Source organism: Macrobrachium rosenbergii, chromosome 36 (genome assembly GCF_040412425.1).
Source record: "Macrobrachium rosenbergii isolate ZJJX-2024 chromosome 36, ASM4041242v1, whole genome shotgun sequence".
In the NCBI taxonomy this organism is placed as follows: domain Eukaryota; kingdom Metazoa; phylum Arthropoda; class Malacostraca; order Decapoda; family Palaemonidae; genus Macrobrachium; species Macrobrachium rosenbergii.
The window spans coordinates 27,001,980-27,146,158 of record NC_089776.1 but is presented as its reverse complement, the minus strand read 5'-3'; the positions used below and the strand labels follow the sequence as shown (position 1 = coordinate 27,146,158).

The 144,179-nt window shown below is 38.5% G+C and overlaps 2 protein-coding genes across 13 annotated transcripts in view; one reads left to right on the top strand and one right to left on the bottom strand.

Moving 5' to 3' along the window:
- The window catches only part of LOC136825033 (calcium-responsive transcription factor-like), a 24,141-nt gene extending 1,922 nt beyond the window's left edge, over nt 1–22,219 (bottom strand). The window contains exons 1-8 of the mRNA XM_067081077.1: nt 21,834–22,219; nt 19,251–19,552; nt 16,173–16,321; nt 14,510–14,602; nt 14,199–14,378; nt 11,191–11,400; nt 5,175–5,362; nt 4,169–4,295 (exon numbers count right to left, since the gene is read on the bottom strand). Of these exons, the coding sequence (XP_066937178.1) occupies nt 4,169–4,295; nt 5,175–5,362; nt 11,191–11,400; nt 14,199–14,378; nt 14,510–14,602; nt 16,173–16,321; nt 19,251–19,552; nt 21,834–21,862 (1,278 nt within the window). The 5' untranslated portion in view covers nt 21,863–22,219. The remainder of the gene's footprint in view (nt 1–4,168; nt 4,296–5,174; nt 5,363–11,190; nt 11,401–14,198; nt 14,379–14,509; nt 14,603–16,172; nt 16,322–19,250; nt 19,553–21,833) is intronic.
- Nucleotides 22,220–33,503: 11,284 nt separating this feature from the next.
- woc (without children) lies at nt 33,504–121,925 on the top strand. 12 transcript variants are annotated; one of them, XM_067081068.1, is made up of 22 exons: nt 33,574–33,689; nt 42,384–42,499; nt 45,438–46,837; nt 49,603–49,710; nt 50,634–50,871; nt 54,406–54,620; nt 65,568–65,766; nt 70,369–70,523; nt 70,880–70,995; nt 72,310–72,578; nt 72,865–72,965; nt 77,367–77,496; nt 79,540–79,742; nt 80,049–80,202; nt 81,485–81,598; nt 83,226–83,440; nt 95,688–95,904; nt 109,918–110,043; nt 116,329–116,468; nt 116,660–116,792; nt 118,997–119,090; nt 119,241–121,925. In XM_067081068.1, exons 2-22 carry the CDS (start codon nt 42,385–42,387, stop codon nt 119,410–119,412), a joined length of 4,614 nt encoding a protein of 1,537 aa, XP_066937169.1. In that variant the 5' UTR covers nt 33,574–33,689; nt 42,384; the 3' UTR covers nt 119,413–121,925. The 12 variants fall into 12 exon arrangements, 11 of the variants coding, with proteins under 11 accessions (XP_066937168.1, XP_066937177.1, XP_066937169.1 ...); XM_067081065.1 differs by having other exon boundaries at nt 42,384–42,562; XM_067081069.1 differs by lacking the exon at nt 33,574–33,689 and adding an exon at nt 33,728–33,747.
- The last annotated feature ends 22,254 nt before the right edge of the window (nt 121,926–144,179 follow it).

Sequence of the window (144,179 nt, the reverse complement as noted above, 5' to 3'; positions counted from 1 at the left end):
GCAGCAACAGATGCAGTTTGGCTGGCAAATTTGTATGCATTCGTAAATATCTATTCTCTCTGCAGGCAGAAGATTTCTGTGCATCTAGCAAGTAGGTTCCAAGATGTTTAATTCTTTCTGTGATTTTGATGCCTTCTACTATTGAGAATACTGTTCTTTGCTTAGTTTATTCAAGTCCACACACTTTTTCTACATAAACACGTGCTTTTCATAACAATCCCATCAATCATTTTGTGTCCATGTAAACATGTGCTTTTCAGAACAATACTATCAATGACTTTGTGTCCATGTCTCAGTCCATAATAGTCTCCACATTTCCACTCTTTTGTCTGCATGCTAGGGGGACAGGTTTCTCCAGCCACTGGTGCCACCAAGTCCAACTGGCACCCATCCACCAACCATCTCATACTTTGTGATTCTGCCAAGCTAACAACAGCTTATTTTCTTCACCATGATATATGGTTTTCTTTCAATACTCTCTTTTGCTAGCAATTGCACAGGATCTGACTAACATGTGATGAAGGAAGTCTAGCCACCATGACAGGTGGGGTTAGGATGTGCTGGGATGGAGTAGAATTGTACAGAAAATTAATTTACAGCAGGTGGAATGAGCCTGAAGCAAAGCAACAGTCACAACCGTGTGGGAGGCATGGAAGGTGGCCCCTTCTCACCTTGCTGAGACTCACGTAAGGAAGTGCTTTACCGTACATGCCTTAGGGTGTGGTAGAGGTATATCCTAGGAAGATAGATTGTTCACTGAAATCTGTTCCTTTTTTTAGGCTGCTGGCAAAGATTGCTCAGAGAAACCAGAGGCCAAAGCATAAACAGGAACCTTCAAGGAACAACAATTATAAGTGACCTTCCAAGCAAAGAGGTAACACTGCTCAAGGGAATATGTCTGATCTCAGCATGAGGGGCACAGAACATGTGGGTCTTGATACAAGGATGATGTGAATGAGCTGCAAAATACATCAAGAGAAACTTGGCAAGTACTGCATACTGACACATAGCTACAGGGTAAACAATTAGCCTAAAAAAATAACAACAGGCCAGCATGACAATGGACAGTCAGAGGCTAACACCTAAATAGTGACTGACAGAAATGCTCATCAGAAAATACCATTGCAAGAAGTAAGAAACAGCCAAAATTTCACTGGGTATCAATTTAAGAAAGTGGAACCACAGCATATTCAGTTACTTGTGCTTTTCACTGGTACAAAAACCAGAGCCATTTATGTAAGAGTACTCCAGAGTGCTAGCTGGAATCAACTGATTAAACTTGGTAACAAGGTAGTTAAACTGAGGTAGACAAGTGAATGGGGGAACCTGCCACTAGCCTCCAGTAATCAAGCATTTTTTCCCTTCAGCATCAAGGAATACATGGGGTGGTACATGTGAATTATGATAAAAGGTTCTGGTTTATGTACTTACTAAAATGCAAATTACTTAACCCTTACAGGCTAGGCTTAAATATATATTAAGAACACCCCTAGGCTGGGCAAACTAAGGTTGGCCAATTTAAAAAAAAAACAACAACACATCAATGGACAGAGGAAGATATGCAAATGCACATGGTATAATAAAAAAATTCAAAAATTTTCTATATCTTCCACGGGAGGTTGAAAGTGTATATTTCCCACCCTGTGCAGGGGCTCCTTTCAAGACACTCATTAAAAAACACTAATTTTAGCAGGTTATATATGGTTTTTCTCATATTTTTTATTTCATCTTGTTGAATTACAATTACAGCTTACATAACATCACAACAGATAAGAACTAAAATCAGTAACAAGCCTTGAGTATATTCATGGTAAAATACGAGTATTTACAAGTGAGTTATACATGTTTTTTTAAATATTTCTTTTGCTTTAGTCTGCAAAATTATAATTATAGCTGACATAACTATTAAAACAGATAAGAACTAAAACCAACAACAATCCCTGGGTATATTCATGGGCAAATATCTACAAGATGTCCTGGGACAGGGAGATGCAGTGCATTCCCCCATGAAATCTCATCACTTTAACCTCCATCATATCCTAGACTGAGGTGTTAGTGTTGCTGTACGAGTTACCATAAGTCATTTATGGCCCATTCAAGTGACAAACATTTTTCCAAAAAAATTCATTCAAACTTCATGGTGCAGAATATAAATTCTCACCTGAGCCGGGACGGATCGAACATCAAGAGCTATTATTATGCCCCACATGATCGTACCCGGATGAAAGAGGTTAAACAAATTTTTTTTTTTCAGGAATACAAGTCATTACCTTTTATATAGGAGATTCACTCCTTAGTTGAGGTTTTATTCTCTCAACTGACTGGCAAGTTCACTCTGTAACTGGAAATGCCATGCTCCTGGTCACAATCATGAGCAAGGGAGCAATCAGTCCTGTAACCTGACACAGGGATACAAAACTGAGCCCAAGAGATGATTCTGAACTCTCATTCTAGATATTTTATGATACCACAGATCAGAAGGCAAGTAGAGTCTGGGTCAATCATAAATTAATAGGTTCAGATGATAGCTTTACTACTGGCCCCCCCTGACACCCCTTGTTAAAAGGGAAAGTGGAAGGAGTCACATTTTATGAGCTGATAGGCTGCCTAATTGTGACATCTGCCTGCAATCATGGCCCATCCACCTTGTAGAAGGAAGAATGGAAGGGAGAAAATGAAACATTCACCTACTCAACCTTTAGGCTTGTGCCATCTGTATATCTTAGGCATGATGCTTTTTTTTGTCTGAGAGGAGCCAGGAGACTACACAATTTGTTAGGAAGCCACCATGGATCTTAAGGAGAGGTGTCCATGGACATGTTGAGCAATCCTTGGAGTAAAATGAGGTAAAGGTAGTCTTGGGGCAACAAGACACCTTCCATCATTACCTGTGAACCAATAAGTTTCTTTGCACAACTATGAATGACCCAACACCCATGGCTTCATGAGATCTCACCCAAACTCAAGTCTTCCCTACTGAATGAACTGTAAGTCTGCTTGATTGTTTCATGAGGCCAGAAAGAGAGGTGTTCTTCAAGAATGGAACTTCTGCGCTATCTCTCTGAACCTGTTGATACAAGAATCTGACGGGAGAACTCTCGGTGCTGCCATATCTATCAGCATGCCCAGATACCAGGGAGTAAGATCTGATTTCTTGAAGTTGATCACTATACCCAGGTCGTGACAAAACTTGAGATGATCATCTCTATCCTGAAGCAACTGTGGCAACGAGCTTGCCAAAGCCAACCAATCATTCAGGTACCTCAGAAGACATATCTTGTCTTGGTAAGCTGATCGAAGCTCTGGATTCCTTCTGGGGTCATCAGAGTGATTCCATGGCAGAATAGTCTGTAGGAAAAGCAAAAGTCTCTTCCTTGAGATCATTAAAATGATGTATTACCCTAATAATCTCCACAAAGTGCCCTTGCAACTTCAGGTGTCTGAGTCCTAAGTCCCAGTCCTCCTGAGCCACTCCCTCCGCAGGAGAGGGACACCCACAGGAGCCCACTGGTACAGTATGATGAATGAATGATGTCTACAATGTATTCATGATTTCCTTGACTGCTTTAACATCTGTCTGTAGTATGTTGCATTTGACAGATGTACTACATTATTTAGTGTATTTCTTTCTTCTTGTTTTGTTTGTCTTCACTTATTTCTTAAAACTGAAGTTATTTATATTTCTGTGCCACACAATATATATAGCACTTATGATAAACACTGATTCAGCTTCAAGTTGGAAAGCTTGGAAAAAATATAAAAAATATATATATTTCACATACACTACATAAAAATTGCAAAACTTCTCTTAGTGATTGCTCTCCCACATTCTAATGTCTAAGTGCTTATAGCTCCATTCTTTCTGAACATCATTGTGACTACAGGAATGAAACTGGTTGCTACTTATGATTAATATGCCTACCTATATTGGTGAGATTTTAGTAATTGTAGGATTTTGTTAGTGCAAAGAAAAACTTAAGACACCACTGCTTTCCTTGAGATTCAACATAAATATATGAACCTTTCTTCTCTCAGTCAGGAAAACAATATGGCTGCATATTATCAGTGGGAATGTTATCACATACTATTAATCTATGGAACAATGAGCTTATATTTGTTTTCTCTGGCATCACTTCCTTAAGACATGTGCATCAAATTAACCTCTTACCTGATTGTCATTATCAGCATCTGATATGGCATATGCCGTATAACTGATGACTTCCTCTTCTTCTGTACCCGTAGTTTTTTCTTTCTTCAAAACTGGACTGCCTTCAGTTTCGGACAATTTTAGATAGCTGCAGAAAGTAACCTTATGTTAATTTTATAATCATTTACTATAAAACATTGATGACATCTATTCAAACAAAACCAAAAGCACAACAAAACCTATTTTGTGGCTTGCAGAGCTGAAAAGTTTTGGATCATTTTAATTGTGCAGGAAATTTACATCTAAAATGTGATATTTTTAAAACTTATTATTTCTCTGTACATCCTTACCTGTACAGTACATAATTTTGAACTGACTGAATTTTACCTTTACCCTCTATGAACATTACATACATTTTCTTTATTTTATTGCACTGTGTACCTTCGTTATGATTGTGATTTATGATGTTTACCTAGTGACACAAAGGAAACGTCTTTTACTCTGAGTGAAAAAGAAAATGGCATCCCATGAATTAGGGGTAACATTAGCATACGTACTTACCTACTGTAAATGCCCTAGTGTGGCAAATACAGTACCCATTACGATACTGTACTATATTTTTACTTCAACAATTTATTTCTTTTTTAAGGGTAATGTATTAATGAATTTTAAATGAAATTACAGTAATTTTAATTTCATTTAAAAGTTAACTTAATACTTTGGGAGCAAGATTAGGCTCATATTTAGTGTTTAAACTAGAAATAACCATTTATTAGCATTTTTAGTGACTGTGCCAAACTTATGCTAATCTTCGCCTCGCGCGAGGGGTTCTGGAACCTAACCTCGCGTAAGTTTGAGGTATTACTGTGTGTATAATATATATATATATATATATATATATATATATATTATTCTAAATATTATATATGTTATATATCTATATCTTATATATGATATATATATATATATATATATATATGTGTAAATTAATAATGGTGGTTCTGCAAAAGTTGGGAGGGCTACTAACCATGCATTTAGTGGTTCTAGAGACACCTTCAATTTCACAGCTGAACGTAGATATTCCAGATGAGTTTTCAGCTGTTCCAAATATCTTTCATCGTTGGTAGCCGTCACAATACTTCCCAAGTCTTTGAGTATTGAAGTACAATGAACTTCAGCTAAACTACTACCAGCTTTCCGTAAGTCAGTCTGGACCTAAAAATACAAACAATAATCATAAATGGATTTTGAAAATCCTAATCATCACTTTTAATGGCAAATGATGCAAAAGGTGCTCTAGAGCTAATGCAGACAACCATTCATCAAGATATTAACTACCATTTTGTTTCTAAAATTTACTGTTCTAAAGCAACTATCCTACAAAACATAACATATATCCTTCAAATATAAGAATCTTACTTATGTTTACCATAATAAAAGATGTTTTGTCAAATGCTTCAATATGTGAAAGAATTCTTACAAAAGAAGCCATATACTGTTTCTGTATTCAATTCCTTGAAAAAATAGGCCATTCTCCACAATGTAAATATTGATTTTGCATGTCTGCACAATGGATAAATCTATGTTTACTCATGATAACAATTCCTCATTTTTCTTTATGTACAGATTTAGAAATTCAACACAAGTATCAGGAGAATTGGATGATACACTGAATGTCACTGTGAGCAATCAGAAAGGAGGCAACAATACTATATAAAACAATTTCTTTAGTCTATTACCAATAAAAAACAACACAACCAAATATCTGGTATAGTCCTTTTGCTGCCACTAATCATTTCAACTGACAATAGAAAATGACATTTTTATAATAAAATAAGGTTTTATATATACTTACCAAATAATTACATAGCTATTGTTTCTACTTTACGCGGCAGCTCATATGTTTAAGGTGTAGTTATACTGCCCTGCCCACTTTTGGGGAAAAATAGTTACCACACAGCTAAAGAGCTCAGTTCATTTATGCTCTATGTCCATGACAGGGGAGGAGGGAGGGCTCTGATCATGTAATTATTTGGTAAGTACTGGACTGTATATATAAAACTTTATTTTATTATAAAAATGTCATTCTTATATACGTAACTTACCAAATAATTACATAGCTGAATCCCACAATGACAGGAGGTGGGGTACAAGGACAAAACTACTCAAAAAACCTCAGGGATGGAGATGAATTTGAAATAGAAAATTTAGCTAGCATCGTGAAACGCTTGTTGTAACCTTACCTGGTGAAGGAACTACGGCAGGTGGGTACTGCCTCTGGTCGGAGCTCCTCTTGACCTGTAGTGGCGTGGCGGTAGAGCCAAGAGTCGCCTCTACTTCAGTGGGTGCTTTGCAACGTAGGAGTTAATTGCAGGTTGCCAAAGCTAACAATCCAAAAAAAGACACATCGAAATGTGTATGCCCTTGCCATGGGCGCAGTAAAAAATATGACCAGAAAGTTAAAACCTACACCACAAACTTGTTAAAAGTCAAACCAACTGACGGCACTCATGACACAATACCAATCAGGCTTCCCAAGAAAATATCAATCCTCATTCAAGGAGAGTGGATAGAGGAAAAATCAAGAAATTCCTCCTATCCCTCTTCACCCAACACCATGCCAGCTGCGAAAAACGGGCCTAGAGTACTGCAACTTTCGCAAATTGTTTCCACATCACGCAGGTAGAACATTTGCACCTCCAATATGTGGACTGCAGAAGAGAATACAGTGATAGATTGCGCTTGAAGGCCAAGGAAGTTACCACAGCTCTAATTTCATTTGCTTTGACATTGCATAAAGGAAAGACATCCTCCTGGATCTTGGAGTGTGATTCAGAAATCACATTCCTAAAACATATGTTAAGGCATTCTTGGATAACAGCCAACTGGGGTTTTTAACTGAACACCACAGATTCGGAGAAGGGTCCCTAATTTCTTTGATTCTTCATAAATGCTCACAAAGAGAATGAACTGGGCAGAGGAGTCTTTCTTGATCTGCTTGACCTAGAATGTTAGCTAGGCTCTTGACTGGAAAGGAGTGTGGCCAGGGACTAGAGGGGTCTTTGTTCTTCACCATAAAACCTAAGGTCAAGGAACAGATAGTGTCACCTTGCGAGAAGCCTACTCTCTTATCAAAGGCAAGTAGCTCGCTAACCCTCTTTGCCATTGCTAAAGTCATTAGAAAAAGCGTCTTTCTTATCAAATCTTCAAGAGGAGGAGTCTAGAGGCTCAAAGGGTGGGCCCAAGAGCCATTTGACAACAATATCCAAATTCCATGCAAGATCCGGGCTTTTATCTTGCTTACTAGTATTCAGGGACCTTACTAAATCACTTAAGTCCTGGTTTGATGAAAGGTCTATTCCTCTCTGCTTGAAGATAGAATTCAACATAGCTCTGTACCCCTTGATGGTTGATGCGGCAAAACCTTTCGAAGATCTGAGAAACAGCAAAAAATCTGCAATCTGAGCTACAGTCATCTGAGAAGAGGAGATATTTCTGTCTTGACACCAGCTCCAAAACTGTCCACTTTGATTGGTAGACTGTAGCAGAAGATCGTCGTCTACATCTTGCAATAGCTTCTACAGCCTTCCTTGAAAACCCTTTCGATCTGACAAGCTCCCTGACAGTCTGAAGCCTCTCAGAGTGAGAGTGGACAAGCCTCGGTGAAAATGAAGAAAATGGGGCTGTCAGAGAAGATTTCTCTTCTGAGGTAGAAACCTTGGATAGTCTACTAGAAGGCTCAGGAGGTCCGGGAACCACTCCATTGTGTGGCCAAAAGGGAGCCACTAGGGTCATTGATACATTGCTGTGGGTGCTGAACTTCCTCCACACTTCTATTGTCATGTTGAAGGGAGGAAAGGCGATGACGTCGAGACCCGACCAATCTTGCAACATGGCATCCATTGCCGACGCCTGCAGATCTGGAATTGGGGAACAGTACAGAGGGAGACGATGGTTTCTTGATGTTGCAAACAGGTCTACCGATGGCTTTCCCCACCGTTTCCATAGGTAGGTGCACACCTGTGGATTGAGTGTCCACTCTGTCAGTAGAACCTGTTTGCTGCTACTCAGTTTGTCAGCGAGAACATTCATTTTGCCCTGGACGAAACGGGTCAGAACAGTAATCCTGTTCTTCTGTGCCCATAGAAGAAAGTCTTTGGCTGCTTCGCACAGCGAAAAAGAGGGGGTTCTTCCTTGTTTCTTTATGTAGGCCAGTGCAATTGTGCTGTCTGAATATACTGCAACTGTCTTTCCGAAGGTCTCTGTCGCAAAAAATTGAAGAGCTGGGGTGCATCGCCCTCAATTCTTTCTTATTTGTGTGCAAATCTCTTTTAGTCGGGGACCATAAAAATGGTACTTCCAAGCTGTTGAGAAGGGCTCCCCATCCCAGATCTGATGCGTCGGAGTACAACATTAGGCTGGGGTTCACAGGAGACAGTGACACCCCTGTTGTGAATCTTTCCTCCGCCAGCCACCATCGAAGGTCCTCCTTGATTTCAGGGGTGATTTCGAAGACGAACGAATCTGGAAATATCTTTCTCCATCAGCTCGCATTGAGACAGAACCAAAGTGGTCTGACGGGTAACCTGCCCAGAGGTACAAACTTCTCGAATGATGATAGAGTTCCCACAAGGATCATCCAAGCATTGGCTGAGCAGGACGGAAGAGAAATGAACTTTCGGACTTTCGAAATGCAGTTGCAAATCCTTTGTTGGGACGGAAAAGCCTAAAAATTCAGAGAATCTATCCTTATCCCCAAATAAAGAATCAACTGTGTGGGGACTAATTGTGATTTCTCTAAGTTTATCAGCAATCCTAGGTCTTGTGCAAGTTGAAGGGTCTTCTGAAGGTCCTCCGTGCATTGGGCTTCTGATAGGGAGCAAAGAAGCCAATCGTCCAGGTATAAGGACACGTTGATTCCTATTAAGTGTAGTCACTTCGCTAAAGGAGCAAGAACTCGGGTGAAAACTTGAGGGGCCGTGGAGAGGCCGATGCATAGGGCCCGAAACTGGAAGACCCTGTTCTGGAACACAAATCTCAGATACTTCCTGGAATCCTGGTGAACTGGAATGTGGAAATAAACGTCCTCCAGATCTATCGTCACAATCCAATCCCCCTGATGGATGGCTGACAGGACCGATTGTTTCGTTTCCATCTTGAACTTCATAGTTTGGACAAAGAAGTTCAGAGCACTGACATCCAGGACAGGTCTCCATCCCCTGATGACTTGAGGACCAGATTGTAAAATCCCCGAACGTGTCTTGCTGGACTTCTCAAGACAGGGCTGAAAACCTCTCTGAGCCTCAGACTAGGGAAGGACAAAGGATCAACACAGAAACAGCAAGCATCCGCTAACACTGGATGCTTGGTCCCTGGACGTCTGCTCACTGATCTGGTGGACAGATCTGCAGTTTGCCATTCGGACTCATGTGCCCAAAGGGAGGATGCTCGGGGGCTGGGAATCCATAAGACGGACACTCGAACACTTGACGCCCAAACGCAGAATGTTCTGACAAAACATGATCACTCTCAGAACGCACAGACACTGAATGTCCACTTGTTGGAAGTGCGGACAACGAATGTTGCTCGGACACTGATTTCTCACAATTGGGCACTAAACCCTCGGACTGCCGGCGTTCGTACGCTATATGTCCATATGTTCGACTAACAGGCACTTTCTTACACACTTTGTGGCAAAAGGGAGCGAGAAGCTTGAGGAGCCTCCCAAAAACTACGGGAGGGCAGAAGGCTATGAACGCTGTCCAACGCTTGCTTATGAGATGGGGGAATGTCCTCATCCATCGAGGCACCAGACCTTTTCAACAGTCTTGAAACATTGGCAAATCGCCGACTGCGCTGATGAGCGCCAGAGTCTGAGCCATTAGAAGATAAAGCATGTACGTCCATTCAGATGCCTTTCCCATGGCGATCCTCCAAGTCTTGGGATGGGCAGAAAACAGGCTCGGATGAGGCAACAACTACTCATGGGCAAACCCCACTGACCTCCCCAGGACTGCCAGTTTGCTTCCTCCTAGGTGAGCAAGGGGAGTTTAGCTGGGACTTTGGTCTAGGAGCATCGGAGGGACAAGTAGCCGCCCCCTCCACTGACACTGCACTCACACTAATGAATTTACCCTAGAGGACACCGACAGAATTCCCAGTTTGGGAAACGGTGTTCACTAATAAATCAAATTTCTTGTCAACACGTGCTTCTAAGCTGGCAATGGTGTTGGGATCTGAGGAAAGAGAGCCAGGGATCGGAGTTGCAGGGAAAGTTGGAGGACCTGAGATAGGGGAAAAAGCAGTCCCAGGTGTTGCAGGAATAGGTAAATGAGTCACATCAACCTCCAAAGACAATCTTGACTAGCAGAAGCCTTCACTTCAGCCCTAGCAGTAGCTTTCCTAAGTCTGTCACACTGTAATTTGTCTAAGTATCCATTAAGAGTCTTCCACTTCCCCTCATCCCAATCTTTACACTCGTCACAGCAAAGTTCGGGAGAGCAAACTTGTTCTCTGCACGAACTACAAACAGCATGATTGTCATATTTGGCTGAAGCCAACCTATTCTTACAACCCTTACTACAATACCTTATACCAGAAAGGCTAGAATTGGACGTGATTAATAAGTCAAAATCGGGAAATCACAAAACGAGAAGTCTGAATTAGCTAAGCTAATTATCAGGACTGTGCTACCAAAAAGAACAAAGCACTTCACCAAATGAAGGATAACAGCAACCATCTGGTGAAAATTAACAAAATCAGAGCTGCCAATGACCAAGAGTTCAGTCATTGACTGGCAGAAATGAACTGAGCTCTTTAGCTGTGTTGTACCGAAAGTGGGCAGGACAGTATAACTACACCTTAAACAAATGAGTGCTACTGTGAATTTTAAATTTTGAGCTACTGTGTAAATTAGAAACAATAACTATGTAATTATTTGCTAAGTTATGTATATAAAAATATTCCACTGACAATACAAATCTAAAACAGTTTTCAAGTTCCAGTTCAACTGACATCTGCTAAGTAACACATAAACATATTACCTTTCTGACAACATTTCTTATATCTTGATCCCGAGGATTAAATCGGCGACTTTCTAAGGAAAATCCTTCCTCCTGTGATAACTCATCTACAGCATATTCCATTATCTGCTCTTTTATGTTCTTGGTACCAAATACACCATCAATTGTCAAATCCCGAATCTTCTGAATAATTTTTGGATGGACCGGTTCATGTGCTCGTCCTGTTCTCTTCTGTAAGAAGCGTTAATATGTTTCCATTAACATATTTTAAGAATAACAAGTAATAAAGTAAAAGAAGGCTTTCTATTAAGTTTAGAAAACACAGTTCAATCAATTGAAATAAAAATACAAATATTCTAAATTTAATCTTACACACATTTAATGACAAAACAAAGGACAAGGCAGAAAATACTGGATAATTAAAACTAATAATAAAAAAGGAATCTAATGCAATGTACTGTACAATAATGACTAAAGATCTAGGGAATTCTATTTGGGGTTATTTTTTCCCATGTGTTAAAAGTTCTAACTACAGAGTACAATATAGTTACATAAAGTATATACCTGCTGTACATTCTAAAATTTATGCTTAGAAACTAATTTTTCAAAAGTGAAATTGTCACTCTGCTAATCTTGCAATTATATGCTCAGGAATTCTGAGATGTTTGGTTAAATGAAGTGTAACGGAATACATATATGTTCTGTTCCTGTATTTCAGAATAGGCAATCACACCATGGCAAATCATTGTTAATCAAATGTATAAAATCAGTCAATCACACTTTGCCAAATCATTATAAATCAAATGTACAAAAACAGTGCCAAACATAAATCTTTTAATGGGATTCTGTTCATTGTGTGAGCACTCACTCTGAAATTCTAAGATGTGATTAAAAGAAGTAAAGTATAACTGAATTGTTCGTGTCGCATAGAATAGAAAATCACTGATAAGCATAAAAATAGTTCCTAACATGAATTTTTTTACGGTAACTGAGCCATGCTTCTCTCTTTTGTTGTGCACTCATGCACTCTAAAATTCCAAGATTTGTGGTTAGAAGAAGTGCAACTGCCTCAGCCTGCCACCTCCACACCCCATGAGTTCAGAACATCACTGTTTGCTCCATTATATAACAATGGCATTTGACAATTCTGACATAGACATAAATGTTTGGTCACCACCACCTCACTGGGGCCTCACTATACTTCTTATACAAAATTTACAGTAAATATCTAAAATGGTTTGGTTTTTGACTGATGTACTGAATTTAACGCATTGTTGTTTATATTTTGTTGTCTTCAAACTAAGCTTTTGTGTTGTATATTATTTTTCTAATCTGTAGGTGCGTGTCTATGCACAAGCAAGCATCAAGTTAGGACACACTTTACATGTATACTGTGGCAGACCTCTCTGTCTCTCACATGCCATATTTTTATTGAAATTTATTTATTTCAGTACAGTACTGAACTTAATACAGTAATGTATTGTTATATAAATATATTCTTCAGTCTGCATGTGTGGGTCTATACATACACAAGAATTACATTATGCATACTCAAGTATTCACTGATCCACGGATATGCTTTTTTGTAAATAAAGAAATCAGGTAAGGCTCCAGGATTAATGCAACACCCAAACAACAGTTCAAGCATTTGCAGAAATTATAACTATCCTTGTAAATGTTTTTAAATCAGCTTTTCCTTTTGTGTGGTTAAATATGAAAACAATTATACTCTTATGCCATGAGCACTTTCTGCCTGAATTTCCTTCAGATTTCGGTCTTCAGTTATCCCGATTTTACATGATTTCCTAGACCTTCCTACAACTCCTCCCTTATCTGTTTTTCTGATACAAAAATTCTACATCCCTTCTCATCAAATATCCAAACCATTTTAGTCTTAGATATCACAGACTGAACACCATATCTCTCTGCCACTTCCTGATTAGTAATAACGTTCTCCTACTGCACCAGCCTATACTTGTAATATTCAATAATCACACCTTTTTGAAGTCTTTCTTTGTCAGTGCCTAAATTTCTTCAACATGCAGTAATAGAAGCCTTATGTGCCCATTATACATCTCAGCTTTTTATACTGTGGGATATTAGAGACAGAGGCATGGGAAGGCATTATATCATCACGTGAGTGGAAATGTACTCGTATATAAGGGAATACCGCATAAGCTTAAAACAAATATGAGAAATATATAATTAATTTTGACATGTATATTTTTTATCATACCTTGTTTATATTAATATCACTTTTGCTATAAATGGTATCGCTATTCTAATCTTTCAAGCTAACTGATAATGCAATACTTGGTAACCCTATCTTCCTGGGTTCCTCAGAAGTGTACTAGTTGTGTGATTGTCTCGAGACAGAGAACAAAGGGGACACTCTGCCCGATCAGATCCCGGTGTTGTTAATGGATATTTTGATCAAATAAACTAGGAAAACTAAGACAATGAGTTTTCTATTCAAAACCACCTTAACATAAGTATTTCACACAATCATGACAGTAATGAGACGAGATAAGAACTGGTCTACCAATTTAAACATTCACAAGCTTGCTGACGGAGCTTTATAAAGCTCTTGCAAGGGTTCTCAGCCTCTCCTCACTAACCGAATCCTAAATTCTTTATGGAAGGACAATTAGTACCCAACTTCCATTCTAAAGGTGTTTTGATAGGGTGCTGAAAAATTCATCTTTAAGCCCATATATAACTAACCTACCTTCAAGAGTCTAGACAGCTTCTTACAGAAAAGAAACTTGCTTACAGGAAACAAACGATTAACTACTTGTCATTATCGATGTAACTACAGTACTTAATTCCAAGGCAACTTTGATAATAAATATGGTTTGTCTTCATTAATAATAATAATAATAATAATAATAATAATAATAATAATAATAATAACAGTAATAATAATAACTAATTTGTTTTATTATCAAAATGACTGAAATGCATGTACAGTTACAAAATATAGACTACTCATACTCTTTCTAAAATAATCAGTAAAGAAAATATATTACCCTCTTGATTCCTGGGGTGAATGGCTTGTCTGCTGGCTCAATGAAGTGATTTTCATGCTGTTCTATCTTTGGTAGACTCACCACGAAACAACGGTGAGAAGTTATCATATCTCTTGACTGGAATGCTTTCTTTAAAGCTTTTGACTGTACCTTATGTCGCCATGGAGTATTTTCACAAACCTGATGAAAATACATAAAATGGGTGAAAAAAATCTATATACAAGGAATTGCAAAAAGTCTCAAATAACGACAAAATATACAAAATACAGACAGGCTGCTAGCTGCTACCTAAATATTAAAAACAGACATACCTTGAAGTCAGGAAACCGAAGTATCTCACGTAATCTTATCTGTGCAGGACAATTCAACTTTTTGGTACCTTTATATTTTAAGACACCATCAGGCTGAAATAAAAAGTACAGACAAATAATAATAAATGATCAAACAGCCTGAATACATTAGACTAATCTCTCTATTCTTATAACTAAGTAGCACTGTGTGCTAACTGACACCCTTTCGCTGGTATTCACTAACTAATAGTATCTGCTAACTGGCAAATTATTCACTGTACTGCATAGTTTGACTCCTCTCTACTTTGAATCTGTGCTCCTTATCTAGTAATGAATGAAGCAAGCTATAAGCATAAACTAATTAGAAGTGTTTATGAGTAAGTGAGATACTAAAGCCTACTTGACTCTGGATATTTTTTAATATACAAGAGTTCATGACAGCTTTTTTCAAGCATCCTCCATCATCACCATTCACATTTCACATTTTTCATGAATGTGTTACGATGATTTCTGTACACAACCTTATCTTGCGTTTATTTTCTGACAGCCACATACATTGTATCTTTGTGATCACCTTGTGCATTCTTAATCACCTCTGCACAACAATCCCCTTGTATTTTTCCCAACAGATTGTGATGCTTAAAGTTTTCCTAGCTTCCTGCCTATTACTTTTAACCATTTCCTTTGACCTATTCCCACCTAATTGTCCCACTACTTCAACTTTCCCATTACAATTTAAAACAAATCATTTGGGTAAGCCGTATGGCGGTCTCAAAATGTTACTTGATGGTCTCGCTAAACACCTTTATGGTAAAATTAAAAAAATTAATATACAAGGTTATTAATAACTGTACTGTATATCCCATACAGAGTAAAGGCAAGAGTCTTGCTTGAGGAATTTAGGCAATACTTGGGTTCTTTGGGGTATCCCTTTACCGTTCATCTCTTTTGCTTGGTCTTACTCTGTTATTCAGTCCCTTTCCTTCCTCACTTTGTCACTTGCCCATCCAATTTTTTCAAATTCTGTCCCAATTTTTCACCCTTATTTCTGTCTCCATACACAAATACAGCACCTGAACTCTTACAGTTATATTATTGTTGAATAGTTTATGGAGGCTGGTACTAGCAAAAGATCACCCAATTATAGGTCTGAACATTGTAAATAAACCTTCTCTGTTCTTTTAACATACCGATTCCCACAGATTTACTGTGTAATGCAATGCTTCCTTAGTAAAAAAAATTTCATGCAATCTTCTGAAGCAATTTTTCACTGACTTCAAATTTATGAACAAAATCTAACTTCTAAAATTCACAGAACTGTGTAATTTGTTCAAGAATCATGGAAGCTGGCCAGGAACAGTTCCAGTTATAATGTCTAGTAGTTCATATCTACCTGATCTCCCAATTACAATAACGAAATAAAATACTGTGCAGTAAAGCAATCAGACTGTCACACTGACAAGAAATAATACTACAGAGGAATTGAAACAACATTTATGGGGTCCAAATATATACCTGAGTTCTTAATACCCATATATATAAAACAATGACTTACTGGCTATGGCAACATTTTTTAAAAATGAGAGGCAAATGAAAGTATCCACATAACCAAATGACTACTAATGTCATTAATTTTAAGCAACGTTAAAACAATAAAAAAAAAAAAAATGAAATGGCTTCTTACCATAAGAGTCGGTCTGCCAACTTTCTTTTCACCTTTGGGAAGGGGACGGCGATATTTACCATGTTGACAGTCCATCAGCTTTTTGTTGAGAATAGTGTAAGGAATGCCATCTTCACTCCAATACACTTTAATTCCATATGGATTGAACTCTGAAAAAAAAAAAAATACAACAAAACATTACATGAAATTTGTCATAGGATAAAACATTCACCACTGCAAAAAAAATCAATACAGCACATTTATTTGAATATAACTACCTCAACAATAACAGTACACTAATGATGGATCAACAAATATCATTAGAACAAGTCATTAGGTTAAAAACAAGTAAAAAATGCACCGAAGTTTCTTCAGCGTAATAGCTTTCTGTACATCATATAATGCTCTATGAAACTCTCAGCCACAGCCCATGAAACTTTCAGCCACAGCCCGGTGGTGGCCTGTGTTGTGGGCACCTATAGCAGTGCCCAACGCACGATCATGGCTAACCTTAACCTTAAATAAAATATAAACTACTGAGGCTAGAGGGCTGTAATTTGGTACATTTGATGATTGAAGGGTGAAAGATCAACTTACCAATTTGCAGACCTCTAGCCTCAGTAGTTTTTAAGATATGAGGGCAGACAGAGACATATAACCATCTCGATAGTTTTCTTTTACAGGAAACTAAAAATGAAAATGAAAGGAAGATAAGTACAGATTCCTGCAGAAAAGAGCAATTACTTCCTCTTGCAAAACAGAAGATAAGTATAGCCTCCTGCAGAAAAGAGCAATTACTTCCTCTTGCAAAACAATTATGAAATTACAAGAGAATTCCAAAGCTCGACAGTGGAAATAAGCAAACAATCATCAAACAAACTACAAACAAGGCATGCTGATGCCCACAAGGCAAATGTTATAGGCAGGGGTCTGACCCAAAGAGGGACTCTCCATCAGCTTCTTCAAGTCTTTTAAAATAAAGTCCATGCTAAAAATTCATTGCAAGTGAATTTAATCTGTTTCCAGACCTCATATAGTTGTCTTTGGACAACTGTGCTGGAAGGTCTTTACTTTAGTATCAGCTACAGTGATATGATACAGTAATACCCCAGTCTCAACCAGTCGGTCAATTTTGTCATGATGGCCAACAGATGATTTTATGCCTTCACCTTGCAAATGTTACTGATTACTTTTTAATCAAGGCCTCCATTTCCCTTCCTCTTATATCTGAACATTTTTTCTCAGGTGCTAAAAGTAACTTCTATATTCTCAATACCACAAACTAATCTCCAGAATAACAAACATAGGAAACTTTAAAGGTAATTTATATTTTTCCTAACATACAAACCTGAAGTTCTTTACATAAGGATTTAGCTTGCGAATGTGAAGTGGAATAGTCGTTTAACTTTCAAAAGAGATCGTTAACTACCCACAGGTAGGGGGAAGCCTCGTCCACCTGCCATACTGCACTCCACTTTGCCTTCTGGCCCAGGTACCAGAATGAGGGGTGACTGAAGTGGGACATAAATGTAAAGAACTTCAGGTTTATATGTTAGGAAAAATACAAATTACTTCTCCTCTTTTTGGACTACTACTTCTTGCCGAGTGCAGCCTTCGACAGCAGTGTGTTGAGGAGGACATCATCCAAAGACGATGATGACAGCAGCATCAGGGGACACATCACTGATGCTACGTGTGGGGTTACCAAAGAAGTAGGGGCAGTCCTAGAGCCAGTGCATACTGTGACTATTGGAGTCATCACGGTCACAGCCCAAGCGGTTACTGAAAGGCCCTTGATAGTCTTCTAGTGATCAATTAGCACAGAAACACACAGATCCCCCGAGAGGCCTAAGGAGTGCCAAAACTCACTAAGCCCTTCAGTCTCAACAACACCTGAAACAAGTTGGGTTAGGTGAGAGATCTTCCCTATGCCCATAGAACAAGTCTCCACCAGAGGACAACTCTTCCTCCGAGCAGAGAGAGACCCCCAGAGAGGAAATGGGTCTATCATCTTCCCTCCAGCCCCACAGCTTTCTACCAAAGCAACAGTATCAGTCAGCAAAGGGGAGACTGCACCCTTGGGATTGGTAACAGCAGGCGAAAGTTTGGCAGGAGGTAGAAAGGCACTGAAGAAAACCTTTGGTTTCACCAGCAGAGCACGTGCGAGTGGGTTGTCTCAATGCCAGATCATACCAAGAAGGGACCTGTCACGAGCAAACAAACTGGCTGAGCCATCCTGATCCATGGATCAACACCAAGCTGAGCAAGAAGGCAGTGCTCACTCAACAAGGTGTGTTTCTGGTGACATATGGTTGGAAGAGGTGGGAGCAGTCCTCAAGTCCAAGATGAAACATGCTGAGATATGTTACCGAGCATGCTTAGTGAGGCCTGTTACAGCTCAGCCAACAGCTGATCAATCACCCACAGGAGGCCAAATGCTGCTGCCTCCTAGAGATTGGGAAGAAAACTCAGTTTAAGTCCTACTGAACTTTACGAGGGCCCTTAATGAACTCCTCGACAGCATTGTGCTCCTAGCAGCTGCAGCAACAACAAATGGTACCAGTCGAAATAGAAGGGAAATATATTAATCCCCCACCACCTGTGTAATCCCACTTCTCTCTGATAAAGGATGTGCTTGGGGGAGAAGTAGAGAAGTTTCTGGCTGGGCAAAGGAAGAGCTTTGTTAACTTTTCAAGGATACCTCCCAACAGCAGTAAATTTTCCTGTGCACCAGAGCATCAAACAGTGGGGATCAACCTAAACAGTGATGGGGGATTCACTGCACTCACTAACACCCTTCACACCTCCAAAAATTACAGTTTTCATATAAACAAAACAACTTGAAACAAAAACACAAGTTCAACTTAGCAGACAGAAGGAGAGCAGCAAGTTGTCTGCACTTGACAGTGACTGACGAAAAAGTGCTCAGTGACCGCAAGTGGGTGAGCACCAGTTAACCACCTTGTTACCAAGTTCAATAACTGTTTCCAGCTTGCAATCATGGATACTAATAGAAAGCTCTGGTTTGTACGTCTGTAGGCACAAATCTACTTAAATGTTATAATGTAACAAAAGGTGGAGAGGCCAATTTCAACTCACCTGTACACCCAAAACTTTTTCTCCTTGTCTTTATGACAGAAAAACGAGTCCTCGTCGTCTCTTCAAGGCAGCTCACCACTTCTTGTACATCACTCAAACTTTCAACGATTCCATTGTAATTATCAAATTTGATGAGGAAGAATTTCACCCAGGGAGGATCTGGTATTTCAGCATTACGTACAACCAAGTTCATGGGAATAATAGGGTTTGTAAGTGGATCCACTACTTCAATGATGATTTTTGAAGCCATGCCAAAGTCAACATCATTGACATCATCAATCTCCTCCTTTACTCTCGGATTCCTGTAAAGTAATAGATGTAAGTAAAAAAATGAATAAATAATTTTCCAAAAGTAAAGAAAGTACTATACACAAAGCTTAAAAGTGCTGAAATTTCTAAAATAAAAAGGAATACTCTACACATTAATTACAAGAAATTGCTACAGCCAATACCAAAATTGCTACTCATATATCTTAATGAAATGTGTCTTTAGAAGAGAGATTGGCCCAGGATCATCTAAAACTGGGCTAAATATCCTAACTCTCAAGGTTGCCCTAAGATAAGGAGTAAGTAGTATTAGACAGGTTGGGAGATGCAAGGGGGAGGAAGACACAGCCCCTGCATCAAGACAAACATAGCTCCTAGGAGAGACTAGGTCAGGTTAGTACATATTAACCTGGTCATGTGTCAGCATCCTAGGTGAGGTTACACAGGTTGACATGAACCAGGAGGTAGTGCAAACTTCCCAAAAAAGTAAGGCAGGAGGACATATATGATGTTTAAAGATGTCCTATCCCTTTTCAGTCCTGTTTTATCCATTCTTAGGTAAATTCCTTAGCTATAAGCAAAGATGACATCTGCATATGCTTAAGTGACAGTATTTCCCTACTGACCAATCAGCATTGAATTTTTGGTTTTCAGGAGTCACTGCTGATTTTGGCCATCTTGGTTTCTGTGTGGTAGCTGTTATATGGTACATTATCAGTAACTTTATTTCAGAACAACTTCTACATAGACTTAACTTTCTATGAGATTAATTTCTGAATAGACTTTGCAGTGTTGTAATAATACTCTGTCAGAACTGCTAAATGTCTTGATTCTCCAATAAAGTGTATCAGACAAAAATCTTTGTACAGTATTGTCATGCTCAAGGCTCTGAAAACACATACTGGAATTCTTCGGAGGGATGTTGTTTTAAATATGGAATAAGCTGTTGTTTTTCTGATAGTCTGGATGTAAATTTTTTACTACAACTAGATATAATGTTGAACATGGATGTGTGTAGCTTCAGTTAAGAAAATGAAGCTCACTTACGAGGTGATCTTATATGTAAAATTGGATATTTCTGATAGTCTTTCCACAAAGGTCTAACAAATATGAACCTTATTTCTGTTAGAAATGACTAGTTAACCTAGTATACACACAAACACATACACTCATAGCCTCAGCCAAGCATAACAATCATAGGGGACCAGAGTGGAAACCAACAATATTAGAGTTCAGGGTGAGTTTTACTAGAGTGAAACAAAGAGAAAAACTAATAACCAAAGTATGTTAGGAAGGAAATTTTCTTATAACTGTGGGGGGGGGGGGGGACCAGGATAGCTAGGAACTAGCATCCTAAGTTAGGTTAGGTTTGAATGCATCCCTGTATTTCACTACACTTACTTTTTGCTATCACTGCCCTCTTAAAACACCAGTTTCGCACTGTAGTCACCTACTATTTTCAGACTTAAGGAGTTATGATGGGTTAACTACCTATTTCCACCTGAAATGGATGTCAAATTCTGTAAAACTGAAGACTACTAATGTGTCCGTGTACACGCAAAATGGGTGCCATGTTTAGCACCAGCCCTTAACGAATGGACATAAAAACATAAACAAAAGACTTTGAATATCATTGACTCAAACCAAAGGCATAAACATAAACAAAAACATAGGTTACCAAAACAAATGCAAACGGAGGTAAATATTACATTTGCCAACTGGAGGGAACCAGGCTGTGGTAGTAGTCTTCAGTTTCACCAAAAATTCATCTAATTCACATAAATAAAAATCAGAAAAATTATATTTTACTCAAGTTACTCCATAAGTTTAAGATATTTTAATAAAAAAATAACCACCAAATAACTTTGCATAGGCTAAGCCTTGTAATGATATATTATGAAATCTGGGCCATATGGCCCAGTGCTGGGGCCTGGGGAGGCCATTCATCACTGTATTAAGGTGGACCTGTAAGGTAAAATGTTTATGCCTAAGAAGCCCAATACAATCTTTGCTAATATGCCAGCCTTACCGAAGCCTAATCCCAAAACATTGCTAAAATCATCCAAACTAGCCCTAAACTTATCATGGCCTCAATAAACATTTGATAACTGTGTGTTAGCCTCGATAAATATTTGATAATGTGTGCTTATTTTGACTTTACGTAATGCAGTGAATTTGGACCCCCTAAACCGTAGGATTAGGAACCCAAAGCCCACTGCCTAAGCAGGATCATATAGCCTACAGCATCCCTTCGCTAACCCAACATAATACTGAGCCTTTCTTTGGCCTGCACCTCGAGAAAGAAACGGAACTTACGCAACTGCTTCCAGTTTCATTTTCTTCATCTTCGGAATCAATCTTCGTCAGTAGTACGGTGTCCCTGGATAGTCTCGGGCTCCTGTCAATCAGCCGAGTCACCGTAGGTTATAGGCTTGACTGAGGTGAGTTACAAAGTCTTGGTGTCTTGGAGAAATAAACTTTGAGACTTTCCTGAATTCTTCTATTCTTTTTATTGGGAGTTTTTCACTAGAAGTGACTGAAGATAGGAAGATTATGGTTTCGAAAACGGAAGTAAATTGCCCTTTGGAAACTGTAGTCACAACAATCTAGCTGCGGTTCAGGGTCAGGGTTGAGGATTTACCTTTGCAACGGCGCCTCAATTGCTCGCGTGGTGTTATCTGATTTTGTATATTTATTTCTTCGATTTTCTTTTTTCTTTTTCTCCGCATATGATATGAACTTTCTTCTAGTTTTCTGTAAAAGAAAACTAATGAGGTGGCTATTTGTCTGTTCGTCGGCACTTTTTCTAACTGTCCTCAGATCTTAAAAACTAGTGAGGCTAGAAGGCCACAAATTGGTATGTTGATCATCCATCCTCCAATCATCAAATATAACAAATTGCAGCCCTCAAGCCTCAGTAGTTTTGCTTTTATTTAAGGTTAAAATTATCCATATCGTGCGTCTGGCACTGCTATAGGTGCCAACAACGCAGGCCACCACTGGGCCGTGGCTGAAAGTTTCATAGGCTGCGGCTTAAAGTTTCATGGGCCGTGGCTGAGAGTTTCATACAGCATTATACGCTTGTACAGAAAACTCTATTGCGCCGAAGAAACTTAGGCGCATCGTTTACTTGTCTTTTCAATATTACTTTCACCGGTTAAGGACCTTCCAATTATTTTATTTATTTCATATGATTGTTACAGTTCAACTATTTTATCTTTTCCGTATTCCAGGCAAAATAAAGATAAAATTGGATTGTCTTCTAAATTGTCACAGAAATTCCAGTTGAAATTCCCCGCATATCTGTTTATGGTATTCAATTGTAATATCTTACTTCTCCCCATAAAAATTTTTATATAAAACTGTTATACCGTATATTTCTTTTTCTTTAATTTCTCAACTCACTTGATGTTCTTATTCTTCTTTTAGCTTGCTGTTATCTCAGTCCCTAATATTGGATTTAATTGCTATCTTTGTCATTTCCTTCATTTGTCTTGCATTTAGGTTTATCCCTTGTACTGTATATACAGATACTTTAATACAGGTTTCCTTCATTCCCCCACTTGTTTTGTATATCCATGCCTCTTCTTCTTCTTCTTCTTCTTCTTCTTCTTCTTCTTCTTCTTCTTCTTCTTCTTCTTCTTCTTCTTCTTCTTCTTCTTTTAACGTGCTTTTTCCCATTTTTTTGTATGGGGTAAGCACGATGCCTTCTTTCTGAAGGACTTTGATTTGGCTTTGGGGTAGACCGTAGTCCCGATCGGCTGCCCTGCCTGACATCGCTTAGACCCCGGTAGTGCATGTACATGTATCGTACCAAATCACCAGCTCCCTTTCTCCCAGCAGCGAGGAGAGTATCTTATATGCTGCAGCTTCCCATTTACTACCCTTGCCTTCATAGAAGATGCTCCTATCGCTCCTGTTTGCTACTTTTCGATTTCAGATTCTTTCAGATTTATTACATTATTACCGTACTGAATGGAAGGAACTTCATTAGCCTTTCAAAGAGCTTTTCTTACTTTTTTTTTTAGTTGCAGCTCTTCTCTATAAGAATAAGTTTGTTAGTCTTACTAGCTTTGAAAATTTTCTTGTTTTTCATACACTCTCTCTCTCTCTCTCTCTCTCTCTCTCTCTCTCTCTCTCTCTCTCTCTCTCTCTCTCTCTCTTTGCGTTTTTTAATATATTCCTTTGAGTATCCAGTTTAATTCCTAAATAACTTACATTTTCCAATACCCTGATTCATTTTACTTAAAAGTTCTGGTTTGTCTTTCGAATCATGTATTAAAATGTTACACTTTCCCTTGCTTCTAGTGAGAGGTGTGTATTTATGTTCAGCAATCTCTGCACTTTCTGCACTCATCAACGCATTATCAGTAGATAATATTTTGATTATATTTTACTAATTCATTTTTAATTTTTTTCTTTCCTCTTCTATTCTTTTTATTAGTAAAGAGTCATCAGCTTAAACAGTGATGTAATCCTGTGTATCCTGGTTTAATTCCTCTGATAACTTGCATTTCTCGTTCTATAACTTCCCCTGAGTCAATTTTTGTTTTGTAGTCCTTATATATGTTTGCAGTTACAATTATGACCTTTTTATGCAATAGCTCCGTGACAAGTTTGAATATGAAAAATTAATAGAGGCAGTGTTATGGCTGTATGGTGTAAAAGATGACTTGATGAGAGATATGAAAAGTTTTGGTGGTACAAGCAAAAATGTTCGACTTTATAAAAAGGAGAGTGGCTGGTTTGGTGCAAAAGTGAGTCTGTGACAAGGGTGTGTTATACCTCCAGGGCTGTTCATTATTTCAGTGAATGTCCTAGTGCCTGTTTCTATTTGTATTATAAGTGGGCTCTGCAGATCAGGAATGCTGTGTAAGGCTCTTCATGAGAAGTACCATTTACTATCCTGTAGGAAAATGAATGACATCTGTCTGACTGTCTCGCAAGGGAACTATCAGTAGCGGTCACCAAAGCTTCAACTACAATAGGAAACTCGGACACCTCTTCATCCCTGGGTTTTATATGTTAAAGAAGAGAACTATCAGCCAACCTGTAGTATGAGGCGTTATTAAAATAACCATCAAAATACTATAGTTTCCAACCCTGGCTGCTGACTGGACGGGGCTAAAGTGAACCTTGGTGTTTCTAATCTAAACATCAGCATACCTTGTCTGACGCACCATTTCAACTAACCCCAGTTGTTTCGTGCAGTTTGGCTATTTTTTTCATTTTATACACAAACACTCAGTAAAAATACCCCATCTCTACTTTCCAGATATCTGACTCAATAAACTGCACTGCGAATAAATATTATTGTTCATTTATGATTGGACCAAGAAGACAATAATTAACAGCCAAGCAGCAAAGAAACATACAGTAAATATATAAATTATATATAATATATATATATATATATATATATATATATATATATATATATATATATATATATATATATATATATATATATATATATATATATTATTACCTAAGGACATAAAAATATGTTTAAAAGGAAGGACCTTCTCCAGGGCTGCCTTTTAATGAAGAGGCCAGGTGCCTCATCCACCCTGTAACCGGCCCCCCCTCCACCTGTGTGTCTTCCTTGTTGGACCCCAGGGCCCCATGCCCAGCTGGAAGATTTGCTGCTGGGCTGCCTTTCCAAGGATCTTTCCAGGGGTATATCCGCAGATGGAGTACCTCCCCAGGGGCTAACTTCATGCGAGAATCCAAGGATCCTCTCCTGGCTGGGAGACCCTCCTCCAGGGCTGCATTTTTTGGGAAATACTAGAGGCTACCACACAAGTGGGAAGCCTTTTTTCCAGGGTTTCCTTCTGGGGGAGGCTGAGGGCTCCCTGCTTAACTGAGAGGTCCTTATTACGGATTCCATTCCAAGAGGGAAGCACTTTTCTAGGGCCGCCTTTTTTAGGGTGGAACATAGGCAACTGCCTGGCCCAGAGATCATCATCTAGTGCTGCCTTCCCCTGGAGAAGTAAAGGCCTCTTTCGCTAGGCCATGAATTCTTCCAAAAGAGTCGTTATCCTTAGGAATGCCTTTTCCAGTGGGTTCCAAGGACCCCAAGCCCAGTTAGGAGGATTTCCCACTAGGCCACCTTTCCCAGGGTATCCTAGTGGCACTTCCCCAGATGGAGACCATCCTCAGAGGCAGCTCTCCTTTGGAGATCGTAGGAGTCTTTGCCCGTCTGGGGCTTTCTCTAAAACTGTCTCTAATAAAAGGAGGACAGGTACATTTATCTAATCAGGTGGCCCTCCTCCAGGACTACCTTCTCCTTGGGATCCTCGGTGGATGCCTTTGCAATGGGAGCCAGGGGGTCCCTGCCTGGCGGACAGGCCCTGTTCCTTGGCTGCTTGGGCCCTCCCTCTGAGCATAAGTAAACTTTAACTGCATTAGTTATATGGCTGGCCCGAAAAATCGTGAGAGAGGCTACTGATAACACTCAAAAAGTTCAGCAGTTCATGTTCATCAGCAGAAATATTGGTAGGTGTGTTGTATACACTAAATAAAAGTAATACTTGGTTTATATATTGTATATACAGAAGAACTTACAGACATTTTGACCTATGTGCAGTTTTGATCTGGCCACAGCAAGAGTATTCAGAATTTATATCCATCGTTTTCATAGCATTGCACGTGATCTGCGTAGCCCTGAACATAGTGATGAAACAGATGTAATCAGGAATACCGTCAAGAGACGCTATATCCTAATATTGTATTAGACGTCGCAATGAGAGCAGCAAACAAGACAACTTGTGGATATAACAGCAGAAAAATTTATAAAAAAAAAAAACCTACTTGAAAGGATATATATTAATAAATTTAACAATTTCCCATTTATTTAAAAAAACTTTATATTTAATTAACAAAGTCCTTCAAAAGAAGGCATCGTGCTTACCCCATATAAAAAATGGGAAAAAGCACGTTAAACGAAGAAGAAGAATGTGGCCTGAAGAGCAATAATACTGTGCAATGAAACAAATCCCTTACAGAGGACCCTCATGGCAATTCCAAGTGATGTGAAGACCAAATTACAAGTAAGTCAGCTAAAAATTTTTATATGAGCCAAATAGGAAACACTGGAAAAGAAAACAGAATAGCGTTAAAAAAGTATTAGATATGCAGAGGATAAAAGGGCAATTTTCATTCGTGTAACTGTAAACAATCACGCTATCAACTGGGCAGGTACTAAAAATCTGGTATGCTTTATTAAGTTGGAAAGAAATATAAAAGAATCCATTTATACGAAAGAAAATTTGTTAAGGATATGAATAGCAGCACAGGAATGTAAAAACTTGATCCATATACATCAAAAGAAAGATATATAACAATTATAGGTGTTATGAAGAGTCGTTTTCTTGGCCCTCGTGACACTGAGAAATAATACAGAGGTGAATCCGGAGGTTAAGTGATTAATGGCGCACTTACCCTCGGTCATAAAGGTGGTTAGGGTTCCTCGTCTTCTTCTTGACTGGTATTATTATTTTCAGACATTTATATGTTTGTTTTTACCTTCCCAATGTTAGTATGTGATGTAAATATCCGTTTCTATGTATTGGTCCTCTTGATGATTTCTGAATAAATATGACAATACCTGTCAGGATTCATGCTACTTGTTTCACTTATCCTTGATATATATATATATATATATATATATATATATATATATATATATATATATATATATATATATATATATATATATATATATATATATATATATATATTACATGTTAAGAAGGGATAGACCAGTGAAAATTATAAGAGGTTAAGCAAGTAATTTAAGTAAGGTTGAGTAAGTATATACTATAGAAGAAAAACAGCGAATAATTTGCATACATACATACATATATATATACAGTATATATATGTATATATATACACATATACATATAATCATATATGCATACATACATACATACATATGTATATATATATATGCATGTATGTATATAAAAGTGATTGTTTGTATGTTTGGATGCTATAAAAATCCAAACCGCTTGACAGATGCAGACAAAATCTGGCATGCGGCCCCTGTGTGACCCCAGAAAGGTTATATCTCAAAATCAAACCCCTACCCCCGTGGTAGACATCAAACACAGACAAACTGAATGAAATTTTCGTTTTTATCAATTCCGTTAATGGGTTAATGAGTTAATAGTAATTTTTTGCTCGAGCAATCCAAGTTTTCTTCTAGACATTGTCAGACATATGATTAACCTGCAACAATAAATCCCCTATAACATAAATTTTTTTATCAGAATTTATGTGAATTTTAATCATAATTTATGATAATTTTATTAATATAATTGTTAATAACCTCAATAAAATCAACATTGAAAATCTATGTTGATAATTTCTATAAATAGAGATTTGCTTTCCTCAGCCAAGAATGACTTCCCCACCCTCGCATGAGCAGTAGCTGCTGGCTAAGCCTGACATGCAACATAGTGAATGTTTGTATATCTGGACGCCATAGAAATCTCAACCACTTGACAGAAGCAAACAAAATTTGGCACGTGGCCCCTGTGTGACCCCAGGAAGGTTATATCTCAAAATCAAACCCCTACCCCCCTGACAGACATAAAACACAGACAAACTTTGCATGCTTTGTGGGTTAATGATAATTTTTCACCTGAGCAATCCAGGTTTTCTTCCAGGCATTGTCAGACATATGATTAACCTGCAACAATAAATCCCCTATAACATACATTTTTTATCAGAATTTACATGAATTTTAATCATAATTTATGATAATCATTAAGATAATTGTTATTTACCTCAATAACATCAACACTGAAAAACTATATCAATAATTTTCATATGTAAAGATTCGCTTTCCGCAGCCAAGAAAGACTTCCCCATCCATGCATGCATAGCAGCTGCTGGGTAAGCCCGACATGCAACATATATAGTATTTCCTTTTTTTTATTCAGTCAAATGTGAATTTCCTCATTAATTCGTTCGTTTCTTTTTCGTTTCTACCTTTGGAATTCGCTATAGCGACTGCTTCGTGACTGTACGGTGACGTATTTCATTATAAAGTCAGTTTAAATGAAGTCTGAAATTAATTATTGGGTAGTTTAGCAACACCACAACCATGCACACCAACTTCACCATCGCACAATCACCTCCACCAAACTCTCTCTCTCTCTCTCTGAAGGCATCACTCAAACAATCTGGAGCGGAATTTATCTATAAGGTTTTTAACTGTTGCAAGCAAATTCATGCTTGCAATCTCTCTCTCTCTCTCTCTCTCTCTCTCTCTCTCTCTCTCTCTCTCTCTCTCTCTCTCTCTCATTTATAAATTCCCTTTATGGATGGGGTTAAAACATGAGGTCATACTAGAAAAAACCCGAGAATATTTGCCACTGCAAGTCAAACATTCTCTCTCTCTCTCTCTCTCTCTCTCTCTCTCTCTCTCTCTCTCTCTCTCTCTCTCTCTCTCTCTCTCTCACCATTTTAATCAGATAAGTTCCCAGATTTACATATATATGTATATATCATGTTTATTTAAAGTAATGAATTCAAGACAGAATTATTAATCACGGGAAACAAAATTATTTTCAATGACAGTACACATACTTTACATGACAAAACAATTCAAAGTGGGTGCAGGAACATTTTTCTGAGTTCTTCAAGGTTCTTCCAGTCAGCGCCAGGTTGTTCAACTAATATATATATATATATATATATATATATATATATATATATATATATATATATATATATATATATATATATATATATAATTTATATATATATATATATATATATACTGTATATATATAAAATTTATATATATATATATATATATATATATATATATACATATATACATGCATGCATGTAGGTGTATGTGTGATACTGTTTCATTGCTTGTGCCATGACATTTTGAACCTTCAAATATAAAGCAACACAAACCCAATTACCATCAAATCAATAATGCCTCAGGAATGGCTTACAATCGAAGAGAGTCACATAATATGGCGATAAGTGTACCTACCCTGACCAGGATTCTTGCCTCTGCCTCTTAGTCATACAGTGGGAGCTTGTTCAGTAGTTCAGTGTAGAACGCGTGGCTATTATTCCAGAGGGATGGTACTTTTGCTTATTATCTACCCCTCACCTACTCCGGGCGCTGGTAGTGGCGTAGCCGATAAGCCGGGGGTTGGGGGCCACGGTCACCCCAGTTGACATTAAATAGTTGTAATGATTACAATAAAATTATAAGCAGTTTTTGAAGATTGTCGATATTTTTTTCAGGAAAAAATATGGCAACAATTTTTGCGTTTGCATGCATTCATTCAGCTCCTCTTCTAACACACACACACACACACACACACACACACACACACACTCACACAGACGTTTCCAATAAAGATTAAAGACCAGGACAGTAGAAGTTCCCCAAATGAGTGGGAAAAGGATGAGCTATATATATATATATAGGATATATATATATATATATATATATATATATATATATATATATATATATATATATATATGTCATCAAAAATTTCTTCAGTATTCAATATGTCTTGGCTGTTTGGTCCCCTCCAATCAAAAATCCTGGCAATGCCACTGGCTAGTACTAAACATGGCGGAATCTCCTTGGGACGCCGTGTTTAGTACTAGTCCCTCGGGGATCAAAGTATTATATACATCCATTTCTGTATTATGCAGTCGACAAATTATATTAATAAACGATATCTTCGCGCGGCCGTCTTCTTTACATTTACCATACGGTGTTTAGTACTAGCACCTCGGAGTAGATGACGCGTCGATAACAATCCAGAGTAGCACCTCCAAAGGTCTGGTGGTTCCATTCTTGCTTGTGACTCACCCAATCCATGTTTCTCTGACTTTGACAGTGACTTTATGCATTCAACCATCTTCATACCAAAGTGTGTGAAGTCAGTCTCCCATGTACCAAACCTACAAGATTTCAGCTCAAGACCTGAAAAGGGAAATGTGCTTTCTGAAGAATTAAACATTCATATGTTATTTGTTGCTCAATATTTTAATAAAAAATAATAGTCATAAATTGATGGACATTACTAAAATCTAAAACATTGTGACGATTTTTCCTAACTGTGCTATATTCGATAATGTTAAGCTTAATTAGCGCTACGAAACATTAACTTCTGTTCCAACTTTTCATCCTGTAGCGAGCTCGAAATGAGTCTTACGAACAAATACAGTATTAGACATATTTCCTGTTCGTACACGGCAGTCATGTTGTTTTAAGCTGACATGATCTTCCGCTCTGTCCCACAGAGGATTTTAGCAACCAACACACGAAATCTCGCATACACAGCCGGTCTTAGAGCAACGCGAATTCCTTCAGATCTTACGGAATCATCACTTAAACACAAGTGACATGCCGTATGTCCTAAGAAGCTTAATTAAAGGTGTAATGTTACTACGAAAAGTAGAACTAAAACATTATTTACGTGAAAGCAGAGCTCAGATGAATCAGCACATTTCAGTAGAGTTTTTCGAGCCTACTTTAAAGCTGCATCGGTTAAAAATTCTAGATATTTAAAGGTTTGGTCTATTTCCTTTGTTTTTATTCATTCATTATCTAAATATCCCTAGCTGCAAACTCTAAAAGCATGCAAAAGCATAACTTTACATTGCTAGCATGGTGGAATAAAATGTACAGACCGCAAGGGAATACAGTAATCTCATTCCTGAAAGAGACATCTTAAAATATTTTGAGTCCTGAAGAAAAATTCATGTGAAAATGGCAAAGAGGTGTCCTGCTCCTCTTCTATTGTAAAATCGATGGATGGCACCAAAGGTTTTAATGTCTTTTATTAGTTCCTCGCTGGGAGAGTCGGTAGAGTTCTCGGCTAGCACTCTGCTAGGCCAGAGTTCGAGTCTCCGACCGGCCAATGCAGAATTAGAGGAATTTAATTCTGGTGATAGAAATTAATTTCTCGGTATAATATGGTTCGGATTCCACAATAAGCTGTAGGTCCCATTGCTAGGTAACCAATAGGTTCTTAGCCACGTAAAATAAGTCTAATTCTTCGGGCCAGCCCTAGGAGAGCTGTTGATCAGCTCAGTGGTCTGGTTAAACTAAGGTATACTTAATGTCTTTTATTCGCTGATACCTGCCAAACACACAAGGTATCAAAATACCTGTCCTAAAAACATGGTCAGGTATATTTGCAGAAAAAAACCTATACAGAGAGTGGTTAATAAAAGTGACAAGACCCCACATGGCATTTCCAAATTTTCGTCTTCAAAAAATTAATTAAAATTTAATTTTGCCCATTATTACACGCATAATACGAAAATTGTTGAGTTAGATAACGTGTATTCAATTCTTCCCAGATTTCCACCAAATATTGTAACGTTATCAACAGATACTTTAGTAAATAGAGAGGTTACATCAAAATTACTTTCTTCACAATTTGGAAGATACATATATATGTAAATCTAGTAATTTCCCCATAAAATCTACGTTTTTATAAAGAGAGATATAAATTATTCCCGAGAGAGGTGAGGTTCTTTCAAAAGACTGGGAAAAGCTCTGTAGTACGAAAACCCAAGATGGGAAAGTATGAAGGGATTTCTTTTAATATAATCGCCATTATGGATGGGTGGAGTGGATGTTATATGCGAATGAAAGAACGAGAGCTGAAGTTGCCGAGACGAATTGTTTCCGTAAAATAAGAGATGTATGAGAATTTCTGAAAGAGTGAGAAATGTGAGAAACGTAGAAGAGGTGGTGCAAAATCTACTGCAGGTGGGAGTTGAAAGGTAGATTAGAGTAGCCTAACATGGACTTGTCATGTGGAAAGAATGGCAGATGATAGGTTAGTAAGAAAGAATGTGCATTAGATGTGTTAGGAGGGAGGAGGGGAGGACCTAGAAAATGCTGGATAGATGGGAGAATGAGGTATTTTAGAAGAAGGGCCTTAACATCCAAAAACTGCAAGAGTATGTACGTGACAGAAATCAGTGTTTGAAGAGGTATTTGGTGTGGTGCTGCTGAGCTTTCTGTGTAGGTTTTAAAGTGACTGATATTGTGGAAGTGGAAGTTTTCTGCACAGGGGCTCATTGACAATTCAGCAGATGAAGCCTGAATATGGCAGTGCCTATTGTGTTGTGTTTCCTCTGAAGTCAGACACTCCCGTCAGAGGAAACAGCTTAATTTTACAATAATAATAATGAAAATACCTTGGAGATGACACTAAATTACACTTTAATCTGTACTGGCTGCCGCTTTCCTTTCAAAAGGGTTCTAAGGATCATGAACAAGAATTGAAGATGCATATATAAAGATCAAAATAAAAAGACAAAAAACACAGAAGAAACTATACTTGAATGTATTCATGCAAAAGAATCCTAACTCAGAGATTGAAGACGACTGTGACATTCAGATGCTGCAGTAGGGTACAAGGTCTGAGACGAATGGTCAAGGTCTATACGCTCAGTCTAGACCTTGCGAATGGTTATCCCAACCAAGAAAAAATAATAAATTGTATGACACCAAAATATTCAATGACCTTCCACATCAAGATCAGTTACACTTATGAGCATAAAGTTATAGAATAAGATATAGCCAGATTATTTTATAAGATTTCACAAGAAAGAAAAGCGCAGAAAATCTTGTGTCTGCGAAGAAACTAACACAGAAAAACAATGACATAGCAGAACAAATTGTTAAGAATATGTAATAAGCTAACCGAGAGAACTGGCATTTTCAAATGTAATAAATTCAGGTCAATGTCTTTTAAAAATAACTAAGGAAATAGACTGGAAAAAGAGTGCTTGACAAAAGAGTTTTGCTCATTATGAACAAAATTTCCTTGGTCATGCATGTGCATTAAATTGTTTTGATTTAACTGCTGTATTATATTTACGTTTTAACCACATTAAAAAAAGCTTATGAGGACAACCGGACGTCAAAGTCAAGATAACACTGGAAATTTGACAGGTTTCAGACACACGAACATCGCTGTTGCTCTTAGTTGCCCACGAGAGACCCATGTGATGTTTATATATGGCGGCCAATGACGTCAGGATTATTGACCAATCAGAACGTGGAAATCATCTTGTGTATTGAAGGCTTGTGTTATGGCCGCCAAAAAGTTCTCTTACTGAAAGTGACTCTTCTTGATGTGTTACAATTTCTAGGTTAGTTGGACGCAGGTATCATTGTCGAGCAAAGGACGGAGATGTGGGCGAAATGACGGTAACGTATATTCCACCCGTATTTGAGCAGCGGAGAGCGAGACTTTTGTCGTCGAGTGGCGTGTCTCTCTCGAGACTGCAGGCGCACTCCTGCTGTTGTTCTGGCCGCGTCCTTCCTTCGTCAGGAGATTTCTCAGGCGGGTTTTTCGCCGTTGGGCGCTTGGTTGGACATGAATCTGCAGTGGCAAGAAACCCTCTCGTCGGAAATGGCCTCACGCTGCTGCAACCGAAGCGTGTTATGACGAGACTGTATAATAAAGGTGTTTATCCCAGACAAGCTCACTCTAGTCGATGCTTGAAGGCCAGAGCACTCTTAGTAGGAGTGTTAGGTCGACGTGTTAGCATCCGTGACTGCAGGGGCACAACCTAGGGCAAAGAATGGGGTTTATTGGAATAACTGGCTTGACGGGGCCTTGTTCTTTCGTCTAACCTGACTTAGTCCCTTTGATAGGCGTATCGTATTAGGCCTATGGAAGCTTCACCTTTGTATTCCTTACTCATGGCCGTAGGGTGATATTTCGAAAGACGTTGATTTATTACTAAGTCTGACGTTAAACATATTTCCTACGACAGTCGTTGTTAATGCGTCCCTTGGGTAGACAAACTACCCGGGTATTTTTTGAGGGGCACAAACAGACGTCGTCTAAATTGCATAAATCTCAATATAAACAGTCGGAGAAATAGCCAACATGGTTCATTTATGTTAATTGTTATTAAGTACTAAGCAAATTATAAGTTATTTTTAAGATTATTTTTAAGATGGCTCAAGGACAGGTAGTAGGATTTATCCAACGTTACCCTGTCTGACTTGGGCTTTGCTCCTTAAGTAACATAGGTTGCTTTAACCTAACTGACTGTAAGGCCCTTTATCCTGAAAATTAGTGGTAAAGATTATTTTGAAGTCTCCGTACAGGGGGTAGTGCATGGGGTGCACTGTAGGCAGTAATTAAGGTTCTTTGTAGCATCCATTCAGCCCATAGTTCCAGCCCCATTCATGCTCTCTCTCTCATCTTACTTCCCAGCCTCTCCTAACACTTGTTTCATAGTGCAGTTGCAAGGTTTTTTCTCCTGTTACAACTTTAAAACTTTCTATATTCTCAATTCCCCTTCAAGTAATGATTGACCTCATAGGCCCCAGCACTTGGCCCTAGGCCTAAATTTTTTTTATTCCATTCCAATAATTGAAGGGACATTCAGAAACTCATCTGAAGCTAACCTTGCAGACAAGGTCTTGACTGGTAAGGGCCCCCCATTCCCCCTAATCAAATTCATTTCTTGCTATAATGTGGTTCGGATTCCACAATAAGCTGCAGGTCCCGTTGCTAAGTAACCAGTTGGTTCTTAGCCACGTAAAATAAGTCTAATCCTTCGGGCCAGCCCTAGCAGAGCTGTTAATCAGCTCAGTGGTCTGGTAAAACTAAGGTATACTTAACATAGTGCATAGCATTAGGCTCTGTACTTTAAGGTAGGGAGTTATGTAACTGGAAAGCCCATATTCCTTTTCCAGTATGCACATAATTAGCAAATTCAGGCAGAATACGTTAAGAGGATGAGAGGGTTTCAGCCTACTTCAGATGAAGAAAGATATTTAGCATCCATAATATATAAAATATATATTGGTCTTTATCAGTAATTCCTACAGACAAGACAGCCAAAGTAAACTGACTCATTAAAAATTGCTGAAGCCAGAAAATATCTGAGCACTTTAGCATATTATTATTATTATTATTATTATTTATTATTATTATTGTTATTGTTATTGCAAAGATGAACCCTTTTCATATGGAACAAGCCCTCAGGGCCATTGACTTGGAATCCAAGCTTCCAAAGAATACGGTATACAGAAAGATCTTATTAAAAAAGAAAAAATTGACTTGCAAATTAATAAATTGATAAACATGTAAGTAAATTATTAAAATGCAAGGAGAATTGTATTAGGGTAGTAATGCATTACGTCTTTGCTTGAACTTCTGAGTTTCCAATTGCACGACATCCTCAGGGAAACTGTCTGCAGTCCAACAGTGTGAGGAATAAAGGACCTCTGGAATAGAGAAGCTGGACAGCGAGGCATATTTACTGCATATTGGTGCTGTTGTTCAGGAAATCTAGTTACTCTTGGCAGGGAAAGGAGATCGGGGATCAATTGTGAATGTGAAAAATCACTTGAAATACAACTTTTGAAAAATTGACAAGACCATCCGTCAATTCCTAGTCATAACTGCTACTATTAGGAAACAGAAATCTATCACCACATTATAAGAGTTTATATGGTTATAGTTGGTAAAAAAAATAGTTGTTAATTACATATTAAAATTAAAACACTCTAACACAAGAGCACATGAACTGTGCTTGTGCCAAACGGCTGTCATCTTTTGAACTTGCTGAACTTCCAGAAAGTTGCAAAAGTAGACTCTGAAGATGATGCAAGGATCATACCTTTATTGGTAAATGTTTGACATTTCACATGCCCCAAAACAACCATCATTCTGATATTGATTTCTGTGTTAGCAAGGAATTGAAGTATCAGTATTGCTAATATTTTACAGTTCGATCCTATGTAGAAGATGGTGTTTTGAGTAGGCTTTTTCAAAGGAAACATACACGTTGCTTATTGTTTGGTTGTTCCTACACGAATACAAACCTTCGGTCTTTACACATGGATGTTACTTGCAGTGTGAGCTGGGAACGGCTGTTTAACTTTTAAACAAGGTAGTTAACTACCGACGTTAGGGGTGGGACCCCCACCCACCCAGTCAGTAAGCATCCACTTTGCTTTCAGCTGTCATCAGATGTAGACATCTCCTCTGCCCAACAGGACTGTTTGACTTAACTTTGTTTTTGTTTGTAAAATATTTGTGTATACTTATGTTTATATGAGAGTAGTTATGTGTTGCTATTGTGATTATGCAAACCCACGACCTATCTCTGAGCCAAAGAAGAGGAAGCTGTGTGTCAAGAGGCGCTGCCCGGGCACAGACAGACCCTGTAATCTCTTCCTCTCCTCTCTGGAGATTGACCTGTGTGTGCAAGCAGGAGTTGGTCTTCAGTAACAATGTTTTTCCCCAGGACAAAACGAGGTAAAGGAATGATGTTGCTGGGCTCTGTCCAAAGAAGGAAGTTTTTTGCTAGCCTGAACAAATCTCTTGTTGTCTTACGTTAGAATTTAGAGGTTAAATTGTCAGAAAAGACTGCGATCATATTGTCTTTGACTAGATGTTCTGCTTGTGTAAACCATTCCAAACTGCCAAAAGTTGTAGGTTGTTTACCTTCCAACTCCCTGACATCACATGGTTCTTGGATTGGGGGTCATTCTGAGAAACATTTGATGCTCGGGGAGTTGGAAGGTAAACAACCTACAACTTTTGGCAGTTTGGAATTGTCTTATGCAAACAGGACATCTAGTCAGAGACATTACAATTGCAGTCTTTTCCGACAGTTCAACTTCTCGATTCTTACCTAAGATGACAAGAGATTTGTTCAGGCTAGCAAAGAAACTAACTTTTTTGGGCAGAGCCCACCAACCTCATTCCTTTACCTTGTTTTGTTTTAGGGAAAAACATTGTTATTGAAGACCAACTCATCTGAAAGGGCAAGGTCTTCAGTCAGATAGTCTCCTCTTTCCTCAGGTTTGCCAGAAGTTGTGGAACCTCTGGGGAGACCCAGACACCAATCTGTTCACAACTGCCCAAAACACCACTCTCCCAGTTTACTGCCCTGCATATCAGAATCCTCCGGCATGCTCTAGACCTTTATGCTTTTCCTCTGTTTGCTGTATTTTAAGGAAAGACTCAAAAAGTTATGAGCTTTGCAGAACACATGGATGATTTTGATAGCTCGTTGGTAGCCCCAAAGGGAATGGTTCCCCTAACTTCCTTTCCTGGTGGTAGATGTTTCTCATCATCTTCCATTCAGGAAAGACCTTTTCATATAGTTTAATTTGAGAAGATTCCATCAAACTTCCACATGCTTCATCTGACCGCGTGGTGATTGTCATTGTCTGTTACGAGCTAAAGGCATTTCTAGCAATCCTTAAGTCTAGAAGGCCCTCTACTGTTCGACTTATGTATCAATAACAGTGGTCAGTTTATTGATCTTGGTTCTTGTCCAGAGTGATATCCACACCAGTTCACTAGATAGCCTAATTTAAGTCCTGCCATTATCTCTGGTACACAAAGCAGTTTTCTGTCACTACGATCAAAGTTACCGCTTTACATTGCATTCAGTTCTGCATCATGCTGACTGGAATTTTGCTCACGATTTAAAGTTTGAAGAGGTTTTCTATCTTTTTTGCTGGAAATATCAGTCTTCCTATTATGGTTTACGATGAAATTTAGACGTAGTCCTCCAGATTTTAACATAACCTCAGTTTGAGCCTTTTGGTAAGGCATCACTTAAGAACTTTGAAGGCACCATTCTTTTAACTCTTGCTGTGGCAAAGTGTGTTAGTGAGCTTCAACTCCTTTCTTGTATGTGGGCTTTGTTCTAATGGCAACCTCTCTCTTTTCTTTCATTGTTTAGAAGAAAAAAAATATACTAGAAGTGAAAGCCTTTCTCAGATTTGTGACGGTGCCTAATTTAACTGCTTTGGTAGGCAGTGACCAGTTAGAACTCTTAGGGTTTATATTAGTGAGCTTCAAGCCCTTTCTTGTATGTGGGCACTGTTCTAGTGGCAACCTCTCTCTTTTCTTTCATTGTTTAGAGAAAAGTCCTTCCCAGATTTGTGACAGTGCTTAATCTAATTGTTTTGGTAGGCAAGGAGGAAGTAGTTGTCATATATCCAGTTGGAACTACTAAGTGTTTATCTGGACTGGACAGATGAAAACCTTTAAGAGGAGGAGTTAAGTATTTATCTGTGGTATTAGGAGACCAAATGCTCCAATGTCCAAGAATACTTAAGTCAATGCACACACAGTTGATTCCTGAGCTTTTGATATTTTTGAAATTATCTTCATGGCTTCCGTACCATAAGCACATCTTTATTTCCTTTAAAACCTTTCTCTAGAGAAGGTTGTCATGCATTTCAGGGGAGATATAACTGTTATTGACTCATATTATTTGCGAAATGTTCAAATTTAGCATGAGGTGTTAAGCCTTTACCCCTATCGTTGTGGCGGGGATGCTTTCACCGGAACAAAATAGTGATCCCAACCTTGCTTTCTATCTGAAATCCTGCTATTGAATTTTAGGAGCATGAGGGTACACATTGGTGTATAGGAGTGCACCTTCATATAGAAGGTGGTAGTTGTCTTTAGTTTTGAACTGTCGGTTATGGGCTTTCGACTCGGGTACAGGAGTCACTAGTTCTCTATGAGATAGGGTCCTTTTTTCTCTGTGAGGATCCTCAGACAAGTCTCGCTACGAGGGCCTTACACCCTGTTGTGGTTCCAATGTCTGGCAACAGTACTTGCCAGTAAGGACCACACAGGCAGGAATGTTGAGAAGCTTTTTTCCCCTCATTAAAAAGCTTGTAGTTCACTTGACTGAACATTGTTTCTCTGGCCACACTAACCCACCAGCCTCATTCTATGTGGTAGTCAGCTAACTTTAATAGTAGGTAAGATTCATCCCAAATAATAATTTTCATGTTAAAATTAATTACTGTACAGTAGTTGGATATTTACCTACTGTTAAAGTGGAAACCCACCCAGCCTCCCCACATCTTAGTGGGTGGTCATGAAGAATTCTGATGAACGTAAACATTCCAGTGCCACCTTGGAAACAGGTGATTACAGAGACAGTCCTAGCGGGTTACCCAAACGATATTTTTTTTTATTTTGTATGCTGATGGCACCTGTGGCGCGAAGATATGAGCTAACTAATTTTATCATGAAAATTATCATTATAAGTTCAGAAAAGCCAAAAATATTTTTAAAAATTGATATGCATTAAAGACAGCTGTAATGAATTAAACTTGGTACTGATTGCTTTTAAAAAATTCATGATAAATGAGAGAAAAGAGATATCCAATTTCTGTATACACACTGTAAAAGTTAGTAAATTGCCTTTCCATTCATATGAAATTCATTACTATTTGAGCCACATACACCACGAAGCTCATTAAAAAAAATGTAAACTCTTAAGTGTCATAAGTTCACCAAATGGACTAATGGTTTATGTCACTTTTTAAAACTAAGTTTGCCATAAATCAGAATGTAAATCCAGTCTCCGTGACTACAAAAAACATCCTTATGTACCATATTCAATTTCTTTGTTTTGTGGATATTTACGATTAATGGTTAATGACTATTTTTGTCACCATAATCTCAAAAGGTTGAGCAATTGCAGTTATATATCAAGTACACTTGTCTACAGTTGACAGTATAAAAAAGCACAGGTCCCTTTGAACTTCAGTTGTTTCTGGATACTAATGGGTTAGGTTCCTCTTATTTCCTTAGAAGGCTCGTATTAATCATGACAGCAGAGATACGGGTACTCTAAGGAAAATGGAGGGGATTTTGAACAGCCTTAATTACAAGATAGTAAGATTCTGGCCAATGGAATCAAGATAGTAAGATTCTGGCCACTGGAATGTGTAGGATAGATTATAATACAAAAGAAGTTGCAGAGAAGGATAGTAACCAGAGGCTGGAAAAATGACAGATGGTATGGAAGTTTGTTGAAAAATGTGGGGAAGCAATTAAAAAAAATAGTTGATAAGAAGCAGCAGAATGAAGACAAGCAGATGGGCCTAAAATTAAGGAGAAATTTTATACATAAAGATCCAGATAAGAGGGATATTTAGCCAGAAAGTGCCTGAGCCAGACAGTACTGGTGAGAAGTTACTTTGTGCCTGACCCCGTAAAGTAATAAATCTCATTCGAAAACCTTGTTATTGATGATGGTTTTCCAAAGTACTGCAGCTCTTCGTGGGGCTAGTTGGTAGAGCTGTGGACTAGCACTCGCTAGGCCCGAGTTCAAGTCTCCGGCCGGCTGATGAAGAGTTAGAGGGATTTATTTCTGGTGATAGAAATTCATTTCTCGCTATAATGTGGTTCGGATTCCACTATAAGCAGTAGGTCCTGTTGCTAAGTAACCAGTTGGTTCTTAGCCACATGAAATAAGTCTAATCCTTCGGGCCGGCCCTAGGAGAGCTGTTAATCAGCTCAGTGCTCTGGTAAAACTAAGGTATACTTAACTTTTTTCCAAAGTACTGTATTACCTTTGCCGACAAAGTAGGAAGGAGTATCATACTCGACTGCATGTCCTTGAGATGTCTCAGAAAGTTACTGTTTGAATTCATTGAGTCAAGTTTTTGTGTGTGTGTGTGTGTGTATTTTACCAGTGAAGTTAGATGGAGGGTGTGTAATTTTTCAGCGTGTAAGGTTTCTTGTGGTCCAGACAACCATTTGAGCTTTGTTGAAGAGTACTGTATATTTAATTAGGGGTTGATGTTGGTGGCAGTATATGTTTTATGTGCTTTCTAGTTCGGGCAATAATAGTACAGTAATAATAATAATATTATTATTTTTATTTTTATTTTACAAGGGGATAGATTATTCTGCTTGTCTGTATGTGTGACCATATGCTTGGCGAATAGTGTAATGTTGTTCTCCTACAATTTAATGTACCTCCCATTTTGTCTATCAAAATGAGAAACCAACTCTTTAAGGAAACTTCCATTGCCTTTCAGCCTTGTAAAACAATAACTCAAATCCGAACATCAGATAATTATAGTGAATTATATTTTGATTATTACAGTATTACAGTAGTACCATTTTTAATTATTGATGATAAAATGAGCCAGAGAAAACTATTGAGTAAATTTGTGAAAAAAGAATTGAACAACAGATGTTAAGGGACCCGTCCGGCGACCCATGGGGTCCGGAAACCCATTTTGGGTTTATGACAGTTTTGGGTAGGAAAACCACTCTACTTTAAGTTTCAAACAGTTTTTTTTATGAAAAATGTATAAATCATGGCTAAAAAGGCTTTATTCTACACTTATCTATGCCCCCTCTAGTGTGCCGGGTTGCGCAAGCAACGCTAATCCCGTAGGGAAACTTTTTCTGTCCTAAGTACCTGAAAATTTTTTCTATAGTGTTCCCTAATTTAGAAATACGTTTTCTATCAATAAACTCAAAGTTTTCTTTGAATGATACTAGTTGGGTAAACAACAGTAAAGATAGGCTAGTAAGGCAGGTTCTGTTCATTTCTTCGTCTTTTCGTAAATATTTATAATGGTTTTGTGTCATTATCATATTGATAGTAGCATAATGGAGATGATATTCAAATAAGCTAAAAGTGTGAAATGTGGTCAGTGATGAAGAAAGAAAAGTGTAAAATGGTTATGCCCACTTGCATTGTCTGTCTGGGATTGTCATCTGCTCACAGTGTCGTCTGTTCGTTGTTTTTTTTTTTTTTCGTCTGCTCATAAATAGATCAATATTTTGTTTTGAAATGTATGTTGAAAAAGTATCAGGTATCTGAGACAGTTGTCAAGTAATCGAAATGTGTCAAATTTGCCCCAAAATGAAGACAAATGCAAGTGTATTTTGCTTCCCTAATGTCGTAGCCTAAGATGGCTACGTCGTCTGTTTGTTTGTCGTCAATAGCCCCGTATGGAATCGTGATTATGTGTTTCCCTTTCCTTTTTCTTTTCATTTTTATTCCTAGTTATTTGTTTTCATTATGTTCCAGAATGCCGAGGTTGTCAAAGAAACGGTATTTATATCAGCAAAGGGCTAGAGTCATGCGTGCTCATTCTAGGAAAGATGCATCATTGCTGTCTGCCCTTCCCCCTCCTGCTACCCCAGGTACATCAGCTGATATCGTTACCCCTAGTGCATCAGCTGATATTGTTATCCCTATTACATCAGGTGATTATTTTGAAGAAGTTTCAAATGACTTTAGGTGTTGCACTTGATTTGGAAAAGAAAACTGTGAGCAGTTTAGAAAAAAAGAACAAAAATTATAGAAGTTATGCAAAAAGAAGGAATTGAAAAGGAAGTTACTGGCAACACTTCTTCCTCTCGTATGAGGACATTAGAAAGTGATGTGCTGAAATCAGTGTTTAGTGAGAATGTGAGGTTGTGTAATAAAAAAAAAGGTAATAGACAATGTCAAGGAAAGTTAGAAATGAGTTTTGAAGATAATTGTGGAAATACATCTGTCATTGTTAGTTGTAAAGTGTGCGATTGTAGAAAAATCTATCGCCCCAAGTGATAGATTTTTTTCTTTTTCTCGTTTTTTCAAAACTTAAGATTTTCGGAAAAAAATTATATCTTTTTTGTTTATTGACCGATTTTTGTCATTCAAAAACCAAATAATAGAACATTAAAATGTCTAAATATTCATTACACAAAATTTTGAATTTTGATTTTGACCTATTGAAATTATCGATAAAAAAACCACAACTATGTAAAAAATATATAATAAAAAAAAAAATTTCAAAAACAGGTTTTGACGTAGAAAAAACCTATTTTTGGTAGTCGCTGTTGAGTCCTCAAGGAGTTACCTTCCATAGTCTGCCAGAGCTCCATGGTGACCAAAATAATATCAAAGAATTCTCTTCTAGTTGGTCTTTTGGCCAGGTATTGTGTTGTATTGATTAACATTATAACACATGATGGAGTATATAATGGACTCAAAGATGAGAGGGCACTTTCCCTTATCTTCAGCGAAGCTGAACCCAGTTTTTCCAACGTCAAATAACCTGCAAGAAAGAGAAGTGACTATTGCGCATGCGCACTATGATTTTTAAATAGAGGAAATTATCTTTCAAATGGTTTTTAAATGAGAAAAATCGGTTGAAAAACAAAAAAGTACATCGAAATTAAAAAAACCCCGTTTTCCCATAAGGTTAATGTAAGTGGTCGCCCCCCTTAATCAAGTTAGGTGTTTACTGTTATGACTGCAGTAACTACAGGCCAATCTCTAATCTCTGTTCTCCCTGTGCTTTCTAGAGTTGCTGAAAAACTATTTTTAAGCCACTGTATTACAGTATGTGGAATCTAAAGGATTGTTAGCTGACAGTCCAGTATGTGTATAGGAAGCAGCTAGGTACCTGCGATGCTCTTTTAGACTTTACTTGCCATTCACAAGGGAACCTTGATACGGGTTTTGAGTGCAGAGTAAGTCAAATAGATTTTAGTACTGCTTTTGATTTAGTAAATCACAAGGCACTTATATATAAACTTCAGAATCTTGGAGTGGGTGGGTATGTTTTAGGATTATCTCAAGATATCCTGAAAGGTAGGCAGCAGCGAGTTGCTGTGGGCGGGATCTTTAGTGAACCAAGACCTATTTTGTCTGGTGTTCCACAGGGTAGTGTTCGTGGTCCACTGTTAATTTTATTGTATACAAGTGATATGGTTGTTGGCCTGGAAAACAAGATACTTAGTTCAATATGCTGATGATGCAACACTTGTGGGTGTAGTAAAGTTTCCACTTATGAGAAATGAAGCACCCCTCACCCTCAATTGGGACGTGGACCAGATTAGTGGATGGTGTGGTCGGTGGGGTATGAGGCTGAACTCCAGTAAAACAAACACACTATTCATTAGCAAATCTCATACAGATTTCCCACCCCATCCTCCTCTTCAGGTGGATGGAACTTTGCTGAATAAGTCTGAAGCTTTTAACTATTCTAGGTGTAACTTTTGAATCACATCTACCATAACTTTTGAGAAACGTGTGATGAAAGTTTCTGCAGATGCCACATGAAAGTCAGGTATTGTTCGTAAGGCCTCATATACTGTATTTATAAGTGATAAAATCGATGCAACATGTTGTTTTTGCTTCCTTTACTAGAATACTGTTCTCTGGTGTGGATGTCTGCTTCTGCCAGAGATTTGTCTCTTTTAGTTAGAGTTGTTCGGGTGGTAGGTTTCTAGGTTTCTGTTTCCTGACAGCAGCAGTTATGAATTGGACCATGGACGGATGGTCTCTTGTTTGTCACTTCCTCACAAGTTGTATTGCAACAGAGATCTTTCACATTCATAATTAATCCATGATCCCCTTTACCTGCCAAGAGCAACCAGATTTGCTGAACAGCAGCACCAAGATGCAGTAAATGTGCCTCACTGTCAAACTTCTCAGTTCCAGAGGTCTTTTACACCTCACACTGTTGGACTGTGGAACAGCCTTCCAGAGGATGTCGTGCAACTGGAACTTCAGAAGTTCACGCAAAGATGCAATGCATTACTGTCCTAATACTATTCTCCTTGGATTTTAATACATTTTTATCTATTTATTAATTTATTTTTTCTTATTTAATAGGTGTGATCTCTTCTTGATGTATTTCCTTTTGCCTCTTCTCACTTCTTCCTGACGAACACCATATTCTATGGAAGCCTGAATTTTAAGTGAATGCCCCGTGGTCTTGTTCCACATGAATACGTAGGTTTCATCTTCTGAATGCTAATAATAATGATGATAATAATAATAATAATGACAAATTTTATACTGTATTGTTACAAGGGAAGTAAAACCATTTTATATAGATTATTAAAACAATGGCATAGAAAATAGCTGATGTACCTACCTTAGATTGTGTTTTTGTTGGGGGGGGGAATTGTTTAGGAGTACATAATAGTTTATTTTGGGTATTACCATGAGGTATTACTGTATTGTATACAGTGTTGTCTTTTGATATGTTTGTTTAAAATTTAGAAAGTTTTGAAGGCATAATAGCCATCACACTACGTAAACCATAAATGATTTAGTCCTTATGTATTTTTTTTATTTTTGCAGGAAAATTTGGCCTGAAAGATCTGAACACAATGGATGAATCCCAGCCCGAAAACATGGAAGTAGACCCCCCTGAAGAAAATAACATCACCAGCAAGAGTGCCAGTAGTGGTGACAGCAATAGAAAGGGACCACAGAACACAAACAGTGAATCAAATAACTTGGATATGGAAACAGATGCTGTAAATAACACAAGTGATGTGGAAAACTGTGAGAAATCCAGTCAAAGTGTGAAAACCGGTGAGAGTGAAAAAGAAGTCAATCACGAAGTCAATGATAGCAATTGTCATTCAAGTGAGCAGAAAAGTCAGGAAGATTCAAATGACAAAGAAGGTAGTAAAAATGGGCACAGTAACTCTCCTGCAGACTCTTCAGGTAGCCCAGAACAGAGAAAAGAAAGTTCCCCAAACAGGACAGACGATGAAAACGAGGGAGAGAAAAGTGATGTTGCAAGAGATGACGAAACTCTTGTGGATGGTGAAGATTCTCAGCCTTCTGGTACTAAAGAAAACAGCTCTGATGACAAAGTCGAATCGGGTGAAACTGGTTCTGATTTGGCTGAAGAGAAGGAGGAGACATCTAGTGATAAGAAAGACGAAGCAGCTAGTCGTGATGGGGTTGAAGAGGTGGAAAAGGAGGGAGCGAATGACATCGAAGAGATCCCTGTCTATAAGAAGCCTGCAGAACTCATTGATCTTGAAGATGATGATGGTAAAAACTCGAAAAAAGTGTCAGCAGAAAAAGAGGGCACAGAAGAGGAGAGCACTACTGAAGACGGCACGAAAGACACGGCAGCAGATGATACCTCGAAAGACACCAATACTGAAGATAACTCGAAGGACAATGCTGCTGAGGATAGCTCAAAAGATAGTACAGGTGAAAGCAACTCGAAAGGTTTAAAATTAAGATCTCTAGCTTCTTTAGTTGACACATCTGAAAGTGATTCTGCAGAAGTAGGGAGAAGTGATGCACACCCCTTGAAGAGTGGTTCCCTCGTGCCTAATCCAGAAGCTTTTGGAGCCATAGGAGAGATTGTAGAACACAAAGATATGTTTTTTGACCCAGATGCTGGGGGATTACCCTTACGTATCTCCAATGTTGTGGGAGGTGAAGATTGCATCACAGGCCTTGCAATGGATGACGATAGAGATATGTTTTCTAGTATTCAGATTGCGTCTGTAACTACACTGATTGATCCTATTAGTCCAGAGGATCCGAATAAAGAGAATGTAGATGCAACTGAAGATGTAGACATGGAAAAATCTGAAAATGCCAACTTAGAATCTTCAGAAGAATCTGGTATCAAAATTGTTAGTGCTGAAAGTTTGGCTTCCAAAGAAGAAGATAATGAAAAAGCTAATGATTCTTCTGGTCCTAAACTCCGTATTAGCAGTGCTGTTTCGGTAAGTAGTTTGTGTTCTTGTATTAGTAGAATAAGAGGTTGTGATATATTTTGTAACTAGAATAAATAACTACTTTAGGATAAATGAGCAGAATTATCATTGTGGTAGTAACAATTTTTTAAAAATCTTTTAATCACTGTTGGTCACTATTGTAATAGCTGTCATTACAAGTGATGTCAACTCATTTAAGACTACAGTGATAGCTCAAACATTTGCGAGGTTAGGTTACAGAACCCGTCGTGGATCAGGAGGAATCATGTTTTTTATGAGTCACTAAAAATGCTGATAAATGGTTAATTTCATTGAAAACGTTAGCTTAATATTACCCTTAAAGAAAAATAAATAGTTGACGTAAAAATAGAGTACAGTATTGCCATTAGTAATGGGTATTTGCCACACTAGAGCATTTACAGTACGCTATACCAATGTTACCCCTATACTAATTCATTGGCTGCCTTTCCTTATGCACTCACAGTAAGGTAAAACCAAGTAACGAATGGGACTGTAAACTTAATGACTGACATTTTCTTTGTCATTGTTAGGAATGTAAACTAGGTAAACGTCATATGTCACAGAAGTCATATAACGAAGGTACAATTCAATAAAATAAAGAAAACATGTAGTATGTACTGTACATGGAGGGTGCTGTACAGTTATTCATGGAGTCTATGTCATTGCCCAGACCCGATACAGTATACATTTGCTATGAACACTAGCAGAAAATTTGCAATTTTTGTGTTGAATTTATGTTAACATTTATTTACTATTACAGAATAGTAAATTAACTACAGTATTTTCTAATAATTATATAACCATTAGTGTTCCAAAAAGAATAAACTTTTTGAATGGGTATTGCATCTTGTAAAGGCACAGTACAGTACTTTACATAAAAAGGAACGTTTCCATAGGAAAACAAAGTTTTTTCGAAGGAATTTCTTAACTAATTTAACTTTCCCCAAAACAGCAGATTTTTCTTTAACAAAATTTTTCTTACAGATTTTACACTTAAAAGCATGAAAACTTACAAAGTACTTGAAAAATGAAACATTAAGACTTCTGCAGGGCTTTTTCGCAAATTTTGCACATCTGTGAAAAAATTATGGATGCAAGTTAGTTAGGTACCAATGAAAATTTCGTGAATCCAGAAACACAAATGCACGAGGTATGACTGTAAACCATACACCTCAAACTAGTGAAGATTTTTGACAGCTTATAGATACATCTGTCATTTCACTTGGGATTCAAGATCACACACTCTTTACTTCATGAATAGAACAAAGAAATTAAAATTGAATGTCCAGGGGGTTACTACTTTTAAATGCTTGTTAGTGTGGGACTCTTATGTTAGCTAAGTTTTCCAACCTCTTTAATATTATTGCTTTCTGGCATTATCATTCACCACTTGTTTAAGACAAGATCATTTTTGGGAAGACCTTTTGAGAGTCTAGAAATGTCGTCCATGGGTCTTTATGAACTATTTTATTTTGAATAATTGTTAAGACAAACTGGATATTTCAATAAAACTGAATATTTCAGAAATGTCAGTCCATGGGTCTTTTTGAACTCATTTGATTTTGAATAACTGTTAATGATAATAAACTTGTATTTAATATTTTTTAAATTTTTAATTACAGGTTTAATACAGCTACAGTATGTTCAAAACGATAATTATAATAAAACTTTTTTATTATAATGTATCTAATTACAATAGATTGCATATTAATGTATTATCATCATATTCTATAATATGATGGTATATAGAATACTGTATAAACATTGCAGTCATGCACCATTTATATTCTGGTTATGTTCACTTTTCAAATTTTCAGTTGATTGAGTACTATCGACATCCACATTGCTGTTAGCTGCTAGATGAAACATAATTCGTTGATAAAGCTTTCTTGTAAATTAAGAAAGTTGAGTTTAAAAAATGCAAATTACTTTGCTTATAAATGCAGTAAAACTTTAAATGAATTAAGGGTGTGATTTTGCCAGTTTTGGAGCCTGCATGTTATTCATTTTTTTCTACTGCAGCTTAAATTTAGTTGTATACAGTATTGTACTTTCTTTAGACCATCTTCTCCATTGCATGAGGGATGAATAAAAATGTATTTTATTTTCACTGATGGAAGTCACTCTTGTGATTTAGGAAGTTTAAATAAGTTGACAACTGTATTGCAACTTAATAATCGTGTGATAGGTATGGTAGTGGTATTGGAAAACAGTTGTTTCTCAATTGTACGAATTACTAAGTGGTTGTTAATTTTAAGAAATAGTATAATGAATTGTTAGACCAGCCTGGTTGAATGTATGACAGTTTGCATATAGCATACTGAACTTAAGCTTCCAGGCATATTACTTAGTCAAAAGCTAACTTGGATGTAAATTGTAATATCAATGGAATCTACTGAAACAGACAGGCATGGGAAGCATAGCCTTAGTATAATCTACTGAAATGAAACTTCCACATTAAGCATAGTGAGTTACAATCTACTGAAAACACACTTGCACAATACATGTTTTGGCGACATAATTTTATGGGCTGCATACAGGAGAGTAAACGATACACAAGTACATTTGAGTCGTACATATTTTTTTTTTTTTGTTAGAAATAAAATGTGCTAGTGTAATCGTGGAGTACATGTAATCTTCAGTTCCAAATTCTGACAACCGAAACAGCTGACTCCAAAGGTTTTGGATAAAGGATTTTGGACCTGTGTTTAATTTTGTTATTTTGATTAAAATACTTTATTTTTTTATAACAGGAGATAGCGAAAGATATAGGAGTTAAAGATTCATCTGCTCAAGCAATTGTTTACCATATTCTTCGTAGTATTCTTACCATGCCAAGGGTTTGCATACAGTGTGGGAAGGTAAGCATTATACTGCAAGGTACAGTTCTGCTTTTGTGAGGTTTCCCCTTAATTTTCAAACAGGTCTCATTTTATTTTTGCCAAGAAAAAAAAAAAAGGCTTATCCTAGAATGTCAGTGAAGTTTGTTATTCTAAGAATAAGACTCCTCTACTTACTAATGAGTTATGTTCCAAAAGGCTTTTTGCATCTTGAATTGTTCGCAAGGCCAACTTGATGTAAGCAGGCCCAATATGTACAGTACTGTTTATGTTTTTTCATACAAAAAACCATACTAGTACTGTACTGTATTTTATAGAATATTTTATTAATATGAATGATATATAAAACATAAAGACATTAAGTATATATAAAACCTAAATACATCAAGCAAATTATGATGATAATACATTAAAGTACAGTATTAATTTATGATCACAGTTGTTCATATCTCTGAAAGTTTATAAGTAGAGGAGCATCTGTACATGGTTATTTTTGTTGAAGAGTGGGTTTGGACTTTTGCTAATATGTAGAAGACAATGAACACTAAAGCATTAGGTGAAGATTATTTGTGTCCTTGCATGATAGAAATGGGAGTAGTGAAAGTTACTAATTATGTTTATTCCATTCTAATATTTTTGAATCTGAAGGATTTCATAGTAGTTGAGAATTTATTAAAAAAATTGTCACTAATATCTTATGAATATTAATCTGAATTAATAAAATTTTAGTAATAGGGTAATCAGTGATAGAGCCATGTTTTATGAGTTTTTGGTAAGAATCTAGTTCAGAATTAACAGTAATTGGTGCCAAAAGTTTAAGATGAAGATCTCTAGTTTTTGTGCTAAAATGAAGGGGTCACTGTTCATGATCTAGCTAGTACCGCTTTCTACCAGTTTATGTTAGTTTGTCTGGCTGCATATTAACAAAACCTTCGTATTTTCAGAAAGTAAAATGTGACTTCCGTATTACTAAAAAGGGAGAGCATGGTACTTTCTCCTTCATCTGTAGCAGTGATTGTCGTAATAACTTCGTGAACAACCTCAAACCCACTGAGTGTGTAGAGAAACCACGGCTTATCTTTGAGAAGCTTTGTGGCATGTGTCATAAGGACTTGACTACACAACCAAGAAGTGGACAGTTTTCTTGGGAAACTAGAGAATTCTGCTCAGAAGACTGCTTAAGTAAGTAAAGATAAATTATTGTTTGCAGGCAGTTAATATTTTTGGGTAATCGTCATTTGGTCGATTTGTCAAACTGGGTATTGTACAGGTAATTCCATTTGCCATGAATCCTTCAGTTGTATATATGTAACTTACCCAGTAATTACTTAGCTAAGAGTTTCTAAGTTGATGGCAGCTTCAGTTTTGAAAATCGTGGTAGAGATAGTCTTTTGTTCATGTAGATGACTAACCCCACCCACTTTTGAGGTAAGAGAGAGAGGAACAACTCAGCCAAGAGCTTCACTTTTGTTTTTGCCGGCTTAACAGCAACACAGCATTAAGAGAGCAGCTTGATTTTGGTTTTCGGCTTGAGATTCTTACCTTTCGGTGATGTATTTTCGGCTGCGGTAGCCTTCGGCTTTCATATTTGAATTAGTTGACAGTGTTTTTCCTGATGTTTGACTATTGTTTTCCTAGGAGATTTACTTATTTTGACTTGGTTAGCTAATACCTATGTCAGAGTCTAGTGCATTGAGTATTAGGTATTGCAGCAGAGGCTGCAATACTTGCTTGACTAAAGCATGTTATGACTCACAGACTTTATGTACACATGTAGAGGACAACTTTTTTCAATTGACTTGAAATGTGAGGAATGCTGTGAATGGGATGAAAAAAATGGAAAACTGTAGCTTCTCACTTAAGTTGGAAAGGGATTGTAGAAGGAAAGCAGCTTTTAGAGCTGAAGTTAAGTTAGCAACTCAAGACATGACTCAGGAATCTAGTGATGTTTCCTATTATCTCTTCTCCTGCTAAAGTAATCTCTCCTATTTCTAGTCCTCCTCCTGTACACCAATCTCTGCTCCTGGCTCCCATGCTCCTGACCCGGATTGCTATGCCAGCTTTGAATCAAAATTTTATAAGTTTGATATTCTTGCTAGCACAGTGACACAGTTGGGTGAATCAATGCGTGTCCGTGTGGACAAATACAGTGAAAAGGATGCAAGTGAAATGTTAGTGGAGGAGGTGGCTACCCGTCCCACCGACTCTCTTAGGCAAAGGTCACTGCCATACTCCCCCAGCCCTGGGAGGAGGCATACTGGAGGCCCAAAGGAGGTTGGTGGGGTCTGCCCATGGGTAGTCGCTCCCCCGCAGTTGCACCTGTGACGTCTCTGGTATCAACAAAAGACAGCCGTTGGAAAGGCGTGTCTGGTGTTCATCATTTGTTGTCCAGTTCGGGAGATTCTAGCCATACTCATGGGCGCCAGTTGAGATTCACAGATGAATCTCGCCCATTGAAAAGAAGTGCGTCGCTCAGGGATCAGTCCCCTCCATTGTACAGCAAGAGGTTCAGGGAACAGCCTGATAGTCCACAACCATTGTGCAGCAAATGGGACAGTCCTGAATGTTGTTTGCAGTCTGTAGCTCCCAGGCCTTTGTCAGTGTCCCACAAATGCTCTAGTTCTTTGTCCAAGAGAGGCTCTTCTCGTGATCATTCACATTCTTCATCTGAGCACCCAGCCGGGAATGAGGAGCACCCACTTGGGGGTGAGTGGCCATTGACATCCGAGCGCCCATTGGCGGCTGAGCGCCTGCTAGTAGCTGAGCGCCCAGTAGAGAAGAAGCCCCCAGTGGCACCACACACCTCTAGTTCCCCGAGAGGCCTTCGGCACCGATATGCTCTTCCATGGTTGAGTTCCCGGATTGTTTGGCGCCCGCTCCTCTTTTGTTGTCTTCTTCATTGAAGCACCCAGTGTCTTCACTGTCTCACTTGACTTCACAATTCCGTCAGGGAAAATGGATTTGACAACTGGTTTGGACCCTTTCTTGGTACCACTTCAGAAAAAGTTGGATATTTTGGGTATTCTTAAGAAGTCTAGCTCTTCGTCTGCAGTAGCGTTCGAAGATCCTTCACTGTCCCCGATTTCATTGGTAGAAGAGTGTTTAGGACAGCACTCCATCCTGTCTGCTTATGCTGCTTTGCTGAATTATTTGTTTGACAATTTTCCGGATTTCTTCTCACCAGCATCTCCCTCTTCTCCGGCTTCCTCATTTATTATGAGTAACCTGCCTGGTGATTCGTCTAGACTTCCGAAAGTGGTTTTATCATCCTCGTCTAAGAAGGCTATGGGGGAAGTGGATAACTGGCTTTCAGAAAGAAGGCGTCAAGGCAAAGTATGTTTTAGTATTCTGCCGTCTTGTCTCTTGGCTAGAAGGTATCGGTCGTATGCTACTGGAGAAGCTCCCTCCTTGGGAGTGGCTACCTCCTCCCAAGGGTGCTTCTCCGGACTCATCGATTTGACCCGTAGGTCGGCCTTTGCTTTGGCAAAACTATGTTCTCTGCATTGGAGATGGACCATTTACTGAAAAACCTGTTGAAAGTATTTGAGGTCTTTAGTTTTTTGGATTGGTCCATAGGGCCTTAGCAAAGAAGATGAGAGGTTCGGATCTTCCTCAAGATATTGTGCCTGATTGGTGTAGTGTTCTATCCTGTGCGGATAAGGTGGTCAGAGATGATTCACTGGAGATATATTCCCTTTATGCCATGGGGATCCTGAAAAAGAGAGCGCTCTTGGTCTCCTTTGTATCTAAGGGTGTGACTTCTTCGCATAAGTCAGCACTAGGATGGAGTCATTTTTTAATGTTCACTTGATATAGGATTCGTGGGATACTGTTATTATTAATTTTCTTTTCTTTTCTGTGCTACCTTCCCTTGAGTCTTCATAAGGTCAGTTTTTTTCCCTGTGCCAGAGGAAGGGTCAGTGCCCCTGCTTTTTTCTTTTTTTCGTCCTTGGCACATCCTTTCTTACTCCCTCATGGCTTGGAGTAACAGGGAACCGGGACATGTTAGAAAGCGGTGCAGATCTGTGCCATTTGTCTCCCTCTGTTTGGTCTGGCATCTGCGGAGCCCATGGACTTAAGGGCAGAAACAGAAAGAGGTTGTCTGCTAAGTCGCTCCTAGTATTCTCACTAGTGGGCAAGACTGGTCACCCACACTAAACAATCAGAGTCCTACCGTCGATTTTAAAATTTAAGTTGCCACACGAGTGGAAAGTATAGCCATGTAATTACTTGGTAAGTATAAATGAAACTAAATTTTATTATGAAAATAACATTTTAAGATGTACTGGAAAACACAGTGAGTCACTCAGCAGAAAATAAGAAGTTGAAGAAAAGTAATGAAATGATGAAAAGTATTGGCACACCTCACACAGCAGACAAAAAAAAAAAATGCTGAATCCTAGAGAGCAGCACAGAACTAAACACACTTGAATCACATGAAGGGATGACTACTGATGGAGGCATTTTTTGGTTGGGGTGGGTTGAGTATGTGCAATAAGATCTCTGTCTTACAGGATTAAACACCTTAGAGAAACTGGAGAACCTTTGCACAGAAATAAGGGTGTTTACGATTGTGTTCCTTATGAATAAGCTGTTAGATTAATTTTAATAAAATATTCATTCATCATCACTCTCAGTAAGTGCTGTAGTATTGTGTGTCTCTTAGGGATGAAAACTTATAGTGAATCCTAACTAATGTCTTCCATTCTGTTACAGCATCTCATCTTGAAGAGGTTGCAGGCAAGTGCCACATGTGTAATCAGGCTGTACGGCCAGTATACATTGGTAAATACTGCGTACGGTTTGGTTCTGATATCCATCAGTTTTGTTCAAACCATTGCCTGGAGCGTTATAAAACAAAGATTAAAGTGTGTTGCTACTGCCAGAAGAATGTAGAAAATGTTAATAAAGTGACATCTCCAGCCAATAAGGTAATGTTTAATCCCTTCTCAATCTTATGAAAAGTTTGTATGGACCAAGACAAAATGTATCAGTTACATTTATCTTTTGACCAGTGGTATTAGACTTAATATTATAAGTGTAAATGTATTTCCATTTTTAGACTTAATATTATAAGTGTAAATGTATTTCCATTTTTACTGTTTCCCAAAACTGTTTGCATGCATCCTTTGGATTACAAACTACAATAGATTACAATAGACATATGTGATCATTTGCTGCCATGTTCTTGCTCTCTGCTGATGATTATGCCATTGCAGCTCAATCAGTGTGTTAATGTTTACAATAGTTTAGATCTTAAAAGGTATGTCCTCACAAAAATGTAAAGCTAATGCTGAATCCAGAAGTTGTGGTAGTTCAGAATTACAGTAGCCTCTCAACATATTGTATGCTTGGGGGTCTGGCCTTGTGATAAGTAACAAAAACCCTGTAGTATAGCCTACACTTCAGCATTTTTAAGATTTCTAACCAAACAGTAATTTCAGTAAAGTACAGTTTAAGAGATTTATAAAAAAATTCATCACCTTAAACTTGTAGCCAACTAAAGTATCGGGATGTACTAAGTAATCCCGAAGTCTGATTATTTAACAGTACTTGTGGCTCTAGAGTTACTAAATACTGCAGATTAAGAATTCATTTAATAAATCAACAGATGGTACGTAAGCAAAAATATGTTGGATTGCTTTTTTATGTGCATAAAAAAAATACTCGTAAAGAACCTAAAGTTCATGCCACCCTCTTCAGCCTCCGTAGGGGGTTGGTGCCATCAGTGCACCTTACATGGTGCATTTAGGCAATACTTAGGTTGCTTGCTATGTACCTTTGTTCATATGCTCATTCTTCCATTGTACTTTCCACCCTCTTCTTACAATTGTGTCAGATTGCCACTATGAGGTTTCCTCCTGTTATACCTCCCAAAGTTTTTTACTCTCAGTTTTCCTGACAGAAATCTTTAGGAGGGGGAGTTCAGAAAATATACATTGGTGTTAGGAGGTCATACTCTCCTATGTCCAGGAATGCATACAGGGTTGATTCCTGAGCTTTAACCATTTTTGAAAATAAGCCTCATGGCTTTCTTACTGTGAGCACATTTTTTTATTTCCTTTAAACCCTTTTGCTAGAGAAGGTTGTCTATGCAGCTCGGGGAGATGTACAGGTAGTGCTCGACTTACGATAATTCGCCTTACGATAATTCGATTTTGCAATGGGGTTAGCAATTAATACCAATACGACAATATTTAGAAAATATTTTTGAATTTTGCGTGCGAGCAGGCAGCAGCGTACAATCAGGCAGCGAGAGAGACCAAATTACAATAGACCAACTTCTTTTCCTCTATCTCTTTATCCCATTTTCTAGTTAAAAAAGTAAAAGAGAATGATAAAAGTATTGTTAGTAACGTTATACTCTTGCGTAAATGCGTATAGCCATAAACAACCAAACGAGAAACTGCTGTTTTGTTAATAACAACAGCTGTTTTGCTTGTATTTCAGCCAACGTACAATAGTAAACAATTACTGTAGTTATGTTACAAATGATGTTAAGTAGAATAGGACTGATATATTTTTACATTACACCCTTGTTCGCTATGGAGAAAAGGTCGGCAAGGAAATACACTGCTAAATTTAAGCTGCAAGTTGTAGCTGAAGCTGAGAAAAGAATGGTCAAGCTGCTAATGACTATAAATTATTGTGCATTGGCAACATGGATGAAACTCGACCGCAAATAAAATTGGAGAGAAAAGTATTTTTATCAAAACTACTGGGCATGAAAGAACACCTTTTACTGCTGTTTTCATGGCGATAAAAGATAAATACATAAAGCTCGTATTATATTGAAATCAAGGGAAAGTAGCGAATGGAGTCCTGATTTTTTACACAAAACAAACTTGGCCCCAAAAGCCAACATCATCTATTAACTCCTCATTTAATTGCACTGATAAATCCAAGAGGGTGGCAGGTGTGTCCAAATTGCTGATAAGGGAATAGTGAATAGCCTAACATAATCCTAGGCTACCCCAAAACCCTAGCCAAACTAAAAATAACTTACGAAAATGTACATTTACTTAAGTTTATAGACTCAGAAAGCATAAGAATTATACATTTATGTTTATAGACTCATAAAGCATAAGAATTATACATTTACAGTAAACCCCCCATATTCACGGTCTCACGAATCGCAAACTCACCTATTCGTGGATTTCTCTGTGGAATGTATATACACATTATTTGCGGAAAATTTGCCCATTCACGGTATTTTTCACTGAGAATTATTCACTAATTACTGTATTTTCATATAATTTTCATGACTAAATGCACTTTTTGTGATAAAACTATAAAAAACTCGTGTATAAGCATTTTTAGTGTTTTTTTTGTGTTTGAACTATCAAAATAGGCAGTTCTAACTGTTTTTAGAAGGGTTTTAAGTATTTGTGGATTTTAGCTATTCGCGGGGAGGGAGGGGTACGCATCCCCTGCGAATACGGGCGTTTACTGTTTGTTGCATATTGTAAGAGTTTATAAAGCACAAAACACTTCAAAGTTTGGCAGTAGCAAGCAAAATGTGTCTCACAAGACTCCTCACAATAGGCTAGTCCAGTACAGTGGTTTTATTGACTTATTTAATGCACTCTTCCTCCTTTGACTTCTCTGCCTTAAAGAATAACTCAGACAGGGATAGAAAGGCAAGCAAATCCATAGTAAGTTTGAAGTTTACCTTGCACAATGCATACCTGTATGTATACACACCGACTGAGAAATATGTTTATGTAACTAACTTTTTAATTATAATACTGTAGTGAATTAAATGTAATTAAAAATACTGTACAACAACAGAGAGAGAGAGAGAGAGAGAGAGAGAGAGAGAGAGAGAGAGAGAGAGAGAGAGAGAGGGCACAGTAAAACTGTAGTGTTTCATAACGTGATGCTCGTGTATGTATACACATACACAACTAAAAAATGTACAAACACCACAACATTTCTTTAAATAGATGTCAATTAAAATCCAAAACCACATGTAAATAATGTACTGCGTACAGATTGAATGTAGTCTTACTATGAAGACAATAAAATATTATCAGCAGTGTTTCATATAAGTACTGTACATGTCAATCAAAGTACCGAAATACAAACTGTATTAGATAAGGAATAGTAAATTTTGTGTAGTTTTTGAAGATAACAATGTAAAGAGTAGTGAGGGCCCAGTATGGTTGTGGTGACTTGGGGCATTTTATTCCAAGTCAGAATTGCTTAATTCCATTGGTATGTAATGGAGTAAACTCATGGGGTGTGGAGGTATTAGGCTGAGGCTGCTGCACTTCTTGTAACCACTAGATGATATTCATTACTCCCTTATGGTTTTTTTTGGAGGTTATCAAGTGTAGGTCCTGAGAGCAAGTTTTCTTAGGTCACATCAGTAGCTGTTGGTATTGCTGACTCCTGGAGGTCCTCTACAGCTTACCTTTACCAGAGACAGTGGGCAAAGATTTGTTTTGTACATGCAACTTACCCGTCAGATATATACTTAGCTATAGTCTCCGACGTTCCCGACAGAATTTCAAAACTCGCGGCACACGCACAGGTAGGTCAGGTGATCAACCATACCCGCCGCTGGGTGGCGGGAATAGGAACCATTCCCGTTTTCTAATCAGATTTTCTCTGTCGCTGGTTCCGGCAACATCTGTTGTTGGTTCCTCCTGCTTTGATTTTCGTTTTCTCGCTTGCTGAGGATCTATTTGGCCTGATTTTGGTGACGTATTGGATCTTTGGTTTGGCATACGCTATTGTGGACTGTTTTTTGGATTTGCTTTTGGATTGCTCATTAAGATGTCTGGCGTTAACAGCCTGTGTTCGTGTGTGCTAGGCAAGAATGTAAGGTGAGGTTGCGAAAGCTTGGGTAGACCCTCACACTGTATGTATGAGGTGTAGGGGAATGATTGTTCTTGGACAATAGGTGCAAGGAGTGAGAAATTGTCTGATCAGGAATGGAAGGTTTTGTCTTCTTATCTGAAGAAGCTTGAAAAGGATAGAGTTAGGAAGGCTTCCTCAGAAGCTCAGTAGGTCTCGCTCTGCTGAGCACAATTTAGAAATTAACCCAGTAGACTCTCCTAATCCTTTGGTTTCAGCCCCTTCTCCCTTCATCGAACCTGTGGATTCGTCCTCTGAAATGGCTGCGATGAGCGGAACTTCTTCAGTATGAAATCGCAACTGCGTGCGATGAAGGAAGGTAAGAGTGACAGTGATATGTGCAGTGTCCCCAGTGTAGTGGAGGGGGCGTCTGATCGGCTCGCATTGCTCCTAGGCCTAGACCTCTTCCAAACTCCCAGGACCAGTGGAGGAGGAGGAATGTCGAAATCGCAGGGAGGATGTAGAGCATCCCCAACGATCAGGCGTTCGCCGGCAGATCCTGTTGTTGCGTCCCAGGCTGCCTTGGATCGCCATAGAAAAGGCATCCTGAAAAAGTGTTTTCGTCGTCTGAAGCGTCTTCTCGAGACGTGGTTGGAGTTCGGCTGAGAGTCGCGCCCTTTGAAGAGATCTTGGAAGGCTCTAGAGTAGAGCGTTTGGACTCGAGCCCTGAGCGCTTTCGGAGGATTCTCCTATTGTCAGGAAGAGAGCTCGTAGATCCCCCTCCTCCTCTCCATCAGGGGTGAAGGATTCGGACGAAGAAGATTTTGATCGGCCTCCAGGAGCAGTTATCGGCGCTTGTTGGATCTCTTGCTAAGGACTCCTCTTTCGTAGGAAGGATGACTTTCTTCCTGTCAAGAGTTCCAGGAAGCTCGTCTTCAACTCGTCGCTCTTCTCCTGCCAAGCTTCCTTCTTCCAACAAGTTTTCTTCGTCTCAGACGCTCTTCGCGAACAGGCGCCAGTCTCCCAGCAGGCGCACTTCTTCCAGGCGCTCGTCATCGGAGAGAAGCGCCTCTCCTTCCAGGCGCATTAAGCCTCACTGTACTTCTCCTTTGGGCAGGTTTCGTCGTCTTCCAAGCTCCCTCCTTCCGGCAGACGCCGCTCTCCTACCAAGCGCCCTCGTTTTTAGGGCCTCTCCTGGAAGGCTCTCATCAGTGGACAGGACCCCCTCTCCTGACAGGCGCCCGTCCGGGGTCAGGCGCCATTCTCCTGGTAGGCGCTCTTCGTTGGACAGAGTGCTTCTCCTTCCAGGCTCGCTTCTCCTGATAGGCGCTCTTCTTCTCTTAAGCCTTCCTCTCCGCCTGCTGCTTTGGAGGAAGTTTCAGAAGAGGATTCTCCTAAGGACGCTGGAGTTTCGGATTACAAACGGTTGGCTTCGGTTCTAATTCAGGAGTTTGGAGATTCTCTTTGTCATGCTGCCCCTCCTTCTCCGGGATCTTTGTGGGACAGCACCAAGTCAACTAGAACCTCTTCGTTTGTCAAGATGCCCTACGATTTCGATGAGGAAGGCCTTTAAAGGAGTCGGGAGTGGATGCAATCTAAGAAGGATGCAAGCAAGACGGTTTTCTCTTTCCCTCCTTTGAAACTTGTGGGAAAATCAGGAATGTGGTATGAGACCAAGGAGCCTATGGGGTTGGGGCTCCCACATCTGCTGACTCAGATTTCTCTAATCTGGTTGACTCCTCCAGGAGACTTTCCCTTTCTTCAGCGAAGGCGACTTGGGGAATGAGTGAAATGGATCATCTCCCCTCAAGGGTCTTTTTAGAGTTGTGGAGGTCTTCAACTTTATGGATTGGTCTCTTGGAGCTTTGGCCAACAGGACTCGGGATCCCGAATTCCTGTGTTTGGATGACTTCGTGAGTGTTTTGTCTTGCTTGGACAAAGCAGTGAGGGACGGTTCCATGGGAAGTCGCTGCCTTTTTCGAGCTGCTATTCTGAAGAAGAGGTCAGTATTCAGCTCTTTCCTCACGAAGTCTGTGTCTCCTCTTCAGAGATCCTCTCTTCTGTTTGCTCCTTTTTCTCCTCACCTTTTTCCTCAAAATTTGGTGAAGGAGATTTCTCTCGTTATCTGAAAAGGCTACACAGGACCTTTTGGCCCAGTCATCGAAGAGGGTCAGACCTGCCGTCCCTTCGCCAAGAAGGAAGGCTCCCTTTCAGGAGCCCTTTCGAGGTGGTCCTTGTCCAGATCCTCCTTCAGGAGCAAAGACCAGAGAGAAGAGGAAGGTCTTCCTCCCGTCCTATCAGAAGGACCAAATGAAGAACGCAGTACTCCAGACGACAGTGGGTGCCAGACTGCTACAGTCGCCGAAGGTCTGGGCACAGAGAGGGGCGGACGACTGGTCCCCTCTCCATTTTAAGAAGAGGCTACCTTATCCCCTTCAGGAAAGTCCTCCCTTTAACATCAACTCCCAGGAGTTATCCGCCAGCTACAGGGATCCCATCAAGAACCAGGCTCTTTTTCTAGCAGTGGAACAAATGTTAGAAATGGAAGCAATAGAACAGTTCAAGACCTCCATTCCCCGGGTTTTACAAACCGTCTTTTTCTGGTTCGAAATCCTGGGGGGGTTGGAGACCGGTTCTGGAAGCGCCCTGAATTTCTTCGTAATCAAGACGAAATTCAAAATGGAGACTACCTCTTCGGTTCTTGCAGCTCTTCGTCCAGGGATTGGATGGTCTCCCTGGACCTGCAGGACGCTTACTTCCACATTCCCATTCATCCCTCGTCAAGAAAGTTCCTGAGGTTCGTGATTCGGGAAAAGTTTTTCAATTCAGGTCCCTGTGCTTGGTCTTTCGGACAGCCCCACAAGTGTTCACGGGCATCTTAAGGAATGTGGCACGCTGGCTTCACTTTAGAGGGAGTGAGGATATCAATGTATCTCGACGATTGGCTGATTCGAGCTCAATCAAAGGACAGTTGTCTGGAGTACTTGTCGATCACCTAAATATGACACAGTCCCTTGGACTATTAGTAAACCTTCAGAAATCCCAGGTTGTTCCGCAGCAGAGCATTGTTTACCTGGGGATTCTGATGGATTCTCGGATTTTCTAGCCTTTCCATCCCAAGAGAGAATAGATCGCTGCATAGAAAAGGTGACAGTTTTTCTAAGGAGAAAACATTGTTCAGCGAGGGAGTGGATGAGTCTGCTGGGGACCATTTCCTCGCTGGAACAGTTCGTCTCCTTGGGAAAACTTCATCTGAGACCTCTTCAGTTTTTCCTAAAGGAAAGTTGGGACCAGAAGTCTCAGGACTTAGCAACTTTGTTCCAAATTTCGGACAAGATAAAGAGGATCTCAACTGGTGGTTAGACCCTCGAAAAAATTATGCCAAGGACTGTCTCTTCAGTTACCGGCCCTACCCTAGTGTTGTTCTCAGACGGAGGAGTCGGGATGGGGGGGCAACACTAGGGTCGAGAGAAGTGTCAGGCACCTGGGAGAGAGACCAGGTGAACTGGCACATCAACAAGAAAGAGCTATCAGCAGTTCATTTGGCTCTCATCAAGTTCGAGTTCCTTGTCAGGACAAGTAGTCCAAGTGAACTCAGACAACACTACTGCCCTGGCTTATATAAGGAAACAGGGAGAACACACTCCTTCTCCCTTTACGAAACGGCAAAAACGTTGCTGTTATGGGCTCAGGAGAGGAGGATCAGACTCTCACCAGATTTGTACAGGGAGAGAGGAATGTGAGGGCGACCTTCTCAGCAGGAAGGATCAGGTCCTTCCCACAGAGTGGACTCTCCATTCAGAAGTCTGCGAAAGACTGTGGAACCTGTGGGGAAGGCCGAATATCGACCTTTTGCAACCCACTGGAATGCAAGGCTAGAAAACTACTGCTCTCCGATATCGGACCCGAGAGCAGTTGCAATAGACAGTCTTCTCTAGATTGGACAGGATTAGACGGGTATGCCTTTCCCCATTCAAGATCCTGGGAGAAGTGGTAAGAAAGTTTGCATCATCGGAAGGCGCGAGACTGACACTGGTAGCTCCGTTTTGGCCAGCTCAAGATTGGTTCACAGAGGTACTGGAATGGATAGTAGATTTTCCAAGATCGCTTCCACACAGGAACGATCTTCTCAAACAGCCCCACTTCAACAGATTCCACAAGAATCTCCCGCTCTCAGTCTAACTGCCTTCAGACTATCGAAGGTCTGGTCAGAGCGAAGGGTTTTTCGCACAAAGCTGCAAAGGCTATTGCAAGAGCCAGGAGATCCTCAACCCTTGGCGTCTACCAGTGAAGTGGGAGGTCTTTAGAAGATGGTGCAGGACCAATAAGATATCCTCCTCCAGTACCTCTGTGACAAACATTGCTGATTTCTTTATCTTCCTGAGGGAACATTGCAACCTCGCTGTATCCACAATTAAGGGATACAGGAGTATGTTATCTTCAGTTTTCAGACACAGAGATCTGAATATCTCGGAAAACAGAGACCTTCATGACCTTATAAGGTCTTTTGAAACGTCAAAATTCATGACTTCGAAACCTCCCAGTTGGAATCTAGACATAGTTTTGAAATTCTTAATGTCTAAAAAATTCGAACCTCCTCATCAAGCTTCCTTCAGGGATCTCACCAGGAAGTCACTTTTCCTCTTTGCCCTTGCCTCAGCTAAGAGAATAAGTGAAATACAAGCCTTAGACGGCAAAGTTGGTTTTAAGGAAGGTTCGGCTATATGCTCCTTTAAACCATTCTTTCTAGCGAAGAATGAGAATCCTTCTAAACCAACAAGAACCTTTGAATTAAAAAGGTCTTTCTTCTGTGACGGGACATGAGTTGGAGAGGACTCTATGCCCTGTCAGGAGCCTTAAATTCTACTTAGAAAAGAAGAAATCTCTGGGAGGATCGGTTGAAAGTCTTTGGTGCTCTGTCAGGAATCCTTCACGAGCGATCTCAAAGAATGCGCTGTCCTTTTTATTAGGGCGTCATCAAGGAAGCGCATATCTCATGTGAAGATGAGCACTTTAAGCTCCTTAGAGTGAAAGCACAAGGCAGTGAGAGCCATTGCTACATCCTTGGCTTTTCACAAGACGTTGTCTCTCCAGTCTATTATAGAGGCAACCTATTGGAGGTGTAATTCAACGTTCGCATCTCATTACCACTGAGATATTAGAGTAACGTATGATAAGTGCTTCTCTCTAGGAGCGTGCGTATTCTGTGATTCGTGCTGGGACAGGGAGCTGAATCCAATCCTATTTAGTTTAGTTAATTTAGTTGTTTTTAGGCTTGGTGGTGTGTGTTTTTATGGTTGGTTGAAAGAGGGTGATGGAATTATGCTTTCACTTTCAATTCTTATCACTAACAAGGTTAGGATTGGTCAGGTGGTCGGGATTGGTTGTCATGTTCCTTGTAATTTGTATGGACACCTAGCTCTGTCATGTAAGAGGATAGCCCCATTGATACTGATTCAGGTGTAGGCTCGGTCATGTAAGTGGGTCAGCCCCTTTGACACGATCCGCTATAGGCTCGGCCATGTTAGTGGGTCATCCCCATTGGCACGATCCAGAAGGGCTGTCAGTCACAGGTCACATCCTCGCTGAAGCTCCTGAGGCAAGCAGACTCATAGACAGTATCCATGAAGTCTTCTGCCCAATCAGGTAAGAACCATGGTTTTTGTTTATCCTACAACATATGTTGTTTCCCGTTTTTAGTTATTTTCTGTCTCTTGCCCTCCTCCAAGGGTGCCATTCAGCTAAGTATATATCTGACGGGTAAGTTGCATGTACAAAATGATATTTTTATGATAAAATAAAGTTTTGTACATACTTACCCGCAGATATATACGATTGATGGCCCGCCCAGCCTCCCCTCAGGAGACAGGTGGAAGAGAAAATCTGATTAGAAAACGGAATGGTTCCTATTCCCGCCACCCAGCGGCGGGTATGGTTGATCACCTGACCTACCTGTGCGTGTGCCGCGAGTTTTGAAATTCTGTCGGGGAACGCCGGAGACTATAGCTAAGTATATATCTGCCGGGTAAGTATGTACAAAACTTTATTTTATCATAAAAATATCATTTTACTGGGCAAAGATTTGTTTCTGGGTATTCTAGCTGCTTTCTTCTTTTTCAGAGGAACATTAGGCAGCTATCTCTTTATCTCTGTCTCCTTCAGCAGGATTAGATCTTTGGAATGAATGTAGCATTTTGGTATGTTTTGCCATTTTGGTCATTTTATTCCTAGCTATCAAAACTTCTGAGTTGGGTTTTGACTTTGGTTTTTGCACTGTCTCACCAACCCAGTTATAAACCCTTGTCTGTTGCCTGAGTGCTTTACTTGACCTGAAGACCAGATTGTTTTTATTAGCCCTAACTTCTCTTGTCACTAAGCTGCATGCCTTGGCTGGGTAAGTCCCCCATTCTAGTTGTTGGTCTTCACATAGCCTATTGGTTTCTCCAGTTGGTTGCTAAGACTCAGTCGTTTGGGACACATGACTCAACTGGGGATTACTTTCATATTCTTGCCTCACCATATTCTGATGATTTTTGTGTGTCTTAGTTCTCCCTCCAAAATTGCAGTTCTGGCTGTTTCTAATCAAAGGTTTGGTTCAGTGGAATTATTTTTTGCAAGTCATAACTTGTTTTTCTCACCGACCCAATAATAATATGACATAGTACCCTCCTTCCTTCCCTCCATTCTGTTCTCGGAGAGTGTTAGAAGAATGGATGATTCAGAAAGTGATGAGGGAATGTGCAATGTGGTGTTGGTCTTGCAGGGTCTCCCAAGTTGGTGCTGCTGGAGTCCTCCTGTTTGCACAGAGTTTGAGTTATTTGATTTGTAAAAATATTCTGTTTACATGTGAACTTTAATCATTTTTGCTTTTCCAGGTTTCATTTTTATAATCATTTTTGCTTTTCTTGGTTTCATTCTTGTTGATATACTGTATATTTGTCACATGTATATTGACTTATATGAGGGTTGATTGTAATAGGTAAATTGGCACCAGGGAATTTTTATAACTTATTAATTTACGTGTCAAATGCTGTGTTTATTACTGTTAAGATGGAGTTGTTCATTTCTTTTCTCAGGAATATTGTAGTATCAAGTGTTTAAAACGTGCTCAGCGCAGAGATATGGGTCAACAAAATTATAGTGAGACTCGGTCCTGCACAGTATGTCAGGCTCAAGGTTTGAATCGCTACGAATTTCTTCTGAATGGCGAGTCTCAGCAGCTCTGTTCAGATCCTTGTCTCAATGTATTTAAATATGTCAACAAAGTTAAAGCAGGTAAGAATGATTGAGGACCTGTGTGTACTACTGATTCTGAGTGTCTCTTGAATTTTTACATGTCATTCCTGTAAAGAAAATTTGCAAAGCCTTTTAATCATTTGAGTTAGTATTCAAGTTCCTGTTTTGTAGTAAACTGAATCTCTCACAGTAATCGACACATATTTGAATGATGCAGAAGTAGAGTCACTCAAATTTTCAAGTCATGCTTGCTGTGCACTGGGAAATTTGACTTTGATTATTAGATATATACAGTATATGTTTCAGACTGGATGCAAAACATCTTATGTAAGTACATTGTGTAAGTATGAAATAAAAGCAAAGCAATATTATACAAAGTTTAAGGACAAGAGAAAAGAAAGAAGTAAAGCTGTGGAAATAATGAAGTAATGTCTTCAGTGATGTAGTCTTGACATAAGGCATTCTAGACAATCTGGCTGTTTTTGTTCAAATCAAAGGGAAAAATAAAAATTGACTTGACATCCATTCATGCATTTTAATGTAGGTCAGCAACAAATGTTCAAATGCCACTAAAAATAGAAATAATTGAAAAATTTTCCAAATCATATAAAACCAAATGTTAAAATGTAATATAATACACTAATATGATTTAAAATATAAAATAATTTTGAAGCTTGAAAATTTTTTAAATGTTGTCTTACTCGTATTTACATGACGATTGGCTGTATGTTGTTCCAACGTTCAGTCATCAGTTGTAAAAATACAAAAACCAGTTGGAAAGTGCTAAATTACATGAAAGTAATGTTGAAATAAAGAACATTATATCCCTTACATTAATGCATACACAATAAAACCGTTGAAAATAATAAAATTGTAAAATTTTTTGTCATAGTACAGGATGATCAAGTTCTAGCATTGGGCTGCATGGTGGCATTAATTCATAGCAGGAAATTCAAATATGCTTGCATGCCTATTGCAACATTTTCAATGTCTTATTTGCATTGAATGCATTTCATGAATTAGTGCCATGGCTTCAAAGAAAGTATGTAGTGCTTGTACCAGTAGCTAGAATGGAAAATAAGGTGTCTAAAATAAAAGCCCCACAAAAATGGTGAAAGCATTGCCGCTACCATAGCTCGTTCTCTCGTCGGGCCCATCGACACCCATTAGTTTGGTAATGTGCAATATACAGTGCTACATACAGCACATGTAACATTCTTTTGGTTTTCCTCTACATTCTGTATAATTAATACACATAAATTTAATGCATTAAAAGAGAACAAAACTTTTAACCATTGCACGATTTTTTGTACAGTGTACATGTACAGTATAGAGATGTAATGGGGTACATATAGAGTTTATATAGGGTGTCTACATCATTCTATAAAGTTTGTTTTTTTTTTTACTTAAGCTGCATATCTTGGAACGAATTTATGACTTAGTGTGAGAGATTACTCTATATTTCACACAGAATTGTGCAAAACAGTGAATAATACTAATTACAAGAAAAGGAATGAAATCATTAAAGCCGCAACAAATAATGGGGACCTGGACTTTGGATGAGGTTGTGGCTTAAGCACAATAAAGAGTACTCATTTTCACTGCCATGTTACTTTGAATAACATTGTACATTGAGAACTGATAATCTCTGGAAAGTAGCAGCTGTAGAGATTTAGGAACATGCAGCCTCCTATTCCGGACACTAACTTCTTATATTGCATTTTGCAAATATCCAGGTGAATGAAGAGAGTCCTTTTTATTTTTACTGTTATTCAGCAGATGAAACCAATTCATATGGAACAAGCCCACGGGGGCCATTGACTTGAAATTCAACCTTCCAAAGAATATGGTGTTCATTAGGAAGAAATAAGACTAGGTGAAGAGAAATACAGAAAGAGATCTTACTTATTGAAAAAAAAAAATAAATTAATAAAGTAATAAATAGACAAAAATATATTAAAATGCAAGAATAATATTGCATCTTTGCTTGAACTTTTAAAGTTCCAGTTGCACGACATCCTCTGGGAGGCTGTCCCACAGTACAACAGTGTGAGGAATAAAGGAACTTGGGAACCGAGAAGTTCGACAGCGAGGCACGTTTACTACATATTGGTTCCGCTGTACAGCAAATCTGGTTGCTCTTGGCGGGAAAAGGGGAACAGGGATCAATTATGAATGTGAAAGATCTCTGTTAAAATACAACTTATGAAAAAGTGACAAATGAGGCCATCCATCTAGGGTCCAAATCATAATGGCTAATATGGACAGTCCCCATGTCACGACGGACACCCATTCCTACGGCTTGTTGTAGGTCAAAATTTGGTGTAAGTTGGATCAGTAAGTAATTGTTGGCATAACGACGGGTTTTTGGGTTTATGTCGGAATCATGGTAACATCGGGTTGATGCAATGTCGGTTTTTTGGGTATATGTCGGAACTGCGCTAACGTCGTGTTTTCTGTGTTATGTTGGAACTTCATCACAACTTCGGGTTTTCGGTGTTATGGTGGAACCATGTTGCAAAGTTGGTTTTTTGGTGTTATGTCAGAACCGGATTTTTTATTAATATTTTTGAATAGCGTCGTAAGATCGGAATAGCTTAGGCGGAGACCGTTGTAAATGAGGATGCCTGTATCAGGGAACAGAAACTTACCACCAAGAACCACTCTGTCTAGAAGAGATAAATCTCTGGCAGAAGGAGACATACACACTGGAGAACTGTATTCTAGTAAAGGAAGGACAAATGACATAAAATGGGTTACATTGATTTTATCACTCATAAATATATGAGGTCTTATGAATAATACCTAACTTTCATGCGGCATTTGCTGAAACTTTCATTAGATGTTTCTCAAAAGTAAGATGTGAGTCAAAAGTTAACCTAGAATAGTTAGAGCTTCAGACTCATATAGCAAAGTCCCATCTACCTGAAGGGGAGGATTGGATGGAAAACCTATATAAGATCTGTTAATCAATAATCAGCCTCATACCCCACCGACTACACCATTCACTGATCCGGTCCATATTGCGATTGAGGCTGATGGGAGCTTCATTTCTCATAAGTGGAGACTACTACACCCACAAGTTCATTGGCATACTGAACAATCTTGTTTTCCAGGCCAACAACTATATCACTGTTAAAGATAACAGTGGACCAAGAACACTACCCTGTGGAACTCCAGACACAATAGGTTTTGGTTCACTAAAGATACCATCAACAGCAATTCACTACTGCCTACTTGTAAAGAAATCTTGAAGTAATCCTAAAACAAATCCACCCACTTCAAGACTGAAGTTAGTAAGTAAGTGCCTTGTGATTTACTAAATCAAAAGCAGCACTGAAATCTACTTGAATTACTCTGCTCTCAAAAATCTTACCAAGGTTTTCTTACAAATGGCAAGTCAAGTCTAAAAGTGTATCGCAGGCACCTAACTGCTTCCTATATGCATATTGACCATCAGTTAACAGTTCTTTTGATTCCACATACTGATATAGTGGCTTAAAAATAGGTTTTTCAGCAACTTTATTGAGCACAGGGAGAATAGAATTTGGCCTGTAGTTACTGCAGCTTGCACTAAAGATACTATATCGACATAAAATCTGTAGAAACTGCTCAAGAGCAGGCTGGCCATGTTGATCTGTGGAATTTGAATTTAGCCACTCACTGTGCTTTGTATTACAGTTTCTACAAATAATGAATGAAGCTTTTGAATCCTGTGACTGAACCATACTAATCATCTCCAAGAGACAGTCGTATAAAGAATCATTGATATTTGGATTGCGGTAAATAGCAAATACGTAAATATTGAACTTAATGCAAATTTTGAAACAAATTTTTCTGATGATATATAGGTTGTCTGGACAGTGTATACAGCCATACCTTGTGCATATATAGAATCATTGATATTTGAATTGCGGTAAATAGCAAATACGTAAACACTGAACTTAATGAAAATTTTGAAACAAATTTTTCTGAAGATATATAGGTTGTCTGGACAGTGTATACAGCCATACCTTGTGCATGTGGGATGTTACTATGATAAAGTCAGGGCCATTAAACCCTGGGATTAAAAACTCAACCTTTGACTTGTTACTAGTTAAAAGATTCTCGGTAAAAACATCAAATTGTAGTTACAGACACAACTCTGGAGATCAAGAAAATTTGACCTTAAGCCCTGAATATTTGAATAAAATGCTTTGCAATTTTTTTTTCACTGTAATGAGTAAAAGGCTCAGGATTCAGCTCAGTGTCTCCCGAAAGAGTTAAAATTAACAACATAAAATCAGTGGCAAAACTTAGAGGCTCATTTATTAAAGTTTGTATGATGCATTGGTATAATTAATATTTTGTCTCATAATTTTTAATATTAATATAAATACTATTATTGTTCCACAAAATTTTATACATACACCATACTTAATCAGTCTATTTTGGTTATAACCTTTTGGAAAAGAAAAAGATTTAGAATTAGAGGAACTGGAAAAGTATTATATATAACGAATAAATATAGTACTGCGTACACTGCAGAATTTTTTGAATGTTATAATTTTTGTTGTCATTGCAAAGCAATTTACTAAAACCACTTTGCTGAATTGCAGATGAAATATAGCACAAATAATTTCAACTTCTCTTCCCCCTTAGTCACATGCTGCCTATGCTTCCGGGTTATGAATGCAGAAGATGTAAGCCAGTACCTTTATCATGGGGGTCACCAACTAAGAGTTTTCTGCTCCGATTCTTGTGTAAATGTTTTCGTATTATCTGCTCGTAAAATTGTCATCTGTGACACCTGTAAGGTAAGAACCAAATGATTTTGTGTAAATGAAAATGTATAAATACACTGTCAGATTTTAGATTGTGAGAAACCTATAAAACTAGATCTAGGGGAATGAGAGGCCTTTGAGTTTTAATGTTACATTATCACATTATTTTGATATGGAAATAGATTCCTCCTTGTTTACTGTATGGGTTCAAAATTATAATTCTGGAGAACTTGGATTATATTCAGCACTGGAATCTAGAGGAAGTAAAAGAACAGACTATTGTTTTAAATGAAATCATGATTTTTTTTTAGTTTACAAAGTTGTACAGTATATGTCAGTGCTGAAGTTATTAGGGCATAGAGTGGTCTTAATTCTAATTTTTTTTATAGGTAAAAAAATACAACTTCGATATGATTCATCGACAAGTAGATGAAGACTTCCGGGAGTTTTACTATTGCTCCTTACATTGTCTGAAAACAAGGGACATGGGTGCTACATCTGCTGAGTAAGTTTAAATATATTTGAGTATACACAACTTTTCTTGAAGTCTTTGCTTTGACATTGTTGAAGTTTGTAGACTGAGAACTGAACTCCTAATTTAGTGGTGTAGCCTTCTTGCACTAGGCAATAGATAACCCCGTCATAGCCAGCTAGATAGGTACTCTGAATCTTTTTCCCAGCTCAGGTACTAGGAAGTCAGACTTTATTGAAAAGAAGACATGGTTATTGTATTTATAGCAGGGGTGTGTATAATGCTTCCAGTGTTGTACATAACAATTAGATATCAGCTTGTACTCCTTTAGCATGAAGCATTGGCAGTCAAGATTATTTGAAATTGTATCTTGTCTAAAATGAATACTTGTGTTACCTGACCCAGGTAAAAAGATGTCCAAAAAAAAGAGCCATTTGCAGTTTTCAAAGTTGAAAATTCTGTTAATGGCTAGTAAGTTTTGGATAAGAAAATTAGTATTGTATATTTATGTACAAAGTTTACTTTATTAATAACATTTGGAAAACTACTTAGTAGATGTCTGCACAAGACCTAGTTTGGAAAATTAGGAAGAATTAACACCTCTTATACATACAGTAGCCAGGTATTCATTTTTAATTGGTTTTGATATATGATAGATGATAGCTTTTTTTAGAAGGAGCCTTTGAGCTATCTTTGTGAACAATGAAATTTTTCTCTTGGCCAGACAATGGAAATTTGCTTTCTGGAACTCTCATTGACAGGTTATAGTTTCTAGTTGAAAGTGTAAAGGTGGGAGCAGTAAAGTAACTTCTGCGTGAAGTGTTAGAAAACATTATTTTTGCAGAAAGGAGCTAATGATGGTTTGTTCTTTTCATTTTAACAAAAGACCTTTTTTAGACTATTTAATATGGAATGTATGTTGTATAATGTCATAAAAGGAGACAGTCAAACTTATGTAGTATGTTAGAATTCTTTGAGACCAAAGTCAGATATTTTGGTACGTAGTATAAAATAAACTGGTGACTTGCATTATAGAAAGAAACACTTTGGTTAGTGTAACCAAAGCACCAGTCCTTAATTCTCAGAGATGGCCAGTGCACCACTTGGTCAAGATGGCAAGGGTGAAAAGTGAAAGGCAGAAAGTAATGTGGCTGGTGGTAAAGGGATAATGAAAAAGAAAAATCTGTCCACACATGGCATACTTTAGGCATTACTCGCCTGTCAGGTATTCTGAGGATAAGTGGACTAATGTAACATTGTCGGTAAAGTTCGGTATTTTGAGGAATGGGATTTAAAGTTTCCAGACAAGGTGCCTATTGTTAAAGTGTGTTGTCTTTATCCTTTCAGCAAAACAGCTAACTCTAGCACATCGTCGTCTAGTGCAGTTGCTTCAGGTAACATTTCATCATCTACCGAGGCCCCTATTGCTGTTTGCAGTATGTGTAATACAGTGGCAAAAGCACAGTTTCACATGGTGATGTCTGACAGCACGTTAAGAAGTTTTTGTCGTTACAATTGTGCATCAAGATACAAGTCTACATTTGGCTTTTTGGTAGACTCAGCTCAGTCTAAGGATACATCTTCTCAAGCAAAAAATGCGCCAGTTTCAACCATTAGTAAGTTGCTTGAAGCCTCATTGTCATGCCTGATTTTTCAACACATTTTTTACAGCTGCTATTGTAAAACCATTGCAGAGAAGACTGGGTTGCATTATATTTATATCAGTCTAGCCATTACTGTATAAATTAATGTTATTCATGATTTGATAACCTTCACATTACATAATAATAAATGATACTGGTGACCAAAGTGAGCTTTAGAAGCATAACCTATCTTGTTATAACAATGTAAGAATCAGTATTTGGGCCTTTTTTTTTTAACGCTAATTTTTAATGTTTGCAGGACCAAAACCTACTTCACAGTTAACCTCAAATTCAACTTCGTCTAGTACAAATTCATCCAGTAAAGCAGCTACACCAGCACTTTCTCAAGAAACACTGCAGGTGAGGAAAATTATTTTGTACTTAGCTGAAAGTTGTATATTTTACTTATTAGTTCATTCTCACTTGCTTTTAAATCTTTTCCAAATTTGAGGTGGGAAATACCCTCAAATAATTTATTTCTGTTTCATTACATTTCCATATTTAACAGTTAAGAAAGTGTCATATGCCTGTAGTGTGATGTGATCAACAGGACCTCCTCTCAAAATTTTTCATAGAAAGTGTGTATTCAGTTTGTACATTCTTCAGGTCTGTCAATAGTTTAGGTAATCTGTAATTGCAGGAGATGATAACTTTGTCATTGCCAGCTTTTCACAGTATGTACTTTTGTCTAACAGTTCTATCTAATTTAGGGAATTTTTTGTATTCATTTGCATATTTAGAGGTTTTGTAAATTTCTAGAAGTGACACCTTAACTTAATGGATAGTATGGGGGTCTGCCCTCCTGTTAACAAAATTGCTAATTTTTAACAAAGATTGGTGAATAGCCAACACAATGCAGTAACCTGGAGCAACTCACTTAGCTTCAAGTGAAAAGCTGTTCCATATAAAATAATTAATAGCTTATTGTAGCTAATATTTGGATATTTTCATTTAGCCCAAAATATTTTTCCCCTATGCAGTTTCATATATATACTTTATCTACAAAATGAGATGCTTGTAATGTTCCTTACAATAAAGTAATAACTTGACAAAACATAGCTGATTGCTATATTTCTACCTGCTTAATGAGTATGCTTACAAGATATTTCAAATACACAAGGTATGTGTAAAACACCAGGGAAAACCGTAACCATGTGAGAAGTGAACGATGAAGAAAGAGACTGTAAACAACAAAAATTAGTGAAATAAAATATGAAAACGAAAATGAAACCGATGAGAGGGGGGGGAATGAATAACACCTTACCATACACACCTCAAACCATGACGTCACGGTTGATGCCAGAAACAAACTCCAATAAAAGGGAGAGAGAAGGAGAAAGGAGTAAGAATGTGAGTGACGGAAGAGACAGAGTTACAATTATAGTGAGGGCAGAGCAGATGGTGTGGACTGAGTTTACAGGTGTTGCCCGTGTCACAGTAATCTGAACTTGGACTTTTAGCTCTCAATTAATTTTCCCAAATCTAAGTGTAGACTTAGAGTATATTTGTCTCAGGTCCCGTTGACTTCCCAAAGCAGCAATTAACCCAGGTGGAACATTTTATATCTGTAAAGGGAAAATAAAGAAAAACCTTAACACATATTCATCAAGAACCCCAAAAATTATCTTTATTTGTTCCTTCAAAAGCAAGACGCGTCCTGGACACACCATTGAACTATATTAGAAGACATTCTAGAAAAGTGGTGGGAGCAGTGGGATATCTAGAAAAGTGGTGACAGCTTAGGTGGGATATGAAGAAAGAAGATTCATTTCATGAGGGTTTTTACAAAAATCTGCATACTATCTCTCAACCTCAAGACCAATTGTAAGGTGCTTTCTTTCTGAATGTTGTAATCAGAAAATGTGAAGCCAATTTCCAGTAACGCATGTGCTCCACATGTGATATGCAAATGTAAAAACGTTTTGTAACATTATGATGAAATGAAAATTGGTTGAGATCAAACTAGAGATCAGAACAGTAAAGTACTTTCCAATACTGTACAGAATTACTATGGTGTGATATTAATCAGAGTCAGCCGAAATAAGGTTAAACAGATTTTATTTTGGGTGCATTTATGAAAGGTAGATGTAAATATGGGGTAAGTTACAAAACATTGAGATGAAATCACAGTTTTACTTCATTTAAAATTTGTTTGTAAAAATAAAGCTGCACTTTAAACAAACCTCTATTAATTTACTAAAAAAACATCTGAATAATGCTACATTTATCTACTAATAGTAATGATGTTGGTAAAAGTCAGTCAGCCGATGAATTTGAAAATGTAAATGTCACCAGAATACAGGGGTGCATGATTGCCACGTTCATATATAAGATTATGGTAATACATGTTATATAATTGGATAAAGTAAATTAACAGTTTTATCAAAATTATCATTATATTATAGATACAACTTTTTTATTGGGCTTTTTAAAATGGATACTGTTAGAATTCGAAAACATGTTCTAAAACAAACAAACAAAATCACTTAAATAACACAGTATTCATATACAGCACTGTATGAACTTTTTACAGATTTTGTTTTAATGTCAGTAATTTGCAGTAGTGTGGCTGTTCTGAAATAGAGGTTCTGTACATATATGCTTCGAATTACATTATTTAACCAAACATCTCCAATTTTCTTAGGACTTGGTTGCCAGATAAACAAAGTAATACTTTGTTAAAAAAAAAAATTACTTTCTGAGATAAATTTAGCAATATCCAGCAGGCCCATTATATTATGTAACTATGCTATATACTCTCACTAGAACTTTTAACACAAGAAAAGACAGTCACATGTACTTTATTGGCAAAACCAAAAGCTAAATGAAAACAATTTTTTTTTTTGCCAGACATGATGACGAGTCCATTAAGCAACGAAATCCATTAAGTTGGGGTCCACTAAGTTGAGGTGCCGTTGACAAATCTTGTGGTAATCTCAAGTAACTGCACAAAAATGGGATCAATGGCTGTTGCCAGCAATCAGTACCTCTTGGGGCATGCTAGTGCATATAAGGGTGCTACTCTTGATATGTTGATGAGCAAGTGACCCTTTTTAGTGCCTTGCCTACCAGATTAGTGCAAGCAATATAAGCCTTCTAGGATGTGACCAGTAAGACATGGAGGTGGTACTCATTTTTTATGTGGAGTTACACCCAGTTTAATCCAATATGCTGTTTGAGTAGAATCCTTGTACTGTCTGCTGCTGCTTCTCGAAGGGCCATATCCCAAATGGTGTCGACCTTCACGGCACCAGTATATGCAGTTTTCTTAGTTTTGTAAGGGATGTCAGGAGGCCTTTAAGATTGAAAATGGTAGTGAAGAGAGACTATTCTAGATTGCTTTGTCTCCACCTTTATTTTAGTTTACTTTGTCTCCTCCTTAGTTACTTCTCTTCCTCTTGGGTGTCTGTTATGCCAGTCATGTACTACTCAGACTGCCATGTGAGGCAGAGTAGTATGATCTCTCTGAGGTCAACTATTGCCCTCTTTGCATTGAACATGCTGTCATTACTGACCCACTCCCCATATTGGGTTTTTTCTCCTGAATATTTGTCCTCCACCCACTGTAACTTCATGATGGTCTTGATTGTTTGGTAGGTATTGAAAAAATTGTCAAGATAGTAGTTATTTTATTGGACCATTTACATGAGTCTGGATAATGATCAGGGTGGAATTGGATAGCTGTGGTCAAGAATGGCAGCACATGGTACTGAACAGGATGACCTTAAATCTGTAAGTTTTTGTATCTGTAGGTCGTGGGTAGGTGATCCACAATAAGCAGTTGTAATTATGGCTCCCTTGTATAACGCAGTGCTAAGGATTGCCCCAAAGTTTTCAGCTATCAGTATATACCAACTAGTCTTGAATCTGGTGTGTGCATGCATTCTTGCAGGTATTTGGTGTCCTGGGCCCTCATGGCTTCTTGCATAAGAAACTGTCCCAGTTTGGAGTTGTAAGTGAATCCTTGTTGGGTGGTGTTGAGTTATTCTAGCAATAATTCCTTGTATTGAATGCAGAGCACAGGTTTCCTCTTTAAGGCTTTCTTGTTTAGTGGTGATAAATGCAATGGTAGTATGATACACTTACTGAGTTCTTCCTCATTCTTAAATGGGAGGCACTGCTATATACCTCCCTTCCAGTTCAGTAATTAAATAATTTGCTTAATCATTTGTTTGTTTATATGGGATTGTGACTCAGGCACATGGTAAAAGCAGGGAGTTGAGAACCTTGTTGTGATATTTTGATATTATTCCACAATATAGTTTCTAAACTGGAAATAATGAAGCATTAAAACTCCTCCTAGAGAATGTTGGAGGCAACAAGGATGGTTTGATTTTTAAGCAGAACTTTGATTTTACATATTTTTATGACTTAGGTGTTGATGATTTACTCCCAGAAATGTATATATTCATTACAATGTATAAGGAGTTAACCAATTTTTTATTGACTGGCTCTTAATATTTTATGATGTAAATAGTTTCATGTCTTGATATGGTAGTGGAATGACAAATAGAAGTGATTAAAGAATGTTTTATTTACTAGAAAGAGGTTCTAAAGTTAATTTTAATTTAATTCGGTAGTTGAAGGACTAGATAAAAGTGAGTAATGAATTATGCTTTAAATTTGTTCATTATTGTAAATCATTAAAAGGTTAACATTTAATTTAAATGGATACAATAATGAACTGTACTTTATAAGCCAATTTTTTTTTTTTTAACTTTCTGAAGAATTTATAGGATTTAAATTTATATTTTTTGGCAGGCTACTACAGAACTGCTAAAAATGCTTGTGCCACCAACTGTTGTAAACAAAACTACTATGTGTAAACCTTCCACGTGTACAAAGGGGGTATACTGCAAACCTCATCCATGGCACAGGCATACACAGACAGGTTGGTACTGTATTTTTTCCCCCTTGATATTTTGTTTAGGAATGAGAATAGTTGTTTAATTCCACACACACACACACACACACACACACACACACACACACACACACACACACACACACACACACACACTCTCTCTCTCACTCTCTCTCTCTCTCTCTCTCTCTCTCTCTCTCTCTCTCTCTCTCTCTCTCTCTCTCTCTCTCTCTCTCTCTCTAATTTGAATAAACTACAGTGAAGTAATTATTATTTTGAAGATGAACCCTATTCATATGGAACAACCCACAGGGGCCATTGTCTTGAGATTCAAACTTCCAAAGAAGTAACATGGTAAAGGGAAGTACAGAAGGAGATAAATTATCAGAAAAACAGATAGATTACTTAATTAATAAATAACTAAATAAAAATGTAAGTAAACAATTAAAAGACAAGGAGAATTCTATTAGGGTAGTAATGCATTGCATCTTTGCTTGAAATTCTGAAGTTCCAGTTGCACAACGTCCTCAGGGAGGCTGTTCCACAGTCCAGTGGGGTGAGAAATGGTGGCTTGGCAGGAAAAGGGGATGGGGGATCAATTGTGAATGTGAAAGATCTCTCTTAAAATACAACTTATGAAAAATTGACAAATGAGACCATCCATCAATAGTCCAAGTCATAACTGCTAATATTAGGAAACAGAAACCTACCACTGTGAACCACTCTATCTAAAAGAGATAAGTCTCTGGCAGTAGCAGACATCCACACTGGAGGATGACCTAAAACAGATTGCATTGATTTTATCACAGTTATAAATATATGAGGCCTTACGAATAATACCAAATTTTCGTGTGGCAATTGCTGAACTTTCATGAGATCTTTCTCAAAAGTAAGATGTGAGTCAAAAATCACACCTACAATAGCTAAAACGTCAGCCCACAAGTGTTGCATCATTGGCATACTGAACAATCTTGTTTTCCAGGCCAACAACCATATTTATTGTTTACACTAAAAATAACTGGACCAAGCACTCCAGACACAATAGGTCGTGGTTCGCTAAAGATCCCATCAACAGCAATTGGCTGCTGCCTACCTGTAAGGAAATCTTGAAGTAATCCTAAAGCTTATCAATCCACTCCAAGATTCTGAAGTTTATAAGGGCCTTGTAATTTACTAAATCGAAAGCAACACTAAAATCTGTTTGAATTAGTCTGCACTCAGTACCGACATCAAGGTTTTTAGCAAATTGCATGTCAAATCTATAAGAGCATTGCAGGTTACCTAACTTCTTCCTATATGCATATTGAGTATCAGCTAATAGTCATGTAGATTCTTATATAGTGGCTTAAAAATAATTTTTCTGCAATAAGGACTGGCATGGGATATGCACTGGAAGCCTTCATATGTAATTATTAAATATCATAAGATAATCCTGTCCCTAGGGGGTTAATCAATAGGATGCTGAACTTCTCAGAATATGTCACTAGTTAATGCTAATCCTGATGTTTAGGGAAATTTAATCTTAGGAAGTGTTTTATTGTTCTTTTAGTTTGAGGCCCATTACACCACATAGTGTTGGAAGCAATAATGATTATTTTATTTGTTTTTGTTTGCATTCTTGTAGTAAAATTTTTGTGTACGTTTTATGAGTTATGCATTGCTTTTAGTTTCAGACGAATTAAATGTTCATCATTAATAAAAGATATTAATTTTTGAGGCATATAAGTCAGCAAACATGAATGGTAATATTAGCAAGGTAAACTTGTATTTTGTAAGTTTATCTCTGACCTTGAGAATGTCGTGCCCAAGACAAAAGCTCAGAACTTCTTTCCATGTTCCTCTTAGTATCATTATACAGTATATTCACATGTAAAACTTAAGTTCATTGATAGTTTGCAATATGACATAGTTAAGGTAAACCTTATTGTGTTTCTTAATCAGTCTTGTTTTTTTTTTTTTCTAATTTTGTTTACTCCAGGATCTTTATTAATTATCAGTCTTGGATCTTTGTGTCTTTATAACTTAATACTTTTAAATCTTGTGCACTTTCTGTAATGTTTTATATTTCAGACTTGGCTGGCATTGATAGCAACATGTCCGACAAAGAGTACCCGCCTATCCTGCCGGTACCAATTCCCTGTTACGTACCTTCACCTATGTGCATGTATAACGTTCCGTGTCCGGTTCCTATCTTTGTTCCAATACCTCTTCCTGTTCCTGTGTTTTTACCCACGTCAGCAAAAACATCAAAGGACGTTGTGGCACTTATGAAGGTAGGTTCACATTTACTTACAGATCATTGGGAAACTACCCTGATTTGTATTTTCCAGCACGAAAATTATTGAAAAATAACCTACTCCCTTGGTGGTAACTGTGGTTGTGCCCCAGATAATTTCATATGATTCTGAAATGTGAAATAGTTCCTCCAAAATGTGAACAGGATTCTTTATGCGAAGATATTCAGGTGCCACCAAAAATGCTAATGTACTTACAGTATATTAGTATTTTTGTGATTGATTTTTTAATTATAGTTATTAGTGAGCAAGAACCTTGAAACTAATAGAGATTTTTTTTTCAAGAAAATTCAAGATGAGATACCAACTGACCCAATCCAAGCAGAAATGTTACTTCTAGCCCGCCAAACAATTGAACAAGAACAAGAGGAGGCCCGGTCTGAAGATGCTGCAGAACAGGCAGAAGAGCCTGCAAGTCCTGTCGATAACTTCACGACATGTAAGTATGTTTAAACTAATTGACATTATATTGTGGAAACTCAAAGTCAAGTAGTTTGAGAACATTAAAGTAGAGAAGAAAAAGATGTTCTCAAGGGGGTGGCATTGATGCCTTAAGCTCCCATTATAATGTATGTGAGAATTGGTACTGGACGATTGAAGGGATTTGCTTAAAATTTTTTTTTTTTTTAAACAACTAATACTCAAAATACCTGCATTAGGAAACCACAGAATTCAACCTCTAAGTTAAATTTTATAGTTGAAAAAACGAATGTCATTCTTCATAAATAAAATATATAAAAAAAGTTGCTGTCAAAAACACTTTTCCTTTCATGGGACGAAAGGTATACAAGTAGCTCACCGAAATAATGGATTAAAGTGTCTAAGCCTTTTATAAAAGCGATATTTCATTGCAGGTATATTTATGAATGTGTATTTAAACTATAAAATGCGGTATATTTATACCCTAGTTTAAATAGTTAAAATGCATATTTGCCTAGTTCAAACAAAGATATCATTGCCTAAAACAATATAAAATCATTTCATACAAAAATACACCCCAAACCATCGGAAAACACCCAAGTCATCATATATTAGCAACTAATTAAGTTATCCTTTTATACGTAAGCAGAGTCGTCTTGTCTCATAGTACCGTTTTGTTTTCTTTTTTGTGATAAATGGTATGCTATATATATATAAACAAACAGTACCCGTAAAGTAAGATAAAAGCCTTATTGTTAATATAAACTCCAGGATAGTAAAAGCTTTAGCATAATTTTTAGATTTGAAAGCAATGTAAATTAATAAAGAAACAGTAACAGCAACAAAATTTACCTAGATTTACAATAAACTTGGAAAATAATTGAGTAAAATAATTAAAAATTACAATACATACTCATGATTTTATCATGTATCTTTTGTACTAACCTCTCTTTCTCCATGTCTTTCTCCCATCTTCTAGTTAAATAGGTTAAAAAGGTATAAGATTATGATAACAGTACAGTAAACCCTTCTAAATTTTTTGGAGCAATAGCACTTCAGGATGTGTTTATTTAGACATAAAACAATCCAAAACTCTCTATAACTCAATTTTGATCATTCTTTGGAATTTGAAGATCAGTGTGCCCTTTAAAGGTAAAGCTTGATTAATCTTAAGTTTCTTTTTATTTTTGTTCCTTTTTACTTTTCTTTTTTACTTTTCTTTGTTTCATAATGAGTAATGAACTATCCATCTGTGTACTCTATGGTAAGGATATTGTTTTATCTTGTTGGTTTATTCACAGACTCTGGTGATGACGAGGCTGGTAATGATGAAGCTGTTAATGATGAGTTGAACTCTGCTGATGAAGCTTGTCTCAACACAATGGAAGAAGACTTACCAAGATACCCCCTTCGAGGTAGGCTTTTAAAATATTTTTAGATTGTCATTAACCGTAATTAATTTGAAATTCACAGATACAATTTTATTTACAGTATTGACTTCTAAAGGGACTTATTACCAGTTATAAAAAAGTTTAATGACCTTCCCCCTGACTAGCCCTTGTTATTGGTGCAGAATCATCACCACCCACTTCTTCATCTTCTTCATTGTTTTTAGTGAGCCTTTGTCAGGTGTTTCTGTCGTGTGTCCTTACATCTGTTCCTTTGTCTCTCTCTGTCTTCTCAAGTGCAGTCTCTCCATATTTTCTTAGTCTTTCCTCTCCTTTGTGTCCTGAGCGCTCCAATTTCTGTGATCTTTCCTGTAACACGTTGCCTTTCATCTCCCTTCCTCATCAGGGCTTTCTTTGATACCTCAGAGACTTTAGCTGATCCTATTCTGTTCATTTATTATCCCTCTTCATCACTCCACTCATCAATTGGATTATCCTCATTTCTGCCACATTTAACTTATTTTGTTGTTTTGTTCATTCATGCTGCTTCTTGCCCATATGGCATGGCAAGTCTTAGCACTTGTTTAAATGCCTTACCCTTCAGCCTTATTTGGACTTGTTGCAGAGTATGATTGATAGGTCTATCGAAACTAAGTATAACCTTGCTGATGAAAACCAGGTATCCAGCACAAATACCCTGGGACTCAAAACCTCAGCTGAGAGACTTCCTGTATTAAATGTGGAGCTACCAACAGTCTTTGGTGCAGTAGCCTCTATAGAGACTGGACCAGTGAGTGCTGGTTTAATATCAGCACCTCCTGGAAATTCTGCCACTTGTCACCAACAAAAGTTTGTGTGTACCTTTCCAAAGGTAGATCTGGGAACTGTCAGCTTTGCGAAAAGCCATGTCATCCAGCTTGGAAACTACACCAGCTCTGACTGAGCCCCCTTCTATCTTTCTGGAGATGGAAAAAGCTACTGCAGGTAGACTTCAGCAGCTGATGACAGAGATTTTGGATTCTAGATAGTGAAAGATTTATAAAATAAAAAACTAAAAAAATGCTGCCTGAATCTCCAACTGGCCTTGGGAAAACTGAGCAAAAATTTATGAGAGGGAACCTTGCTGAAGGGTTCAGTGGAACTGTTGGTGGTTGAGAGCTAAATTGGTAGAGCTTAGAATTATTGTCTATGAGGTATCCCATATTTCTTTTGTAGTGCCGTAGACAATGATGGGCAATTCTAACATTCCTTGCCCAAGGATATACTCTGTACTGTAGTTTGTTCCACTTGACATATACAGTATTCCAGTTGTTAGAAGTCTTGGTGGAATATTACTTCGTGTGTGCTGTTGACACCCCTCAAACTCATCTGCATTTACAGTCTTGGTTACAGGCGTTACTTTTTCAGCATGTAATGGACTTGTGTATTTTTAGTATTTGTGATTGTTTTTTAAGAGATTGTTGATTTGTTAGTTTGCAATATAGCCAGTACTTATGTTTAACCTTAACTGAATTTCTAGTTAGGATAGCCATGTTGTCAAATGGCTTTCAGGAAATTTTACCTACAGCTCTCTTTCTCAAACTATTGTAGTACTTGTAATTGAATCGAAATTCCATTTTAGATATAGAGATGTTAATTCCCTAACTTTTTTCAGACACAGAAATGACTTCTAATTATAGTGAAACTGAAACTCACAATGAAAACAAGGGCAAGAGAAAAAAGAGAGGGAGAGGGAGACCGAGAAAAAGACTTAGACGTGATAGTGATGAATCTCAGTCCCTTTCTGATGCTGAAGATGTGGATGATCCAGATTTCTTCCCTGAACCTGAAACTGTACTGGAGGAAGAATTCCAAGGACCTTTCCTCAATGTAAGTATTAGCTTCAAAAGGTTTGGATCCCAATATAAAATGTCTACCGTATTTTCAGTATCTCACTTAGAAAATATTTAATGGGGATTTGAGCATGAATGGGTTACAATATCTTCTGTAACACAAACTGATCATGCTCTCGTCTTTGACACAAAAAGTCTTTGCTTCTGCGTTGATGTGCTGTGCTGTGTACTGAAATCACTGTATGGCAGTGATAGATGAGGCCATCTACCAGTTTTTCCACAACAAAGCTATAACTCACAAGATGCCCTTTTTCCTTGAAGGAAATCCCAGTCACACCTACCTGCCTTACTAGGAAAAAAGCAGCTCACACTGTGTCCAGACCATCTTCCTGAGTATCTCACCTGTCCTCATTCAGTTTTTGACTACAGACGCCACCTCGCTTATGAACATTCAACTTCCAAGCATTCAGAGATACTGACAAACAGGATTGAAAATTAAAATTGTGTTCAGAGTGTTCCCCCTTTGCCACTTGTAGTAAATTCAGATTTTGTTGTGCATGCATATTCTATAAAATAGTCATATACGTACAATGAATTGGGTTTTAGGATGAAAAAACATACAGAACTGTATTGACTTGATATCATACAGTAATTAAATAGGCGTAAAGAGTACAGCAACCAACTTACAAATAATTCAATACTCGAACGGGTGTCCGAACAAATAATTCAGTGCTCAAACGGCTGTCCAGAACGTAACTCGTTTGTAAGGAGGGTGGTGTCTGTGTATAAAGCATTTATAACTGTCACTCCCAGTTCACCAGTGTTACGGTGTTCACCTGAGTGCCAACATTGCTTCTTGCACCCATATTTTTGAAAGTTTTCCTAGCCTAACCCATCCAAAAATGCTACAGTTATGCAATCCACCCACCTGTTCACATTCTTCTTCTTTTATAGTCCAGCTTGTGACTACAAAAAACCAGAAAACAGACTTACAACCCAAAACTGACAACCTAACCATCAGAGAGCAATCTCTACTGCACCACAGTCTTTTAAACATTCCCGCCTGCATTTGTTTACATTTTGCCCCTCCCACTATTTGTCATCCTATGACGTCACTCCCGACAATGTCGCAACACGACCAGATACTTTTAAACATAAAAAATGCTTTGCTACAAAAACATCTTATAAAATTAAACGTGCTTCTTATACATTTTGTAATGCCCATACCATTTCGCTAATGCAGAAAACAAAAATAAAATAATAATGATCAGACTTCTAAAACTAACATATAATCACACTTATCTCCTTCTCCCTCCCCTCCAACCTCTTCTTATCCTAATCCCCTCTAAATCTCCATTATTTTACCATTCTTTACCCTCTACGTAATTTCTAATATTTTCCCCTGAAACTCCAGCCTTAGTCAATACATCAGCTATTTGATGCTTTCCTTTTATCCATCTTACCTCCTTTGTTTCTCCAAATTTTATTGTTTCTCTTATTGCTGCAGTATCAATGTTTAATCTCATACTACTTCCTCCAGTACTAGATTTTGTTGCAGTCATTAGGGTTTTATATCAGTTTTAACCAGTGCTGCTAATTTTCTCCCTCTTACTATCTCTTCCCACAAATGTTTGAAATATATCAATCCCTCTATGGCCTCCCACACACTCAGAGCTTCTGCTTCAATGGTGGATTTTGCTACTCTTCTGGATTTTCTGGATTTCCACCATATGGGACTTCTCCTCTTACCATCTGTCAAAGATATCACATAACCCAATTTTATATGACCATCTTCAATATTCCCAAAAGAAGCATTTGTATAGGCTTCCCAATAAATCTTTTCTTCTTCTAACTCACTTATTATCAGTTCTCTCACTATTTTAATCAGCTTATTCATATCTTGAGTCATTCCTTCTTGAAAAGCTCTACTTAATTCACTAACATCGTATGGTATTTCTGGCATGTTATGTAGCGATATCCAGTTCAACTGTCTATATTCTGTTAACTCCTTTTGTCCTAATACTCTATTACCTGTAAATTGCACTTCTCCTTCACACACCACAAGCCAATCTTCGACTTATCCTCTCCATCCTTTATAGTCACCCTGTGTCAAAACTGACAACCTAATCTTCAGAGAGCTCTCTCTACCACACCACAGTCGTTTCAACACTCCCGCCTGCATTTGTTTATATTTTGCTCCCTCCCGTCATTTGTCATCCTATGACGTCACAACACGAACAGATACTTATAAACACAAAGAATGCTTTGCTACAAAAACATCTTATAAAATTAAACATGTGCTTTTTATACATTTCGTAACGCCCATGCCATTTAAGTAATGCAGAAAACAAAAATAAAATAATAATGATCAAACTTCTAAAACTAACATATAATCAATTTTTACTTTTGCAGTTTTTAGTGTTGTGTCATTTGTGTTTACAGTGGTGCAATAAGTATTTAGACAAAAATTTTTCATGTATTTGTCTGTGAGAAGTTCATTCATTCCCATTCATTTTGAGAATGATTGTCATTTTTATTTTTATATTTTGCATATTGGGAATATGCTTATTTTGAAGAGTGATTTTCATGTTTTGTTCATATCCATATTTTGTTTTAAAATTATTTTGTAGTAATTCATAGAAATTTGGGCTGCCAATTTTTTTTATTTTGTAAATAATTATTGACAGTAATTTGTTCAAGAAAGTTTTCTTCATTTACACCAAATTATTAACTTTACTTTTAATTTTCCCTCTTGTGGGTAGTGTAAGTTAGCTTTGAGTCAGTGGCCTGTGTTTGTTGGGCACATAGTTTTTTATGTTGTCCCCAGATAAGGAACCATGTCTGTTATGGCCAACTTGTCAGGACCAGCCAAGGAGGCTAGATTTATGGAGATACCCTGACCCGGGATAAGTGAAGTTACTGCTGACCATCATTTTGACATTTCTGACTCACATGTTAGTTGAAATCAGAACTTTGTTATGAGAGTTGTGAACATCAAATTTTATGTACATTTAGGTAACTAATTGATATTTGAGTATGTTGTAAGGATTAAGAAAAAAATAATTGTAAAACCAGCTCAGCTCAGGTGGATCGGTAACAAAATCTTTGCAGTTTTTTCTCGATCCTATAATTCATGAATTGCAAGGAAGCAAAGCAACCATGACATTCCTTATGGTGTTTATTAATTTGATGTGAACTCACTAAATCTTTGCTCTCGGGGTAATAAATTTCAATTCAGAGGAAAAATTCTTTGCAAACTAGATTTTTGGTGTTGTGAAGCATTCAGTGATGCTCTCACAGATGAACCTGATAACACAGCGCAGTACATGATTAAGTTGAAAAAAAGGGTTATCTAATTCACCCCCCAGATGATATTGATATATGCCAGAGCGGTGAAAAAAAAAAGTTTTGAAAGTCAGTATCTTTTTTTTTTAAATTATGATATTAGTCTGGGAAGAAAAGAATTTCATAAAACTGTTTATGCATAGTGTTAGAATTCCATATCAACAAACATTTTTTCAAATACAGTCGAACCTCTTCAAACCGGCATTCTGTGGTCCGGGAACTCCCGTGATTTTGCTCAATTTTGAGTCAGCTGCCATTAGTTTGTTGAGCGTCCACGAGGGCTGCACCACATAGTGTTTACGACTTCCCGAAAGCAAAAATTATGCCATATCTCTTTTGTTTTTATGAAAATAATTGTTAGTAATGAAAATGTAAAAAGTGAAATATGTTTTTGATATTAAATTTAAATGCATAAATATATTTTTTTAAAGATTCTATTTGAGAAGGCTCTACCAAGTCAAAACTTTTAATCAAAAGAATGAGACATTTGGCACTGCACAAATTCCTTACTCTTAGAGTGCTTGAAAGACCTTATTTCTTTTATAAAGTTGTATATTTACCCATTTGATTGCTACTGTAATGCGAGGAATTGGTTCAACATTCTTATTCCATGAAGCCCTCCCCCTCCAAAGCTTGTCACAACTCTTCAAAAAATTTTTTTTTACAGTAACAGACGTATTGTAAATAAAAACTTTTCCATTTTTCCTTTTCCCAGAAGACAGAAGTCAAATATGTTCAGATTTTTTTTACTAATTTTTTTTGTTTTTGTTTCCTAAAGAGTACGAGTGACGAGAAAGTGACGAGAATTTAAATTTTTGCTACAATTTTACTGGAGCTTATTACGGTAATAAGCTCCACAAAAATTGTAGCAAAAATTTGAATTCTCGTCGCTTTCTCCTCACTTGTATTCTTTAAGAAACAAAAAAATAATAATAAAAAAATCTGAACCTGTTTGACTTTGTCTTCTGGAAAAAGGAAAACTTGAAATGTTTTTATTTACAATACGTCTATTATTATAAATAAAGAAGGGAATAGGTTTGTTGTTCGGGATATTTTTTTTATTTATTTTTAATTTTTCTTTACTGTTATCTCCAGGAACTGTAAAAGAAAAAAGAAAACTGAAGTTCCGTGTGAAAGTGGCATCGCATTAACCGGGGACTGCCTGTACTTAGCAAAATCACAGTTATAGCTGAACTACTATCATAAAAGATAAAAACTAAAACCATCAACAATCCTTGGATATATTTATGAGCAAATAAATAAAAAGATGTCCTGGAGCTACCGAGAGGCAGTACATTCCCATGAAATCTCAAGGCATACTGATCTGTCTCTTGCCTCTCTCTCCTGTACTGAGCTCCTATAGTTGCCATAGGTCATTTATGGCCTAATGAAGTGATTTGAACATTTTTCCTGCTGAATTTATCCAAACTGTATGACGCGCAATATTAATACTCTTAAGAGGTAGCCCGATGTTCGCTCAAAAACTGTTTATAGTTCCTTATATGATCATGCCCATCCAGTAAGGGTTAAAATGATTTCAGAAAATTACTTACAAGTATGATATTCTTAAGCTGCAAAACAGTTTTTGGCAATGCTGCTTGCTCAAAAAAAAAAAAAAAAAAATGCAGTCAACAGACATGTGCAAAACTTACAGGCGATATTTCAGTGGCCAGTAAAACTTGTAGGCTAAACTTCATTGGCCAGCAATGTTAATTGTAACTATCTGTTGGCACATGACATACTTATGCATGCATGCATGCATATAGTGATATTTATAAATTATGAGAAATTTTTTTTTAAGCAAGTCGACTAAGTGCATGTGATTTATTGTACTGACCAAACACCTGGACCCATGGTACTTAAACTTTCAGGCCTTGATATACAGTCGAACCTCATTAAGACGGACTAATAGGGGCCCAGGTCTTAGCTAATAGTCCAGTTTAACGGTGATTATATATATATATATATATATATATATATATATATATATATATATATATATATATATTATATATTATATATATATATATATATATATATATATATATATATATATATATATATATATATATATATATATATATATATATATTTTATATATATATATACCTATAAATACCTATAAATATACTATATTTCATTATTTTTATAAAGAGTATGAATAATAAACCAATGTAGAAATGTTTGAATTAAAACTCATGGTAAAAGATGAAAAATGAAGAATAAAACATGATAAAAATGATAGAATTCAGCCGCGTATGTCGATGCCTGGGCTGAGACATGAACACATAATTATTAAGTAAGAAGAAGTGGAGTTTCTAAAATGAAAAGTAAGATAATGAAATTTAGGTTACAGGTACACAATCCTCTACCCGAAATCCTGAGGGCCAGATGGGTTTCGGTTTTTGGAATTTTATGGATTTTGGAACTGTGGGGTCAGGAGCATATAATCAAACATCACTGTTGCAGCAAAAACATTTTTTCCCTTTTTTCATGTTTTTCATTTTAGTTATTATAGTTTATTTATATTAATATACTGTTAAATGGATGTAAGATAATTAAGATCATCAATAATAAAATAGTGGGACAATTAAGACCATGAGTTCACTAAAACATTTTGTTTTCAACAAAAACTTTCTGTAAAATGCAAAAATATACTTATCAAAATAATTGTAATTCAACTGGTGAATTTTAACAATAAGTAAGACTATAAAGTACATTTCATCATATCGATTTTGGGGAGGGTTGTTTTTTATTGTTACTAACGTCGTCATCAGTTTGCAGTCGTAAATCTGAGGACGGTCCTGGAATAGGATTTGCAAGTGTTGATGCATCACCACGACAGACTGTAATGGGATTTTTCATATCACTTTATTAAAGTTATTTATTGATGAATTCTTGTTTTCATGAAGAAATAATTATATAAAGCAGATTATTGAGTAATTTTTGCCATCAGCAGTCAAGTAATCACAATGATGGCAACGCTCAAACTTAGCACTGTCATGACATATGGCTATAAATAGAACAGAAGTAGAGGGCTGTCATTGGCTAACAGATCTCCATGGCAACCAGCCAGCCAATCAGGTTTTAGCTGTATTCTGTCTGAGAAAGAACGTTTTGCTCAGAGAAGCTGACGATGATGTAATGATGTAATGTGTTTTGAATACAATACGTAGTTTTTTAATAGTGTATGTATTTTACTGATTACATGAAGAATAGAATGAATTCTTTCTTATTACTTTGAGTGCAAAATTGTTGATTCAGATTCTTCAGCAACAAAATTTTTTTTTTTTCTTTGCTTCAGAAGATTTTTAGTAACGCTGCGTTGACATACCTTTAAAATAAAATTCTTCTCTTTAATCTCTTGAGGATAGAATTACATTGCTTAGAGGGAACTGGCAATTCTCTCTCTCTCTCTCTCTCTCTCTCTCTCTCTCTCTCTCTCTCTCTCTCTCTCTCTCTCTCTCTCTCTCTCTCTCTCTCTCTCTCTCTCTCTCTCTCTCTCATGTCATTTGCCACGTTGTGCTTTGTTCAGTAACTCTGCTGTTGTCTTTGTAAAGTTTGCCTTTTTCATGTCTTTTCTTTCCAAAAAAACATTCAGAGCATCATACTGTAGCTACCAGTCAGGCAGCAGATAGGTAAAACTGTTAATGCTCAGTGATTGGCTATGATACTTCCTACCCCTCCAGACAATAGCGTTTCTTAATGACAGTGCGTACTGTGCACAAGTTAAATTGGTTACAAGTTGAAAGCATTTCATTTTAGTACAGTATAAATACAGAACAGTATATATATAAAATAAAAATATAAATGAAAAGTTTTTCATTTACAGTACGCTGTGAGCAGATGAACAGTAACTTCCCTAAATCATGGACAAACATTATGTAATTTAAATTGGTTGACCCTCTTTGGTGTCCATCTTATCCGATATCCGGATTAATAGGGTCCGGTTTAACGAGGATTGACTGTATGATACAAATGTTTTCAGGACAAACAGTTTCTGTTAGTCTTATAATTGTTTCGTATGAAATTTGCCCGAGGGAAGGCTGCTGTTTTTCCCCTATTTGTAGTTTAGTCTCAGTTTGTGTTAAGAAGGTATGTGGAATTGATGGTTGTTTCACTTAAGTTTTACATTTCCGTTGTATCTTTATTACCCTTTAAATCAAAAATAAATATTGTACATGGTTCAGAAAGAGTTTCCGTGTCTTCCTTGAAAGAAAACAAACGGAAGAAAAGATAGAAAATAACAATAAACAACGAGGAGTTCACTTATTTTTGTAAGTGCCAGTGGTTTTTAATGGTCTTTTTGACCATCTTTGTGGGAGTGGTTGCTGATGGAAGTGGCGTCACGGATTAGTGAAGGGTTTGTATGGTCAGGACATCTCCCTAAATCTAACCTCCTTGGGGCCAACAGTTTTAACTACAGCATGTTGTTATCAAAATACTTTCTGTTACATAAACTTCGATGATTAGTTATTCTAAGATCTAAAGGTAGTCCACTATGCCCAACACTTATTACAATACTCAACTATATAAACTATTTTGGGGTATATGACATGCTGTAGCATCTTAATTTACTGATAACTATCATCTTGGACTGATTAGATGTCTTGATATATTATTATGCTTCATGTTGAATCTCAGCATAGCACATGCAGGCATATCAAAGAGAATTAAGAGTATAGTATAAGTTAAAATAGAGAAAAGATGGAATGCAAGAAAACAGAGGAAAAGCTAATGAAAAAAAAAAAAATTTAGAAAGGGAAGATTTTTGAGTGAATGCTCCAGTTTCATTCAAGAGCAAATAAATATTAGCTAGCATGTTGGGCATTTTAAATCTGTCCAGCTGTAAAGTTTTTCCAAAGCTGTCTCGTATTAGATAAACTAACTCATAGGGGCCAGCACAGTGAGAGTCATGATTTTCAGTTTGGTGTTTTTCTTAAACTATCTTTGGTAACCACACAAATTTTTACCTTTATAGGTGCAACTTTCTTAATTTTTTTTTTTAATAGTTTAGTGTTATTACATAACTTGTAGGTGAAGAACAGATTAATGAGGTTGAATATTTCAAATACTTAGGAATAGTGGTAACCAGTAAAGGATCTTGATTTAGAATGTAGTAAAAGACTTAAAAAGGCGAATCAAACTCAAGGCAGGCTGAATAAGACTTGGAAATCAAATAGGCTGAAACTACATGGAAAAATAAGATTATATATAAGTTTAGTACTATCTGAATTACTACACAGCCTGCTTCATGGTATGACATTGAAGCTATCGGGAAGATATTTTTGTCATATGGAAAATGAAGCTTCAAAAGAATATTAGGAATTAGATAGCAAGCTAGAATTAGAAATGTTACCATGAGGAAAGTTCTGTATGTAGATGAGATAATGATGAAATGATGGAGTTGGCTTGGATGTGACAGAGTCATTTGAGACTATAGGCACCAGAAGAGTTGAAAGACACAGATATACATGGATGAGAAAGGAGGCATGAGATTAGGGGAAGGTAAAAAGTCATGAGTGGCAGAGTTTCAGAGGCCTTTTGTGTCTTATGCCATTGTGGCAGTGATCAGATGTAAGTATTAATAATAAATGCAACCATGAATAAACAAAACACCTGCATTTCAATTGTGTATACTGGTGTAAAGGCACTGACTTATCAACTTCATTCTGTATTAGCTTGGGCATTAGCTATTCACATTCTGTATTAGCTTGGGCAGTAGCTGTTAGGCTGCCAGTGTCATTTTCAGTTTTGTTGGGTGTAAAATAATTTGGAAGGCAGTATGAAGCCTTTTTTTTGAGCAGTGTTGAAGAATTATGGGTTTATAGCAATGGGAGTATTTTTATGTTGCAAAAATACAGATAAGTAACTTACCAAGTAATACATAGCTAATGTTTCAACTTGCTTGGCAGCTTAAATTTTGAAATTTGCGGTAGCGCTTCTATTGTTTTAGTGTAGGTAATTAGCCCTGCCCACTTCGGGGAAGAATAGGTATAACACAACTGAAGAGCTCAGTTCATTTCTGCTGGTCAACGACTGAACTTTAGTGGTTGGAGCAGCTTGAGTTTGGATTTTCGTAGCCGGATGGTTGTGTCTGATCGTCATTTGGGTGACATAGTCTTTCTGTTGGTAGCCTTCATGCTAGTTGTAGTTAGCTTAGTTTTTTTTAACCTGACTTTTCTCTGTTTAAGACATTTTTCAGTGACCATGTCTGACTCTAGTGCTACTAGTATTCAGTTTTGCACCAAACGCTGCAAAGCTAGACTGATGAAATCCTCTTGCGATTCGCATACCATTTGTATTAATTGTAGAGAACAGAATTGCACAATTGATTTGACTTGTGATGAATGTAGGGACTGGGATCAGGGAAAATGGAAAGTTTTAAAGGCATATCTTGACAAACTTGAGAGAGACAGAAAGAGGAAGGCGGCTGCTAGAGCCAAACCTAGGAATTTACTTCCCAGGTATCTTCTCCTAAATCGGATGTAGCTGATTCACCTGTGACTGCCTTTTCTCCCATAACCAGTCCTCTGACTTTTCCAGCTACTCCATTACCTGGCTCCCATGCTTCCAACCCAATCCCATTGCCAGCCTTAAAGCCAGAATTGACTGGAAATTCTGCCTACTTGTCTACTATGGTCCAACTAGGGGCATCTATTAAGGTCCTTATGGGCAAAGTGAGTGTTAATGATAAAGGTGCAAGTGCAGTGTTAGTGGAAGAAGTGACTACTTGTCCCACTGACGCTCCTAGACAAAGGTCCCTGTGAAACTCCCCTAAACCTGGGAGGAAGCATACTGGAAGTCCAAGGGAGGTTGGTGGGGTTTGCCCAGGGGTAGTTGCCCCCTCAGTCAAGCCTGTTGTCTGGTCCCAGGTCTTGGTGGACAGCCATAAATACATACAGCTTGTACTATGATGAAATTAAGTGCAAATAGTGAACAGAATCTGGATTTCTTTTTTTTTACAAAACAAACATGCCCCCAAACGGCCAATGTCATCTATTAACGAAAAAAATAGCTAAATTAATTGCACAACGAGACATATTTAAGTTATGTATATTTCGACTTAAAAACAGTCCTTATAAAGAAAAATAACCTTGCCCCATATAAATAAAGTATCTAGAGATTCATTTACGCTAACTAGAAGCAAGAAAAGCGCTCTGAATTGAGTTAAACACTGCAAAATAAAACTCATTGATTTCCAGTAATTGATTTCCAAACCAAAACATTGATCGCTATGATCGCAGTTTTTAACACAAAAGCAATATAATATATACAATATTATTGGATATGAATTAAAGCATAACATTTTAAAAGATCCATGGAAAAGATGCATATTCGTTATGTTGATGTTTGTATAATACGATATTATGTGAATATAGAGTGCAGTATATTGTAGGCTAGGCTACCATATATGTATATACAATATACCATAGTGTAGGCTAAGCTAATTCTTTTTTGTTATTCAATTTCTCTTTGTATTGAATTATCATGTCACTCTGCATGAACCTCCAGAATTAGCTGATATTAGTAATTACTATATCGTTTATGTATAGAGTATACTTAGAGCGTAGGCTAGGCTACCATTTTTGTATACATAGTACTGAATACCCTAGTGTAGGCTAGGCTATATTCGAGATACGTTTTTTCCAACAAATGATGGGTTTTTTTGGAACCTAACCCCATCGTAAGTAGGATAATACCTGTATAAGCATTTTTTAGTTTTTTTGTGTTTGAACTATCAAAATAGGCAGTTCCAAGTCTTCACGGATTTTAGCTATTCGTTGGGGGGGGGTTGTGTAGTACGCATCCCCCACGAATACGGGGTGTTTACTGTACCGCCACGCCACTACAGGTTAAGAGGTTAAGATGAGCACCAACCAGAGGCAGTATCTTCCTGCTGTATCTCTTTTACCAGGCAAGGCTGCGACAAGCATTTGACCAATGCCAGCTACCTTTCTATTTTAAATTCATTACCGTTGCTGAATGTTTTGATTAAAATATGTCCATGTATCCCACCTCCTGTCAATGTGGGATTCAGCTATGTAATTACTTGGTAAGTTACTTATATGAAAATGATATTTCATAATAAAATTAGGTTTCATATATACTTACCAAGTAATTACAGAATCGGAGCCCTCCCTGCTCCCCTCTCATGGACATAGGGCACAAACGAATTGAGCTCTTCAGCTGTGTTGTATCTATTCCCCGAAAGTGGGCGGGGCTAGTTATCTACATTAAAACAATCGAAGAGCAACTGCGAATTTCAAAGTTTAAGCTGCCGCACGAGTTGAAACATTAGCTATGTAATTACTTGGTAATATATGAAAACTTAATTTTATTATAAAAATATAATTTTTCACCTAAATGGTTAAAGATTTGAGTTATGTATCATAATAAGGGACTAGGAATATTCACTAAAGCTTTAGAGGACACCCAAGCCTTTACATTCGAAAGTGGAGAACTAACCTTATTCTCACTTGGGGCTGTTGCAGTTATTGGAAAAATAAGACTTTCTTACCAGAGCGTAATCTGCCAGAGATGTTTTTGTAAATTATAATGCATCACCATCATTCCTTTTGTGAACTAAATTAATCTTTAAACTTGAACATTATTATCTTACTGGTACAATTTTTATTAAAACAGAAAAGTTTAATCAGACCACTTACTCTCATTCTATATTCAAGAGGATCACCTTAGATTTACTTTCAATTGATGGGCAAAAATTTGATTAAGGAAGTTTGACACTGAAGTAGGAAGATTAACAGATTAACAGAACTGGGGGTCAAAGAGATGCTTCAAAGAACCTTAGTTCTTTCTATGTCAAAACAAGTAGTGCTCTCTCTCTCTCTCTCTCTCAGTACATTTTTAGTTTTATAGCCTATGAGACTGACAGTAGTTTGCATGCATAACTGTTGACTTTCTGTTTTATATTTCAGAAAATGTATGGTTTAACTGCCTGGAAAAGTTGGGTTACCAAAAAGAATGCCGAATTAGCTGGTGTGTCATCCTCTAGGTCCATGAAACTCATTTCGGAGGACTTGCTCACCATGAACTGTGATGAGTTAAATTATGCCCTTTGTCTTTTCTTGAAAGATTTGAGAAAACCTAATGGTGAGGCATATCAGCCAGATACAATTTTGTATTTACTGTTAGGTGAGTACTTGTTATTATTGTAACTATATTTCTTATCTATACGGGTACATATTTCTTGAAACAGCTAAATATTTGTACACCCACTCCTTGTTGACTATCTCATTTTGACGTTTAACATTCGTTATAATATTAAAGAATGTGCTTTCTGACTTCTGCACATTTATAATGCACTTCTGGCAGTAAAGAACACAGGTGCTGGTCCAAAATTACAAAAATTGTAAAAAGGTTTACAAATGCTTTTGTGGCCCTGTATTATACTGTACTGTAAACTATTTTGCAATTGTGTTTTGTTCACAGTAACCAATTTTACAAACTTACCATAACAAGAGTTGTGCAGGATTTTATTCATTGCACAAATAGTTTGTTATGTATTCATGTATTGAATATATTTTGTATAGGAATATTAGGTAATGTACATATTTGTTTCTTGCTGACTAAGAGTTGCAGTGCTATAGTTAAAAATTCACCAGTATGGGAAGCAAACATAATGCTCTTTTGTACTTGCAGACAACATACTTGTCCCATGAACACCTACTCACATCTTTGCAAATACTGTATATTTATTGGGCCAGTGAATTGAAGAAACTGATCCTCACTGACTAATTAACTGCCACTTCTTTATTAAGTAAGAATTTGATAGAACATTTATTTACAAACTGATGATGATGAAGGAACAAAACAACTGCATGGAGCCCCTCAGACAAAAAGGCTAGACTATCACGGATAAGATAAAGCCATAAAAGTTAGAGGCCTTTGAACACAAAAAGGTTACAGGATAAGGCTTGTATAGATACAAAAAATTATTGTAGTTAAGAATTCCTTTAGCTATAGCATATGGTACATAGAGCCACAAACTAAATGGTTTGTCACCGTCTTGTGTTATATTTCACTGTGGGGTTTGCTTTTTCAGTCTATGCCAGAAAGTTAGGGAGTGTGAGTAAATATAATAGAATTATTTTTGTTGCACATTCTGTATTTGTTCCCCTGCCAGGCATTAAAATATATTTTTTTCTGAAAACTATGCACATCATAGGGTTACATCTTTTAGTTAAATAACATAAAAATTTTATGTATGGATAGGGAATGGTGCGTAGTGCTATGCTGTGTTAGCCCAGGGTACCCCAAGTTAGTCCAAGTTAGCTTAGGCTTCATTGTTGTTGAATAATTGTAAAGTGATGATAGCTAAAAGGGTCTTTATAGTAGACTGTATGAAGTGCTATAAAAAAAGTGTCCATTTCATGAGGAATAAAATAAATCAAGTATCCAAGATAAAGTGAACTCTTTTGATGACTTGATTAGGCTTTGACTACGATAATTTGTTTCATAACTGATTTTTGGAACATAACAGTGCCGTTGAGTAATTAGTGGATATCTTTATTTTTTGTTTAGCATGCAGAATTCCATTCAGTGATGTCAGTATCATTCCTTTTCAGAAGATGATTATCATTGATGGTAGAATTTTTTTTTTTATAAAGCTAGAATATGTGATAATTACATGATTGCAGTGTATTTATTTTTTGTTTCTTGTAGTTGTTATAGAATCATTGTTGTGTCTGAAGTATTAAAATATTCGTAGACACAGATTATATTTTAGTGAAGGAAAGGAACTGGAATTATTTAAAGTCTCGTGGGCATTTGTCAGATATACCATAGGGAACTGAGATTTATTAGAAACAAAATTTATTTTTAAATTTTAACCATTTTGAACAGTTGCATTAGACATTTTTTGTAGACTGAAAGGTAGGTGATAAAGAAACTTACTGTATTTCTGGGTGTCTAAGACACTAACCTTTAAGATGCATACCCATTAGGAATGACAAAATTTTAAAGGAAGAAATAAAAATATGGTTGCAACTCACAAATTGATAGTTTTGTTTTGGATGGTGTGTTGTATACACTTTGCTGTTTCAGTACATTGAAGTACTGTATTGTGACTGTGGCTGGTACATCATAGTGAATATTGTATTTTTCCAACTCATTTTTTTTGGAATAAATTGTTTGATGTTTTTTCAAGTTCATTGATTTTGATGTCAAATAACCTTAACTGAAGTTGACATACCAATGAACTGAAAAACTTGAACAAATTACAAAGTAATGTATATGGTATAAATTCCCAGCCATGTTGTGTCAAATTTCCTTGGCCAGCAGTTTCTGACTGTGAGCAAAAGGATGGGCATACTGCTGGTTCAGTACTTGAAGATTTTGATAGTATTGGATGTAGGCTCATGCAGAATTTTCTTTAACCTCAGACTAAGGAAAAACTGTACACCACAATGGGAGATATTAGAAATACAGAATAACATTTTATTGCAGAGTTACACTTGGTTAAAACACATCACAAATCTGACATCCCAAATGGTACAAAATTGAAATATAATAAAGATTAAAATCTTTGCAATACAGCTATTACCAAATTCAAAAAACATTTTAATCTTGAAAACCTGAGACTATATTGCACATTACCATGTATAAAAAAGTAACTTACCAAGTAATTACATAGCTAAAGTTTCTAACTTGCGCGGCAGCTTAAATTCAAAATTCGCGGTAGCGCTTCAGTTCTTTAGTGTAGGTGACTAGACCCACCCACTAATGGGAATACCAGGAATGACTTAGCAGACAACCTCATTCTTTTTCTACCATACCCAATGTAAACACTGGGTGTTTGTACCAACTTTGTTCATTATTTGGCGGTTGTATAACTGGATTTTGGTGAAGTATTACCACTGATTTCGAGTAGCCTTCAAGCTTATAGCTTTCAGGATCAGTTTTTCATTGTTTTGTTATTATTAAGATCTGATTCAAGTTCATAATTTTTTTGCTACTGTAGCAAAGTTGCAATCAAGATTAAACATCTTTTCACACTTTTATCCTTTGCAGAGAACTGAAAAAGTTAAAGGGCAGGAATGTAGTAAGGAGAGATTTTGTGCTTAATGTTTGGTGGATGAGCCTTAGGAGAGAAGGCGTTCTCGAGAGCCGAGAATCATGCTCCGAGCTCCCAGCACCAGGTCCTGAGCTCCCAGGATCAGTTTTTCATTGTTTTGTTATTATTAAGATCTGATTCAAGTTCATAATTTTTTTGCTACTGTAGCAAAGTTGCAATCAAGATTAAACATCTTTTCACACTTTTATCCTTTGCAGAGAACTGAAAAAGTTAAAGGGCAGGAATGTAGTAAGGAGAGATTTTGTGCTTAATGTTTGGTGGATGAGCCTTAGGAGAGAAGGCGTTCTCGAGAGCCGAGAATCATGCTCCGAGCTCCCAGCACCAGGTCCTGAGCTCCCAGTTCACCTGGTGTCAGTTATAGAACACCCAGCATCCACTCTCATGTGCCCTGTACCAGCGCCCAAACGCCCAGGGCCAACTCTCCCCACATCCATTTTTCTCTCCTGCTACTAGCCCTCCTACTTTTTATCCACTTGCTCCCGTGCCTGGCTCCCTCGCTTCCTTCCTGCGCCATTGTCAATTGTGTCTAGGTTAACAGAAAATTAACCTTGTACCAGTGAATTGTTGTGCAGTGGAGGAGGTGATTATCCGGCCTGCATGTTCTCCTAGCCCTAAGTCACTGTCAGATTCCCCTAAACCTGAGAGGAGGCATACTGAAAGTCCAATGGAGGCTGGTGGGAAGTCCCCTGGGTAGTTGCCCCCTCGGTCAAATCTGTTTCACATTCCCAGGTATCGACAGACAGCCACTGAAAAGGTGTCTTAATGGATATGTAGTGGAGGAGGTGGCTGTTCGGCCCATCGGATCTCCTAGACTTACAGTCCCTGCCATACTCCCCTAAACATGGGAGGAGACATACTGGCAGTCCAAGGGAGTCCGAGGTGGTTTTACCCCGGGTAGTTGCCCTTCAGTCGAACCTGTAGTACATTTCCAGGTATTGGCAGACAGCCACTGGAAAGGCATCTTGACGTCTTCTGAGCGCCTAGAGCTGTTCTACTAGTGTCCAGCTCCATTCCTGTTCTCTCAGCGCCTATTCCTGAATGCCTGACACCAGTCCCCGGCCGCTTAGCACTCTCTTTAGTCCGGCGCCAACCTACTAGTGTCTGGCACCAGTTCCTCTGTAGTACTTGGCACTCATTTTTGCTAAGAACACACTGTTCTTTTTTCTGGAGTTAGTTATAAATGATTTGTTTAACCAGACCTCTGAACTCTTTTAGGGTGCGCCAGTCTGATTGAATGCCTGGCTCTGGCTTTCAGGTGGCCGGTGCCAGTCTCCGATCACCGGGTGCCAACTCTTCAGTATCAGACTCCTGCCTCTGAGCACCATACAGACCACTCACAAGCATTTTGGCTCTCTTCAGTATGTTCCACCTTCGCCTAGAGTTCAAGACAAACCGACGTTGCTCGCTTTTTAGTGACAATTAGTGTCTCGGAATCCTGTCCTTTGCAGACAGGGACTTTTGTGTCCCAAATTTATGAGCTTTTTGAAGAAAGCTCCCACCTCTGGCATTTTCTTCGTCCAACAAGAAGTCTCTCAGGGAGTTGGGAGTTTGACTTTTGTTGAAAAGGGAGCAAGACAAGTGTCTTTGGACTTTCCTCCCTCTGGTGCTTTGATGGAACTAGACCACCTTGTCGAAGATCTTGTCAAGATTTTTGAAGTAAAAGGTTTTTTCTTGACTGGCAGCAGGAGCATGGGCTAAGAAGACAGAGGACTCCCAAGTGTTTACCAAGAGACATCGCCTCGGATTGTCTCTAGTCCTGTTCTGTGAGGACAAGGTTGAGATTCTTTTTAGAGATTTCCACTCTTTTCTTTGGAATCTGAAGAAATATCCACTAATCACTGTATTTTCATATCATTTTCATGACTAAATGCACTTTTATGTTAAAACTGTTAAAATACTCAGGTATAAACATTTTTAGAGGATTTTTTGTGTTTGAACTATCAAAATAGGCAGTTCTAAGTGTTTTTAGTAGGGTTTTAAGCATTCGCAGATTTTAACTATTCGCAGGGGGCTGTGGTACGCATCCCTCTCGAATACGGGGTTTACTGTAGGCTCCTGCCGCTAAACATCTAGTGCCCGCTCACAAATTTTTTCTGTTCAGAGGATTGTGACTGACAGCAGAAGAATTCGTCACACCTGGTTTTGGACAAGGACACTGCTATCCTGTGCCCAGGCTTTTGTCTCTTATGGACTTTTCAAGCGTGTCAGATATCAGTTTCTGCTGTGGATGGTTCCACATATGTTTTTGGTCTGTACAAGGTGTAGTCAAGTCCACACAAGGCATTATTGAGTCCAAATAAGAAGTAGAGCCCACACGGATGTCCACGTGTCTGCACGGCTGTTAAGAGTCAGCAGGGTCGGCAACTAGTCCACACGGTCATTAGCGAGCATGCATGGCCCACAGCCCCCTTTTTACTCTTCGAATAGAGAATGAAGCTTAAGACAGAGATGGACCAGACAGTCCTGTTGTCCATTCTCCAGGGCGATTGGATGGAGACCTTGGATATGCAGGATACCTCCTCCCATGTCTACTCCTGGACTTCGGAGAGTGTCTCGGCTCCGTCTTACAAGACAGGATCTTCCAGTTTGGGGATCTAGGCTTCGGCCTCTATGGCACAAATCTTCTCTTACATTTGACTTCATTTTCTGGCCATGAACATCAGTTTTTCCTAGATGACTGATTTCTTCGATTCCCCTCAAAAGAAAAAATGCTCGAAGGTCTTGAACACAAGACCAACTGTGGCAGGGGAAACATAGCTAGGCGCTGTCGTTTTTTCCCAAAGCCCCGGATTTAAGTTGGACCTGAAGTGGTAGCTGTCCGAACTAATCTTCGGAAGGGAAGTAGACATAGACCTCTTGATCAAGGTTGGGGATCCCGCCCGGAAGAAAGGAGCCTTCACATCTATGTCAGAGAGCTTCTAAGGTATAGTGCTTCTCGACCCTAGTTCACTCATATACTGTGGTAATCCATTTAGACTAGACCAGACTCCCTCTCTCATTTTCTCTCCACCATGCAACAAGAGAAGTTCTACTGTGGACGGTAAAATCAAGTTTTTTAGTCTCTTGATTTTTATTCAGGCCAACTAATAAGTTCTAGTGGATGAACTGAGCCATCAGAAGCTTGTTCTTACCACTGTTTGGACCTTGAATCCCCTTGTCTGTCTGGGGCAGGCCGACTTTGGACCTGTTTGCCACTTTAAGGAATTTTTGTTTTCCTCTCCTTTGTTCTCCAGCCCAGACCCTCTAGCATGGGCAACAGTCTCAATGCTGCAAGTTCGGTCCAATTTGGACTCCTACGTCTTTCCACCCTTCAACATATTCAAGGAAGTGCTGAACAAGTTTCAGGCTTATCGCAACATGATGATTACCCTCACAGGCCCATTCTGACCCATGAAATAATGATTTCAACCTGGCATGGTTGTCGGTGGGCTCTCCAAGACTCCTTCCCCAATCCCTGTCTACTCAGTCAACCCCACTTCAAGAGATACCACCAAGGGTGGCTTGCTCTTGTCCGGACTGGCCTCAGACTGTCCGGAAGCTTGTCAGAACAAAGGGGTTTTTCAGATGTACTATAGGGACTATTGCAAATGCAGATGTCAATCTTCTAGCTCCATCTACCAGAATAAGTGAGCGATTTTCCATAGCTGGTGTCTCAGACTCTATGTCTGTCCTTTTGAGACATCTGTTACCTGAATTGTGGCTTTCCTGTTTTATCTGATGAGATCTAGAATCTCTCGTATTCCTTCATTAAGGGGTGTCGAGCTATGTTTAACTCAGTTTTTAAGCAACTTCATCAAGTCCTTTGACTAGTCCAAGCAAGGAAGGAAATCTGGTCTCCTGGAACCTGGATGTAGTGTTGAAATGACTGACAGGTCCCTCTTTTGATTTACTTCACTCCTCTTCTCGGAAAAGACCTTACCTGGAAGGCTATCTTCCTGGTGACCTTGGCTTCTGCTGAAACGTTTTAGTGAGAACCAAGCCATCGTTTTAGACTAGGTCTTCTTTACAAGGAGACACAGTTTGCTTGATTACCCTTTGATTTTAGTCAAGAACAAGGACCTATCCAAGATGTGGATCTGTTCTTTCTCCCTTAAGAACCTGATGGACATCCATGGTTCTGAGGAAGAATAAAGAGCCCTCTGTCCAGTTGCAGTTTTCAGGTATTGTCTGAGCAGGACCGGAAGAGCGGAGGGCCATCCATAGCCTATAGTGTTCTGGCAAGGACCCATTTCAACCTCTTGACTAAGAATGCATTGTCCTTCATTCTAAGTGGACTTTATTTCTGAGACCTCTCTTAGATTCAGGAGAGCATTTTGCCTACTTTAAGTGAAAGCTAAGGATGTCAGAGCAGCTTCTACCTCATTAGCATGCAAGCACAATATGCCCTTACTTTCATTCTGCAATTGGGTAATGTGAAGTGTAATCGATCTTTGCATCTCACTATTTTTAATGAAAGTTAAAAGTGTTAAAATTTTGCAGTACCATGCGACTGTTATTAGTAACTGGCGTGGTATTGCGGGAGGAAGCATAGGATTTTCTCCTACAATCTCTTCACCTTGTAGTAAGGTGTAGTTTTGAGGAGCTGGGGGTTTCAGTGTACCTGGAGCACCCACCACTCTCAGTGGATGGGTTGTGGTTTTATTTCAGTGTAGGGGACTGTATTGTCTGGTTGTTTTTTATACTGGTATATTGCTCCCAGGGCAAGGGCGCCAATTGATGCTTTGCTAGCCATTGGAATACTCCTTTGCTGCAAAGCTCCCACTTAAGTAGAGGCTCTCCATGGCTATACTGCCACGCCACTACAGTTTAAGATGAGCACCAACCAGAGGCATTACAGTATTCTCCTGCAGTAGCTCTCTTAACTGATAAGGAAACAACAAGCATTGTTTTCAGTACTAGCAACTTTTCTATTTCAGATTCATTACATGACTTAATGTTTTATAGAATATGTCCATGCATCTCGCCTCCTGTCAATGTGGAATTCAGGTATGTAAGTACTTGTTAAATTACTTATATAAAAATGCTATTTTTATAATAAAATTAAATTTTATATATACTTAACCAAGTAATTACAGAATCAGAGCCCACCCTCCTCCCCTCTGGTGGACATAAGACACAAACAGAATGAGGGTGTCTGCTACTTTCTGATGTAAAACAGAGTTTTTTAAAATCTTTGTGACTTGTATATAAAACTATCTGGTAATGTGGTGAAAATTTTACAATTGCATTTTTGTAAATCAGTACTGAAGAGTGGAAAGATCAGAAGTCAATTTGTCAGTGCAAGAGTGGCCAGTGTTTGATAGGTGTTATTACTGCTTTTGCAGAAATGTTGTTTCATCCAAAACCCATTACTTTTACTTGAGTCCATCACTGTATCTGCATGAATTCCAAGACATCATCTTGTCAAAACAAAGAAGACCTGCTAAATTGGTAGGTTAGCATTGCACATGTTTCCTCCTGGTCCCTGTAGCTAACCTGCTCATTTATTGTGTATTGCTTCTCTTTTGATTGGTTTGTAACTCGCTGACAGCTCTGGAGGTGCCAGTGCTCCTCCTGCTTCCAGCTCCTCCTCTTGCTCCTGATGCACTGTAGCTTTTAGTACAATTAGGATACATTGCATCAGTTCCCTTTATGTTCCAGACAAAAGGCATATGGTAATATTCAGCAAGCGGTATCTGGCAACTGTTGGCCAGGCATTGTGCAAGCGCATGATGTGCCGTGGTGAGAGACTAACCAAATCTGTTACTTGGTTACAGGTTGCCCTACATCAAGAGGCCGTCCCTGCACAAGGCTGGCTTGATCTAAAACAAACAAACGAGTCACTTGCTAATGGATATTATGTGGGCAATGAGTATCCTGGTAGCCGAGCTAAATAGCATCCTGGTAGCTGAGCTAAATAACATTCCATTGAAAGGAAATCAAAATTATCTTTTTTTGTTTCTTATTTCTTTTAAGAACTGTGGTTTTAAGTTTTTCTTCTGACTGCCTAGACAAATTTTTGGTCTGAAGAGGGTTTTATTTTAGCACTCAAAATCTTTGGGCATATGTGTTTTATGTAAGCAGCTTTAAAAAACTAAACTGTTATTACAGTTTGTTTATTTATCATAATCAAAATATAGAAGGATGCTGAATGTTAACTTATAAATGTTTATCTAGGCTTATTGTTCCTTTCATGATCTGTGAAATGCGAGTTATCATATGATATGCATTATGATTTTTGTTACATATTTGTGTTCTATTAGGTTTTCATAATTAATCATGTATTCTTTTACAGTAGTTTTGCAAATATATGATTGATCAGTACAGTACTGAATGTTATTCCAAGCCCCGTATGCTTGAGGACTAAATTATTCACTATTTGAGGTTATGCTCTTCATAGGGAGGTAAACAATGAAAACAGAAATAATTGTATTTCCATATATAATTAACATCAATAATGATGGGTAAATAATACTGATAGTGAATAAGAAGTCGAACTGAAACGCAACAGTAAAAAATTGTATGCAGCGGAAAAAAAATTACTAATAAAACCTCATAAATGCTTTTGAATATATTTAAAGAATAACATCATCAAAAGATAAGTCGATAGATCCTTTTGATCATAATTAAAGAACAGCAGTAAACTGTTTTTTCAATATATTGAACAAAAGCGGTTACTGTAGTCAGTTTCATTTTATGAATGCTGCTCACATCCTGATGTTTAGCTTAACCCCCAAAGAACCAATAACCCCATTCACATACCCTGTTACCATTCACCATAGGCTTATGTGACCCCCATTAAACTATTCATTTGTAAAAGCAGTATTCCCAATTTCTGTATCAGATATATCTGAATTATTGACATATGTAAGATTTAGAAGTTATCGTGCATTCAAACTGGTATACTGAATACTGTATTCAGCTTGCAGGCTAGCCAACTGAACCTCATCCATCAGTGCATTTCACCACCCTTCAGTGAAGTGAACTGTATTTGGTTTAAGAGAGGAAGTTATAAAGTATAGTATTTTCTATATCTTATTTGCTAACTTGAAATAACATTCTTTCTTTTAACAGAAAGGTCTTTAAACAGATGATAATCTGATAATATTAGATATACAGAACTCTGCCCACTTAGGTTTATGTGTGTAAAATATCCTTTCAACAGAAATCTTATGCAGATGATACTCTGATAACATAGTTGGTAAGACTGTTCTTATCTAAACAAAATGAAATATAATGATTTGGACAAACTACTTAAAAACCTTCATAAACAAGGAATTTTCTTGGTTTTATTTTTTACTTTTAGTTGATCCTTAGTTTCATATTATAGAAAATTCTCAAACTAATTAAAATATGGAAAAAAATAGGATCCAAACATTAATTAAAGTGATGCAGTATTATGTATCGTGAATGTACCACTCCTGTGGCAGTTTTGCTGTCAGCTATTTTCTCCTTGACTTCGTATTATCCTGATTCTGACACCAGAGATTTACTTAGTTTTGTTGGTATATCTTGTTCATTTGAATCCTTATGGCACAATGCTTGCCAGGATGATTTTGGCTCCTGCTTGGTTTTCTTCTTTGTCAAGTGATACTTGGTGTCTTTCTTCTTGAAGACCACAACTGTCTTTCAAGAAGCAGTAAACATCAACACTCTCCTTGCTTGTGATTGTGGCAGATCCACTTACCACAGACAAGAAGCCACCTATCTACTCTGCCCAGAAGTCCAGCGATTCTGTCTCACCCACCAAAAGAGCAGGTGTTGTTATTGGGTTGTCAGCTCATTCTTTGGGATGACAGCTCACAGACTGTCAGTGACCTTGCTAAGGCAAAGCATATTATGTCTTCTTTAGGACAGTCTTGAGCTGCCATGCAGTTTCCTTCAAAGTCCTCTCAGTGTGTCTGAAGGGGACTACTGTGATGGCTTTGAAGGTAGATACCCCTTTGACATTTGGATTGTGGTTGTGTTAAGACCAGGCTTTTCCAAATCCTAAGTAGGATCCCAGCTGTCTTCATCCTCATACAAAGGGCCCGGAGTCTTCCCAGTGAAGACTCCAGGCAGTGAAGGGGGAATAAGAAGGGATATAGATGTAAGTCTAGCATACCTCCTCTCCTATTTCTGCTAGTAGGGGAATGCCTGTCTTACCACTGGGCAATATGGCAGTGTGGGATCATCTAAAGCTCTCACCTATTCAGCAGAGGTGACAGTGCTTGAGGGGGATGTACTGAAGTCATTGACGACTGCTCTCCAAGCTTTTACAGTCAGTTATTCTTGTGGAAAAGCTACTCAGGAACTGGAGATTGTTTATAGATCTCTCTCCTCTAACATGTTTGTCCTTCAGACTTGGTGTAGGCTGGAACCCCATGGTTCATGTTGGATTCCATCAGGGAGCAGAAATTTTTTTTTGTGAACCTGAAGATGCATATTTTCAGGTGCTCATTCATCAGGAGGCAGTTAGTCACTTCGATCAAGGCCCTGCACAGGCAGTCCCCACTTGCCGGTGGCATCGGTTAATGGCGTTTCGGTGTTATGGTGCTTGGCTAGCTATGTCATTAACCGGAATTTCATCACTGATCTCCAGTTAACAGCGCCATCAAGTGGGATATTTAAATTAAAGTCTCCGTTAACATGTTTGTTATTATTGCTGATTTTTGTTCATGGTGCTTGGAAACCCTGCTGTTAACCAGGGACTGCCTGTATTTCAAGGTTTTGACTGCCCCACAAGTTAGTGCAAGTATTCACACTAGTGTCTGGTTGGTCCCATTCACATGGGGTACATCTGCATAAATGTCAGTTATTGGTTGATTCTAGCAGCAACCAAGTAGTTCCAGGATCAGGACCATCTCCTCTCACTTGTTATAATCTGGGAATTGTGATTTGTGATTGTCTGGAAGAAGTCAGGTCTTCATTCCAAGCAGCAGACAAAGTGCTTGTGTATGCTGATCAGTTCTGCAGACTCTCAGCTCAGCAGGTTTTAGTGCAAGTTTGTCGCCTCCACTCATCCTTGCAAAAGCTTGTCCCCTCAAATGACTCCACGAGCTGTCACTCCTTAGCCCCTCAGTTAGGAGGTGAAGATTGATCTTGCATGGTGGTTGGACAATAGGAACCTCCTTGTTGGTTTCTTTAAGGAATTTTGAGGTCATCACGTTGCAAGTCATTGGGTGAGGGAGTGGATCCTCTACCCTAGGCAAGAACCCTTGACGTAAGGGGTATTATTACCGAAGTATTGCAGGCAGGTGTCTGACAGCACTAGGCCACTTGGGTACTTTTATCTTTGGACTTGTGCTAGTGACTCAACATATGTAGCTGCCTGAGTGATGTTAGACAGAGAGGCATCTGTAAAAGTTTGTGGTTGGCATCAGGTTGGAATGGACGGAAAAGTATTGGTTTTCTTTTCCTCTCTTCTGTCAACACCTGAAAGCCAAGTATGTAATGATCTGATGATCTGGGGAGATGTAGGTTAGCTATAGAATGGGCTCTTCTGTCTGCTGATATCGGTTGGTAGATGTGACTCCCGCCTCCTTTCGTAATGGAGGATGGGGTTGGAGCTCAATTATTTTGGGGTCTGTTTTTCATAATAGCCACCTACTGAGCTGGTTGCCATGTTTCAACCTAACAGGAGCCCCAGTTTCTTTTAAAATATTTTTAAAGTGCAGTTTTTGCAAAACCAAACTCTGGCACAGGGCCCTGTCAGCCTCTTCATGAGATTTACAAGGATTTACGAGAGGTTGCAGGAGTCACCCTGTCCCCGTGCTCAAATCTGACTCAAAAGCTGGCAATCCCAGATGGTAATAACAGCCTCCAGTCGTGTTCATGGTCAATACTTCCCACTTATAGGAATATTTTGTACAGTATTTGTTTAGGAACAAATTGCAGTAGATCAAAATGAATTTAGTTTTTCCCAAGTGCACAGACTTGAAGTTTTTTTTTTTATAATCTGTCCATAACAATCCCTGCTTCTGTTACTTGTTGCAGAATGAAAGAGAGCACAGTAACAATCAGGTAAATGGATGATACCCCTACCCCCTTGCCTACCTACCATTAATTACTACCTTGTTGGCATGCTTCAACAACTGGACTAGCTTGTGCCAAAACTTATATCCACATGAGACTGAAAAATTGAAAGTCTATGAAAAGTACAATGTCTAAAAAAATTCCATTGTCATCTATCTTTTTTTTCCCTTTCTAAAATACACCCATTACTTTTCTTCAAGGACCTTCATCTTGACACTTTAGCTCTGTTACACATTGTTCAGACTACACAGTAAGTGAGTTTATACTGGGACCGGAAGGAACCATATATACATGCACCAACCTACCAGGAGTAGATCTTTCTTCCTATGGGATAGAGTACCAGGGAATTTCTGCAGACACATAAATAGGCTAAAATAAGAGTACAGCAATTGGTTTGTATTAAGTGAACAAATTTATATTTAGAAATTGTTCTGAAATTTCAAGAATATTATATTCTTTAACTCTAAGTCTGGGCTAAATGTATATTAAGCACACCAAAGTACCGGGCTAAATTTAAGGATAACCAATTTTAAAAAATATTCAATGGAAAGAGGAAGATATGTATATGCACATGGTATAAGAAAAAAAACTGTAAAAAAAATTTCTGCACCTTCCTGGGGAAGTTGAAAGTGAATACTTCCAACCCTGTGCAGGGCCTCTTTTCCAAAAGACATTCATAAAAATATACTAATTTTATAAATATTTTTTCTAATATTTTTTTTATTTTGTCAAATTATAATTACAGCTCACACAATATCATAACAGATAGGAATTAAATCAGTCACATAATCCGAGTATATTTATTGTAAAATATTTATGACTCATCCTTGGATGGGAAGTTGGGACAACATTGCCCTTTACCACCTCAAGCAAGATTAAATCTCTCCAAGTTCACTCAGACTTTGGTACTGATATCTGAAGAGTTGCCAAAAGTGATTTATGGCACATGGAACATTTTTCCCGCAAAATTCATTCAAACTGTATGGTGTGAAATTTAGAACATATAATATTATATGTTACCTATCCATATCCACAAGGGGTTAAGCCAGAAGTTACTAATTGTGGTTTTGTAATTGCAGGTATTCAACAACATTTATTTGAAAGTGCAAGAACTGATTGTATATTTATGGATTTTGGATTTGAGAAGTTTACCAACAGCCTAGATGAAATTACAAGAACATTTTGGGTTGCTCCAACCTTACCTGGTGAGTTGTTTATAAGATAGATTTCTTTTAGTAGTAGACCTTCCAGTCAGGTATGCTATCATTATTTGTATTAAGTGTTTAGATTAATATATTTCCAGGTGATTTTACCATCTCAGGCAATTACATCATTTTCAGTGTACATTATTTGGGAATTTGTTCATACATGGAACAAACCTAGGTCTTAACATTAGGATAAATCTTCTGGTGCCAGCTGAAACCTGTAAAAAAAAAAAAAAAAAAAACAATATCATTGTATATGCAAGGAATCATCTGTTATGAATGACGTGAGTGACACCACTGACCCAAGCTTGATCTCACGATGCCTCAGTTATTCTTTTACTGCCTTTGAGCGAGGATGTCTTGTTCTTTCTCTCCTAATGAGTCTTCTTTGCCCATGTTTTTCTCTTCTATGTTTTAGTGTACAGGTTTGTGTGTTTGTGAGAGAGTGTTGTGGCTATCATGGAATCCCAAAACCCTTTTGCAAGCTCCAGTTTTGGCTCCTGCAAGACTCGGAGGAAATGTCCTGGTATAGGAGGTTATCTGTGTTCGCGTTTCTTAGCCCCCATTAGTACCGATCCTCATTCAACTTGCAGTAGGTGCAGAGCAAATGTATGTAGTGAAGTTAATCCTTGTTCAGAATGTAATTCTTGATCTCCTGAGCAATGGAAGAGGTTTGCCGAGATGGGGCAGGATAAGAGGAAGTTGAAGGTGTCATCTTTGGCTGGTACCCCTTCTGCCACATTGATGGGCCAAACTCCTCTTGAGTCTGCCTCTTTGTTGGCTAGATGTCTTCCAATTGCTTCATCTTCAGTTGATGGTTTTTCCCCTTCCTTTTCTCCCATTGATATGTCTTTGGAAGTTTTGGGGGAGGGAGGGAAGCATTGCCACCTTTATCCTTTGTTCCAGTTTTGGAAGTGCAGATGTCGAGTGTTTGGGCATCGTTAGACCTCTCAGGTGTATGAACTGTACGTGGTCTTTTGTCCTACTTCATGTCTTACTGCATCCAGGTTTCGCCCCATGTTTTGCGACATCTAGCGGGACTCCTATGGTACCAACCTCGCATCATTGCGGGTCAACTCTTGTCCTCCCTGCAGGGTTACCAACAGCTTCCTCACATGACTTGTCTGCCCTAGTGACGTCACAACAGGGACCCCCCACCCATGACGTCATTGGCTGTTCCGGCTGTGGATTCTCTCATTCAAGCATTGTTGGAGACACTTGACTCTGTCATTGAAGAGAAGTGCAGTCGCGCTCGTAAGAAGAAGAGACGTTGTTCTCCTTCTTCTTCTTCTTCATCATCATCATCGTTGCTGTTGTTGTTGTCTGCTTCTCCTGTACGCTTGCAAGTCAAGCATTGGAGGATTAGGGATTTCGTTTCTGATCCTAGAGCCAAGAAAAGAAGGATCATTCCTTCTTCTTCGAGCCAGGACAGTCACATCCCAGCATCGGACCACAGACATTCGTCGTCATAGGGCTACGACTATTGCGGATGATTGTCTCCACCACTGTAGTCCCTGGTTGACATCGGCACATGGCCGTTGCTCTCCCACAGACATTCAGTATCGGAGGAAATCTGGTATAGGGAAGGATCGCAATTCTATGGTCGTGATTCTTCTGCAACGGGCCACGTAGGGGTATCATCGAAGGACGTGTGGACATCAATAAATGATATCTCTCGTCCACCGGCCACTAACCCGCAAGGACTATGCTTAAAAAGGAAGCTTGAAGTGCTCGTCCCAAGTTCTTCCTGTGAAGGTTCAGAGGAAGGACGACAAGGCTGCAATCAAGAAGTCTTGTGTACCAGATGCTCTGGCTAACGTCCATTCAGGTGGAGTTCCTGTTATTCATTAGGGACCGTGATTGGTCATTGTGCTCTCGCTTCAGGTCTCGGTCGCCCAGAGAACGCTTATGATTATTCTTCAGAGTTTCGGTTGCAACCGAAGACATCTGGGTTGAAACTCATTCTGCGATCGCTCTTACAGGGATAGAAGCCCTTTTGGGTCCAAAAAAAGGACTTGAAAGCCTCCTTTGAGTTGCCCTGCTCTGGCCATGCAGACTCAGTCCTTTGTCATGTGAAAATCTGATTTTGGGTTGGGATAACTCTGCGGTCGAACAGATTGTTCAAATTTCTCCCAGCTCCTCTTCCTCGTTGTAGAAGATATACCACTCCAGTGGTACCTCTTCTGGGTAGACAGGTTAACTCAGATGCTGTCAGGTTGAAGCTGGAATTGACTTTGGATCAGGTAAGGATGGAGTGTCCCTCCCTTACATGTCACGAAGCCGCTGCATTGGAGTCTACGGCTGCTTCTGTCTTCCAGATGGCCTATTGGCTTGACTTATGGTCAACAGCAGTGGGAAAAATTTCATCATCAGTTACTACAATAGACTCAGTCGATGATGCAGCTTATATCAGATTGCTACAGTCTGGTTCAAAGGCCATCTCATACCTGACACAGCTGAGTGCCAATGTATGGGCCAATATCCTGCCGATTAGAATAGATGCAGCCCTCGCAAAGATAGCTCAGTCTGTCGATGTTGATTCTTTATTGTCATTAAGGAATGGTGATATTTTGCAATTGCTGTTGCTTCTCCCTAAGGATAGACAGGAGTCAGCTATTGACAGATGGAGAACCGATACTAAAACTGCTTTGCGACCCAGTTTTGCAAGATAGGTTCAGCAACATCATCCCAAAAAGACAGTAAGGCCAACGCCTATAAATAATAGGCTCCTCAACCTGCTTCGTCGAGGAAGAAACCCCCTCAACAATGGCCCTTTCACAATTGTTCTCCAAGAGGGAGAGGCAATAGGGGCTGAGGCAGAGGTGGGAGACAGTAGAGTGGGTGCCCCTCTCACTTCTTACCACCATGTGGGGGGATCCTTGGCGAGCCATTTGGGTATGTGGCAGAGATTCGGGGCGGACCCGTGGGTAGTAGATGTTCTTCAGGTAGATATATACTCCCGTTCGACTTCACCTCTCCTCTCTCAGATCGCCCTCTCCTTCACCTGACCTAAGATCAAGGATCTCAAAAACACCTAGCCCTCCAGGAAGAAGTGAAGATGATGGAGAAAGGAGCGATAGAGCAAGTAAAGCGTCCTTCTCCAGGGTTCTACGGCTGAATCTTCCTGGTCCCCAAGGCCAATGGCGATTGGAGGACAGTTATAGATCTTTCAGTGTTGAACCTTTTCATCAGGAAGACGAGGTTTAGAATGGAAACTCCACGGACAGTCTTTGCAGCCGTTAGGGACGACAACTACATGCTGACCATAGGCTTGAAGGATGTATACTTCCAGATTCCTATTCGTCCTTCCTCCCCCAAGTTTATCGTTTCAGTCTTGGAGAGCTGGTGTTCCAGTTCAAGGTGCTGTGCTTCGGGTTGACAACAGCCCCTCAGGTGTTCACTAGAGTGTTCACACTGGTATCGACATGGGCTCATGCTCAGGGGATCAGACTTCTAAGATGCCTCGACGACTGGCTGGTCTTAGAGAGTTCCTGGGAAAAGTTGATTCAGGACAGGGGATGGCTTCTCCAATTTTGTCACAGCTTAGGCATTGTGGTAAATTTGAAAGTCAAATCTTACTCCCAGTCAAAGAATGCTATACTTGGGAATGGTCGTAGACACAGCAGCGTCAAGAGTCTTTCCGTCTGAACAGAGGATCGAGAAGTTCAGGACAATAGCACGTTCCTTTCTGTCCGAAAGGACACAACCAACTCGTCAGTGGCAGGTTATTCTAAGCTTGTTAACTTCTTTGGAGAAGCTGCTTCCACATGGCCATTTACATCTTCAGTCCCTACAGTGGAGACTAAAGGAATACTGGTCTCCAGAAAGAGATTCCCCTCACATGCACGTCCCTCTGTCGACAGAAGTGAGAAACGACCTGCTGTGGTGATTGGATGACAAAAATCTAGCAACGGGAGTTCCTCTTCATTCACCTCCTCCGGAACTGCTACAGGTGATCCTTGGGTTACGACGGAGATATGTTCCTAATGACACATCGTAACCTGATTTTCGATGTAAGTCGGAACACACTTAAATAAGCACAAACTTTAAAGTGCACAAACCACCCTTACTGGCTACAAACTCTTGACTTTCACTTCCTTCCCCCTGCCCCCTTTCCTTTTTAAGGCCTCAAACAACCTTTTAGTCTCTGCTTGAGTCAGCATAAAGCTCAGTGGAATATGCCGCTGATGCTTGTCCTCCAGCCAAAGATATGTGGTGCATAATTTTTATTGAAAAGTTGTTAAAACTAACAGAAGATATTAAACTTTGAAATATGTCATATTTGCATTCATGAGTTAACTCAAGAGTCATATATTACACTATTTTCACTGTATTTTTAAATTATGCAGTATTATAAAGAAGTGCTTTGGATGCTAGAAAGGTAAAAAAAAAAAAAAATTTTTTTAAAAAAAAAAGGTAAAAAAAAAAAAAAATTTTTTTAGAATAATGCAACATTCAAAATTTATTTTTTCCATGGTGGAAAAAAGTTATGGACTTGGAGAAGAATGTCGTGAGAGCAGCGTCTGACATTCAAAATTCATAAAGTAAACGAGGCACACCACCATCTATTGACAAAAATGCATACTGAACGTTTCCTATGGGGAGAGGAAATATAGAAAACGGAAGTTCATCAAAGAACAAGTAAATTCGGGAAGATAGAAATAAGTAGGAATATTTTACAAGCATGAATGAGTCTTCTAGTGATTGTAAGAAGAATACTTTATAGTTAATCATGAGAATACTCGAGATAGTCAGGGAAGGGGTTAAGGAAAAAAAAATACAAGAATTCAAGGAACCCAAGTGGCAAAAATACGAGCGGAATGTAAACAAAGCACCAGCTACAAGAATTCGAGGAACCCAAATGGCAAAAATATGAGCGGAATGTAAAGCACCAGCCTCAGTGCAGTGCTTGGTGACAACGTATTCGTCTGGCGGCTTAACAAACTAGTTCCTTCGCGAGGTTCATATTTACGACACAAACATCAAAGTCGAAACAAGTTATTTAGTCATTTATGGAGACTGTGTTGTTAACCACAAAACTTCATGGGTCAAGACCATTGTAACCTGAGGATGGCCTGTAATAATAATAATAATAATATCTTGTCTGCATTTTCTTGCAAACTAATATCCTGGTCTTACCTCCTACTGAAGAGATTCCTGGTCATCATCATTATTCAACATTTTTATGTAATTTTTTCCTCTTTATAGGGTGAGATATGATTTCCTTCCACTTCCTGCCTAAACTTAGATGTGGTCCAAGTTATCATCTATCCCCTTATTCTTTGATTTTCAGGGCCTCCCTACAGGTCTTCATTCTGCTATTTCATTTCATTGCTTTTTCTGACTGATTTTCATTCCGTGTCATCATAAGTCTAAATATCATGGTCTTTGAGATCTAAAATTATTTTCCAGCTGTTGAATACCACACCTCTCTTGCACATTCATTCATAGTAATGATCTTCCCAGCTGCATGTGGGAGTGGATTTTAACACACGTTAGTGACACTTTTTCAAAATTACCAACATTGTTATTGTCTCTGGCCATGCTTACACTGCTTTGAGTGGCACTGGCATTACATACACATCATAAGTGGATTAAATGGTGACGCAGTGATACTCACTTTGTCACCATTTGATCTTTGCTACATATGCTCTTTTATTTTTTGACAATCCTTTAAATCCTAATTCTCTCTCTGCCTGAAAAAATAAATTTCTTGCATACATTTTGCAAACCTGAGCACCTTTTGTGTCCCCATCTGTTGCATATAGTGTGCAGTATTGAATTCTTTCCCACAGGTGCCACATGTCCAGTTCAGTGACTTTTTCTTCCTTTGCAGTTGCCACAAGCTTTGTTTTGCTTACATTGAATAGGTCTTTAGTCTTGTGATAGTAAAACCCTCAAGAACTGCCTCTTCTACAGATAGCCTTCCTGCATTCTCTCTGAAAGTCATCTATTCATGGATTGCACAATTTCTGTTTTACTTCCATACTTGAAATGCTCTTTCTACTTCAGTTTTCCATGACTTATATTATTCCATGTTTTTAAAGGCAAGTATATTATTCCTTGTATAGTTTAGTACTGTTTTCCCCCCTTAGTTTTCTTATAGCTGGGTTATGCATCTTACTGTCTTTCGCATAAGAAATCTTGTATGTAATGGTGCTGTTTGGTAGCATTTTCAGTTATGTAGTTAAAGTGAGAATATTAGATAATTAAATTTAGATTGAAGTAATTTTTCCAAAGAATGCTTGTACAATTTGTTACATTTGGTGTTTTTGTATTTGGCAGGTGTATCACCAATGATTTCATTAGGAGTAACACGAATTACAGAAGCTATGTTATGGGAGTGCCGGCAGCTTGGAGCACACACACCTCAAGTTCTTTTGAATACATTATTTTATTTTAATACAAAAGTCTTCAGACTTAGGGTAAGTTGAGCTAATTTTGAAGTTGGTTTGGTTTTTTGAAGGGAAGTTTTACAGGTTTTTTTTTATCTCCTGTGATTTATATCATCTGACTTGTGTCACCAATAATGCCTGGTGTGTTGAAAATTGAAACAATGTAGCTATGTTTCTTTTTTGTGTTTTTAAACTTCTATATTCCTCAATCTTTTTCACAGACTGTCGAAGAACACTTAGCAATGTCATTTGTACAAATAGTCAAGCAGTGGAGAAGATCCAGTATGGGTCGTGATGGCTCTGGAACACGTACCACTCTACTGAAATATTACCCTAAAAAGTCGTCAGCTGATGGTTAGTATTTTAGAAGCTGAATTTAACTGTTGGATACTAGGAGGTTTTTAGGTAATCTTTGGGGAGAGAAAATACTTCAGAAATTTATATAATTTAGGGTTACAAAGTAGTTTAACATGACCACTGAGTAATATTTTTAAGTTTACCATATGGATTGCCAGAATGGTTTGTACATATCTCTAGGTGAAAATTAGAGCAAGTTAAGTTTTAGAAGTCGAGTGGAAATGGACCAGAGTATAGCCGGGAATCGCAGGAACACAGCAAAGACCCTTCAGCAATTGCTACAGTGTATAGTGCAAAGCGCACTGTAAGGACTACTTTGTAAGCAGTTTGGACAAAGCTAAATGTTTATAAATTATTAGCAGTGTGTAGATTTCCTAACAATCAAAGGTCAGAAGTGAATAGAAGGTTAATTTGCTCTGATTTTAGTAAGACATATATGTTCAGAAATAGAATACAACTACAGCATAAGAGAAAATTCACGTAAGCAAAGACAGACTCTATGTAAAGAAAAAACACCATACATCCTGGTGGTTGATGTGTATGCATCACAAACCAAAATCAGTATGAGGCATCTTGAAAGTTCTTGAATTCCAGATGGAAGCTAACTTTTAACCACAAATACTGGGTACCACTCATTGGATAGTTAATATGATTCAGACTAGTATAAAATAAGCAAGGAGTAAAAGGAAGGAAGGGTACTTACTCATCAGTTCACTGCATGCATAGCTAGTAAATTAACTATGAAAAACATATCAGGGCCAAAAGTAAGGTTAGCAGAGAAACCAGGGGTATTAACAAAAAATAATGTGTACTTACCAAGGACCAGATTTGAGATTTAGATAATATTGGTGAAATGGAAATTATATAGCCTGAAGAAAGGTAGTATATATTTGTGGAAGAGGCTATAGACTGCATTGGAAACACTTGAAGTAGTGAAATACAATCCTGAATGGTGGAATGCATAAACCGCCTCAAAGTTTAGACAGATTCTACACTTGAAAAACCCAAGATTTCCATAGAGGGCACTTTTTTCAGAAAAGGCACTAGTGGATAATAGGAAAAGTTGATAAAATTGGAATAAATGTTTACACATATAGACATGTTTAAATATGGTAAAATGAAGACAAACAGACACAAAAATGGAGAAACCCCCACCTAGCGTAGACAAATTCTACCCTTGAAAAAAGCCAAAATTTCCATACAAGGCACTCTTTCAGGGAAGGTACTAGTGAAGTAGCAAAGTTGATAAAATTAGAATGAACATGTACAAAAATGATAGTGTTTAATTATTGAAAATGAAGATGGGTAGACAGACAAAAAAGTGAAGCTCATTCTTACCGAGATATACTGTATTGGGTTTGTTGGGGCACGTGCTACGGTGGCCACCCAGCCAGCAGACGAGCTGTTGATTTGTGGTGCAGAATGGCCTCCATAACCCAAGCACTGGACTATATGGACGAAGTTTCATGCATTCTTTTGATTAGTGAATAGTATATCCAGGAATGATTTAACGTCTCAAAAGTCCATACTGTACTTTGTAGCATAACTATGGCAGACTTTATGCAGTCATAAATATGATAGCAAAGTGTACGAATTCTGTCATTAGCCAAAAGAGCATTGCACTGAATTATTTTCTTATCTTTGAATTGGTTACACTGACTGTATTTCCATTTGGATATTTGATAAAATTCTATGTGACCTGGTTCATGTATGTAGAAAATGCAAGTCAACACCAACTGTGTAATGTACATTAATTTAGATCTTTACATAAGAAAGAGTGTCAATTAAAAAATCAGTTCAGGAAATTGGCTTAATCTATTGGTTTTTAAAGAATTGCAATTTTTAGAATGAAATGTAAACTGGTATTAAAAATAAACCCCTTTGAGCTAATCCTAAGGGAAGCGGTGTACTTTAACACAGTGGTTTGGTCAAACTAGATGATGACGATGATAATAGTAATAAATTGCAATTATAAATTTTATCACAGTTGTTTGAATCTTTTATTAATAATTTCTGATATTAATTACTGCATGGTATTTGATACTTTGTCAGATACTAGAAAGGATAACCCTTTATGAATTGATTACAAACTCATTTGTGGTTATGGGTGGATATTACACTGTGTTACGTAAAAGAGAACAAAGCAGCACATATGAGAAAGCCTTAAGTTCCTGTTATTTCATTATGTTTCCCCATTACAGGTGATAAACCAAGGCCCAACTATGAAATGCATGAGAATCGAGATGACCCCCTGAGATGCCCCGTTAAACTTTACGAATTTTATTTATCAAAATGGTGAGTGTCTCTCTTCAACATTCTGAGCATATTTGTCTTGAATACTGCATCTCAGTAGCCATAGAATTTTGTCCTTTGATTCAGTGTTGGAGTAGAATGATTAATATATACAACAAACAAAATGATTTTCTCATTTTAACATTTTTCCAGCCCGGAAAGTGTACGTAATCAAAGAAACATCTACTATGTGTATCCCGAACGATCATGTGTCCCCGATTCTCCTGTGTGGTTTTCAACCCAAGCAGTGCATGCTTCCAGTATTGCAAAGATGCTGCATAGAGCACTGATGGTCCGAGAGGTGCAAGAAGCCTTTGCTGAGTAAAATGATACCTTGTGACATTCTGAATTTTCTATTGCTGATAGTGGGTGCTAATATTCTGATGACAGATAAAAAGAGAAAAAAATTAATTAATCAGTTTCCTTGGCTTTTGTGGGATATATATTTATATGAGTACATTTTTATAGAAAAAATATATTGAATAGCAATGTTGTATGGCTGGTTTTTTATTTTTTTTACTTTTAGTGTTGAAAGTAATTTTTTATCAGGCAATATCGTAATACTGTATTAGCTGTGTGAAAAATATTGTAGAAAAAATCCAAGTTTGTCAACTTGAAGAAAGAAGTGAGGCAGTAAAGCAAATTTCTATTGATTTCTGGTCTTGTTCTAGTTGTTCATACATTGCACACTATGCAAATGTAAAATTTTTCTTATGTGCATAATTTTGCAGGATTTCATTCTATGGAGTTTGTTCTCTCATTTTACATATGTTTCTCTCTGGTCTTTTACTGAATCAGAAAAGTTTGATTTTTTATGGTATTAGTCTCCATGCTATGACACTGCCTGTGGCCTGGTAGTTGTAAAAATTAGTTATGTAATAGCAGTTTGGTTTATCCAGAGAAGGTATTTTATCAAAGTATCTTTACATAATTTGTAAGCCCGTGGTCCTCAAAAGTAAACTTGACAGTTTCTGAGATATTTAGATGGAGGTTTTTCTGTGCTGAACTGAATCTTTTATTTATTTGTCATCTGGTTTGTTATGGTTTCTGTTTTCCATAGAGGGTACTGTCTTCAGTATTTCTTGTGCCATGCACTCAATGCAGCATTACAGGTTCTTTACAATGTTAATTTGGCTACTAGCTTCAAGGTTTTATGCATTGTACCTATTACCTGTTCCCAGTGCTCTCTTCTCATCATGCTGTCCAGGATGTAACTCCAATTTGAACCTATTATTTAAGAACAGATCTGGTATAGCCTCATCACTGGTCCCATAATTCTCTACATATACAAGTACTATCTTTGAAAAATGTGTCCTTCACTGATATTAATAGTTTCTGTCAGTAGACAGGCACCATCTTTCAAAAAATTTCCTTTATTTCAGCCTCTTTTCCTAAAATTATTTCTCCTTTTGCATCCAATGTAGAATATTTATGGCATTTAGTCACTGTATGGTAGTATAATTTGTAACTCGGTCTTTGTGCTTAAGTTCCTCTTGATATACATTTTTAAAATAAAATTGTAATATTTTATATACAGAGAAAAGGATTAAAATTGCAATAATTTGCAAGTAACTTAATACATATAACTCCAAAGAATTTCTATACAAGTGACACCTCAACTTAGCAGATTGCAGTGATTGAAGGACACGCCCAAGTCCAATGAAATGTTAAAAATATTTTGTATGTATTGGAGGAATACAGTAAGTACAATAGGATTATTATTGGACAATAAACTGAGGCTTTCTTGTTTGTGACTGTTAGGGTGGAGGGTGATTGAATCAACAAACACACTCATGTTGAATGATGCTTTCCTGTCTGTGCCTGTGAGGGTAGATAGTGAATTAACACACACACAATCAATGCTTTCCTCATAGAGCACCTTGTTAGGAAACAATTCTCACTCACTGTGGGCCCTCCCCATCTCTCTCTCTCTCTCACACATTTCAGCATTTTTATTGGTATTACTTAATGAAGTACTGGAGTGTACTGTACTTAATACAATACATTTATTTAGTGTTGCACATGTTTTGGCATGTGTACATATGTAAAGGTTTGTATGCATCATGTTAGGATAAACTATATGCTTAGAATGTGTTTGATTTCATGTTCTCTCTCTCTCTGTCTGATAGTTACTGTGAAGAAACAATGTTTGTTTTATTTTTATTGAGGGATTTTATGACAGGTACAGATACATAAGCATATATTGTTAGAAACAATTAATTTTCCAAATGCATCTCTGAATTCCAATAAGTAATTCAGTACTTTAAATTGAATAATTAAAAATACCAGTGAAGATAAGCTACTAGATACTTCATATGGAATTGCACTAGACTATAAGCTATGAGAGTTAGCTTCAGGTTAGCGTATTGCGTGGGCCTTTGTTACTTAGTGAAAGTGGCAGACCCCTGAGCTGTTCGTTAAGTTGAGGTGACACTGTAGTTGCCATTAAAAGCAGTACTTTTAAAACAGATATATGTTGCCTGGGAAGTTTAATTTACATCCATGTTTTCAAAGTTGTATTAACAGTTTTACAATGGTACTGGAGTTTGGACACACTCATTTTAGCAACTTTGTTTAATTGTGTCACTGGCAGCTTCCCATTTCTGTATTGTTATTTCATATGCAGCAAGAGAAGTAGCAAAGTCATGTATAGGTATCAAAACTAATTTACTCGTCTGGTAAGAATTAGGGGGACATCTTCAGGCACCCTTAATTAGATTGCGTGTTTTTATACAGCTTTTAAAAGGGCATATTTATTGGTATCCATGATTTTGAAACCAAGGGTTTGTATAAAATGAAGTATGAAAAATTTGGTGATATCAGTACAGTGATTCTGCTGTAATCATTTAACTGGTTATTAACACTAAAAAACATTATAGAATAATGCAAGGTCTATTTTGGGCATGGGAATTTGTAAGACTGAAAATATGAAAGCTTTTCAAATTTTGCTTGTTGATCTGTGTCATTTTGTAGGGTTTTAAATTTTAAAGGGGGAAGAATTCCTTTTTGGTGTATTCAGATTTTTATTTTTTATTTACAAATTATACTATCATATAGAGAAGTAATATTTCCATATGGTAAAGGAAATTTGTTACCCCCAGGCCCACAGTATGCTCCATGTGAATGAAATATATGCCCTGTGGTCATAGTTTTTGTAAAATATTCATTGCAACCTTTTCTGTCAGTCTAGTTTGGTCAAGTTTTTGCCTATAAATGCATGGAGTGCAAACAACCAATTATAATTCACAGTACATTAAAAAGTTAACTCTTTTTTTTTTTTCGTTTTTTTTAGCAAAAGACATTGTAGTGAAGAAGAGGATTGGATATTGGTGACAAAAAGTAGGTGAGACTTTGAAAACTACATAGTTCCTAAAGAAGTAAAGTTTAGGATTTTCATAGGTCTTCTGTTTTGATGCACTTGTTTATGAATTATACTTAATTTTAATATGATACCTCACCCACACGTTCTTTCTCTCTCTCAGTTTGTCTTATATTTATGTTTTTTACATTTTTTGTATAGTTAGACAGAGATCATGGGTAAAAGATAAGTAAAAGTAAATGAAGTAACATTCAGAAAATTTGTCTCATAAAAATTTCTGTTACTATCATGCTTGGTTACTTGTAGTTACAGTGACACTAAACCATTCTGAATTGACCGTTGTAGTTATAAGTATGAGGAAGTTAGGCAATAATTTGTGTTTATGGATTATTTGATGTCATGTGATCCACTTTATTATATAAAATTACTGATGATTAGGTGATACAGAATTGATTACTCTAAATTAATTTCAAGTTCATCTTTAAACTAGAGTAATATGCCAAACAGTTCAAAATCTTTTTATTTGAGTATGCACTGGCAGTTCCAAGCAACACAGTTGACCTACCACCTCGGTAGGTCTCCACATGTACTTTTTTGCTTTTTCAACTTTTTATTCAAACTACTAGGAATTTGAACTAATTAACCAAAAAAGTGTAGTTCATGTCATTTTAGGTGTTATCCTGCAGAATAACAGTTGAGTTCAGTGCAATGCCTTCTAGATTGTTAACATTCCTTTCCAAAGGAATTAGATTTGTGACTTGGGTTATATTAGTAATGTAACATATGTAACATTCAGTAAAAGAACTTTCTTTTTTAGAGATGTGCATCCCAACTTTCGGTTGATGCAGCACATAAGAGAATGATGAGAATTAATCTGTGGTGCCATTCAACTTTCTTAATACTGTGTGATAAAACTTCTGAATAAGGGAAAAATGTGAAAGTTCCAGTCATAGAGTATTGTTGTTCAGTGTATTATTGGTGTTATAAGAGGTCATCAAATCAATTCAGCTAATATGGGAAAGGATAGACATATATAGTATCAGTTTTTGAGGACATGCATTTAGAAATTAAAAAAATCTTCTCATGATGAAAGATAACCAAGGTCAAACAAAGTTTTGTTTTTATCTCCTAATCTTTCAGAGAATGTTTATACACACCAATGTCATTCTTTTACAAGGGAGTACATTCTTTTTGGGATCTTTGGAATCAGTATTGAATTTTATCCATGATGTTTATTTTTATGGAGGTTGTTCTTTTTGAAAAAACATATTTTCACACCAAAATCCTTTTTTGTTTCTTTGTTGTTCTATTGGTTTGATGCCATAATTTGTTGATTTCATATTGTTGCAGATTGTATTTCTACTGTATAATTTTGCGGCATTTTATGTGACATACGTCTTTAAGTAGGTTTGTACAGTTCAGTCTGATTGTAGTGGTAGTCAGGCAAAATTTTCTTTATATATTTTCTTGTAAGTATTAGTGACTAGAAAATAATACATTTTTCTGAGTTCCATGTTAAGTTAAGGGGTGAGATAAATTATCCAATTAGTAATTTACTGCATTTGAACAGTATTGTTTTTGCCATCTGTGTTTTATTTTTGTTAGGCTATGGCTTTTTTTATTCAGGCAAGTAATTTATACCGATTAATAAACTGCATGTATTCCTCGGTAGCATATCTAAATGCTCAAGTCTTTAGTACCATCTCTTTATTTTCAGATAGGTATGAATATGAGTTCTGTACTCCAAAAAATTTTTAGCTGCATTAAATTGGGCTAAACAATATTAGGGTCTCTCTCTGTGTTGTTTGGTAAATTTTGAAGATTTTTTCACCTCAGTTTTAGAATGTTCTTGCACCTAAAGTATAAACAATATATTTTTGTAGCATGAACAAAAGGGGAACTTTTTTCTACATAGCTACAGGAAAAAGAAAATTTGGAACTTTCCATCAAGAAACTTTTTTACAATTTTTAACCAGAGGAGTGGTGATCCCCAATTATGTTATAATTGAATCTTAATTGCTGGTATATTGGCCATAGTATACAACTATGTTGCTTATAAAAAGGCAAATAAGCTTAAGAACTGGTGAGCTTGTCTAAAATTATGCAGAGGTAAGAGTTCATTTGAATGTCAATTGTTTAGAATTTGAAAGTTTTATTTTTTGTCCATAGTATATGATGAGACTTTTTTTTTTTGTTTTACACTATTATGTGGTGAGGCTTTCTATCAATAAGACTTTTTAATACTGAAAATTAAAAATCTGAGGGTTGAGAATCAATCAAGGTGTTATACTGAATCATAATGTCAGTGCCCACATGGTAGATTTGTAAAATAAAAAGTTATTGTCATTGTATACAGTGTGCAATACTGTATATATTTATTTTCAAAGATCTTTTATGGTTGACAAAGATTGAATGGCATATATTGCAGCAAAAGCAACATTGTGCAGTCTACAATTTTCATTTTTGGGTGGGTAGAATATTTCAGATAGTTTTGGCTATAGAGAGGTATTACTGCAGTAACAAAGCTTTGACCAGGTTTAAAGCCAGTTGTCAGTACATTGACAGCTGGTTGAGGGAGGGTTGGTTATGCTCATTTACGAAGATTACCTGATGGTCCCTTTGTGTATAATGATTCCTTGTATGCACTACCTTTATACTTTGATTTGACTTAAGCACATGACAGTTATACATGTGAAATTTATCATGTACATTTACCTCTTTCCAAATTATGTGTTTGTTGACTTTTAAACCTCCAAATCAACATCAGGAGTTTTTGTTAGGCAGTGTTTGTATCAATTTGTTGCACCATTTTATATTTCAATTGATGGTGTATGGTGATTGCAATGTAATTACTGCAATGACTTTTTCCATGAAGATACGTTTAAAAATGTGAGTGTTTTGAAATCTTGTTCTATACCTATTACCAAATGGTTATTAGTCACTGCCACTGGTAATGCTGTTGTTTCTTTCTTTTATCTCTGTAGGGCTCTTGACACTTGCAGGGTCTTAGCAACTTCTTTTGTATTGTTTATTTATTAGTAACAATTTTAAGTACTTGGACTATAATTTTAAAATCACAATCAGGAGCGTCAGCCTCTCATTTTTTTTTCTGGATAGCCATGACACTTTTCATTGGTTTTGAGAATGTCATTAATGGGAAAATTGTGCAATAGCCTGTCAGGAATGTAAACATTCAGGTTAATTTTTCTCTTCAAAAGCAGCAGTTTAAATACAGTTTTCATGGTTGTAATGCAGTTCTGCCCATTTTAAAATTATTATTTTTTTATTAACAAACTTGAATAGGATCGTTTCTATCCGAAATGCTTGTAATATGGACCCATGGGGTAGGATACACTTGTCATTATGCAGACAGCGACAGCGTAGATAATCCGTCACACGTCTTCAGTGTTAGATAGTTGATAGCACTTAATCCATGATGACCTGTTAACATTTTTAATGCTGTCAGATTGGTTATTATTGTTAATTACCATCTAGTGTGTTCATCTCTGGGGAAACCAAATTAGAGTAAACTGTCTGCTTGCCATAAGTAGATTATGAGTGTGAGTGGTGGTTCTTGGATATGAATGTCTGCATTTTTTGGAAGTCACTTGGACTTCTGTAAGTTTCATTGTGCGTAAGTAGCGTCAGGATTCCAAAAACTTGTTTGGATATGTCACTATACTGTAACTGTTCGATGCCTGATGTGTACCAAACAGTAGCCACAGCCAACATGTAAGCACCAAAACTAATTGGAAACCAAATGGACTGGGTATCTCAGTCTTCATCTCTTCCCTGTTGAATGGAAGTCTGCTTCTTATGATGTACTTGATGATGTATTGTACATACATTTACAATCATTCCTAATATGTCTGGACACAAAAATTTTATAATAAAAGACTGAATTTTATTTTGGTTATGTTTACCCTATGTGTGGCGGTTTTCCCATATTCATGAATCACATTTTGAAAACCGCTCTTTATATATGTAACTTACCAAGTAATTACATTGCTTGTAGCTTCACTTGCCAGCAGCTTGAAAATTTTGAAATCTGTGTAGCGCTAGTGTAGGTGATTAGTTCCTGCCCACTTTCGGGGTATGAGAGGAGTGACTTTAATATGTGATTCGTTGTTTTTCTGCTGACTATCTCTATGGTTCAGCTGTGAGCAGTCTGCTTAAATTTTAGCTTTTGTGGCTTTTCCTTTTGAGATTCTTCTTTGGGTGAAGTACTGGCAGCCTACGGCTTTTGTATTTAGGTTCTTTTTTGGTGAGACCGTTAATTTTCAGTTTAGACTTAGCCTAGTATGTCTGACTCTAGTGCTGCTAGCCTACACTACTGCAGCAAAGCTGAAATACTAGGCTCACTAAAAAGAAACATGACTCTCACTCTATGTGCGTAGAATGTAGGGGACAAGAATGTTCAGTTGATCGAACGTGTGACGAATGTTCAGAGTGGGATGTAGAAAATGGAAAGTTTTGGTGTCTCATTTAGCAAAATTGGACAGAGACAGGAAATGTAAGGCAGATGCTAGAGCAGAAAAACAGACAGTAGATAGCAAGACTGTAGTTAGTTCTGCTGATGACGATATTCCTGCTTTACCTTTACCTGCTCCCACTATGTCACCTGTTCCCATTTCTCCAACTATTCAGCCTACTCCTTTACCCAGGTCCCTCGCTTCCGAACCCGATCCCCTTGCCAGCCTCGAGTCGAAACTCGTACGTAATTTTGATTGTGGATACTGTGACCCAGTTGGGTGCGTCAGTGCATGTCCTTATGGACAAAGTGGAAAAAAGTGCTAGTGTTAGTAACGTGTCAGTGGAGGTGGCGGCTGCTCATCCTGCCGACGCTCCTAGGCAAAGGTCACTGGCGTACAGTACTCCCCTACGCCTGGGAGCAGTCATGCCCGAGGCCCAAGGAAGGTCGGTGGGGTTTGCCCACTTGCAGTCGTCTCCTCAGTCAGACCTGTTGCAACTTACTCAGGTCATGGCAAAGGATAGCCATTGGAAAGGCATCCAAAGGGAAGTGAGTAGGATATCCTCAAGTTCCGAGGCTTCCAGCCCCGAGAATAGGCGCCGCTAGCGCTTCAGTGATGAATCGTGGCCACTGAAAAGGCCCACGGCGGACATGGTCCACTCCCCTCTAGTACCTTACAAGAAATTTAGGGAGCCCCTGCAGCAGCCTTCTTGTAGTTTCTGGGATTTCCCAGAACACTTCTTCAGTGTATCCTGTTTGTCTGCTCCGAGATGCTTCTCGTTGTACGAGCGCCTGAGCTCCCAAGAGCAACTGATCTCCCAGCAACGCCCAGATGCTTGGTAGTTCCTGAGCGCCCATTACTGCATTTTAGCGACCATTAGTGCCCATTACCGCCTGTTCCGCCAGTTACACCTGAGTGCTTGTCATCGCACAAGTGTCCTTCAGCACCCAAGACTCCAGCTCAGACGCCTTCTGCAGACACAACAGACCCATCACTAGCTCCCATTCAGCATCAGCTGGCTGGCATCTTAAATTTGCTCAACAGAGAGCCTTTTTCTTTGGCTGAGGCCCCCCAAGGCTTGCTTCCATCCCCTGTTTTGTCAGAGGATGAAGGTGAAGTTGGTGAAGTGGATCAGGGCTCCCCTCCAACAGCTTATGCAGCTTTATTGACGTGATTGCTGCAGAACTTTCTGGGATTCTTCTCGCTTCCGGTCCCGACCTCCCCTGCTTTGACGTTTTTCATCGGTGACAAGCCTTCCGCCTCCTCCAAGTTACCAAAGATGGTGCTTTCATCTTCCGCTAGGAAGGCTCTCGATGATCTGGACGGCTGGCTCTCGGAGAAGAGAGAGCAGGGGCAGTCTTCCTTCAGCTATCCTCCCGCTCGTCTTCTGCGCGAGAGGCATTCTTCGTATGAGACCAGAGGGGCTCCCTCACTGGTAGTGGCTGCCTCCTCCCAGGGGAGACTTCTCAGGACTTACTGACTTGTCTAGGTCAACCTTTGCCACTGCTAAGGTGATGTTCTCCCCTACAGAACACAACCACCTTTTGCAGAACTTGTTCAGGATTTTTGAAGTTTTAAAGTTTTAAGCTTTTTAGACTGCTCGGTGGGGGCCTTAGCCCGCAAGATTAAGAATTGCTCTACGCTTCCTGAGGAAGTTGCATCGGATTGGCTGAATGTCCTGTCGTGCACAGATAGGAGCATCAGAGATGGCTCTCAAGAGTTAGCCTCTCTCTACTCGTTCTCCCTTTGCAAAGCAGTGAGAACCCTCCTTTTATGGGCAGATCACAACCAGACCAAGTTGGTGACGTGGTTCGCCCAGGGCAAGCTCAATGTCCTTGTGGACGGGTTGAGCCGTCGCAGTCAGGTGCTCCCCACAGAGTGGAGTCTTCATCTGCAGTTGTGCGAGGATCTATGGAAGCTGTGGGGGAGACCTCTTGTAGATCTTTTTGTGGGGTGCTATTGCCAAGTGTAGGCTCCTCCGACAAAGTCTGTCAAGCCAAGTGGACAATCTTCAGAGCCTGGTATAGAAGACATGACATCTCATCTTCTACGACGTGTGAAGCAGACATTGCCGAATTTCTCCTGTACTTGAGGACATCTAGGGACCTGTCCTCCTCTATGATCAAAGGATACAGGGCTATGCTGAGTTCAGTGTTTAGGCACAGAGGTATGGATCTCTCCGCTAATCAAGACCTGTCCGATATCATAAAATCCTTCGATACCTCCAAAAGCGTCAGTGAAGTGCATGCTCTTGACAAGAGTGGGATTTTCCCAAGGTGAAGCCATATGTTCCTTCACCCTGGGCTTTTTAGCAAAGAATGAAGACCCAACCAAGCCCTGGCCTTATTCCTTCACTTTTAAAAGCCCGATGGAAATACTAGGCCCAGATGAGGAGGAGAGATTTCTGTGCCCAGTGAGAGCACTGAGGTACTACTTGCACAGAACAGAAAAGATTGGAGGTCCTACAAGTAATTTGTGGTGCTCGCTTAGGAATCCATCTCATGCCCTATCAAAGAATGGCTTGTCTTTCTTCTTGAAAGATCTGATCTCTGAGGCCCATTCTCAGGTTGGAGAAGAGGCTTTAACGTCCATCAAAGCTAAAGCTCATGAGATCAGAGCTGTCTCCACAGCTTTAGCCTTCAAACACAACCTGTCTCTATTATCAATTCTTCAAGCGACTCACTGGAGGTGCAAGTCTATCTTTGTGACCCAATATCTTTGTGATGTGGAAACTACTTTTGAAAATTGCAGTATTAGTTTTAATGGGTGGGTGGTGTTTTTATATTTTGTGTTGTAGTTGATGCTCTTGTTCACTGATTCTGGTCATTTGGCTGGCAAGTACTGTATGTGTTCAGGGCAGGGGCAACTGGCTTCTTGTATACTTTGTTAGTCACCGGGTTCATCCCTCGCTACAAAGTACCCACTGATGTAGAGGTGAGCCTAGCCAACTCTTCACACCCTACACGGTTAAGATGAGCGCTGACCAGAGGCAGCATCTACCTACAGCAGCTCTCTTACCAGGTAAGGAATGACATTGTACCAATGCTAATTCTGCTGTCCTATAGCTCATAATCATCCATAATGTTTTGGGGTAGTTAATCCATATATCCTGCCTCCGTGTCAATTTGGGATTCAGCAATGTAATTACTTGTTAAGTTACATATAAAAAAAATGACATTTTTATGGTGAAGTTTTATATGTATATACTTACCAAGTAATTAATAATCAAGCCCTCCTCCTCCCCTCACATGGAAAGAATAGCAAAAAACAACTGAACCATGCTGTTGAGGTTGCTCCTCTTGTACACCAAAAGTGGGCGGGGACTAGTCACCTACATCGATACCAGTGCTACCACGAATTCCACAATTTTTAAGCTGCCGGCAAAGTCACCTACATCAATACCAGTGCTACCACGAATTCCAAAATTTTTAAGCTGCCGGCGAGTGAAACTATAAGCAATGTAATTACTTGGTAAGTATATATAAAAGTATATTTTATCATAAAAATGTCATGTTCTTATGAGTGTTGCTAAAGTATGCATATCCCATGCCTACCGGTAGTCAACGTCTCTTTAAAGGATTTCACCAGATGAAAAGTTGAAGGAAACACTGTTAGGCAGATGCTCTGACAGTTTTCTCATGACATGATCTGTCTGCAAAACACAGTACTAATAAAGCAGCCAAAGCTGCAACTACCATGACAAGATCACTTGCATGTGTTTTTGTTTGTGATTATATAACATCTAAAACCCATTATCATCAGTAAACAGTAGAATGTATGGAATAATGAACCTGATAGTAATAAATTAAAACAACAAGCCAGTGCTGGGTTATGGAATTTATCATATCAAAAGGAGTGACATGCACAAGTAATTTTGACTCGTCTTGGAATTGTTCACCGATCTGACCTGTGGATATGACAAATAGCCCTCATTATCCAATTCCTGTGTGTTCTTAAGGAAATAGAAACCACTGCCTTTTATATAGAAGTATTCTTCAGCGCAAACTGGAGCAGTCACTGAGCTTGGTAACGTGGTTGTTAACTGGTGGAGATGGTGGAGGAGTACCCCTTTCTCACCAATCATTTTCCTTAGGCTGCCATGAAGAGCAGACATGCTTTGCTAGCTGTCTTCCCACTGTGTGCCTGTTGAATTTTGATGAGTAGCTTGCTACATCTTTTTTGCCTTGCTGTTCTTTGTGTATTTATTCTTGTTTTTTCCATACTGATGCGATAAAACGTGACCAATGCTATTGTGAAGGACATGGGCATCTCTGTGGGCAGTTCATGTCTCCCACAATGGTAGATCCTTATATATTGTTTCTTTTGTAGAGTTAAGTATGTACTTGTTTTTCCTCATGCAAGGAGTGTGCTGGTTGGTCTTCCCTGCAGTTGGAGAATTTTGGCAAGAGGAAGAAAGAAGAAATGTTCACTGGCTTCGGCGGGTGGTGGAGATATTCCTCCAAAGCCTCCCAATTCTTTACTCTCACTATCTTCCATTCCTACACCCCTGCCTGCTAGCAATGCTGCCCTTTCTTGGAGGGACAATACTCGAGTGGATCAGGAGTCGAACCATGCCCTTTCCTTGGATAACAATGTACAGTAAATGTTGGTGGCACACTCTAAACAGCTGCCTCTCCCTCTTATTCATCTTACTGTGATATTCCAGATACTGGAAAGACGTCATTTTTGAAGAACCTGCAAAAGATATGATCACTTAACATCCCATTTAGTCCATCTTTCATTGCATTTCTGGACATTTAGCGGAGAAGGAGCTGTCTCCTGTGTTTTCTCTTCTCCTGTGGTGTCTGCAGCTGTCTTCATTGATTTTATGCTTGTCTTTGTCCTCCACCTTGTCCTTGGACTCTTCCTCTGTGTAGGAAGAAAAAAAAGAAAAGTCCAAGGCCCCATTTAAGAAGTCCAGACTGATTTGCTTTTCACTGATTTTCCTCATGTCAGGAGAACAGATGGTGACAGCAATAGGGGAAGGGAAACAGTTTCTTGTACCATTTGCCACTGCAGATACATGAATGACCGGCTCTTCAAACCATACATTTGTCAACTAGATACATTCCAGGCTGGCATAACATTCTGGTGGATCAGCTCAGCTTCAGGGTCAAATGGTGGGGATGGAGCGTTCCTTACACCTCAAAGTAGCAAGGGTATTGTTTGAAACATGTTCTTCCATGATCAATCTGTTTGTAACCAGACTGAACAGAAAACTTCCAGTCTTCTGTTCCCCAGTCCTAAACCTGTGGGCAGCAATAAAGGATGCATTTTAATATCATTGACATAATCTGGATGTTTAAGCATCCCCACGCTTCAGGTCCGCTGCAGGGTGGTCAACAGTGTTTTGCCACCCTAGGTTTTTTTGGCCACTTGCCAAGGGGTACACAGATCTGCTGACACTCTTGGCCGAATGTTTGCAGGTACCATCAGTCAGTCCCTACTAGTCTGAGTACCTCCATCATTCTTCTGTGAACATACCAAAGGAAGTGGACCATCTTTCTGCAAATGATATCTTGGAAGGGGTTAATCTCTGGCTGGAGTCAGTTCAGCAGATCACAGACTTCCTTATATACCTTTGTGAAGACAAGCACCTCTCAGTTTCTGCAGTAAAAGGATATCACTTGGTGTTATCTCAAGTGTTCAAGCTGAAGAAGTAGGATCTCTCCATCTCAGTGGATTTACCCATGCCTATAAGGAAATTGTCCTCAGGAGCTCCTGTTCCTATAGTGGGATGTCTTCTTAGTGTTAGGGAACCATATGAGGCCTCCCTTTGAGCTTCTGTCGAGTTCCTTGGATGGCGACCTAACAATGAAGATGAATTTCTCTTGGCTTTATCCTCAACGAAGACAACAAGGGACTTACATGTGCTGTCCTACCTTATCTTGTTCGTCACTTAGAAAAGTTGGGTTCTTTCTTTCTTTCTTCTTGCCTGAGTTTGTAGCAAAGATGTAGAACCTGCTGGTTCCAGATAAGAGATCTGAGCGTGTCTCAATTCTTTCTCTCTGAAACTTTGTTGGTGGAGACCCAGACGAGATGCTGCTCTGTCCAGTCCATGCTGCAAAGTACTATCTGAAAAGAACCCACTCTTTGAGGCTGGGGTGTAATACAGTTTTCGTTAGTACAGGTGTCCAGGAACATCCTTTCTTTCAGGCTTAATGAGTTATCAAGGGGACCTATGATTCCTCTCCAAAGGGAACTGGCCTCCCTTCTCACTTGAGAGCACACAAAGCCAGGGGAGTGGACCCATCTCTTGCCTTTCAGAAAAACTTCTTAATAACTCAGGTAATGAGGGCTGTGGTATGGCATAGCCAGACTACCTATATCTCATTCTAGCTGAGGGTTATTGCCCACAAGTCCTAGAATACTTTCTCCTTGGGACTTCTGGTGGCTGATCAACAAGTTGTATAATCTACTGAGTCCTGATCAGACACTTACGTCTTGTTCAAGTACCTAAGCCTGGCGTAAGTCTGGAGGTGTGAATGTTGAATAAGCACTCTTTACTTCCATCCTTTCCTCTATTGAGAGCAACATCTGGACTGAAGTACATCCTGGAATTGAATGAGATGCAGGTGAGTACACAATGTGTGCCTGTTCTAGTATAGTTTTAAAATGCTTTGCCCTCTGTCCATCCTCTTTGAACAAGGGGAAGGGAGGACATGGCAGAGCTTTTTAAAGAACCCATTACTTGGTAAGCCAGAATAAGCTGTCCATCCTCTTGACAACTCCCGTGGGGATGTTATGGTTCTCCAAAATGGTTCTTCACTCGAGTTCCCTCGTTTCTGGGTGTTCTGGCTTAGTGCCCGTGGCTCTGGTCAACCATTTCACCAGACCATTGGGAGGTTACAAGTAATGGCATCCCCCTGATTGCAAGCACAACTGAGAGCATGACATTTCCGGGTGGAATCCAACTCTAGACATTGGCAGGGATTCCCCACCCACCTCGTAAGGGGTAGGTCTCTTAATATAAAAGGTGATGGTTGTATCCGTATAGGAACAAATAAAAGTTTGTAAAAAGTAATTTGTATTTTTCCTATATTCAAACCAGAGCTTTTTTATACATGTTGCACCCAACTCAACCAACCCTCTTTGTCTCTGCATCTGAAGGAAAAGTGAGTGGTGAGGTTGGGTGAGTAAGGGATGTTCCCTCTCACCCCCTCTCAAACAGTTAACTACTTTGTTACCAAGATTCGATGACAGTTCCAGCTTTCACGAGTGATATTATGTGAAATTTCAGAATGTATTTAACATGTATCACTTGTGTTTGTACTTAAAATATAGGGTCCCATCATGATATGCTGCAGGCATCTACTATACCAATTTTTCAGTTCTCTGCATTGATGTCTTATACTTGACAGATTGGTGAAAAATGCCTTTCAGAAAGGTGGTTATAGTTACCTTCCTCAAGTCAAACCTCAAGAGGTAGAACCACTTTATAGTAGAGGACCCTCTTGTTCACTGCTCCGAGTTTGGAGATAAATATTTATTTGGTGGTTGTATTGTGTTCTTCCTTCACTCATTTCTAATTTGAATTAAACATTTTTTAACCACTCTGGGTCCTTGACCTGTTGCCATCTTTGGAGGACTCACAGATTGGCAGCTGAGAAGCTGTGTCCCAGTCCCAGTGCTTTGATGATGCCAGATATCAGAGAGCTGGAAGTCTTGTATATCAGCTGCTGGCCTAGAAGACTGTACTGTAGTCAGTTCTTGTTTTTCTTGTTAGTAACAACCTCATTTTTCACTGTAAAAACTGAATTACAATGAAGACTCTAAAATGATTAGGATTATAGCAATTATGCTCTGGAAATTCTGGAGGAGGCTGGAGCTATGGGGCATGCCTCTCCACCTGTAAAACTGGAGTACCTGGCCTCATAAGGAAAAACTTAGATGTCAAGAATTTCCATCAGTGCTGGGTGTTATCCTGCCCTTAAGGCACTAGTGAGGTCTAACCCTTCAATAAGTAGGCAAAGAGACGATGACGGGGATATCTGTACTAATATATATATATATATATATATATATATATATATATATATATATATATATATATATATATATATATATATATATATATATATATATATATACATACAGTCACGATGTGTACTTTAAGTACCTGGTTATTACACAACTAGTCACAAAATCCAAAAATTTACCTCACTTCAACCAGATACCTGAACTCTCATAACAATAAAGTTACGACTGAGCACTCTAAAGGTAACAGTGATCCCTTAAAACTTACTTATCACTTGAAAAATTAAACTAAGTTTATCAAGATATGTGTGAGGTATTAACAAGTAAACAAGAAAATTACTAGAGAAAAAGGGCATCACTCCATCAAACAACTATAACTGTTTCCCTGGTCTTAATTCACTTCAGCAAAACTAAAGGGAACAAAACATGTTTATCACTTTGCCTTATGCACACACAATTAATCCTGTTCACTGGTGGTCATTAATTGATACACTGTTTAAAAATTTTAAATATAAAAATTTATTTTTAACTTAAAAATTTATAATCAAATTCACAATCTGAAAAATTACCATTACTTGAAACCAACACAAGATTTAGTTAATTCTTAAACATAATTAATTCACAAAACTTTATCAAGAAATTATGTTAACCAAGAAAAAAAAAAGCCATCAAGAATTACTCAAGATTTGAAAAGGAAATCTTAATAAATGAAAATCAAATCAAGTATGCAATATTAAAGTATCAAAAATGTGTAAAATGCTAAGTAAATAAATGTTAAATCCCCAACACAAAAATTGGGCAAAACTAAGAAATTGCAAACACAAGAACACACAAAAAAATGCACAAAAGGTTTATCATTTCTCGTCATAATGTGGTTCGGATTCCACAATAAGCTGTAGGTCCCGTTACTAGGTAACCAGTTGGTTCTTAGCCACGTAAAATAAATCTAATCCTTCGGGCCAGCCCTAGGAGAGCTGTTAATCAGCTTAGTGGACTGGTTAAACTAAGATATACTTAACACTACTATACCATGGTAATAACAAGTAAAATCCACTTTACCTTCCACAAGCTTGTGAAAACCTTTGTAAAATTCACAAAAACACCCTTTTATGAGGCGCCGTTACACTTCTAACACACTTTTCTTAGATTCAGATCTCAAAAAGGGAATATTATTACTAGTGGCCACAAATATATATGTTAATAAAATTACTCTCTTTTGAAGAAAGAGAGGGTAAGAGAGAGAGAGAGAGAGAGCCCAGCCAAATCCAACAGGGTCTCTGTGAGGAATGACAATGTTCTGAAATTCAATTTGAAAAGAAACCTATGTTGCCACTAAGGCATTTTGGGAACACTAAACATGACGCAATCGGTCGGGAGTTTTACCAAGACAAAAGGGTTTTTTTTCCCTGGCTGAAGGGGTAACAATAGGGATTTTTCCCCTCAGTCAAAAGGGTTAGCACATATCTTTTATAATGATGGGATTTCCTGACTGAACACTTGTTCAAACAACAGCCTACCAGTGTTATCTAAACCTGTCATCCCATATCTTTTTCATGACGGTTTAAGTGGATAAGGAAACATACCTTTGCAAAAGTGGGTTACCCTTATTGGACATCTGTGCAAACATCACCCTAACAGCAAAATGTATCTTAGTTCTAAAATCACACATGACAAATATAAGAGAAAATGTATTAAAATTACAGAAAACATACATATTACAAAGCCACATTATTAGAATATATATTGTAACAAGGGAGACTTCTTCTAAGCCGCCTCGCCCTCAGTTTTGCAATAACGTACAGTATAGCCCTCATAAACTTGATTTGCTTTTATTTCTTGGAAACAAGTACAGTAACATTAATAACCATGCTGACTAACAAAGGCAGGTTGGGAGAAAATATTGCCCCTTCCTAAAGAAATCTCTCATTTCTTCCCCCTTGGTAATCTTTTAATCCTCTTCCTTGACCTAGTGACCGCTCGAGACCTTCTTCCAGATAATGCCTTCTGGAGACCAAATCCTTGCCGGAGGCACAGATGAGCCGGTGAAGGAGATTAATCAAAAAGAGAAAGCAGCTGGGCCCTTAGCAACTGGTCACCATGTACCAGAAGTGAGGTTTTGAATCAGTCACGAATCCTTTATTCTTATATATACTGATATTTATTTAATTTCCTATGTGTGATTTTCCACAGAGACCTGACTTATTTAATGCAGTGATTAAATGTCCAAAATTCACATGTTTTACCAGTGCTTAGAATTGAGTTGCCTTGGCACCTTCCATGCATCCCTCGATTCTCCTTAATTGTGCTACCTAATTTTTGTCAGTAACGGAATGCATTCTTGATTGCAGATGGAGTTGCTAGCTGTGGAATCAACCATTCACCTTGTGCTTGTGCCATGGCCCTAACCACTGCCCCTCACCCAACAGTGTTCTTCAAAGTGGATTTTTCCCCAGTTCTGTTATTGGTTAATTTGATGTAAATTTAGTTATTCAACAGGACTGTTTTACCTGTCTGTTTCGAATTTCCCCATTCTTCTGATTTAATTGCTAACTGTAAATGTAAGTGATTTAAGTTACCGTAATTGCTAATCTGCAACTTTCCCTGTTGAAGTAAGTCTTTCAGCTTAGACTTTATATTTGTGTTTTACCTGAATCAGCTCCTTCAGTCAGATTTGAAAGTTTCCATGGTAAATTCCACACCCCCTCAGTGAAAAACTTAGAGACCCTTGCTCGAATTCTTGTAGCCTGCAATGTTGCTAGCTAGAACCCTGTAATTGCAACTTGCAGTTATCAGCCACTTGCCTAAAGCTGGATACAAGATGAAGAAACAAACCTTTAGCGTAAACTCCTTAATAAGCACACAAGTGAACAGGTTTCCACAGCGTAAGTATAGTGTTATTTTATGTTATATGTTAGTTGCAATCATAATTGTAAAATCTGTTAGGAATCAGCTAGACCAGTGGTTCCCAAAGTGGGCGGTACCACATTGCTGGAGGTGGTTGATTGATATCGGAGGGCGGTGAAGCAAAAGGGGACGGTTGGGCGCCAACAGGGTGGCATTAAGAGCATGTAATTTTAGCAATAAATAGCTTGTTTTTTTTTTTTTTTACAAAATCTGAATGACTAAAATATATGGCATAAACACTAAGCCTAAGGTAAAAGAACACATGCATTTTAAGTCTGAGTCAAAAGTCCGAACGTTTGCTTGACGCCTATACACAACACGTAGTCTCATGGAGTGAACCTGCAGTTACCACATGTAGCCACCGCCCAGCCAGATCGGACTCAGAGTCAGTAAATATCTGGGCTACATGGTCCAAAGCTTGTCTCAGGTTTGTAAGCAAGGTGAAAATGTATTTTATTGCCTTTCTAACACCATATTTGGTAGAATGGGGCTTCAGTGCAGTTGCCTTACTTCTTTCCAAGCAAAGAAACAGACTTAAAATTACCGAACGTGGGGGATCTATGACTTCTTAGTGAGTTTCAGCCTGATGTGGAGAAAAAGTTAAGTATACCTTAGTTTTACCAGACCACTCAGCTGATTAACAGCTCTCCTAGGGCTGGCCCAAAGGATTAGACTTATTTTACATGGCTAAGAACCAATTGGTTACCTAGCAACGGAACCTACAGCTTATTGTGGAATCCGAACCACATTGTAACGAGAAATGAATTTCTATCACCAGAAATAAATTCCTCTAATTTTTCATTGGGCGGTCGGAGACTCGAACTCTGGCCTAGCAGAGTGCTAGCTGAGAACTCTACCGACTCGTCCAACGAGGAACTGAATAGAAACTGATATCCCTGCACCAAGCACACCCATCCCATTAATAGTAACTGTGAAGAACAAATAAAATGGTTTACTAAATTAAGCAAATCGCATGTTAGCCCACATGTTTTTCAATGTTAGGACAGTTAGGCAGTGAAGTGCTCAACAAAGTGACAACTCAGGAAATAGTGCGTTATTTCCTCTTCCACATGCTCTGGACAATTTCCAGTCCGTCATTTTAGCTAGGCAACACAGTACTTGGGCCGTAAATTCCAGCCCAACCAGCAAACTTTGTTCGCTGGTCTTTCTCTCTCTCTCGATAGCATTAGCAATCTCACTAGAGTTTAAATTAAAATTTCCACAATCCCAAAATTATCATTTGGGAAAATTTAGCATTCACGAACCTCTTTTTATTCTGGGCAGAAATTTTGCACATAAAAGGATCGCTTTCTTTTAATCACTACTAAAGTACATGCGAGTGAAGTGCACATGTAAAATTCATTTCCCTACAGTATGAGTTCATAAGTCCGTGAGACCAAGCAAATTCTTCACTCACAAAACGCAAGCAATTAGGTGAAGGGAGAAATATTCCCAAAATTGTTCGTCTGTTTCATAAATCCCACACAACCTTTTAGCTCAAGACAGTTATGCGGTTCTGCGCACGTGTCGAACCTTAGTTAAAACGCTGGCCGTCATAACAAACCCAATCTCATAAATCTCATGTGACTCCATACAGTATAGTAACCACACAACCCTCGTGATCACGTGCTAGTCAGGCCAACCTAGAGTAAAATTAATTTTGCACACATGATTTAGGCAAATATAACTTTGCCTCGTGCTTTGAAATAAGCACATTTTTCCTCGTTACATTTCATGCATTTATCCTTTGCCAAGAAGCCAGCTAAATTGTTTCATTCCTGCATTTAGTTGTGTATCCTCAGAAACTATGTGCTTCCTGATTATCTGAAAGGTAATCTCATGTAATCAATTTCTGCATAAGCCTTGCATTCTCTGCGCCAGTTCCCAAGAGTTTCTCAGCACATTTTCATTCCTAAGGCTTATGTTACCCATTTTACTAAATTATGTGTTACCCAACAAAACCTAAGTTCTCTGGAACATCCTGAGGCATTCATCACGAACAAAAGCCTAAGTTCTACAGAACAAATTTAAATTGTTCATTCCGAATCAAAACCTAAGTTCTATGGAACACCCTGAATAGTTCATCATGAACAAAACCTACAGTAACTTCTATGGAGCAAACTTAAATCGTTCAACCCGAACAAAACCTAAGTTCTATGGAACAAACCCTGAATCGTTCATCACGAACAAACCCTGAGTCATTCATCATGAACAAATGCTGCATTCTACAGAACAAAACCTGCATCGTTCATCGTTCATCATGAACAAACCTTGCGTTCTACGGAACAAACCCTGAATCGTTATCAAGGAACAAACTTGAGTCGTTCATTACAAACAAACCCTGAGTTTTACAGAACAAACCTGAATCGTTCACTATGAGCAAACCCTAAGTTCTGCAGAACAAACTTGAATCGTTCATTACGAACAAATCCTGAGTTCTATGGAACAAACTTGAAAGTGTTCATTATGAACAAACCCCGAGTTCTACGGAACAACCCTTGAAGCAAAGGGCCACACCCAATCCGAGCCTTTTCTAAATTGAGCACCAGAACTTCGGCACCATGCAGAACAAGGACTATACAACCTATACAGGGCTTGGGACGCAGATGGGAATGATGGGGACATCTTTGGCAAAGTGGGTCCAAGACATGGTAGCCGCAGCAAAGATGGGGAGGGAAACCCGGGAGAAAAAACAGAGAGGAGAAGGAGAAAGAAAGACAAGCAAGAGAAGCCAGGGAGAAAAGAGAAAGACAGGAAAAGGAGAAGGAAAGACAAGCAAGAGAGGCCAGGGAGGAAAAAGAAAGACAGGGGGATGGAAAAGGAAAGAGCCCATGAGCTCACCCTCGCCCAACGGAGGGCTGAGAACCCAGCTCACCCCTCTCCCCAGTCCACTCTCAGCAGCATAAACACTCTGATCCAACAATGGAATGAAACAAACCCGAGGTCTGGCTCGACCACATCAAGAAGGTTATCTTGACCTACAAACCCCTCTCCCGCTAAAGTGGCACTAATTCTGGGAAAGCACCTAGGTGGAAAGAGCACAGTCATTACCTGTTCCCTTACCCCGGCCAAACAGGGAAACCTTGCAGAGGTTTGACAGGCCAACATGAAAGCTTAAGAAATCACCCCTGAATGCTGAAGACAATGTTGGCTAGCCAGCTGAAGGAGGTGGGTCAGACCTGGTCCGAATGGATGCACCACAAAACCAGGGCTCTTAAGTGATGGCTGGAATCTTTAAGTGCAACGTGACAGTGGAGGACATCCTCTACCGCTTCCAAATTGAAGGACTATCCTTCACCCACCTACCCTTGTACCTACCCTTGCACACAAGCCACCAAGACGGTCACCGAGTGCTGTTGCTTGGCGGACGGCTCAGACACATACCATCCTCACATCAGCTTTCTAGGACGTAAGATCTGCCTCCCTGCTCCCATCTCTGGTCAACCTCTGCCCAAGAATGGGCACCCACCAAAGAAGCCCTTGTGTGGCCATTGTAAGGGGATAGGGCACTCCAATGAACAGTGCCGCCTGAAGGCTGAAAATCAGCCGAGAATACCCCCTAAGCCTCCTCCCTTCTCAGGGCCAGTGCCAAGAAAGGACTATAGCAAAGAAACTTGTCAAGACTGCAGCAAGCAGGGCCACATGTCCGCAAGCTACAGGTCTTGCCCCAGGCACACTGTGCCCAAAGCAGTCCAGACTGCTGTCCTTTCTAGACAGTCCACTGAGTGGATAGGCCTCGAGACCGTGACCACAGTGCCCTTCGATGGCTCCACTCCCCCTCAAATGCTGACGAACACCATAACACTGGTTCTGAGGTGAGCCTCATCACACGTGATCACATGCTTCCTGGTGCCCCAATCAGCGAGGACAAGCGGATGACCATCTGGTGGGTAAATGGAGACGTCAAGGACCTCCCCAAAGTTTGCCTTTGGGTCACTACAGGTGATTCCTACCAAGAGAGGGAACACCCCTTCGGAGTCATTCAGTCCCTCACGACTGGCCGTCCTCTTCTCTTGGGACAAGATCTTGTCCAGTGGAGGGACACCCTGATTCCTCTATGATGCATGACAGCTACGACTCCTGAAGAACCTGAGGAGGAGGCACCTCTCCCAGACGATGATCTGCTACCTGCTGGTCTTACCCTAGCAGAAGACCCATGGCTGCATAACCAGCCTGGCACTCCTCAAGACGAACCTGCTTCTGAGCCTGCAGCTGCCCTTCTCATCATGGGGGTGGACTCCTCCATTCCTACCTTGAGCTAGGAGCAGCTCATCTGGGCACAGACAGAGGATGCCACCTTGAGGCACCACCGCTTGGAAGCTGCTACCACAGGAGAAGAACTCAGGAGGACTCTGTATTTATGGGGTTCAGAACAACTTTCACTCACCGGCTTGACAGTATAAGCAGGCACTTCAGTGTCACTCTAACCACCCGAGCTATTGAAGGCAAGTTCTACTACCCAAACGAAGTCGTACCAAAGACCCCTATGAAAAACATTCCGTCATTAGGAATTCTCCAAGAAGTCATAATTGAATATTACACGCCCCAGGGCATATCAAGAGCAAGACTTGGAAATGATCACGATCATTGAATGATTTACAAGATATCCCAAAGCCATTCCCATCAGGAGTGAGAGCTTGAAGAATGCAGTGAAGGCCCTCATCCAGTTCTTTTGTCATTTCGCTTTCCCCATAATGATTCAGAGTGATCAAGGGTGACATTTTATGTCGAAAGAGTTTCTTAACAGCATGGCCAGCCACAGGGTCAAACATATTCACTTGTCCCCTGTCACCCCGAAAGCCAAGGAATAGTGGAACATTTACACCAAGTCCTTGGTGTCACATTGAAAAAGCTCGAACAAAAAGGAGGAGCTACCTGGGAGGAAAATCTTCCCTACGCCCTTTTTGCTATTCACCAAGCTCCTGTTGAAACTTTAGGGTATAGGCCTTTTGAGCTCCTATATGCTCACTCTACCCTGGGGGCCCTCGACATCCTGTATGAGGCCTGCGCCAAACCAGTGAGGGTTGACTGGGAGAAGGACCTGCCTAATATAAAACAAAAACTTTGGGCCGTGTGGGCAGTCACCCAAGTGACCAAGGCTGCGACTCAAGAGCGGGTCAAGCTTAAGCATGACAAAGAGGCCCGAACCCAATCTTTTAACATTGGGGACCAGGTCCCTGTCCTTTGGACTGGAGCCACTCGCCCTCTTGAGACAAATGGCTCCATATAAACCTACTAAAATTGTACCTAACTAGAGAAGACAAGAAGACCGAGGAAAGCCCTCAGGCTCCAGGGGCACTAGTAGGCACCATCACTTCCCTCGGAGAATTCAGAAGTACTACAACGCCTTGAAGTCATTACTCCATGGCTAGATGAGCACAAAGGTAATAATGTGCACCAGCTGCTCAGCGCACACCCACAACCCAAGACCAGCTTGGCTGCACCAACATCATAGAGCACACCATACACCTGCAGGAAGGTGTCACCCCAATAACTCAAGGATATTATCCAGTCAATCCCAAAAAGGCTAAGAGAATCGAGGAACAGGTACAGCTCCAACTCGAGTTCAGCCTGATTGAAGTAAGCTACAGTGAATGGTCATTCCCTGATAGTCTTGGTCCCTAAGGAAGAAGGGGGAGACAGGCTGTTTATAGACTTCTGGAAGCTGAACAAAGTCACAAAGCCTGAGCCCTACCCTCCCTGAGGATTGAGATGTGCTTGGATAGCCTGGGCAGTGTGCCCTAGCTAAGCAAAACTGATCTTGAGAAGGGATATTGGCAGGTGCACCTGTCAAGAGGAGTCATGCCCTCTGACTGCCTTCACCATGCCTACTGGGTTCTACTAGTGCAAGATGATGCCTTTCGGCCTCAGAAACTCCCCTAGCTGTTTTCAGGCTGAGGCGGATGAACAAAGTCCTGGCAGGAATCAAGAACTGTGAACAACGTCAAAAATGTGTTTTGACGACATCAGTTTAACAGATATGCCATCATCTGGGAGGATTAGCACCTGCAAACCCTAAACCAAATCAGCTTATTGTGGAATTACTGCTCATTATGCCGAGAAATGAATTTCCAACCTGGTAATCAACCTGAAAAAATGTCAGTTCAGTGTGGCCGAAATAACATATCTTGGTCACTGTGTGGGAAATGGCAAACTGAGGCCAAAGGATGCTATCATCCGTGCCATTCGGGACATGCCTTACCCGAGGACCAAGAGGGAAGCTCAACAATTTGTCAGAATGGTGCAGTGCTTCCAACATTTCATTCCAAACTTCGCTGATGCTGCTGCCCATATCACTAACCTCTCCCGAGGAAAGCAGCCTTTTTGTTGCACTCCAGAGTGCGAGAGGGCATACAATCACCTCAAGGCAGTCCTAATTAGTCAGCCTGTTCTCCACACACCCAATTATGAATGACCTTT

Bases quoted from the DNA above. Each gene is read 5' to 3' on its own strand.
- woc (XM_067081065.1), top strand. From the start codon at position 42,385: ATGCCGAGGTTGTCAAAGAAACGGTATTTATATCAGCAAAGGGCTAGA. The intron at 70,524-70,879 runs GTAAGAACCAAA...TTTTTTTTATAG, and splicing joins TCATCTGTGACACCTGTAAG to GTAAAAAAATACAACTTCGA. The intron at 81,599-83,225 runs GTAGGCTTTTAA...AACTTTTTTCAG, and splicing joins ACCAAGATACCCCCTTCGAG to ACACAGAAATGACTTCTAAT.